Genomic DNA, 144,179 nt, shown 5'->3' on the forward strand with positions numbered 1-144,179 from the left:
ATTCGCCTAGCGATGAGAAAATATCGAGAAAATGAATTGGCGGAGTGTCTACGAAGAGTCACTTGATATTTTCATTAACAAGCAAAGAAAGAAAACGAATACTCCATAATGATGGTTATCATTTTAATTTTGTGATATTTAGGATGCAGCTATCCTCATGTGATATTAATTGATAACATGGTTTAATAAACTTTTTTGGTGTCTCGAGTGCATAAAACGTGAAACCAACTATGCACGAAGCCATGTTATTTAACGACATTTGGTTCTGATTGTATAAAACACATAATATTTATATAAAACTTCTTACATAAAATCTTAGCGACATGAATAATAATGTCAAAAAAATGCTACCAAGAATTAATTAGGATACCCTCTTGAACATGATTACAGACTGAATTTTTTTATGGATCGATGAATTATTCATTAATTGCATTTTTTTGAACATGGAATTAATGACAGTATTTCCCAGAGATTAATCGATGCAACTATCAACTTCAGAATGCAATCATTATTTTTGTCGAGGCAATCATTTATTATGACTTAGAAAATTCAATTAGTTGATGGATGTTAATCAAAAATTGCATAATAGAAAAATAATGTGATAAGCTTGGATTCGAAGAAGTGTGTTCAATTTTAATTATCAACGACACAGACATAATTGATAGAATTTGAACTAGTAAAAAAAATTCAGATGGGTAAAAAAATTTACTAGGAAATTTCAGCTTGACACAGTTCTAAGTTTAAGAACTTCTCAAAGTCGGTGAGTATCGAGAACGTATAGGAGTACATGGTACACCTACAGGCTGTCCCATGTACACCAGATATTTCTGCAAACGTTGACTTTTTAGAAACATATTTTCAATTAAAACATCAATTACAAAAAGTTTTCAAATGACGTGCGATTACTCAAAATGTCGAAAATTTCCCAAATAATTGAACATGTTAATACAGTAATGTGTATATATACTTACAATTTTATATACATTTTATTTATCGAAACTGTTCATTACCAGTGTTCAATTGGCTAAGCGAAATAGAGCTGTATATTCAGCATATGTGTGCTAGGAAGTTAAAAAAGGTTAGGTTTTTTATCTCAGAAACTAACTCCGTATTAACACAGTCACAAACTTATTGTCAATGTTGTCAAATAGTTTTTTTTTTAACCTGATGGATATGCTAAATAACAAAAAAAAATTTACTTTTATGCAGATTCAAGTGTTTCATATTTTGAATTATAATTACTGAAAAAAGTACTTATTTTGATATGTCAAATTTTCTAATCAGCCAAAATGTTATTCCATATACAATTTATCGTGCAGGATCTGTTAATATACTAATTAAATTCATTTATTCTCACCTAAAAAGTTCTTAGTTCATGTTGTATAAATCCTGAGTAATAAAAGAGTATTTTCAATCAAAGCAGAGCTGGCAGGACTTGATACCAAAACCATTGTTTTGCACGTTTAGATATAGCTTCAATTGGAAACCATTGCGTTATATAAATGCTAAAAAATACACCATATCATAGTCAGAATCTTAAGCATCCTTACTTTTGCACTAAGAATAAGTTACTGGCGTTTCTTAAGCATCATATACAAGAGAGCACTGCCAAGTTAAAGGAAGGACATTTTAGTCCTACAGTATTTTGATTGCTAGATAAATTCTAATGTTATGCACAATGAGGGTATTGTTTTAAGTATCAGAGCTTATCTAGATAATTTAACAGTAAAAGAAATATCAACATACATTTATGGTGTGCGTGGATTTTTTAAACACCTGTTTGTTATGAAGCAGACGCTTATATAAATCCACATATATTGTTGAAGTATATCGAATCGTTCTATAGCTTTTCCTTGCGCCTTTATGCTATGTGATATTCGAATTGTATATCTTATAAGGAAAAAAAAACATATACATTGTCTAAAATAATTCTGTAGAGAGTAGAAAATTATTTTACAATCATATTAAGTGTTTATTCTTTGTATAACATAGTCACTTTAAACATTACATGCTATTAACGTGTGTATTTCTAATGGGAATTTTTATATTGAAAAAGCAATATTTGAGGTTTTTGACGGAAGGTTTCTGACATAATAGGTCAAATTACGGTTTAAACCTTAAAAAAACTGTCATACATCAAAACCTTGTTAATGAAACCTGGTCTACAGTTCCTAAAGATGGTAACATTCGAGCGCAAGTAGACTTCCCAACACACTGATAATTTGTCAAAACATAGTAATTTTATAAATAATATGATTTTTTAAAATAATTTTTAGAGCGGGATTCCCATTTTGATAATTGGAAGTTTTAGCTGTCACGGGTTGCTTAAGAAATGCATTTCTTTATTTTTTTATGTATACGACACCTCAAACAAATTTTGAGATCTTAAGTGACTACACGTCATTCGAAAACTCTGTACTTTTTAAAGTATGTGTCTAAAGTCAACGGTTGCGCAGAGATATCCGCAATGCAAACGATTTGGAATAGCCTGTATAGGCCGGACGAGGGGCATGCATGCATGTATAAAGTGTACTTCACTTTTATTTTCGTTGGATTACATAATCAAAACTACGTGATAAAATTTTATAAACCATCATGGTACAGTGCTATATAAATAACGTTAACAAATGGCTATTTCAAATATATATATATATACATGACAGGGCTATATCACACAAAATATTACATGACAGCTACTTAAATCTCCTTGCATATTCTGCGTTACGTTATGGTGCTTTTATCACGTCTGGAAAAGAAATTTATGTTTTTTCTGAAGGATTTCACAAAAGTGATGTAACGCATAGATTTTTCCTTGTTAGTTTGTAGGGGTCCTGTGGTTTGCTTACATAAAAATTTTCATGGCTTGTGCCTGATATTTTGAAATTTCCATATGCTGTCATAACATACATCAGTTTAAAGAACATTGTTTTACTCATCGTCTACAATCCCAAGATATAGCCATGGAGACAATTTGATCGTTTTGGTATTTTCTTGCATAAGCGACACCATCCGGGGAAAAAAAATCAAACAAAATATATTTTACTCAACATAAACGCTGCATTAGTGTAAGATCACTGAAGCTTTCCTGGATAAAATTTAACTCTAATGTATTTATTTATACAAACAAAAATTTGCCAAAAATACTTTCAAAAATGTCCAGAATCAATTCTGAACAGTTTAAATGCAACTTCATCATTAATTGGTATTTTAATAACGCGTGAGCTCAAAGCCGAATTCTTGGGGATTCTGAAATTTAGTTGCAAAAATTGACGTAGGCGCGCTATTATCCTCAAAATACTAGGTCTTAATTTAAGCACTGCAGAGGATAGCCTAAATAAAAACACGACACAAAATACATAGGCCTATGAGTGGATACTAAGTGGCGATGAATTTTGGAAAGAAAACTAACGTCAAGTTTCATGTTTAATTTGTTTTCAAAATTCACCACCGCTTTGTATCCAGCCATTTATAGTTTGGGGTGACATCATTTCACTTTCCCTCATTTTTTTCTTGAAAATGTGATAATTATTGTAGTCCAGCAACTATATTTATGTGGATGTTATCACATGACCTCAAAACGATTTGAATGATGGTATGCTCAAGAAGTTATTTTGAAATCTCTTATTTTATGACATGAATGTCGCTCTCCACTTGTTAATACAAGATATACAGAAGACTGGATGTTGTGAAGATATTTATTACTTGAGATGTTAATTTTTTAAGGAAGAAAAAAACTCATCTCTGCCTCGAGTCGAACCCGGGTCCCTCGATTGCCGGACGAGTGCTCTGACCACTAAGCTACAGAGGAGATAGAGATTTTCCTTCGCTAGAGCGTTTAGCTGATCGGTTTCACCGTCCATTGCACGGTTCCGTTCGGCATATATACCCTCTAGCGAAGGCAAATCTCTATCTCCTCTGTAGCTTAGTGGTCAGAGCACTCGTCCGGCAATCGAGGGACCCGGGTTCGACTCCCGGCAGAGATGAGTTTTTTCCTTCCTTAAAAAATTAACATCTCAAGTAATAAATATCTTCACAACATCCAGTCTTCTGTATATCTTGTATCTCTTATTTTGTCTTGATAACTTCATGAATTCAAAAGGTGATTCAAAGTGACATTTTTTTTCTCGAAAAATTACTTTTCTCAACGGGACTTACCAGAAGTTTTTTTTAAGCTTATTAAATTGTCTTCGTTAAAGATAAGAGAATAACATTGAAGATTTTTCAAAACTCAAAATTAATGTTAATCCACATTATGTGCAGATCATTCGATCATTTTTATAGCACCACGGTCATTCTGTGGTCACTCAAGACCAGAACCTAGAATTTTTTACCGATTCCGAACGGCAGACATTTCATTATAATCACCGAGTGGGGTTGGTGACCTAACCCCTCGGTCTGGGATTCCCTGCGATAGCAATCTTTTTCCGTGAGTTGTACTCCTGAGATAGGAAAGTTTCTGACAAGAACATTACGTGCAGATGAGATAATGATAATACACTTTGATTCATTCTAAGAGTTGTTGCATCTTATGTATTACATAACTTTTGTGATTAAATTGATCATGAAAATCAAACGACCCCGTTTGAATCAAGTTTTACTGAAAATATTCCGGTGACATAAGTTTCGAGTGAAGGTGTGTTCTAGTTTAATTTTTGATGGACAACATAATTCACGTTCAACTTATTATAGGGAGCGGGTAATTCATATAAACTGTATATAAACAGTTCTACACTGTGAGTGCAATTGTATTACACACAAATACGTATATGTACACACATTTAGATGCATATATTCAAATAAACTGACACGTTATATTAGATGAACTTCAATCAGACATACACATGCACACTCACAGTTAAAACCTTTTTCGCCAGTAAAACTTGGCGTTCCCTATTTTTATGCGGCTTTTTCCAATGACTCAGAAAAAATAAGTATCTTTCGTTTTTCTCACTGCATTCGTAGTCGTATATATGGAAATCACACGTTATGGCACACACACACGCATATATATTTGGGGAATTTTTGAACTTGTCGCATATCAGATGGATTATATTCCTAGCTCTGAGATGACAGCGGAAAAAAAATGAAAATTTTCCTCTTTAATAGCAAGGTTTGAAAGAAAGACTGCTTACGTACGATATGTTCGAAGTTCGTATGGAATGATGATTCTTAGAGATGTAATACCCATTGTTTAAAGTCGGACATCATTGGTAAGTGGGGCACTGGACAAAGAACGCATTTGAGGAGATGGTAGATCGTTACTGACAACCTGCCTCAATCTCGTGCGGCGACCCTGGCGACCTCTTGCCAGTTTCGGGCAGCAGAAGCATAGAAGTTTGATGAACGCCCTTCGGAAATCTCGGCTCCAGCAGGCATAGATGACGGGATTCATCCCCGAATTGATCCATCCCAACCAAGTCACTATGGAGAACACGAGCTCCGAGTTATTCACGCAACTCGATCCGCAGACGCCGACCAGAACGTTCGTCACGAAAAATGGCAGCCAGCAGAGGATGAAAACACCCATCACGATACCCAGAGTCTTGGCGGCTTTGCGTTCCCGAGCCAGCTTGCTGATCTTCCTGCTGAGCGAGAACGCTTTGAGCTGGCGATTCGGGATCCGTAGCGAATTCCTCTCGCCGACGTTGTCATCGTGCAGTGCGCTGTCGCTAGAGCTGGAATGTCCGCTGTTGTCAGCGAAATTGGTGCGTAGATGACGCATGAGTACGCCTCCCCTATGCATCCTCAAAGTCAAGGACGCGCAGTTGGTGCCGTTGACTGCGTGTACCTGTTTAGTTCCTAACTTCAAGCTCCTATTCTGTTCCACGGCGGCTTTATAGATCTTATAATACGTGAAAAGCATCACCGTAAGAGGAATGTAGAAAGAAACCGCTGAAGAAAACACTAGGTATCCAACGTCATCGGTGAATAAACATCTGTATGGAATAGGTGGACCTACCGATACTGCTCGCCACCATGCTATAGCTGGGAAAGATATCAGTGAAGAGCACACCCAAACGAGAGCTATGAGGATCCCAGCTCGAGTCGGTGACATCTTGCGTGGATACGACATGGAATCGGTGATAGCCCAATATCTGTCTAACGAAATGACACATAGATTCATTATTGAAGCTGTACTCGCGAGGACATCTATGGATCTCCATATGTCACACCAGTCTTGGCCGAAAGGCCAGTAGTTGTCACTAACCTCGAGCACTATACAGAACGGCATCACAACTGCGCCAACTATACAGTCCGCTGTCGCCAACGATGCGATGAAGTAATTCGTCACGGAATGTAAGTATTGTTCTCTCGCCACCGCAACCATCACCAGAATGTTTCCGAACACAGTGGCCAGGCTGAAGAACGAAAGCACGACTGCCAGTATGGTGTCGTTGAACGACGGGACATAGGCGTTAGTGTAATTCGATTCGGTTCTGGTCACCGCTGTCATGAAGTCCTCTTTGAACTCCACTTCGATGGAAGATGGATTTCCAGCTTCCAGCACATTGTAGTCGAGAGTGTTGTTCACGATCATTGTACTCTCTATGACGGCGGACGTGAAGTTCTTCACAAAAGAGTCGTTACCCGATCTGGCAATAAATACATCTAGTATGGCGGTGGAACTCACATTTTTATGCTGCGGCACTTTCTGACTGTCGTTTGTGATGTAGAATGCCGTCAGTTCATCGATATACATAGCAAATGGGGAAATCAATTTTTATTGGGTGGATGGGAGTTCTCCGCAGGCCACATATTTGATGTTTTGAGATTGAATATTTCTATGCATTTTAATTCTGTTCTAATTTTCGAGTCGATATTTCAATTTATATGGATCTGTAGGAGTACGAATCGAGACTGAAAGTATTCGTCTTTTTCAAACATGTCCGTGGATGAACCTGCGGGTGAGAAAGAGAAATTATTCATTCAAAATGATAAATTAGTAAAAATTATTTGCATTTATAGTAACATGAAACTGCATATTCACAAGCAAAAATATGAATTTATTAAATTCTAATATTTCCCCAACTGTATAATTTTCCTGACATGAAATTTCATTCCTATTCTCTTTTCTGGGAAAGCCCGAAATGCGGCCTCTTAGTGAATTGGACGAGGGTTTTGGCCAAAGTGAAACTTGCAAAAAATGATTTAGGCTTTGGCTGGCCACTTCGTAAAATGGCCGGAGATCTGTGGCCAAAGTTCAATACGATGATGTAAGACGGTCCGGTGTGCGCCAAATCCAATTTTTCATCGCCAACGCGTGATACATGGCTATAATATATCGTAGCTGTATTAGATTAGCTCCATGTGACGAGCGAAAAAAAAGAACTTTCAGAGATAAAAATATTTATATAATCATATAGGCATACAGTTGTTTCTGTCAAACTTTGAAAAAAAAGGGTTGCCATAACCAATGTAGACATAATTATCACGAAAAAATACGCTGACTTGGCGATGACCTCGAATCATGATTTTTGTTATCGGATTATGGCCAGGGATCTCCTGCACTTGTCGAACTAGCTGGTCAAAGCCCGAAATTAAGACGTTGGCCAGGTAAATTTGCAATGAAAATATCCACTTCGTGAACTGGTCAATTTCAGGCTTTGGCAGAAATATATACAAATTATGTTCTTGAAACTCCTTTTCACTCCATATTCACTATACGTGAAGTATGAAAATAGATTCAGATTTTGTTTTGTTTTGTTATCATTATAAGGTAAGTGAGGTTAACTTCGCCATGCTTCAATAGTGTTTTCTGAAGCATCTAGGATAACTTCGAAAAAAAAACAGATAATGCTAAAAAATACTTTTGAAAAGTTGTTAAAAGGAAAATAAACGATCCATGGTATGTCTGAACGAAAATGTGAGAAAAAATAGGTTTTTTTCCTCAGAGTATCTCTTTTCCATATTAACAACAGGGGAGGATAATACGGCCAATGAAGTGCTTCACGTACATATCTCAATACATTTTCAGATATTTTCACGAGAACTTATTGATTTACAGAACTCAGAAAACTTTTCATTGAAAACTAAATATAAAAAGAAATATACTTCGTCCAGATAATAAATTTCGCAAGCTTTAACAAAATTAAAATAACGAATCAAAAATTGAAATTTTTTTGAGTGAATTAAGAGACGCATTTCGGACAGATAAATATTTCTACTTTCTTAGTGAATAGAAATTGGCTTAGAGGATAAAGAGTTGGTCACATAAAACTTCTGAAAAAAATAAAAATTTATTCACTCACATGCGCAGTTTATATATAGCATAATTGGCCAAAAACCAGCCTGTAAAAAATTTCAAAGAAACTTACGTCTATGTGCCTCATGATAGACAGAAATTTAAATGCAGATTGAAATTACAATGAATGCAATTTAAAAAGCATCAAAAACTGCACATGTTATGATTGATTTAATTTGATCACTTAAATCTTTTCTTCACATAAATCTCACCGCGGTCATTTTCTGCACATGAGGGCCAATTAGACCGGGACCTATAATTTATTGCCCGTTCCGAACTTCAGCGTTCGACATTTTTTTCCTTTTTTTCTACTCACCGCCAACCCCTCGGTGTGGAACAACCTGCAGTAGCAATCTTTCTCTGTGATCATGTTGTCACCGGATCTGTTGTATCTCCACGACAATAATAGGGTACAATAAATACGACAATACACACTATTTCTGAAGACGAATCGTGTATTGAACTCGCGACACCACTAAACATCATTTGGTACTACCAATGATTAACGAGCTAAAGTAGTGGAATAAGGAAACCTGAGAAGAAATACTCGTGTCGAAATATAATAGCATGTTTTTATGAATGACACTTCAGGCACAATATGGTGAACTGGCGTGAAACTACGCATCATAAAAAAAAAATCGTGTCAACAAGTAGCTATCATCTATGTAACATTTTTATATAAAGTCCACATTTTTTTTATCTATCATCGCCATATTTTGCATATATACCAAACAGGGCCCGGATTGAACGATATGCTAGTTTTAAAGTTTGCCAGAGCAGGACAAATGTCCTTAACTGGTGAAAAACTGTCAGGCAACAATGATTTTTGGGCCTCAACGATCACTTTCGGAATGATTACTTTGGTTACCGTGGCTCCCTAACAATGCGTTTCAGACATGTATATGCCTTCACAATGGTTTACCACATCTTTAATGCTGCCATTATTATGAATTGTGCTGCCAGTTTACGCCTTTACAATGGTTTGTCACTTTTGCAGTTCTCCCAGTAATTGAAGAAAACCGGGGCGGGCAGCGACGGGTATTATAGCCAAAGTATGTTATATTATTATTTATATATCACACATCATCAAATTTCGAATCCCGCTTGAAATGAAAAATACATATACAGAAATAATTGGCAATATTGCCAACATGGCCATATTTCCATCAGACTCCTCATTACATTGATTAAAATCATGCAACGAAATATCTGCAAAATCGTATTTTAAATTTTTTACAGCTTCTTTGCATTCCCACACTATTCATTTTCTTCATACACGCATACACAGTAACGGTTCTTTGGCTAAGACATGTCGTCGGACATATCGTGTCGATCTTAATGGAAATTTCTCCTCAATATCCGGAAGCAAATTTCCATTCAGTCAGTCGAGTAGCTAAGGATTTCTCAGAAAAATAGCCGGAAAAAATATTCCGCAGAGAAGAAAACGAAGAGAGAACTCTCACAGTAGCTACTACATGACGGCAGAGCAAGGATAGAAATAAATAAACATGGTCGATATATTTGCTTCGGGCTTGTGATCCCATCCGGAAAATTGCTTCCAGCATCGTCTACTTGGTACAGTACGGGAAGATTCCCGGGTCAAAATGACTACCAGAGATACGCCGATGGCCGGGAGGGGAAATATAAAGATATAAAAAATAAGAGTTCCAGAAATTCTCCTAAATGTGGCCATCACCAGCGATATGGAATACACACGTAGCTGATAAGAGTCATGCGTAAAACTTCATACGTGAAGTTTCTTTTTTTTATGCCAAATATGGAATCAGAAATTTCGTTCGTATCTATTATTATTAAAGTATCAGTGTGATTACTGTGCCCAAAAATATCACTGGGTCTCTTTCCCCTTCTTCTTTTTGCCCCTACGAAGTTACTATTCATCCATAGGTGTAATGATCCGAATTCCGTTATCCATCAAAACTATTGTATTTATTTGGTAAAAATAACTATTGATCTCATTTTTAATCGTCTATGGTCCCGTATTTTTTGAATGCAATATAAAAAATCTCTTAACGCGGTCAGCCCTGTTTTACGACCAAATAAAAATTTCCCGCCAAAATGCGTATTTGAATGGATAGATAGGTAGAACCGTTCACGACCCCGGACTGATGCAAAGCACTTTACTTCCGTTACCTCAAAAGAGTCAGAGTTAGCAACGATTTATAGTGGTGGCTCCCCTTGCCCCGTGCTCGCAAGTATGGAATCACTCGCGTCGTCTCCCCAATATTTTTGATATTTTACGCATATTTGAATGGCGTATTTTAAACCGTAGCTAACCCCCTTAGTTATGGTCACGGTCACCAGCAAAGATTTATGGTATTATACGATCACGGACACTATTTTCATCATTCCTCTTCTCTATTGTACTAAAACCACTATACGGACATCAATAGTTGCAGATTTTGTTCGAAGCATGATCACTAGATGACAGCAAAAAATTAATATTTCATCAAATTTTTATATGTGGCTACTTTTGAACAATATTTTGGCTTAATATGTAGTTTGTTGATGTTTGGCTACTCTGATGTCCGTTCAGAATCTGAAATCACGTGCTGCTGGGTGTCCCTCGTATCCCGGGAGGGACAGAGCCTGGGTCGTGTCTGGTCTGTCGGGTGTCCCTCGTATATTTTACATTATTTCACGCTGTTTAATATGTCCAGCTATAGTATGAGCGTCACTGTCTATTACTAAGAGAAAAAATTTATTTCATCGATAAAGTGAGAAACATAAAATTCGAGTTTTTGATCTCATAAATGAATTAAATGCGTTAATTGAATACATTCCTGTAAACACAATGACGGAATGTCATCGAATTCAGTCTCGTAGCTAAAAATACATTTGAGAGGAGTTGGAATACTCAGCACAAAACCCACGAAAAGTCGATTGATCAGTTTTCTCAAAAGATGTGAATTCAGTACGTAAAGTTTGTTTAATATTTTTTTTGCAATTTTAATTGCTTGACTATGCAAGAATTATGCATTGCCATGGCATTAAATGCATCTCAATATTGCCAGAATTTATTCAAATAAGAAGCAATTTCAATCATTGTTAATACACAAATTCAACGGAAACTCCTCCTCTGATACGGTCACTCCCGTATTTTACGAGAAATGTTCTTTTTATCCCACTAGTGTCCGCAAAAAGGGATTTCGCTATGCATGCGAAAAAAAACAACACGTTACACCTATTTCTTTTCTGAATTTTTATGGTATTTTAGAAAGTACGTCTTATATAGTGTCATTTTTGTAGAAAAAATACAGGTATGTTTTACTGTATTACACTCCCCGTGATGCAGTAAACACTTTTACAGGGGTGAAACCACACACACACACACACACACACACACACTTCAAAATACCAACACCCACCATTGTGCATCCACCCTCAGTGTTATCCAAAAAAATAATACTGAACAGTAATTTCACGCCTCTCTACAAAATTTCAAGGGGTATTTTTGTAAATAGAGGAGGGGGGTTAGTGAGAAATAACCTAATATTAGAAGTAGTATTTTCACCTCTCCATGAAATTTCAAAGAGTAAATCTGAGTTTTGATGCGTATTGGTGAACACTGTTCCGGTCCATTTAATCGGATAAACGGATACCCCAATTAAAGGTTACCCAATTATGAGGCTACCGCACTCAATATAATTTTAATTTCATTTTTCTCAGATTTATTCAAGAAGTTTTATTAATATTAATCGTTCATCAGTTTTCAATATACTAACGTTGTAAAATGGCAATTGAACTGCTGATAATCGGAAACCCCCGCTTAATCGTATATTGCTTGCTGGAATCGTTGACATGCGATTAAGCGGGGCCGACAGTACGTGAGAAATGTTACGGGGGTTAAATGAGAATAAGTTCAAACTTTGAAGTATCGTCAATAGTCAAAGGCTTAAAGCTATAGCAGCACGCTAACCTGAATACGAAAGAAATTAAAAACTGTAAATACAGTAGTAAAAATACCGAAAAAAAGGAAATCATATTAGAGAAATCGCAAGTTATTCCCATCTCAGGGGACTTCAGATTAAACGTAGCGATTATATATTGAAGTATAAATAATCCTCATCTCTCTCCACTTCGGATTTTACACGAATATAATCCGAATAATTTCGAAGGTTTGTTTTTTTTCCCGCCGAGCACTTTTTGCCGCACTCCCAGCACAGCCATAACGCAACAAGAAAAGAACAGATAAACGACCTTGTTTTGAACATATTTGCCTCCACTTTATGAGAAACGATATAATAAAAATGTGGATTCATGAAGATACTTTTCCCCACTTGTCAGAACGTAAAATGAAATATGTGTCAGCTTATAGCGAGTGGCTTTTTTTCTTTACACATATATCGAATGGGAAAAGATTCACTCATAAATAATATTCTCCACGCGAGCCACACAGAGGTTCTCTCTCTCTCTCTCATCTAGTTCGCTCGACTTACGGGAGTTCATCTCGGATATCGATAAATTTCTTTAGAAAAGCAAATGAGGGACTCTTTATTTTGATTTTACGACGGCCGAACGGTATTTATTAAGCGACCCGGGAGCTCGAGTCACTCCATTCAATAGCAAAGGGTAAGTTCGCAATGATATCGAAAAGACGGGGAAAATACCCTCTATTTTTTACTTCACGTTTGAACAATGAAAAACATTGCGTCCGACACGAAAACATTCAATTCCGAATTTGCTGAACACGAATATCGCCATGAAAACATTTTATTGGCTCTTGTTTCTGAGATATTACTATAATAACCCATTATTTTAAACTCTGTTCCTTAAATTAAGCTGTGGAATTTTTAGCTTTCATTGTTGTACCTAAATTTTGAACTGACTGCTATAAACGCTACAAAATCAGTAAAAATGTTCTAAAATTTTTAATAAATAATGAATTAATTAATTATTAATAATTTTAATTTAATAAAACTTTTTTCCGAAAAAAATGGTTTTTCTTTCATATTTCATTGATTTTACCATTTCTGTGTAATTGTTTTTTTTTCTCATATAGTCAAATAATAGAGTTTTGGCATACAATGGGTTAACAGTCGAAAAGTATTATTGTATGGTGAAAAAATAGCAAGGACCATAGACCATAGAACCGTGAACAAAGGAAATAGTCCACCTCGGTGCTTGCTGATTACTGTTGGTCCAGTACAAGCGCAATACAAAACGAAGTAACGAGTCAGACGCCGATAAATGAGCTATAGTACTGTAATACATTTGCGTTTCTATGTATTTGTGTTGTGTTCTTATGTATATTAATGTTGTGACTGTATATATAGGTGAAGTTTCAATACATCTGTGTAAAATATACAGCATTTTTTGTTTTCTGTATATTGATTTTGCTTTCGACATACTCATGTAATTCAATGTATTGTTTCGTGCTACATACAATACAATACAGGGTAATATATACAATATATACAAAGTAATACAGGATCATTTCATATGTCCTCTTGCAGCATTTCGCTGGCGAAGAGTTTTCATACTTGAACTTAGAAAAGTTATCCAAATAACGTGCAGAACTCAGATACGTCGTTCATGTTGCAAGGGGTTTTATAGTTGCTAGAATAAAAACTAACTTCTTATATACGGGCACCATCTCCTCAAAAACCCAAATAGAAAGTCGCTGCCCTTATTCTCCTGGGGCTACAAAAGAAATTTCACGTTTCTAAGTTCAATATTCTCAGATATATTAGAAACCGAAGAAAGGTGGGAAAGAATGGCACAAAAAAAAGTGAAAGAGAGGCATTGTACGTTAGTTTATTTTTTGTTCTTCTCCAATTTTTGAATTCAAATATCCCAATGAATAATGCACTTTAAAACGTGAAATTTGTTTGGTTGGCCTCAGGAGAGATTACATGAAAGCTTTCTATGTGGGTTTTTGAGGACAGGGTGTCCGTATAGAAATTTGATTTTTCTTTTCAAATTTTAATAGCTGTACAACCCCTTTCAACGTGAATGACGTATCTGAGTACTACACGTTATTTGGATAATTTTTCGAATTAGAAGTATGCCTCTAGGACCAACGGTTCACCAGTCGTTTTCGGTATGGGGAGTTAAATAATCATCTCCCTGAACTATGTGTATAAACTTTTCAGTATATTTGTTTTGTTTAAACACAAGTTACCCATGTTGTGTTTCGACGTTTTGTGTTATTATATGAGTGCATTAAATATGCAATTTAAAAGAAAACCGTAGCCAATCCAGCTTTTTAATGGTCGAATTCGTGTTCAGCACACTGAATTACATAAGGAATTACTATTTTCTCGTTTGTAAACTTTTTCGAAATTGGTTGCTCAATGTAATTAATCACCTGCTGTGATTAATGAACCTGCTACGTACGAACGAAATCGTAGTGCATTATAATTATTTGAAAATCTATTCACATAATTATAATGTATAATAGTTAAATTTAACAATCCAATATTTTGATCATTAACATTTAGTTTAAGGAACCCTAAGTAACTACACAAAAGAGTAAAGTTACATCTCTTGCTATGTGTTTTATAACTGCATATTTCACGATTCCATGACTACACTCTACATTCCATTAGAATCAAATGTATTATATTTACTTGCGAATATGAACTGTATTTTTAGTATATTCTTGGGAGTGAAAAGCTCATGGAATTCAATACTTCGTAACTTCGACGGCAAATATTAGTGGTCTAGTATAATGTGGATCAATACCCACATTTAGCACAAATAGTTGCAATGCAGTCATGAATATCTGTGGAATATGATGTTACATTTTTAATAACGTGGGAAAGTTCAATATTAACTCAGAGAAAATTTCAATCACTTATGAACAATTTCAATGTGGCCAATCTAGATTTCCAAAAATTATCTATTATTAGGGATACGTACATTTCGTATTTACGAAATAACCACGATAAATGCGAAATTTGCCAACTTTGACGAATAAATGCTGAAATTTGATTTTTTTACTACTTTTTTGCGAAATCTAGGTAATTTACACTTTTTGAAGTGGAAAAGTAACTTTGCTCAGTACTTGTGAGCGTGCTTGAAAGGGAAACCACAAGCATCACTTCTTTCCCCCTTTGATCTTGTGTTAGATGTAAATACAGTCAGTTCGGTTATAGCCCTAGGTGATTCGAGAAGTGTATGTAATAACCGACGTGTATGTTATAGGGAGGTGTTGAAATTAGATTACGTAGCAATGACATATATGCATTATTGAGATTGTCGTAGAAAAAAGAAGCTTATGCCTCACATAATTGAAATATAATGTAGCATGAATATATAGTTTTTGATTGGTACCTGGAAATTTTGGAAATATATTTAGAAAACGAGATAATATACAACAACATGCAGATATTTTTTGAAATGTTAATGAGATTTTTTTGAGTTTATGCTAATGGCCTTTCCCTTTGAAGTTGACAGTATTATACAATTAAAAAATACAGAAAAAATAATTCCACTGATGTTCATGAATTCACCAATCAATACACTTGAATTAGATACCAGTAAGTACTCCACTAATTTCAACTTGAATTGAGATCACCAATAAAAAGATCACAAAGTTATAAAAACAAGTGAAAATTCCATAATTCGAAAAGCATAGACGATACAGTTCTGCACAGCAAGACAGGGTTTTATTAAATTTCAAAAATTTTATTGCCAAAATAGTTACATTCATTATCGACAGGTAGCGCTAAAGTTTGCCAATTATAATATTCAGTGCTATCTATCTGTTGGTTAGGAAGTGAAACTACTCCATCCATGTATTTTTGCGTTTATTGAAAAAAATGTAGGTCTAAGATATCACCCGTATACAAAGAACGTTGTCCTTAAAAGGCTGATTTTGACTATATTTTCCTGGGTTTTTTTTTTTTTTTGCAGTGTTATATCTGGATTATTTTTTTGGTTAAGCCCGTTTTTTTGGTTTGTTATATCCACAGTGTGTTTTAAGCAAAGTATGTTATAACAGAGATAAAAATGTATAAGACGTGAGTGGGCCAAATTTTAAGGATTTAACAACCGTATTTTTTATCCACCGGTTATGTTATAAGTGTACCCGACTGTATATGCAACTTTTTTTGAATTTCGGAAAATGATGCTGTAAAAAGCATTTGAAAAAAGTAAGGTTAAATTAATAGAATATATATACAGGGTGATTATAAAAAAACTATCCCGACATATGGGCCCCTAACTATCATACCATTCACAGAAACTGAATGAAATTTTGGCATAAGGTATTTTGATGTATGCGCTCAAGAATGATATGGAAAACAACAGTGTCACTCTAACAGTTACGGTTACAGTGAGAAAATTTCGAAAATATCAAATGGCAACACAAGGTTTTTTTTTTTTGGAATGTGATCTCCATTGTGAAAAACCCTAAATAGCGTTCGAACGGCAACTATAGCATGAAAATCACCGGTGGTAGATAGGCTAAAAGTGAGGACAACCAATAAGGACAGAGAAGCAGCACAAAATAAAGCATTTTATTGTGTTTCACAAATTTTCCACATGACCTTGTGGAGGACTAATCAGGCTGGGATCTCGGTGTGACGAATGAAACGAACATTAATGCTCTGGTAAAGTCACGGCAAAGTCCTTTTTACTTTTTCCTTGCCTAGCTCCGGGGATTTTCGTGCTACAGGTGCCGTTCCAACGCTATTTAGTGTTTTTCAGTATGGAGATCGCATTCGAATACAAAAAACTTGTTGTTGCCATTTGATATTTTCGAAATTTTCTCACTGTAACCGTAACTGTTAGAGTGATACTATTGTTTTCCATATCATTCTTGAGCGCATACCTCAAAATACCTTATGCCAAAATTTCATTCAGTTTCTGTGAATGGTATGATAGTTAGGGGCCCATATGTCGGGATAGTTTTTTTATAATCACCCCGTATATGTTTTTATTTAAACCGTTTCATTTATTCGAGTTGTTTTTTGTGTGTGTATGTGTGTGAATGAAAGTAAAATTTTTCATTTGGAATTCGTTATTGTGAATAATTGCAAAATTTCTGATCTGAATTTTTTTTCCGAATAAATGCGAAATTTCAGATGAAAATTTTTTTTTTTTTTGCGAAATTTGCGTATTCCTATCTAACTGCATTTTTCTGTCACTGACGCATACATGAGGTTTCCATTGTGATGTGGCATTGTTGGATAAAGCGCTAGTGACGAAATTGTTTTAATTCAGCCAGGAATCCTTGCCTGGAAGTTTAAGAAAGCTTCGGACTCAGAAAATATTGACGAAAGGTACCAAAGGTCCTGCCGTACCAAAAACAAAATCCCTCTTAGTGACATTAACTTTCTTGGAAACCATATTTAAATATAAAAATTATTTCAATTTTATGAATTTTTGAACTATTTAGGAATTTATGGGACACCCTGTGTAATAAATAATCAAATTACTAAAAAAATATAAGAATAAGCATATGGATTATTCCATCAACATTCAACGGGTTTCCCTGGAAAGCAATCGAATACGTGAGTGAAACGTGTGTTTGAACGATTTATATCCAAAACAGGAGTCAGGACTACTGCTACTCAATAGTACTTGCACCTCGAACACATTCCTCTACGGAATTTCTAACGAATTAGTATATCCCCGAATGTGCGTATACGTATGTTTTGTTTCTGTGTAATGCTTGTTAAGCGTAGTGCTACCATCTCTGTACTCATTTTTTCTATCATTGAAGTGTAAGGATTGAATAATTGTACCGTAGATTGAATAATTGTAGGCCTGTTCTCTGTGGCGAGACTTTTTTTAACGAGTCAGGACTGCACTAGATTTCGCCAAATTTACTTCAACTAATTCGTACCTCGAAAACCCAAAGCCTCAGAAGAAAAAATAGTTACTCAGTTAATTACTACTAAATTACTCACTAATTAACTGAAAACGAAAACACTTTTATTGCACATTTTATGTTAACATGTTAACTAAAATGTGCCACACTTTCATGTACTAACGAATGAGGACCAACATGGGAAACTTTCACTGTCATCATTTTAATGGTGTAAAAATAATTTTTTTATGGCAGGTGTGATGTTGAAAATTGGAAATTATTTTAAACATTTATGTATCTTTTTTTCGATTCTCTATAAAACCCTGTTTGCGTGTATATATTTCTCTCATAGTCACATATCAATTTTTCCTGCAATAAACAATTCCTCAAATGGCTAACTTTTAAACACAGCCAGTGCAAATCTTTTTTTTCTTTTTTTTTACATTTTTAAACTATTACTTCCATTTTACCGAAAATTCAAAAAATTATATGAAAAATGCATTAAAATATGAATAATTTATGACTAAAAAACATTTTTTTAAAGAAGCGGTAACGTGTTTCATCTTTCCATTTGAAAGTGCTCGAAAATTCAAATAATTTCAGCTGAAATATCAGGCGTATCGCAAAAATAACGATGATATATATCAAATTATGAACATGATCAAAGAAAATATTTGAGAAAAAGATGTGAGAGAAGCTTATACTCTCTTCTTATTTTAATTAACGCTAATGGAAATTTTAAATTTTCAAATATGTAAAAACGAATTTTAAAATAAAAATACTCCACTAATATTCCATTGGTATCCATTTCCAATTTCAGATGCTAACTATCAGATTTTACTCACAGTAACTCTAATATTATCATTTCATTCATTAAGTCATTAATAAATTTACAGAAATCTGAAGAAAAGAAAATGTTTTTCTTTATAATATACGTCTTATTTTGATTTCTCTGAATAATGTTTTCAACGCCTTTATCACCTTTGATTGTATTTATTGCAGAAAAAAATTTTGCACACAAAATAATAATTCAATATACTTTATACAATAACTTCATTTCTCGAAATTCAATTTTTTTAAAATAAATTCTTCGAATTATTTTGATACCCCCTCTCTCTCACTCTCTCTCTCTCTCTCTATCTATCTATCTGAAACATTATCAGTAATCATGTTATAAAAATTATGAATGAAGGTATTTCTCATTCAATTTTTTTCCTTCATTAAAAATATTCACGATATTTAGAATTCAATCCTCACACACAGATATAGGAAACCAAAAAATGTTCTTTCCCTGATTAACGAGAAATTCGAGAGAGAAAAAAAAAATCTAATCAAAGAAATGAACCGAAATTCAAATACATGTGTAGATATTTAATTAAGTCTAAAATCACAGAAAAAAATTTTATCTCGGAAATTTTATAAACATCTCACGCGGTATAACATCCGGGAATTAACAAAAAAACTATCAGGTACAGAAAATTCAGTTTAGAATATCGTTTCTAAACAAAAAGCTGAGTGGGCAGAAAATTTCCTCAAAATTTTTTCTTGCTTTTTGAATTCTTTGGTTGAGTGTTTTTTTTTATGGAATTTGGCTGCAGTTTTAACAGTTTTCTTTTCCGCTGACAAAGAATGTTTCTTCTCTCTCCTTTATTTTTTGTTTCGTTTGCACTGAATGATCTGAATACGTAAAAAGCAATTTCTACTGTACGAGGTTCTCATTGATACGATCGAACTCTTTCCCTTATTTGAGTATGAATGACTTGGCCTGAATAATTCAAAATTTTCCCCTTTTTCGATCACTCCATGCACATAAAAACTTGGATTTGGATATCGTAATATGTTTTACTTAGGGAAAAGAAAAAGAGTTAAACTCATCGTTAGTGTAATTGATATGCATGTGTGTTTGTTGTTTGTTGTCTGAAATATATATTTTATAAAACTATGCGAGGATGATTCTGTGAGTAAAAAGAACAGTTTGTCACAACAGCGTTTTTGAAATATTCGCGTACGTGGTTTTAACACGTGCGCAATATATACCTCCATCCTTTCACTTATGGTACCTTCAAACCCGAGGATCACTTATCCGCCATGTTTGAGTGAAGTGGGACGTCAGTGTAACCGGTATAGCCGCTGTTCCCCATCCTGCTGTTATTTAACGTCACTTTGAAGATTTGACGTCAATTTGAACCAAAAACTGGTTCTGCCGCTCCAAGATGAGGACGATGAATCAGCCCTCTTCTCTATAAGCCACCCGACATCTCAGTAAGCAAGCCTCCTACGCATTTCAAGCGTGTGCACGCGCCCTGAACGTGTTTTTCAGGAAGTGTAGTCGTAACCCTTTCAGACCCTGCATGCACATATTTGGTGGTTGCTTTTGCCTCACTGTAAAAATTCGGTTTTTTTTTCAATCTCAGGGAGTTAAGCCCTAACTTAAAGGATTGTGTAAGTTTTGAGTTGGGAATATGTTGAATATGCACTTTGAGGGCTTTCATGAAATGGCAGAACTGGAAGCTTAACTTTCAGGGGTTTTTTAAGATGGCTTCTCTCCAGAAGAAAGTGAGGGAAAAGTGAGGTTTTTTACATAAAATTTTAGCAATAAAATTCTGGAAAATATTTGTGTGAAGATGAATATATATCCAGCATCATGTAGACCAGTTTCCCAAACTTTTTATTCCATCGTCTCCTTCTTCAGAAATTTTCTTTTTTTGCCATTCCCCCCCCCCCAACCCATCGAACCCATAGGACCCTATGTTATACTCGTAGCTTCTATCGCCCCTTCTCCCGGACGAGTCCATCGTCTTCGAGGTTGCGATATTGCCCACTTTGGGAAACACTGATTTACGCTGAAAAACTTTTTTTTAATAAAGTGAATTATTTCTCTATAAAAAAAATTTTTTAAAACAAAGCAAATTAAAATTTGAAGAAAATAACGATTTGATGACATCAATGTCAAAAATATAAAAGCATCTTAAAAATTCCAAACAAATGAATGCTCGGGTCTGAAATGATTAAAGGGGTTGCACATTCCCACGGGCAGTGATTGATCTCGCTCTTCAAGATGGCGTCTCTTCGCAACGATTGATAATTAACTCTTGTAATTAACTGATTTTGGCTGGTTTTAAGCTGAATTAGTCTACTAAACCATTTTTAAACCATATTTTTATTTTTGCATTGAATCATATTTTCTTATTTGGAGTCACCTCACGGTTCATTCCAGTTTCATTAATACGATCGATATTGATGAAAACGATTCATTTTCGATCACTCAGTTATCAGTTCGTATTTTTCATGTTCCGTTTAATAACTAACGGATGAAAAGCACCGAATTCGATCAACTTGGGGAAAAAGAAGGTTTCACGAGAAGACTACCAAGAAATGCAACTGATGAACGTGGTCAATACGTTTTTCATGTCCGATTTGTCTCTACGTATTATACGTGTAGAGTTTCTTTAATCGCTCTTTGATCTCTACATCTGACGTGTAAAGTTTCTATCACGTCATCTAATGTGACTTGGTTCTTTCGCTACGTCTGTGCTATTTTGCTGCTATGATGCCCAATACCTAGATTAAAGAATTTTCCTTTTTTTTGTACAACAAATTCTTCAAAAATGAATCACACTTATAGATCACGAGATAGAATCATCAGCATAAACCGCTCCGTTTTTATTTAGTAGATTCCGTTGTTTTTCATCGCAGCAGAAAACAATGTTTTGTGAATGCCCGTTTCACACGACATCTACTGCACGCCGCTCTGTTGAATGTAGCACTTTGTTGTGTGTACTTACATAGATTTTCTTTCACCGTAAATAAATATTTTCCACAGGCTGAGTAGCACATAAATTTTGTCTTGGATGTCCATCAGTCATTGTACATGTTTCTGGATGCAGTTCTTATCTGGCTCTGATATAGAGGCTGTCCCAAATTTTTTTGCACGACAGACATCTCTGCAACCGTTGACTTAAGAGACATACTTTCAATCACAAAAAAAATCTGAAATGACGTGCAGTCAAAATATAAAAATGTTTAAGGGATCGTCTACATAAAAAAATAAAGAAATTGAAATTTTGTAGCGCCCCGTGTGCTACAACCCCGAATGATTGAAATGTAGATCCCGCTATGAAAAGCCATTTCCAAAATATTTCATGTTTTTAAATTCAACAGTATCCATTATATATCGAGAGAGAGAAATTAAAAACATAATATCACAATGTTTCGGCAATTTACCACTGCGTTGGCAAGTTTCATGGGCTTGAAAGTTGCCATTTTCAGGGACTGTACACAAATAGAACGAACAACTATCATATTATTATATATATATATATATATATTTTTTTTTTTTTTTTGGGGGGATAAATAACAATTTGTCGACAATTATTTTGAGAATTACAGAATTTTTACAACTTTGAATTTGATTTACTTTTTGCAATTTGTGAACCACACCCTCGATTTTGGTGAGAACTGTTGAAAACTCCAATATCTCAGCTAAAACCTTTTGAAGGACATACGTCTCTACAAAAACCATACAAAACAATATAACTGGTGTCGCACCGGTTGATGTCTGATAGGAAATATTTAATTGTCTGTAAATGACTCAGAAGTTGTACATTTCTAGTACACGGGGGTCTACATGCAAAGGTAATTTTTTTTTCCATTTTTATGTTTCATGTATACGGACTCTGGGAAAATTTAAGACATTTGGACTAACCGCATGCCATTTGGAAACTTTAACAGAATAATTTATTAACCCTTAGGCTGCACGAATGGCCGAAAAAAAATCCTTTTTTTTTTCAGTTGACTTTTGTGAACGATAGATCACAATAAAACCCAAACTTAAAAATTGGATATACTGTAATTGAAAAAAAAATAAGTTGGGAATATCGACAAATCACACCCAGAATGACCGACAAAATAACGATGGGGGTAGGCAAGTACTTTACCACTGCTCAACAATGTACACGCGCGTAAAATACAATAAAGCAAACCTATCAGATTAAAAAAGAAAACCTATATGTGTTGAATAAAATAAGTTACTGCCAAAGCCCGAAATTGACTAATTTCGTTGAATATTCACCCGTCCAATGTCGACATTAGGACATAGGTTCGCGAAGTGTCCGGTGATCCCTGGCCAAAGTCAGATAACAAAATAACAAAAAAAAAATCATGATTCGGGATCATCATCGTCAATTTGACGTATTTTTCGTGCTAATTATGCCCACGTTAGTTATGACAACCCATAAAATCACAGTCACGATGTGGTAATAATTTTTTCTCCAAAATTTGGTAGGAAAAACCATATGTTAATGTAATTATTCTTATATTTTTTCCCCGTCAAATTTCGCGTTTTTTTCCTCTCACCACATGGAGCTAATCCAATACAGCTGCTATATAAAGACATGTATCAGACGTTGGTGATTAAGAATATGTATTTTTTGGCTCCTACTGGGCCGTCTTACATCAGCAAATCGAGCTTTGGTCAGGGCTCTCCGGCCACTTCCGAAATAGCCAGCAAAAGTCCGAACCATTTCTACAATTCGGAGACTTTGACCAAAAAGCTCGTCCAATTCACGAAGTGGCCGCACTTCGGGCTTTGGCAGTGACAAATACACAGTAGAACTTGAATAATTCAAATTTGGTTAATTCGAATTTTGGATAATTGGAACTTGTACGAACTCCCTTTGAGTCTTTTTTCATCTAATTTCTTGTTTAAATCTGACTTTTTTTAATATTTTCTGGACAATTCGATGTGGAATGGGAAAAAGTCATGATTTTTGTATGAGCAAGTTTAGTTTGGAAAAATTCTACAAGAATCCACCAAAGTTTGCAACAGCCTACCAAAGAAAGTTTGCAACAGCCTACCAAAGAAAGTTTGCAACAGCCTACCAAAGAAAGTTTGCAACAGCCTTTGCAAACTTTTAACACAAGAACGAGTAGCCATTTTGACGGTTTTTGATAATGAAAACGCAATAATCTGGACAGTATTAGACGTACACACGCAATTCTTGATGACTTTTTTCATTATTTCTGCATTTATCTTTGTGTACAAAAATTTTACGATATTGAATGTTTTGTTCGGGAGATAACGTGTATACCTAGAACGACCAACAGTCATTTTGACTGCAATATGTAAATTGCATATGCTTTCCTCGTTTGGGTGAGAGTTGGATGCTTACGCTTTAGGTTTATTCCCTATCATTTTGCTGATGACATACAAAAAACAACACATACTCACCAGTTACATGCAGATAAGGAAAAAAATGAATAAAATAACGATATTTGTCGCATCATATTACTGGGCTAGCTAAAAAGGCTATTTGTGAAGACAGCAGAAATTCATGTATTCAGAACCAAACAACCATTTTTCATTTAGCTATATAGTCCCTATTATCAAAGTTGAAGAAACTTTTTTTTTTCTGATCGTTCACCTGACAAGCTCAGTTTTTGTGTTTTAGTTGGACTTTCCATAACTCTTCGTGTCACCATCTGCTTTGGAAGCTTTCCAAGAAAAACAGATGTTCATTCAAAAAGTGTAGAAATGGCTCTTAGAAGACGGACGTGTTTGAACAATAATGATATATAATAAGGACTAAATAATATTTCCTGATGATGAATCTATGGCTCAGGAGACTTTCGATGACAATGCAGACCATGACTTATCGGGATATTTATATACTATTATGAAAGAGAAATTAGCGAATCCGGAAGTGGCTGGTTATAAATCAGATAATACTGATGAAAAAAAAAATGTATTTTTTCAAATTTGAGTACTTTTCATAAATATAAATTTGTATAATGGAATTTTAATAAGTGCTTTAGTATTTTTCCGCGACAGTGCACATTCATATTGACAGTAGATTAGACGTTATCCACAGCTTGCGCGAAAAAACGTAATAGTCTGAATATAAAAGATCTTAATACACATATGAAAAAGGCACACATCATAAATGGAGCAATGTGCGTGGTGATGTTGGTGCAATGTTTATCTATACTTCTCTCATGGAAAATCTTGTCAACACTTGTCTGCTATGTTTTCATATTTAAAGATGGAAAGTCATTTTATGAGCACCCTGTATGCTTAAGAAAAAACTAAATTTCTTGAAAATTAATAGATTAACCATGTGGGACAATGCTTGCTATTTTTTGTTTTAAAAATTTAGTGTGATTGTTGAAAAAAAAAAGGCAGTCAACCGGTGGCCCTTTTTTGTAGGTTTTCTAGTGTTAAATATGTTAAATTCAAATAAAGTTTTGAAAATTGTTTTTCCTCTACTTTTCCTTTTAATTATTTAATGGTTATTTTAGCATTTTTCAGCTGCAGTGCATCGCGACTGTGTACCACTTAATGCCGATTATGCTTTCAACCTATAGATCAAGGGGAAACATTCAAAATCTGAATCTTTTTGTCGTCATTAAGAGTGTCTACAGCAGTGGTTCTCAACTGGTGCTCCGTGTGAACACCCAAGGGTTCCGCGGTAGCTCGAGGAAAATAAAATATAAAAAAAGACCAGTAAATTTGAAAAAAAAATAATTATTAATATTTTTGAATAATGAAAAATGTCAGTAACTGATGAATAAATAAAAAATAGGCCTGCGGGGCTCCGCTGTAGAAATTATATACCAGGGAAGGGCTCCGTGGGCCTCCAGAAAGGTTGAAAACTGCTGGTCTAAAGTATCGGAATGTTCAGATTGTTATACGTTAGCGTGGAGTTATATATTTCTTAAATGAGGCATAAGAATGATAAGCAAAATTTCGGAAACGGTTTCATTAAGGATTATCGTGAACTCTGTTTCTTTAAATCAGGAGGCTTTGAACATGGTCAAGAAATTCTACAGTGATGCCGATTCCAGAACAGTGGAATGATGTATAGCAGCTTCGATCGACTACTGTAACTATAAGTTATTAAAATTTTGGGTAACAGTTTCGTAACCGACGACAAAATTTTAATAATTGATAGTTGTTATCCTATGTGAATGTTCATGGTTAAATTGCAATTTGTAGTAATTTTGCAGATCCGGGATGAATCAATTGGATAATTCGAATTTTCGATAAGTTCAACTTTTTCCCAGTAACTTTAGACTTCGAATTCACCACGTTCAACTGTACATGCGTACGCCATCTCCACGTGATTTAAAGAATTTCATCTTAAAAGAAAAAAAATTGTAATCATTCCTGGATGTGATTGAGCGTTATGGAGGTTAAAATTCTTACAGAGGTATATCCACTATGCAAAAAATTTGAGACAGCCTTTACATTGGGTTGAAAAAAAGATAAATCCTAAGAAAACCAATAACATAATTGTAATTTTTTTCGAATATATATTTTCTTTAATTTCTCATCAACACTAAACGATTCTATGAAATTCAATTTACTTTTATACTAAAATATTCCAGATTCTCGTTATTTTCCATGACATCAATAGATAACGTATAAAAATCATGAATTGATGTAGAAAAATATTTCTATTTCATTTGCATAATAGATCTCATACTATTCTTTCATTTTACTTTATTGTGTGGTGAATGGTGAATCGTTTTTTTTCATTAATATACATTAATTTTCGGACTTTATAAATACTAACCGCAATGTATAATTGTGTAAATATCTGTACGCAAACGATAGCTGTTTGTGCACAGATATCGCTGAAAATAGCTGAATTGTACGCGTTACTTCACTGTATTTTTAGAAAATTATGCTTGGTATACATAACAATGAGAGTGATATCACTCATTTATGGCATTTTGTTGTTATTGAACAGATGCAGTATTGGTCGAATCGTTACAGAAACCATCGATCAAGTTTTTTTTTTCTAAACATTCTTCAAAGCAACATTGCCTGACCGATAAAAATGGTGTTTTTCTTCAAGGATCTATCATATTGACAGCGCATAGCTTCAGCCGACATTTTGTAATTACGCATAATTATTTCCTCGTGGAATATTTAAAAAAAAGTATTTATGTTCTATCGTGCTACACGCGTAAGTAGATAAAATCGATTCAATATACGTGTGATGAATGACGAATCCATTGAAATTCAAACTGCAGAAGAAAACACATATTTTTAAATTTTTCTGGTTAAGACGCTCTTCGTGAGAAATTATATTTATTAGCATAAATATTTGATATTTCCAGGAATCAAACAGTTAAATAAATGCAAATTTAACTGTTAAAATACAGAGGAGTTTCAGGGACTCAAAATTATAGATTTTAATTTGTCATCAAAATAAAAATCTGCTCCATATTCATGCTTAATTTACATATAGGCGTTGAACTGCATGCCACCCTATCTGTTATAATGCGATTTGCTATCGATCGCCATTTATGGCTGGATGATATTGAGAAAGCCTATATAAGCATTCAGGACTTACAAGTGTGCCCTCCATTGAGTTCTCAAAATCACACCTGGCCCCAATTGATTCCTTCTAGCCGACTCATCCGCAGACTGTACATGGTTGTAAAATTCAAAATAAAAGGGAGATGAGATATAAAATGTTTTAAATCGAAATATGAAGGAAAAAAAAAAACAATTTGACATCAATCTGCAAATGTTCATGTTCACATTTCAAAACACAGTACTCTTTTGAAAATGAAATGCACTTTTATGTGTACTAGATTTTAGCAAAAATTTCTTCGCGTACGTGACATTTTTATAAAGCGAAAAAATCGTTAAATTGAATAGGGTTTAACTATGAATTTAATAGTAACCGAAGATTGGATTTGAAGATGAATCGCATTAGTTAAAAAAGATCCCATTACGAGACGTGATTTATATAAAAAGTTTGGAAAATTATTAATCTCTCTCTCTCTCTCTCTCTCTCTCTCTGATATGGGCTCATGTAAACTGCAATGAATATGCGACATTAGGGGCCTACGCAGGACGGCGTTTGACAGGTACATTCAATATACGTATGATGAATGACGAATTCAATGAAATTCAGACTGCAGAAGAAAACACATATTTTTAAATTTATCTGGTAACATACTGGGTTTAGCACGGAGACTCTCTTCACGAAATTTTGATACTAACCTTCACAAAACATTTTAAATTAAGATAACATGTAAAGGTATTTTCTTTCGGCATTTTCCTTTCTTTTTACACATTTTTTAAAAGTATCTTCAGTTTTTGAACTTCTTTATAAATCCCACTGTATGTTCAATCATTTTGCTCCTGACCAAATCTACCCATCTCTGGATGTACCATTTCAGTTTCATATTAGAACAAATGTAGAAAACCCCAAGAAATTTAGGTACATATAAATAAATATATATGTTTCAGTAAATATTTGTTATGCATAATAATCGGTTATTGTACATACTTACCAAGCATTTTGGTAACTTGATAGATAAATTTCAAGTATTTATCAAATATACTTACGACGCTTGGGTATGATGCATGTTCGCCGGTAAAAGTGATAAATTTATGAAACTTACCAAGATGATTGATACGTATGCATAATAACCAATTTATCACATTTACCGTAACATGACGTACGCGTTTTGTACACGCATTTATATAATTGTTTCCATACCTAATGACTGATTATAACAGGGATTACAGGCATGTCTTTGATGATAGATCCAAATTTTCTTTTGAAAGCGACGCTGAATTCCTCAGAGATACAACAATTATATTTAAATTTACGAGTACATATTTATACATATATTTCATAATCTAAGAGAAAAATTGGAATTATAAAAACACTCTAAAGTTATTTTAATGGCTCCAAAATGTATTTCAGTTTCGAAATACGCGAACATCAGTGAAATCTAACAATGAAATCTTTAGAGCGCTATCATCAAAGGAATTTAACTTTTGTATCGTCTTAAATTTGTTAATTTATACAAAAGTTCATTCGTATATGAGACTGTGCACTTTTTCGAAAGCGATAAGTTGTAATTTTCTCGAAATATATGAATTTAGTCCCTTGAAATCAACACTCATAATTACACAAACAGCTTAAAGGTTCGTGCCGTGTTTATGGTATCTCATGAATTTCCAGGTCTTTCAAAGAAAATGAAAATTCAGCGGAAAAAGAAGTACAGACTGTGAGGAGAAATATCGAAAATACCCTTTGAGTAATGCAAAAGTTGTTGCTGTTGTGGTATCGATAGAGACAAGAAGGGATAAAAATCCTTTCTAGAATATCCATCTGTCTTAATTTATGCGGTGACAACTCCATAATGTCTGTGGTTTCGGTTTCGGGATACTCTGGTGTTTTCTTTTGCTTTTCACCCTTAGAGAAACAGGATATATGGCTACCAAGTACGTTCTCTTTCCACGTATATAATGTAAAGACTTCAGGTATCGGGATCTCAGTTACATTTCCTGAAATTCGAGAGCCGAAAGTAATTTTTTTCGGTGTATTTCTTGCAACTTTCCTCGACTATTTCTTCTGTTGCAACCAGAAAAATAACGTACAAAATCTTCTTTTATTCTAGAATGATATTTTCTTGAACTCTGTGTTCTTGGAAATTGTTTTCCTTCCTCTTTTGTTTTCTCGTATTCAGCGGGAAATTAAAAAAAAAATATATAAAAATATACGTTTTTCTTAAAACACCAAAAAGTATGTTTTCGTTTATTTCATTTCCCGTTTCTTTTATTACCTAACATATTTGTAGTGTAGGTAGATATATGCATCAGCTATTGCTTTCTTTTCGTTTCAAAAAATGAATATATTAACATCGTCATACATTTTGCCATTATTATTTTGGAAATTTCTGAAAAAGATTTGAATATTATTTCGTAAATGACTTACGCGTATGGGAGTTTCCCGTTATAATTGGTTTTTCTTTTGGAGGATGAAAGGAATAGAAGATAAATTGATTATAAACAAATTTTTATAAATTCGTATTCAAAAGAATTCTAATAAATACCATTTGTGGAAATAGATTCAGGCAGATTTTTTTTAATTGAGAAAGTAATATTATTACTAAATTATTGAAAAGTACCATACCATCGTAAATTTCCAAATTATCGTTTTTTTATGACCACATGATAAAAGCGAAAAGCAAATTATTTTGATACACAATTGATTATTTATCATTTTTAGTGAAAAAATATTGTACAGTACGATACGTATGTGGGAGCACTAAATTGTTGAACTTTATTGTTTGTAAGTATAGTCCACATTCGACTAGGGGAAATAGACATCATTCAGAAAAGATTGATTCACTATGATTTATTCTAATATTTCATACTTCTCCACTCTTTGTGACATATTAGTGGCAATTTACGACGAATTTCGAGCCAGCCAATGAAGTTTTTTTGTGAAATTGATGCAGCATTCATCCTTTTTAACGATCACGGACGAGATATTTCGTCCAAATTCAAATGAAAGAAATTCATTCCAGCTCTCTCTCTTTCCCTGGAATTTTTACCGCTTTTTTCACCACCGCAAAGCTCTATGAATGGATGTTGTTTTTCCCCTCCCCGTCCTTCCCCTTCTTCTGTTTGGTGATGTTTCTCCCCACGTATAATACGTACATCACTCTTTCCATAATCCCTGTAATACTCTTTTCCCTTTTTCTATTTCTAAAATTCGAATAAGGAAGCCAGGTTTGTTTTAGAATATTCGATGATTCTTCAAATAGAAATCGTTCAAATTTGAATCCTGTACGTGAAAGGGTTAAAGAAGATATAGAATCCCGGAACTGCGGTTCGATACAATTAATACGAGGATGATATAGTCTGATATGACTTTTGCGAACTCTGACGGAACATGTCAACTGGCGTGAAGACGTCGAATTTCGTCACCGACCGCCGATTCACCAATGTCTAATCGACGAATTCTGTTCTATAAATGAATGTCCGTTCCATTGCTGTGCTATCCTGTCAATTTCATAAAAATTGCCTATATGAATCAATAGATAAGGATGTGGGATTCATTAAAGTCATTGGAATTTAGTTTAAAAACAGGTCGATAACCTTTATTCTATGAAATTCTTGAAGACTTCAGTGAATGTATAATAGACCCTTATTTACCATCTTATAATTGATAGTTACTGATTCAATAAAAACCCCCTAAGAGAGTCAAATCACAAGTTTTATCAAGAACTATTCTCGATTATGACGATTATTATGATGATTTCGTGATTTATAGTTGTGATTTTGTGATTTATTTACATGAATCACCATTTTTTCGATCATAAATTTGATACTTGTTTTCTGGTGAGGTGCGTAATGGCACCTGCCCATGTATGTAATATATCTTTCTCAAGCTCAATAAATGGTTAGGTTCCCCGGAGGCACCCGAGTCCCCTGGGACAATGTGCTTATATCACAAATACCACGCCACAACAGGCAAAATGGCCAACGAGGTGGCGAACTCTGACGGAACATGTCAACTGGCGTGAAGACGTCGAATTTCGTCACCGACCGCCGATTCACCAATGTCTAATCGACGAATTCTGTTCTCTAAATGAAAGCCCATTTCATTGTTGTGCTATGCTCTGACACCAGAGCATAGACACTGGGTGTCTCTCGGTTCCTATCACTCTCACCATCAGACCAAAAACTAAAACACTTTAACTCTTCACTACATTTAGTATGACTATTATGCAACTTTTTCTGACTATCGTGCAAATTAATCGATACTTATTGAATTACACAAATAAATATAGAATTTAATTTATGTGAAGAAAAAAATTCTATGAATATATTTTTGAGTGATTTTACGAATTTTCATACAAATATTTTTTTAAAAATTGCGGAAAAAATTAATTTCACAAAGAACTTTCTCTACAATTCTATATGTACGCAAAAAGGTTTTGCACACGCTTTTGAATTTATTCTGTAGATATTCAATATTTCAAACAATTTAATTTATTTTTTGCTGATATATTTACTTGTATCGTGCGAGGTATTATCAATCTCCCAAACACTCTCAGTCTAAGAGAAAAACGGCATTCCTCATATAACAAAGAAATAAATGTGGTTAAAAAAAAGCACGTGTTCGAGAAGAATACGTGCTTCTTACTTTTATGAAGGCAATAATTTTATGGGCATAGCAGAGAAATTTGGTTCTTCTGCCTTCTCCGTTGAATCTTCGGGTTCATCTTCGGGAAGAAAAAAAAAAATAGAATCGTTATCGAATAGTTTGTTTTGAATTCAATAACCACGTTGCACACTCAAATATATTCTATTAGAATAAATGTTTTCTCCACTGCCGATAAATGCACGGTGTAAAGTCTTATCCTTGTACACCCTTTATCTTTTGAAACGTTGATGATAGACACATAATTTTAATTAGGAAAAGTATCCAAATCACGTGCCCGTTGTAGATATGCAATTAATGTTACTAGTGGCCATATATACACTGAGTTACGTTATCGCCCCTGATTGAAAGTTAAGGGCAAGTCTCAGAATGTAGAATTAGTTCTAATAAACAACAACTTCGGAAGTATGTTTGAAATTTTCTCAAGAGTTCGTCGATTAATTAAAGCTGTTTTTTCCCTCATTTTAAGCATTTTTTGAACTCGAATATCTCGGCTAAAACTGCACTTGAAAGTATTTGATTCTTTTAGTTGCAGAAGAGACAGGGTAACAATATTTCAACTGAAAAGAGGACGGACACCGTATAAAGAATTAAATATTACATCTCAGTACATACGCGATTCCTAGTAGAATAAATAAAAGATATAAAATAGTGTTATTTGGGTTATTTTTCTAACTCAGAATATGTTTCTTTCACTAACGGTTCAAAAGATAAAAGGTGCATAAAAATTATAATTCATCGAAATGCATGTTTCGAGCAAAGTGGATTATTTGCCGATTATTTCATCCATAGTTACAAAGAATGTCGACAAAAAAACACTGTGCAATGATATTTCAATCTTTCAGTTTCTATTTCAATTTCGCTTGATTTAAATGCAATTACATTAGCATTTTTTATAAGGCACAAACTTTTTTATTCCGCGGCACAATTGAACCTACAGTTAAACTTCCACAGTACACTTCTCAATTGAGATTTTAAAAGTTACATTTTCCATTTTTTTCAATTATTAATCATGGGGAAGTAATTGTCATAATTATGTTTTAATCACAACGCAATTTGTTGTTTGTAATAAGAAATAATAATCGAAATTCATGAAAGAATTTAAGAATTAGATAGCTGAACTTGACAAAATTGTACAATATTTTATTTTTTGAACAAGAACAGGTATATTTTAGAGACAAGCATCACAAAAACATACAAGACAGAAAATAAAAAAGAAAATTACAAAAGACAAAAAGAAAATTACAAAAGACAAAAAGAAAATTTACAAAAGATAAAAAGAAAACTACAAAATATACACTATTTGACCCAAAGGGATATAATCCTTCCATCGGTAATAAACAGTAACACAAATACGACAGTATTTGATACCTAATTCAGTATTTTCATAATAAATGGCGATATTTTTCCTACATTTTTCCATTCCAGTAGAGGATAAAATAAGTGATCAGCTATGAACGCCCACATTTGGAATATGTTTCGCACACTTAGTCGAATTTTGTTTTAAATTTCTCGTCATTTTTCGCGAATTTTATGCAAAATATGTTTTTTTTTATTTTCAATTTTTGATTGTTGTAATGAATTTAGCAATATTTTATATTATATTTAGCTTCAGGTTTTACTTTATCTTGCTGTAATTGAATTAAATGTGACTGTATCCATTATTTTTTTAAGTGCATGTCGAAACAGTAAATATAATAGTTATTGCATTTAAAATACCCGACTACGTTAAAAACGTAATTTTGGAAGAAAATATCAATTTTTCTTTTCTATTATTATGAAGGCTAAATTTCTTGCGATTTCAAAACAGACCTTGTTTTGTGTTGCGTTTTTACATACAACTAATCCATGAATAAAAACTTTAAAGGTGTTTTACGAAGAATGATATTTTTGACATTTTACTTATTGAAGCAGGATTTATAAAAATCTATCCATGTACCATTACGAAATTTATATTTTATCTCTACATTTATATATATATTTATATAGATATATAATTTATATATAGGTATTCTCCTATATATTTTTGAGGTTATGAACCAAAATCTAAGGTCCATCACATATATTTACCTAATCGCAGTGTTTTATAGAGGATACGTGGAATGAAATTGCGAAACATTCACACGTATATTAACAGTTTTAAGTGTAACTCATGAACATACCATGCAATCCTTTAAATTTTGGTTCATAACCTGCACCACCAGCACCAGCTGGAGATATACTGTGAAAATAACAAAACATTCCATTCATAGAACTTTTTTGCAATCGTATTTCGAATATTGCAGGGATTTTGCTCAAAATTTGACATAAAAATAATTTGGTCATAGAAAGTGAGACTAGGTAGTGTAAACTTTATTATTGTTTTCACCATTTTGGGACACTTCCTGTCGAAAAATGTTATCGAAGATTACTCCAAGACCATTTTATAGAAAAGTGCTCTCGAACGTAGTCGGAAACTTTAAAAGTTCATTTTTTTTTACAAAATAACCATTGCATTGATACAAAAAACAAAATTAAGCAGGAAAAAAAGTCCCATTTTTGGGGGATTTTTCTGAAATATATGACACTGCCAAGAGGTTACATACGGTGAAAGAGACTGGTGAGATTACGTAATTAATTTCTTAGCTTGCCACGTGTGAGCACTGAAGTGCAGTGAGGTACATTCACTGTAGTAACCTGTACTATATCTGTAGACTGATTGAAGCGAAAAAGAAAATCTTAACCAAGCTATTACTATTTACCATCAAAACAAATTGAGAAAAAGTTCTTCACCTTTTTTTTTTCCCATATCCTCATTAATTGCTAATACGTAAAAACTTGGAACAAATTTTCTTAAGTAATCCACTTACTTGCATTATACATTCTTCTTTTTAATGAGTAATTCAGAAAAGTTGAATTAATGGATATAAATTTTGTTCGAATGCGGAGTAAAAATTGTATAATGGACGTTTAAAAAACTACAATACATTGTTTATCTTATCCTTAAATCCCCATCTCAACGATTAAAACGATTAAGACCTCGAATTAATAAAGAAAACAGAAGCAGTTACGTAATGAAAAATTCCACCAGTGATTTATTTTATTAGGGAATTTCATGTTAACATTGATTTCTAAAAACAGATGTGTTAAGAAAAGCTGAAATAAAACTTAATGATGATTTATGAGTTTTTTTCATGAGTTAAAATACTTCTCCCACTTTTTTATTTTCAATTGAAATTTATGAACATATTTGGGAATAATCGGATGAAAAATAACATAATGTAGTACGTGATTCAGCTCCAGAAAGTAACGAATGAATCAATTGCATTCCAGAAACCTCGTTTCCAACGGTGTTAATTACCGGATCTTTCGTTAATGGAATCCAGTTTTAAACATGGTATTGAAGTATTTGTAATGGGTTTTGTAATTACTCGCTAACAAATCGCATTGACCTCTGCGTTTAATGATCCCTTTTCTCCTAAAGCCACATTGTGTAAGATAAATTTTAATATTTCACTTCCTGAGGAAGACAATGCAGGATACAAGCGGCTCGTTTTATAAGGAGGACATGGCAAATACATAAATATTGTTGAAGTGTCTGAACTGAACTTTTGGGGCCTTGTTTTCATTAACTACTAAATAAGTAGCAAAGTGTACGAGTCTCCACTAATTAACTTTCGGGTACTTATACCCGTTCAGTCCACTTCATTAACGGAATTGTTTTTACTCAGTGTAATTCAGTGACTCTTTGAAAATTTGTTCTGAATAAAAACCAGTGAAAATGTTACCGAAAGAGACATGTTTTACTGGAATTTTCAATAAAGACTTTCAAAACAATGCCATACACAAAACAGGAACATTTTTGTGATAGTGAAAAAAATGAACTTTTCAAAAATATCGGTGACAATTACAATTTAAATGAATTCGCTCAAATTTAAGGAGTGGTTAATCGTTATAATGACACCCCCCCCCCCCTCACCATCGTTCCATGGAAAATCAATGGCGTATTAGGATGCCGTTATATCGAAAATTTGAAAACAATAAATTAGCTTCTAAAGAGAGTGAAACAATTAATTCCATATTTGGACGGACTGACAATAAATTTAAAGGATATTGGTAGAATATCCATGATATACTGTAATTAGAGTATGGTTTCCGTAGTCCTGTTCGTCATTTCGCATTCCCTTGTGCTCCATTCATTCGTACGAACGTTTAAAAAGAACTATTCTTGCATTTAATTACCGATCTCTTCGCGTAGCAAAAAGAAATTCTTGGTGGAACACCGTTTGAGAACCCCGGATGTAAGTAGAAGAAATACAAATGAATCAGGTTATAAAATGATAATTAATTGTTGGTGCATACTCATGCATCGAATTTTCTTCAATATCAAACGCCAAGGTCAAACACATTTCGTTACGGATATTGTCCATTTCGTGGCAAAAAAAAAAAGAAAGACGGGGCTGAATTAGGACGTTGTATTGGATTGTCTTTGTAGGTCGTTATATTAGATGGAATGCAACATGCGTTAAGAGGGTTGGTGTGCGCAACTTTTCTAAAAAACACGCATTTTCAATTTTCAAATGCTATAGAATTTTCTCCGTCTAACTGTATTCAATTTTTTGTTGTACTGGTATAAGAATTATTTCGAAAATTTTTTAATATAAACTGTGCTGATAGGCATTATATATGTTAATGCTTTCCATTAAAATGTTCTTTTCTCAAAAAGTGAGAGTTTCGTCTGAGATAAGAAACATTTTTCAAACACCGCTTATTCAAATATCTTGAAACTTTGTGTGTATCAACATTTAGGTGTTACATGCATCGACAAAAGGATTACTCAATAAAATGATTTAAAAATAAAATTATGGCACAAAGTAAGAGCAAATAGCAGTGATTTTTGAAAAAGCTGCAAATTGTTGAAGTTAAAATTCGAGAAAAAAAAAATAAACAATTAAAATTCCAAATGCTGTCGTCAGATCCTAGGACATGATGGGAAGCCAATGTCATGCACCAACCCTTTTATATAGGAAAACATGTGGGATTGATCGTAGAAGCCATTACGCAGTAATGAAATGTTATATGTTTCAATTCACTTATAACAGGGCTTGTAACATATTTATTCAATAGACATCCGACCGTGAAATCATTCAACTAATTGATGTTCTCAGATTTCAATGGAAATTCCACGGTACGCGATTTCATATCATTAAGAATGAAATATCATGCAACTGGCATATATTGTGTGAAAATACGAACAATTGCATGCGCTTGCACGCAATCAATGATTTCTAATTTTAAATCACTAGTCGCAGTTGATATGATTTTGCGAGTATAATGCGAAGTACCAATTATCTAGGCCATTTCAATTCAATTCTTTTGGGTTACTGTGAAAGCTGGAGGCTGCAAAAATATACCTCAGTTGCATACTAAAAGAGGTCGGTGATTACATTTTAGAAAAAGTTACATGTACTCTTATGGAGTGTTACATATCATATTTCAAATTAATCATGTTTTCAGAGTTTTATTTGCTTCAATTTAATTATATACAAAATTATATATTTTGTTATTTCTTACGAAACAGGCGAGTTTCGCTACCGGTTTTTTTTCAATTCAATGGATCAGAAACAGACATTGCTGCAATATACAAAATAATGTATACGTTATTTCAAGGATTCAGATTCTATCTGGAAACTTTATCTGACCATTTGAAGTCGATACGAAAACAATTAAAAACAAATATTTTAATTTCTTATCTAGTGAAAAATATTTATATTGAGTATTTTTTTTTTCAATTCTTGCATTTCAAATATCCTAGAATATACAAGTTAAGGCTTTTTCTTCTAGACCAATTTATCGCATTACCGATCTGAGAATATAATTGGATTATTGAAGCGTGTTTGTACAGTAATACCGAATTGATAAGAGCACTTAAATGCAATTAAATATTGTCAGATTCCATTAAAGTTTAGATTATCCGGAAATGCCTAAGAATTGATAAATATATGTTCATTGAAAATGAAATGTTTGTTTCCAAAGAGAAGAAAAATAAAGTGATAAATATATATATTATTGAAAAATGCATATTGTTTCAAAATACGTGATTTTGTTTATGTATTTGATATATTTTTTGAATAAATGATAACAAATAGGTTTATTATTCAGCAAATCGTTATCAATAACTTATTCTTACGTATAAACTTAGTAATAACCGTGAATTGTTTATTTTCGAATAATTCAAAATAATTTTTGTAATCACCGTTTATTTACAAAGAGGCAAAACAATAAATAAATGCCACCTTAAATCTCTAGAAAATTTTGGTATTTTAACGCGCATGAAGGTGAGGTGATCTGAAATGAAGCGGTAGTGAGACCAAGAAAGGCTTACGATAGACAATCGTAAATCTTCCTAAAATGAGGTGGTAGTACCACCTCATTTTAGATCTTGTCATTACATGTAACAGGAACTTTCAGCGTTTAGTACTCACGTCGCGAGAGCATTTAACATCTGCTCAAATCTAAACACATTAGACCGTGGGCCGGAAGACCTAAATACATGGGTTTCAACACCAAGATCATTGACGAAATGAGTAGAAAATTCATGAAACCAGCAAGAGAAACCGCTTTGAAAAATATTAATGAGAAGCTACTCAATGAAAGAGTAGTTATATATATACACCATACACACACACACACACACACACATATATATATATATATACACCATACAATCCAATAGTCTCACTTAAGATCAAGGCGATTCTCAAACAGTTTAACCTTAGAGCCATAGAGGTGCCTACTAAACACTTTTGTTTCAAAACCCCTAAAGATGCTATACCACAGAATAATGTGGGCATTTATTATATTCCATGTGGTGATTACCCGCTTGGCTACATAGGACAAACACAAAGATAACTAAAAATTGGATTAAATGAACATGCTCGCTCTGTTAAATATCAAGAATGTGAAAAATCGACCATCACTGCTCATTGCTGACAAGAGGGCCATCGATTCAAATTTCAAGAAGTGAGATTTTTTCACAAAGTGAAATCCACGGCCGATTTAGACTTCGACGAAGGCCCATACATCCGGGCCTTCAAGAATAAATTAGTAAACGGCAATAAATCAACACCACCGCATCGCCATGGCTTAAATTCATTACGAGCGGAAGTTTAAAGAAAATTCCAATAGACCAATCGGACAGCTCCATTTCGCAAGCAACCAATCAGGTTGTTGCAAAAGACTTAGACGCGAGCGCTTCGCTTCATTCTTGCTACGACGTTTGGCTTAAACAGATTTATGGTTTCCCGTTCCGCTGAGCAACCGAGATTGAAGATTTGGTATTCAATCCAAATGAGAAACTCGGTCATACTTTCCCGGATACGCGTGATACTCTTATCCTCTGAAGACGATACCCATGGCTTGTCGAAACGGATTAGGAATGTTTTAGTATTTGCCTTATACGTTGATGATTTTTTGAGTATTATTAGGCAGTCATCTACCCTTGCGAAACCATTTAATTCCTTATCTGATACATCACAATCAGCTAGTCCAAGGGCCAGATATTCGGTATTTCTGCCACGCTAAATATATAAAAAAGGAGTGAACCACGTGACCCGTATTTTACTGAACATTCCCGTAGTTTTGGTTGTCCGAACTGTCCTATATATAAAATGTCCCGTTTATCCCCTTATTTTCAACGAAGCTGACTTTAATTTCTGAAATCAAGAATTCAGATCGTTTTCGTGACTTAGAAATTATATCATGTTAATTATGACTCCAATTATCGCAATTAATTATATAGTCATACAAATGTAATCATCATATATATTCATCACAAACATTCAATTTTCTGGTGAGTTACATTTTTACTCTGTGACTTCCACCTTTATTTTCTACCATCAGGGATTTTTCAGCAATTTTAGATATAGATGAGAATTTTTCTTGTCTCTGACATTTTTTTTGGCAGCTGTACTTGCCTATAACTATTTGTTTTGTCTGTAATTGATAACTTTACTTGCCTTTGAGTATTTTTTTTTTTTTTTTTTTTTGCTGCAATTGGCAACTTTACTTGCCTTTGAGTATTTTTGTCATAATTGGCAACTTCACTTGCACTCGACAGTTTATTGCTATAATTAGGGATGTCCCTTATAGTTCACAACTTTTTTTACTTTTAGAACTAGTATGGTCAGCCTAGGCATTCATCGTGCTAAGCCTATTGATACGTTTCCATCAGAACATCTTTCGCGGGTCGGATGGAACCCCTTGGCATTCAGCATTTACTTCACGGACTGGAGGTTGCGCACCCCCTGAATTAGTTCATTATCCTAATCAGAGTCACTCTCATCCTAAATTGAATGGCATTAAGTAATTTGGTGATATATGTATACAGGTTGTCGTATAAGTCGTAATACGACCATCATCTCATTAATCGTCCGTTGCACAGGTGTGAACCAAATTTAGAAAATGCTCGAAAGACGTTCAAAAATCATCCTGTATCAGTTTTGAGAGTGAAAATACAGTGTCTCAAAAAAATTCTCAATTTTTATATGATCACTTCTCATAAAATTCCCAATTAGGAAGTTGCTGCTCTGTCTCTTTTGTGGCTAACAAAAAGAAAATCTTTATGTTAAAATTTTTCTATGATGGGAAATTAATTTTCCATCTCAATATTGCCGGCTTCTTGTTTTTGCTCGCTATGTGCGTAGCTGGCCAATTGCGATTCTGCTTTAGGTCAGCATTTCACTATAAAAGTTTTGTAAAGGAACCATTATCAAACTTTTATATGTAATGCCGGTTTCAAACAAGTTTTATTGTGTATTTCAAAGGTGTCAAAGAAAAAACCACATACACGATATATGACTCTGTTTCGTAGAACTTTTATTTTATGATATTTTATGTGTTTAAAAGTATTTTTCCCAGATCCGTGGTCTTCACTTTACTGACACAAGGGGTTCGGGGAACTAAAAAGGTTAAAAACCCCTGCTCTATAGCGAAGAGGTTATATATTGTAATTATCAAACGATTCGAGTTTGCTTAAAGATCCATGTCTATTTCTCATGCAACTAGGCCCATATAGATAAAAATAATAAGATTGCAACTCATTGTAAGAAACACAGAATTGGAAATATCTTTTGAAGATGATAGAGATGATGTATTATTTATATAAGTTGATAATTACAATTAAAATACGTCCCGTAAATGTTAGAATACATTCTTATAATAATAAATAAAATATACTATTATAAACAAAAAGCTATTAGAATGAATCCTAATACATTCACGAACTGTGCCAAACTTCCTCAGATGTTAAGCCTTTATCTACCAAAACCAGAATATAAAAAACAACGACAGTAAATAAAAATAAAATTGTGATGATAATAATAAATAATTATTATGTAAATTGTAGGTAGGAATTTTTAATTCTAATTAAAGAGGAAAGTAATAAAATTAAATACAGTTTTTCCCTATAATTCGTTCGTTCATAGCAAAATATCTAACCCTGTTTTTTCAACTACTGTCGGTTTAACCGAAAGTTTTTTTGAATTTTATGGTTTCCATCATTTCAAGATTGATTCAATTTTCAGTGAAGTTAAGGAAATTTTACGCATCGTAGCTTAATAAAAATACAATAAAAAAAATCTAAGTACTCATATTGCTATTCTTATCGACAAAACTTATATGGACATATTTTTTAGTATTCAATATTGAATAACTTTCTCTTGAGCAAAAATATTTTACGATTCCTTTTTTCTTCTTCAACGTTTTCAAAGTTTTTCTTCCATAGAAATATACTTTCTTCTCACGTTTTTCGGGAAGTAAACCTTTCCAATGGCTCATGTACCGTCAACATACATATGTATCTCAGCTTTTCATATCAAATTCGATATAAAGTTCGAATATCTTCCAACATTTCTAACAATATACTCGTATATATACATAAAATAAAATTTAAGTGTTCCTGTGTGGTGTGAGAAGATTTTTCTTTTTCTTCCCTCTCGTTTCGTATTGAATAGATATATATATGGTAAAAAAAGTTCTACATTTTTTTTATCTTAAAAGCTTAACAATTGTATAAAGTTTCTGGCGTTGATTATCGATTACTAATAAAACTAAAAAGCGAGAATTTCTCGTATATGAGTATCTGAACTTCACACAATTTTCAGAATTATTAGAGATAGATGGTTTTTTCTATCTCTAGCTTTAGCCCAAGATATCAAGGAAACAGTTGTTTTCTGGATATTATGCTGAGGTGAACTCGGAAAGAAACGCCATCATATATCCGCCGGGATTCGAACCCAGACCCTGAAGTTAAGAGAGGCTACTACCGTCTCTACTTCAGCTCCTCAAGCCATCGTTCGTGAAATAAAGACGGCCGGGTCGCGTCTGCAGTGGTGTTGATGGTAGCATGTTTGCCTGGTATGCAAAAGGTCCTGGGTTCGGGTCCCGGCGGAGACATTATGACTTTTCATTCCGAGTTCAACTCAGCATAATATCCAGAAAATAACTGTTTCCTTGAGTTTTTAGAATATAAATATATTTCAAAAGTAAAGATATATTTTGGATTTTGTTTTTATTGTTTTAATTTTTTAAATAAAATACAAGATGAGACAAAAAAAATCAGCCAAGTGTCAACACAATTACTTATTAGTGAGCAGTATCAACAAATTGAAACAGAAAAACGAAATATTAGAAAAACACACACACACAGTTTTACAAAAGGGGGGGCGGGGTTCAAAAGAAATCAAATGTCAAATGTCAGAACACAGTTTTCGCATAATTCGTAGTATTTTTGGCAACAGCAAAAAAAGAGTGCACACACACACAATTACATGAAATACACATTGCATGATCTTCAGATAAATACAAATAACAAAAATCAATATAATGTTGCAATGCGCAAGATCAAATAGATTCATAATTTAACTGATTGAAGAGCATAGGGCAAATCATAAGGAACTCCCGATGTCACTGATTGAAAAAAGTATTGCTTCATGCGTTTTTTGAAAGGTATAATAAATTAGTAATATTAAGGATATCAGTTGGTAAAGAGTTGCAAATTTTCGGGATGAGGTAAGTAAAATGCTTCTTCAGTAGAGTTTTGTGGATTATTTTCAATAAATGGAAAATAAATTGAAAGAAAATATCTTACAAAGAAATCTGTTTAATTGAAATTTATTATTGATATAACTCAGATAAATTTGAGACTATACAAGTATCAATCTTCGGAACTTGCCAGAACAATTTCGAGCACAATGAGCTCTGTGGTTTGTGTTTTGTCACCTTTCCAAGTTCGGATTGTAGTAGTAGGTTTGGAAATGGATAATAAAAAGTGCCATATGCACGGAAAAAAAAAACCCATTTCCATCTAAAATACTTGCAAGCAGCCCAGATCTAAACAGAATCACAATTAGTTCATTGGGACGCTGCACCATCATTTAAGACTATTTAGTTGGGGATCAACGAATTTAAACGGATTGCATATCCACCAAACAAGGAGAGGAACCTGGGCACCCGGTTTATGCCTCCAACCGAGAAACCATTGAAACACTCAATTTGACATCTTCATGGAAGATTGCAGATCGAATATGCTTGATGTTTCGACATAATGGGTTCACGATATTCTCTATGAGAGACTTAAAATGAAAATCTTTCATTTCATTCTATCAAAGATGGGTGCCGGGATTGCTGAAAAGTGAGTGCAAAAGAAAATTTGTTCTTATGGACCATAATCCTGAAGACTTTGTGTGTGGATTTTTGACAGTGATTGAAACATGGGATTCATGACTATACACCAGAGCGAAAACAACAGCCAAAGCAGTGTTAAAGTGTGGTGTAATAGCCCCAAAAAAAGTCAAAGGCTTTTTTTGTCGACTAAAAAAGTGATGGCCACGTTGTTTTGCGATTCTCAAGTCATATTGCCTATACAGAATACCTACAAAAGGGTCAGAAATTTTACCAGGAAAATTGAACATTATGCCGTATGGGAAATTTAAAAGAATTGCTGAGCCAAAAAGTCCTTATCTCCAAACTAATGCCCCATCGCACTGATCCACTATTGTAATGGCAGGATATGTGTGTGAACCAAAATGTAAAGAATTTTATCATGTGCTTAAAAGTTACCCTCAAATCTCATGACGTAGGTGTGAGTCTTTTTCTAACCTCGTTTAACACATCGTGTATTAAACACTGTAATTGGACAGATACTTATGTCGTATAATTTTTAAACAACTTTAACAATATATAGCAGAATATCATATTAAAATGTTGTAATCACTAGATACGGGGTGGGCAAAAAGTCTGTAGAAACTTTGAAAATGAATAAAAACCAAAAAATAACCGAAATAAAAAAACGGTTTGTAGAATTAGCATCTCTAGGTCACGGGAATGTTTTTAAGACAGAAAGAAAAAATAACTAAAAGACAGCTGATAGGTGGCGCTGATACGAGCGACTTCAGTGGCCATATGAAAATGAGACGGTTATAAGTACCTGCGCTCGTAATCCACAATCTGTTCACCATTGCAAACCGTGTATGTGGACCTGCAGCACACATCTTTTTATGTCGGTTATTTTTTCGATTTTAATGAATTTTTAAAGTTTCTACGGACTTTTTGCCCACCCTGTATATATATAGAAGTCGTTTTTTTTTAACTCAATTAAAATGCCAAAAATATAGCGTTCTTCGTAAAAACGTGTTTGTGTTTTTGTTCAGATATAACTTATATGCAAATACGCTACACTAAAGTGGACGTTACTTCAGTCCTAAGCGTAATTCGAGCAAAATAAGGAATGTTTTGGGATCACAAGAAATAAGGCATTCATAAAAAATAGAAATAAGAAAAAGAAATCATTATTTTTTTCCAAAAAAACGTTCCGAACGCAGTCAGATAACTACAGCTTATTGCGAAACGTCAACGCCTAAACACTGTTTTACGTGTGTCGAGATACGTTCGATCATATATTGTATGTAAGATAATATATGTTGATATATAAGTTTTATATTGTTTCAAAAAAGTTCCCACAGGACTGCACATATAAAAGCAAAGTAATTAAATAAACAAAAGAAAACTCAGATAAAAAATTCCAATAAATATTAGGAGTAATGAGAATATTTTCTGAAAATAAAATATGATTTCTCTGACGGATAATGAGCTAAATTTCTTCTTAGATAATTACCAAAACCGCGGTTTTTTTCACTTCGATCATATTAGATAACTTTTTAAGCTTCAACTGAAGTAAACGAACCAGAAACAACAGCAATTATCATATGATTGGTAATAGTAAGAATGAAATGCATGTAAAAAAGAAAAATGTGTTTAGAATTCTTTTTAACGCACATGTTATTAGTTTTTGTAATTAACATGCTTATTGAACATGTTGTTAAATAAGATTAACGAAAAAAAAATTAAAAAAAAAATGAATCCGGAAATGACTGAAAAGAAATATTCTCATAATATATTTATTATAATTATATTAAACGTGGTTTAAAACAAGTAAAAAAATTGTGTAAATGCAATTAAAGTGCTATTAGTGGTGAAAGTATAAATAAATATACCCATTTTATATATTTTCGTGCTTTTTCTCATATTTGTTTTGCTTTTACGTGGGAATTCATACAGGGTGATCAGCGAATAAGCCCTTATTTCAAAATTAAATATCTCTACAACAATGATCAATAGAATTATGCGGTAAACGGTACGTTTATTAGCAAAACTGTAAGAATGTTGCACAGAAATTTCGAAAATTTAATTTTTATTTTAATTTTTTAAAATTAAAAAAAAAAAACGAGATTTTGGGGTTCCGAAAATCCTCATTTGTGTGAAGAGAAACCACTGCATTCGCCTAAAGTTACTGCATGGGCTGCGGTATGCGCCAGAGGCATTATCGGCCCCCTTCTTCGTGCGAGAAACGATTACTACTGAACGTTACGTTACAATCTTGGAACAATTTGTCAGCACACATGGCGCATACCGCAGCCCATGCAGTAACTTTAGGCGAATGCAGTGGTTTCTCTTCACACAAATGAGGATTTTCGGAACCCCAAAATCTCCAGTTTTTTTTTTTTTTTAATTAAAAAAAAACAACTAAATTTTCGAAATTTCTGTACAACATTCTTACAGTTTTGCTAATAAACGTACCGTTTACCGCGTAATTCTATTAATCTTTGTTGTAGAGATATTTAATTTTGAAATAAGGGCCTATTCGCTGATCACCCTGTACATATGCCAAAAACTAGCGTATTTCATGTTGTATGTACAGTAAAACTTCAATAAACCGTCACCGTCCGGGCCAGGGATGTGACGGATAACCAAACAGACGGATAACAGAAATTTTTTCGTACACTTGTACAGTAACATATATTTCACTGCGAGCTAGGGACGAAAATGAACATTAAATCCTTTAAAAGTGAATATTGCATACATATTGTATTTAAAATTTTACACAACGATCAATATAAACTTCAATATAGGAGCAGTAATGTACAGAAATGTATTGTAATACTATAAACCAGCGGTTCTCAACTGGTGCTCCGCGGAGCCCTTGGGGCTCCTTGTGCACTCTCCAGGGGCTCCGCAGCCGCTTGAGGAAAATAAAAAAACAGTAAAATTAAAAAAAAGTAATTATAAATATTTTCAAACAGTAAAAATAAATCAGTAACTTTGATGAATCCGCCATATATTTTTTTTACTAAAAAGGGCTCCGCAAGCCAAAAAAAGTTGAGAACCGCTGCTATAAACCTACATTTTTTTTTATTTGGGTCCTTCAGAAACAACTCCCCGTGTTCCACAGAGTATGCCACGAGGCTTACAAACGTAAGTAACAACAACAAACATATACGGTTCAAGAAACTCAAAATTTGCAATACAGCGTAATACAAAAGAAAGGAAAAATCAGATCAGTATGTACAATAACAATATACGAATGCACTTCAAAGCGCAATATTGCACCAGTGAATGCCATATGGTATCAATGCAATGAAAAAAAAAAAAAAAAAAAAAAAAAAAAAAAAAAAAAATTCAATACACACACATGAATAGAAAAATATACGACCACACATAAGTATATATATATATCCACACATACACATATATATACACACACCAATACATACATACAAAGATAGTGAGAAAAAAATAAATAAATAATAATAATAATAATAATAATAACAATAATAATAATAATAATTAGTACTTAAATGGAAATTTTGATTAATTATTCAAGAATCGAAAACAGCACTTGCAAGGAAAATGAGAATGTACACATTGTATATACAAAAAATAAAATAGAAACCAATTATTTTTTCGCAAAGATATTTTGTACATATATTTTTAGAATGCGAAGGACTTCCTTTGATTTGACCAAATCGGACAATGCAGGCGGCCAAGAAATAGACAGTTTCTTAAGTTCTTTTCTGAAATGAACCCTCTCCTTCGTTAGATTTTTGCACGACAGAAGAAGATGCATAGGATCTTCTTCATTGGTTCCACATATACACAGCGAACTACTGGCAAGTTTCATTCTCGCGAGATAAACCTACATTAAAGTACTTTAAAATAATCTGTCATCTCATGTCTTTGAGGCTCGAGCTTTCTGCGTGCGATGTTCCGTATCTCACGCAAAAGTAGAATGTGCGTTGCATTTGCCTCCTCTTGCATTCCATACCAGTCGAGTCACTTTGATAACATTGTTTCTGCTTCTGAGTTGATACTTGTAGGTCTTTGGTTAAGAACTAATCCTTCATCATTATCATCAAAATTCCGTCTTCTTCAATGATAGTCATACTAGAAAATTCAAATCGTTCGAAATTTCAAGTTCTCTATCCATTTTGTCACATTCCGACCAATCTGTTACTTCTTTTGGCGTAATGTTTTCACTGTTTCATCCTACATTGATGCACAGTTGCGTCAACACTAACAGTCTCAGTTCCTTCAGTTTTGTCAATAGGTTCACTGCAAGAGTTTATCCCACCCCATTCTTTAGGTTAGACACTGTAAGGTCAGCCCAGGTAGACATTGAAAATAGCACCCCCTTTATGTTGTAGCTCTTCCATAATTCTTTGACAGTCATGGCATCATCAGATGAAAGCAAGCTTTCGATAAAAGCTTTGCTGTAACGTCACTTCATATTTTTAATTATGCCCTGGTCCATAGGCTGGATAAGTGGAGATGTATTCGCTGGGAGAAAGAGCCACGTTATTTTGCCATCGTCACTTTTGAGTTCACAAGAGGGGTGTGTCAGGGCATTGTTGATTGACAGCGGTGCTTCCCGCGGAAAATGCTTTTCGGCCATATGAGCTCTAACTTGAGGCACGAAAACGTTGTGGAACCATTATGAAAACAAATTATCACGTTTTGGTAACCTTCAATTCGTTGTTAACCGTCGTAAAACAGTCAATTTGTTGATATTCACGCATTTTTTTAGACTACGAGGAATAACAGAAACCGACGGTTAATTGCACTATATATCAATGTTCCACGTACACTTACTCTCGTACTGATGCTCTTTGACATATAACATGTCCAGAAAGTCCTTTCACATTCCTTTCCCTTAAGTACGAAAATATATTTTGAGGTAAATATTCTAATAAGCACTATCACATCAGTATTACATTGTATTCACATATTATACAATTCAATGAGACTGCAAGCGTTGAAATTTCTCTTTTACTAGTGGAAATAAAACATTTCCAACAAAATGATGTATAGTTACATTAAGTAACCAAATGCAATTCGGTACAGATTGAACTGTTATTATCATTATGTTTGTTTTGGATAAAATATTCAAATTTAATCTAGTTAAATGATGATTCCATTCTTATGTTGTTTCTCCCACCCCCCTTGAACACGATTTACTCTCTTGCAGAACAATTTCTTTAACAATTCCTTTCTTTTTACGGGCGTTTGTGTGTGATGAGAATATATAACAATTTTTCTGTTTGTGCTCTTGATTTTCCTTATTTATTCTTTTATACACGGCCTTTTTATCCACCTTTTATAAAATTTCATTTCCTGCCTCCTCATCTGCATATAAAATCCCGAGCAATTTCAGCAAAAAATACTCAGCAAAGTTTGTATGTAAAACAGGAATCTACGCAACAACTGCTCGTTCTTTCGCTGAGAGGATATTAGCATATCGATCCCGGGATTTTTTTCTTTGCTTTCTTTTCATTTAGGATTTTTTTTTTTCGTTCGTGTTTCTCGTTGATGTTGCAGTTTCGGGACACGCTATTAGGAAGCACATTTTACGACATTTTCTTTTCCGTTCTCCAACCGTTAAATGTGTCAGTAAAAATACAGATTCCAGGAGTATGGGATTTGTACTCTCGCCAAGGTTATACTCAAAAGCAATTAGGCTCCTATGGACTAGATCCGCTAGTGTCTTCTCCCATTAAAAACCTCTATGTACTTTTTCAAACTTCTCTGAAGAAAATCTTTTTTTTTTTCTGTTGGATAAAATGTAAAAAACTTTTAAGATGGTCTGAACGCTTCTGCTAGAATGAGTACGAGGAGGTATCTCTTGGGATTTTTATTAGCGTGACGGAAATATGTATCATGAAGAATTCGCAGTTACTTCAGCAATTGCAAAGTACATATAACAAGGACAATTTTCAAAAAGCTAGGCAAGAAGAGAAACTAATTAGGCCGATTGAAATTTCATGCGCATCCTTCAATCGTTAGGACCTTTTTCAGTGTGTAAGCAATACTGTTGAAACCTAAAAGCATACTCTCGAACAGTTAAAACCGATGTTGGAGTTTTAAAATACTGATTTGAAGTGTATGCAGAATCAGAGAGATGCTTTCGTAAAATAATTTTTAAAATTAGCAAAATTTGAGAATTTTGTTTTGGAGAAAATCAGAAAAGAAATAAAGGCACGATTCAACGTTTTAAAACTAGTTATGTGGGAAAGAAAAATTGAGTTACCCCGTTTTCATACGTTCCGTTCGACCAAACGGAGCACATGATCATCGATCTCAGTACCGGAATATTTTTCGGTTACTTTGGTTATTTTTATCAGAAACTTTGGGTCCCGATGTGATCACATTAAGCGGCATGCACTGTAATATTGGAAGGCGTCAGGGAGTAAAATCCTTCACTCCATTTAGCGAGTTTGAGAGAATATATTGGCATGGACTTCTATTTATAAAGATGGTATATTTGTACGGCCCCGATGGTATATTCGTAAGTCATACCTCTCTACAACAATAACTTTAAAAATAATTCAAGTGACATTATTCTATACGTCTACGACGTTCATGCAAGAGATCTGAATGATGGAAATGTGCACTCTGCCGAGAACAAGATCTAATTTAGATGGAATTACTCTGACTAAACTTTGTTGTTTTTTGATGGATGATCTCTACGTATGAAGAAAAGAAACTATAAGAACTGTTGTAGATATTCTTAAGTAGGACACACAGTGGTGTTGACGCTAAGACCGGAGTTTAGACGCGAAGACAAGACACTCGCTGTCATTGCCGGTCATCGCGTGACTTAGAGCAGTCACTCAAATATAATGAATGAGCGTCCTGTTTCATCGAGAATGACAGCTGGAGCCGAGGCACAAGCCACGGGATTACGACAGGATTTTCCAGAAAGACGATGCCGCGATGTGTATGTGTTTCTATCCTAAATGGAAACACTCGTTCGATGAAGTAGAAAATACGTGTTATATTATATAACATAGATAATCGCGATGAGAGATCAGGACGAGTATTTATTGCTTTGTATGTCAAAATAAGTGCAGTGCAGTGTTTCTAGATAATGAGCTTCTGCATAACGTAATTTTACCTGGATGTTAAGATTATCGTCTCAATTTACTCTACATTTAAAACTATTTCAATGGATGTAACGATTTTTTCGATTTTGGAAGCAAATTTACGTGGAATCTGCTTTGAATTGAAGTTCTCATAGTTTCGCACCTATGACTACCAACTTAACAAAACTGATACTTAGTTAAATTTTCACCTTTATTCACTGTGTCACAAGAAAAGTCAACCCTTAACCCTAAAGGCGGTTTTTGAAATTTTCCTGATCCACATCAGAACTGCAATAGTATAAATCACTGAACCTTCTAGAAATTGATTTTTTTTTTTCAAATTGCGGAGCTGATAAATTATTTCCCTTTCCAAAAATTAAATAATAGTAATAAAACAAGGAAGAGAGAGAAGAAAACTATTATTTGTGTCCTTCATGCTGTACGCTTGATCGCATACTTCCTCGAAGGGAAAGGAAAAATATAATTTCTCTCTCCCTTGTGTTATCAGACTTTGACAAAAGCTGATTCCTCCCATCGGCAATTGATTGACAGGACGGGAGAGAGAGAAAACACATGTTATCAGGAGAAGAAATCTCATAACTGTATCTGGGCTCGGGATGCCGAAATGATAGAGTTTTAAGAAGCCGAGATATTTCTGGACCCGAAATGAAGCAGATCAAGTTGGATGACATGTCTCGGAATTGTAGCTGTAAAGGTTAATGACACTTTTGTTATATTGATAAGGTTTTTACGAAGATAAGATCGAATATCTAAATCTTTTAGATCGAAACACATAGGAGATCTAAAAAAGTTCATTTCTACTACCAAGTATCGCACTGCACTTTCCCACGGGCTTCAGTGGCGTGTATTTCTACAATACGGAGAAGCAGATGACTTTGCCTAATAATACTCAAAAAATCGTCAACGAATAAGGCAAATATCAGGAAATACTAAAAAAATCCTAACGCACTTCGATACACTACGTGTGTCGTCTTCAGAGGATAAGAGTATGACGTTGACCTAGTTTCCCACTGGGATTGAGTACCAAATTTACTAATTTATTTTTAACGCCTGGAAGACTTCTACGAAGGCACATACATCCGGGATTTCAAAAATAAATTAGTGAACGACACTAAACAACACCCATGATCGCATCGCCATGGCTTAAATTCATCACGAGCGGGAATTAAAAAAAAAATTTGAATAGACCAATCGGACAGCTCCATTTCGCAAGCAGCCAATCAGATTGGTGCAAAAGCCTTACACGCAGGCGCTTCGCTTCATTCTTGCCGCGACCTTTGACTTGAACAGACATTTTTTTCCGTTCCGCTGAGCAATCGAGATGGAAGATTTCGTACTCAATCCAAGTGGGAAACTCGGACAGCCTGATACCATTATCCTCTAAAGACGACACCCGTGTCGAAATGATTAGGAATGTTTTAGCATTTCCTGTTATTTGCCTTATTCGTTGACGACTTTTTGAGTACTTCTACAATAACTCCCTAACGTTTTTTTAATCAATAATTATATTTTATTGCAATTTTCAAATGCATAATTTTGTTCCGTATTTAAATTTGAAGCTGAACAGTTGCATGATTTCTTTCAATCCTAAATGACGTAAATGAGTTCGTGATTCAGCCTAATCAAAGGTTCAAGGACATGGAATCATTAGCAAAAAAGAAGTAACGGTAAAAGAGAAAAGCAGAAAATGAGTTATATAATCTGCCATTCACCGCTTCGAACGTACCTTTGATCTAAAACTAATTGAAATCCTAATACATTTGGAAGAAACGGAGAAAGAAACTTCAAATGAAATATTAAGATATATTAATAAAATGACGGGTTTTTTTCCGAATAATTGAGAAAACTTTCACACACATTCCAGAAATTTTCTGTTGCAACGAAATCGAATTCGACTTCTTCTTTTCGGCAATGTATATTCTGTATAATAGAAGTAAATGAAATAAAATATGAGACATTCCCGTCCCCCACATATTGGGTGGTAGGGTCACCGATTTCTCGGTAAGAGACATGGAAGAAAAGTGGAAATGGCTGTATATATATATACAGGGTGTCCTGTAAGTGCTAGCACGGTCTTTATCTCATCTACCGTCCGTCATAGAGGTATGTTTTCAACTTAAAAAACGCTCAACTAGCGTTGAACAATTAACCTACACCAGTTTTGAATAAATAATACAAATGAATGAAAATGTGACAAAATAAAAAATCTAAAATTTTATACGATCCCCTTATGCTCCAACTTCCAATTAAAATGTTTTTGCCCTGTTTCTCCTGATGCCCACAAAAAAAATTCCATCTTTCTAAGTGCAACATTCAAAGAGACAGTTTTTTGAGTTCGAAAGTCGGACAGAATAGCGTTAAATGCAGAAAAATCGTTTTATCCACATTTAACGCTGTTCTTTCCCAAATTTCCTCCGATTTCTCAATTCAAATATCTCAGTAAATATTGCACTTTGAAACGTGGAATTTTTTTTTGTTTTCATCAGGAGAGACAGGACAACAACTTTCTAATTTGAAGTTACAGCACAAGGGGATCGTATAAAAATTTATATATATTCTTTATTTTGTTACACACTGTATGTTCACTCTCAAAACTGGTGTAGGGTAATGTTCGAACGCCTGTTGAGCACTTTTTAAGGTGAAATCATACGTCTACGACGGACGGTTGATGAGATAATGGCCGTGCTAGCACTTACAGGACAACCTGTATATATATAAACTATAGATCCTCTTGTATATAATATGGCGGTGCTGCGTCAGAAATGATCCCAGTATGCGAATCGAGTATTGAAATTCATCATATATATTCCATAACATGAGCTTTTTCAGAAGCATAGCAATATTTTTCTCAGCGGAAAACCAGTTCAACAATAGTTATAGTAGTAGTGCCAAATAGGCAGCAGTATAACCCGAATTCTGCATTACTTTAGTATTGACTTCGAGAATTTTTTTCATTTGCGCCAAGTTTGGCACCTAAAATGGCCTTTCACCGCCGGATCTGGATGAAACTTTTGTAGTATTCGGAAATTCGAGAAAAAATGTTCATTATGGTGCTAGACCCAAAATCATTGCCTTCATAAAAAATAAAAAAAGAGTTTATGACGTAAATGACACGTGTTTTTTGGCAAGAGTATGAAGATAATGACCTTACATTACTGAATCTCCTAGACAAGATATGAAGATATATATCTGTGAGAAGCACGGCTTAAACTTAGTTAACTGAAGAACGAAGATACTAATGTGCGTTGATTGAGAGGACGAGTCTGTTACCGCCCGTACACACTGTCGTGTATGTCGATGAATGAATTTACAGTCGAATCCGGTTATAACGAATTCCAAGATACCGGAGAAATCACTTCGTTATAACGAAATTTCGTTGTAAAGGAATTCCAGGTTTTTGTATTGCTCCTATCAGGTTTTTGATGAGATTTACAAAAGTTATTATTTTACTAAATTTGCTCATTTTGCAGAAATTTTATAAGCACAAAGGATAGATCGATTATGGTTTACTCAATACGTATTTAAAAGTGAGCAGTTGTGTTCCATACTTTCTTACGCAGACCCAGAGCTGTATGAAATAACAGGCTCACTTATCTGTCATCCTTGAGCAACGAACTGCATAAACTAACGGACAACGTTTGTTTCCCTACTTTATGCTGTTCTCTCCCAACTTTTATCCGGGTTTTTAATTCAATTATCTCAGCGAATATTGCACTTGGAAACGCAAAACTTCCCTGTAGTTGTTCTAACTAGACACAGGGCAACAGCTTTTCAATTGAAAAATAAGGAACAGGGAAACAGTATAAAAATTTAGATGATTTTTTTGTTTTGTTTTATCAAACGCTGTATTTTCACTCTCGAAACTGGTACATAGTGATTCCTAAATACATTTCGAGCATTTTTTTAAACCGAAACCAGTCCTCTACAATGAACGGCTTATGAGATAAAGGCCGAATTGGGACTTACAGGGCACCCTGTATATGTCTCTCACTATAAACAGTAAAACAACGAAATGTCCCGAATCACCTGTTACAATAATGGAGGAGGGGGATTCTTCTATCGGTCTGAATATGAATCCTTTTACAAAAATAAAGGAAACCTTTTCTTTTAGAATGAGAAATAAGGGAGGAAGAGAACAACTTAATGTACTACGGTATCCCCATCGAAGAAGACGCGGATCTGCATTTTATAGTCTTGTCCGGATTTACAGCCTGCAGCTGCACATTAGTTCTGTTCTATCGGGATTTTTATGACGATTTTATTACCTTCAGTTAGAGCCATGGAATCGTCCAAAAAAGAAAAAGCTGAGATTGAGTAATACACTTCCCTCCTCGCGCAACTATACTCTCGGATGTCTCTAATTCCTGCGATGTTCTTTCACAAATATACGTACGTAACGTGCTCCTATTTTTCCTCATTGCCCAGATGTATAACTCAAAATTCCTTTTTTCCTGGCTGTAAAAAAAATCTCTGAAAGTTATTTGTGACATGTCTCTTTGTGGAGATTCTGCTCTTTCGATTCAGTATTTCTTTCTTATTTGAAGAATTTTAGATTCATATGAGTCATGTTTTAGGACTGAATATCCTATTATCATATAGAACGATTTTAATATTTGTTCCGAATACTGACATGACTGTATGCTTTGTCTGTGATCCGGCCGTTATAATAATTAAACATTGTTATCATGCGAGACACATATGCATTACCCATTATCTTGAAAAGGCATTATCAAAATTTTCATGTGACGGAAATTTGAATAAAAATGAATAAATTTAAATTCGCTAATAGCTAATGTTCGATAATGTACCGAACTTGTTTTAAACTTGGTCTGTGCTTTTAGTATTGGTATTTCTAAATTAATAGTGAGTGGTTGTTGAATGACGACCATCTTCTCGAAACTATAATGGATATCTTCTGTACCTGCCTACATTATCAATTTAAAAAAATAGTCTCAGTCTGAAAGAAATTTTACCAAGGAAAGTGTCTCAGGAACAAAGAAATTTGATGAAAATGTTAAAAAATCCATGTATTTTTCCTATATTTTTTCGAACAACTTTGGCATAGGGTGAGGAAAATTCCGTACGTCCTGATAGGATGCAATAGACCAAGGGGGTTCTCAAGTAGATGCTTATTAAAAAGGAATATTTTGGATTATGTGACCACACCAACTGCCAACAATTTCGAAAAAAAAAGACACGTAGCTGAATTTAATTTATTTAACAATTTTAACTAATTTATTTAACTATTGCAATATTTGTATATATACAAATATATATATAGATATATATAAAATTATAAATACATTGAGTACATGTTCTTCCCCCACCCCCTCTGGAAAAAGTTTAAATGACGGCCCTACACGTACAGGCAAAACTGTCAAGTGTAAAAACAAAAAGTAATATTTTTCCACGTGATTATTTCCATATTTATCAAAACTTGTTAATTTGTTTTGAGAATTATGCATAATCACCGTTTAAATTGTAATCAAATTTATTAAACTTACTGAGGTAATTGGTGATTATGATTAATAATCATTGTGCTAACTCTCTCTCTCTCTCTATACTGATTTATCACATTTACTGTAAAATGTACACATACTATCAATGACTTCGGTCGCATCTAATTATCCATGACGGCTAATCAGACTAAAACTGGGAGCAGGGGTGTACGCAGGATCGACATAAGGAGGTATCACAAAAGTCTTGCAGGGGTGGCACAAAAGTTTTCTTAATGAGAAATGATCAGGTACCACCCTTCAAAGCACATTAAAAATAACAGAAATCGGTTAATATAGCATGTAAAGAATATTTTCTTTCGATATTTCTGGTTTTTTTTTCTTCAATGAAATATTATTTTTTCCTCCCTAAATTTTGGTCGGCTTGGAGAGAGAGAGTACGGAGTTCTTGAACACCCCCTCCCCATTCGTACGTCTCTGACTGAAAGTTTCAATCCGAATCAGTTGCACACATAACTTATGTAACTCGTAAAGACTAAATAAGAAAGAACAAATCGTAACAGAAAAAGGACAAACTCAAACAACTTTCGCTTCAAGTATCAACGAAAGATAGTAGCAATTCTCGAACACAAAACACGAAGAACTCTGATAAATATACAGGGTGTCCTGAAAGTTCTATTTCGGCCTTTATCTCATCAACCGTTCGTCTTTGAGGTATAGTTCAAATTTAGAAAAGCGCTCAAAATGTGTTCAGGAATTGCCCTGTACCATTTTCGAGAGTGAAAATACGGCGTGTCGTGAAATGAAAAATCTAAATTTTCATGTGGTCTTCTTGTTATCTTACTGCTAATCAAACAACTGTTGCCCTGAGGCCAACAAAAAAAAATTCATGTTTTCAAGTGCAATATTTGTTGAGATATTCAAATTCAAAAATCGGAGGAAAACAACAGCATAAAATAACAAACAGGCTGATTATGCTGTTCTCTCCAGCTTTCACTCGTTTTTGAATTCGAATATCTCAGTGAATGCTATACTAAGAAAGATAAAATTTTTTATTGACTTCCAGAGAGAGAGACAAGGCAACAACTTTCTAATTGAGATTAGAGGAGAGATGGGGGACCGTATCAAAAATTAAGATTTACTTAATTTTATGACACACTGTATTTTCACTCCTAGAACTGGTACAAAGAGATTTCTGAATACTTTAACTGTATTTTCTTTAAATTGGAAATATACCTCTACGAAGAGCGGTTGATGAGATAATTGACGAATTGGGCCTTACAGTACACCTTGTATAAAGGCCAGTCATATATCTCCACACAAAATTTTCTGGGACATGCACCAATTCATCAGGAATTCCTAAGAGTGCTTATGACTTACTTTACCTTACCGCACACTACCGTATATCGACATATGGCAATTTCCATATGACGATATACGGAGTATATCTAGCGATATCTATATATAAATATGTATATAGTATATCAACTAGTGGAGTTGAGTGGGAAATGAAGGCGCCACCTATCGTTGGTCGCCACTCGGGTGCCAGCGTTGATGACTGGAATGCGAGATATCACGTAGTTCCAATACGACTTTGTTGCCGTTCGTGTGAACCAAAGCATAAAGTACCTCGTACAAATCTTTAAAACATATCCGATTAATAATGAAGGAAGGAGAAGTAAAAATCAAATGCTAACGGAATTCAAGAAAAGTTATTCATTAACGCAACGACACGACGAAAGAATCATGACCATCGATGCAGCGTAAACGAAATGATTCGGAAATGAGTGTACTTGAAACATTGTGGCGGTTAATCAACGAGTGTACTTTGCACTTGTATAACTATACATGTGTATATATACATACGTACATTGGAAAGGAAAATGGGTGACTCGTTTCATCATGGATACAGGTCTTAATTTTTTTTTTTTTTAAGTTGTAAGACACACAAGTTTGAGAGAGAACTAAGAATAGACAAAAAAAGCTTATCATAAACCCTGGAGATGATAAATCATCTCGGGGCCAACGTCCATAATCCGAAAACGAGGAGAAAAAAAGAGAAAGAGAAATGGGGGAAAAAAAAATGATCAAATGGAATTAGAGGAAGACATATTTGTTCCATTACCTCGTTTTCCGATTTCCTATCATTCCGGATGTTGGAAGATGTGCAGCAGATGGCAATTCTTTTTAGATCACAGTATTGATCAAACATAGGTTGCCTAGTAAACTGGAATTTAACCCCATATGGTCCCGTGTATTTTTGAATATCATTTTCAGACCCTTTTGCCACAAATATGGTGGTTGCTATTTCTCACTGTAGATTTATTTTTTTCTTTTGACCTCAGAAAGTTAAGCCCTGACTTGAAGGGTTGTGTAAGTTTTGAGTTAGAAATATGGTGAATATGACCTTTGGGGGGCTTTCATCAGAGGGTAGCACTTGAAGTTCAAATTTTACGGGTTTTTTTTAAAGATGGCTTCCAGGTGAAAACGCCTCCAGATAAAGTATGATTTATTATATAAAGTTTATAACAACGAAATTCGGGAATAAATAGTACGTGAAGATACAATGAACGAATATACCCTACATCATTTTGGGTGAGAAAAGTTGTACGAAGTGAATTATTTCTTCACATAAAAAAATAAATATTTGCTGACAATTTATGTTTATGATGCATTTCTTGTTTCAAAAATGCAAAACTATTTTGAAAATTCCAAAAACATTTATGCTCGGGTCTTAAAGGGATATACTTGGCAAATACATGTTTTAAAAAAACATTATACCGATTTCTTTCCCCAGTTTTTTCTCTTTTTTTAGTATTTTAGAAAATACGTCTTTTAGTGTCATGTCGATAGAAATACAGCTATGAAAGTGTAATGGAGTTTCGCCAACGCTTGGCGTTAAAAGCAACTACGCAGATTACACGCGCCAAGCTACCAGAGGAAGAAAAAAATATACAGTTATCACAAAAATTTGTATAAATATACAGTTGTTGCGTGTTTTCGTGTGCGTGAATTCGTGTAAATAAATTCATGTTGTGATTGTTGACAAGTCGTCTCATAGTTAGAGTGGAGTCAGATATGCGTTATTAAATCAACTCAGTCAGCATTCCGAAAAAGGAAGAGTTGATCAACTTTTCCCAAGAATATTAAGAAGAGGCCAACGAATAAAGCGAATACACGAAAATACAAAAAGTCCTAATGCATTTCAACACCAATGGGTGTCGTCTTCAGAGGAAAAATATTCAACCACTAGTCATGCTGACCGAGTTTCCCACTTGGGTTGAATACAAAATCTTAACGCTCGCTTCTGAGCGTGACTAGTGGTTAAATATTTTTCCTCTGAAGATGACACCCATTGGTGTTGAAATGCATTAGGACTTTTTGTATTTCCGTGTATTTGCTTTATTCGTAGGTGACTTCTTAATATTCCAAAAAAAGCACAGAAATTTTTCACATACAAAGAGGTGATTCATTGTTGGTGTCCTTTTTTCAGAGCTGCTAAAACTTTACGTGTCCAGAGATATATAAAACTGCACCAAATCGAGGGAATTCGTAATAAAATTAGAGGTAAAAATTATTCAACTTTGCTGAGAAAGATTTTATCAGTTCACAGATGACAGAAAAATAAAAGGAAATTGTATATTTTACCAAAAATTAAACATTTTAGCTAATCAAAAAAAACCCACTACAATTAACTAGCTTGATGAGTTGATGCATTTTTGCAATAAAAAATATACCTCAAGCACAACTTTTCACTTCCGTTTTTGTAAAAAAAACATTAAGTATGTTTGGGGGTCAGCCAGAGAAGGCCAACTCAAACAGACATAGAGATTTATAGTTCTGTTAATGATAAACTATTCTCCAGATTGGATACACATTATTGATTCCAGTGGTGAAACCAAAGACTTGGCAGTTTTATGAGACTAATTATTCATATAAAAACAAAAGGTATATTGAAGAATGTTATGATGAATAAGAAATAAAGCTGCGATCAAAAAACGATTATGAAATATGCAAAAAAAAAAAAAAATCAAACGTGAACTTGCGCTTGAATTTTAGAGATGATTGATGGTGTTTTGATGAGAAAATATTGGAGAATTTCTTTTTAATAATCTCTCGTATTGAAGTGAGAAAAAAAAAACTAAATTTGACAAGGAATTCAATGTGGGATTTTGAAAAAGAAATGTATGAGATAGCTGCATTGAGAATTAAAAATTGTGAGAATTTTGTCATTTAAATGCTCGAAAATTTAACCTCAGTCATAATTATCGAAAAATTGTTATGTTTATTGTCGATTCCCAGGTGTTTTTTGTACGTGGCCATTTTTTCTTCAATAGGGGGAAAGTGACCTATAATGAGATACTTGCCTAATATGAGACACCCCTTTATCTCTTTTGTGCAGTTGTGACATCTGTTTTTAGAGGTATGCACTATTAGCTCGACGGTAGATGAAGCGGCCAACAACATAACCTTACTCATTTGCATGCGACTCCAGCTTCAGGAGCATATTTAACTGTGCAGCCTGCCCAAAAGTTTTTGAAGATATTTTTGGACGGGTTGTACAACGCGCAATGTAAGTCATTTTTAAACATTTCGTTATTAGTACATACTCAACATTACATGTAGAAGATGTATGATATGCTCTCGATGTTCTAACGAGGATTGTGGGGAAATTAAGGAGATAGTATTTTTGCGCAATGATTGTTATTCATAAAAAAAATTTAATTTGTTATATTATCTTTTCAATTTTGACAATTAATTAAATACAATAAATACATTTTTTCATGCAAATATTTCTTTCTCAGTGTGACTGCACAATATGAGATAGTGTCTCATATTAGGAACCCTTGGTGTCTCATATTGGGCGACCTGTTCCAAAAACACCCGATTCGAACATTTTATTAAAATCATTTTTTGAGTATACTTGCAATATTTTTTTCTGAAAATGCTATCAATATGTTGAATCAGATATATTTATAGTGTACAAAATCAATTTTAGAATTACGAAATTGTTCATCAGGGAATCAGAAAAGCTATTTTAGAAAAAGTATCTCATTATAGGGCACTTTCCCCTATTATTTGAGTAATAATGTTTCCTAAGCATACTATGAAATATAATGTATATGTATGATGATTTTTTGATGTATACGCTTAGAAGAACAGAAACAGTGCTGTAAGCTTGTCATAAACCAATCTATCTTGTGATTGATCCACCTCAACAGAAGTAAAAGTCGATTAACAAGTTGTGAAAGAAGGAAAGACAGTTTTCTGATCTCACATCCTACGCTTGCTATATATATAAACAATACAATTTTTTATGTAATCCTCTATAATCGAGGTGGACGAGTTTACTCGCCCTTGTCAAGAAAGCAATTAAAGATGCCTTAGACTTGAAGATATAAAAGTGGAGATATCTCGCTTTTTTTGTTGTTAAATTTTATTGGAAAAGAAAATAAGGAAAAGGTTCCTGCGCAATTTGTTCCTAAGAGAATGATATGGCAGATGTACCAATTCGTCAAAAAACCCTCAGAAGATTGTTTACCATGTGCAGTTGAGTAAGGTACCTACAGTGATTCACCGAGATTATGGGTGTTTGGCAAATGAACATGCAATGTAAAAGGTCATAATCGAACTCAGAGTCATACGAGAATATTTTAGTGCAAATGCAGTTCTATTGAGCAAAGATGTTTTGTTGATACACTGGCACTTGCCACAGTGGTACTGAATCAAGAGCATACTAACGGAAAACAATTGTTCTCATAATAATGTTATAGTAATTATAATTATTCTATAGTTTTGCTGAGATACCATATTCGATAGAAGTCAACGTAATTCGATATCTACAAATAAATACCATTTTCAGTGCATTATCAAGAATAAATTGACATTTTTTTAAAGATTTACGAAATGTTTTGATTATGCATAATTTGCTCATTCTATGGAAATTCAATCATTTTATTATCACAAAAAATGAGTAACTTTGCCTGGTTTTAATTTTTAAAAAATTAAAACCAGGTTTTTTTAAAAAAAAAACCAATCATTTTATGTTTACAAGGTTATTTTTTCCGCATTTTCTCAGCCAGAACTGTCAGAGTTTATACAGGAAACACTCTGCTGTCAGGTAGTTATTGTTTTACTTGGTCATGTGATACATAATGACTAGAACATAAATCTAATGGCCGTGTTGAGCCTTGCAGGGTCGAATACATTTGTGAATAAAAAAAGATATTGCATTTTTAAAATTAACGAGATATGTTTGAATTTCTGAACAACTGAGTCATAATCGAACTCATATTCTATGAGTAACACAAAATTATTTCTCGTATTTTCGAACGAACTTATTGATATAATAACGTCGAAATTTTACATCAGGAATTTTGCAGATACAAAAATATTTATTGGGTTGATATTGAAATTAAGCCAAAATAAACGGTTTATTTTGTGCTTTCATTCCAAATTTCTCAAATTGTCGAAAACAACACGCGAGAATAATCTCCGAAATACAAATACAAATACAACGCCACAACAGGCAAATTGCCCAACGAGGTGGCTGACTTAAGAACATCATGGATCCCCGAGCCCCAACCTACTACTGCTACACCACACATGCACCCCCCCCCCGCGGAACCCCCCAACGAATCGGTACATGCGGGAATGTGCGTGTACGTGTAGTGCAAACCTGACGTAAAGTGTGTTTCTGTGTAATGCTTGTTATGTGTAGTGCTGTCATCTGCCCCCAGTTTTACAAACTATGAGTGAAGTGTTATGGTTGAATGATTTACCGTTGTAGGACTGTTGCTCTCTGTGGCGAGACTTTTTAACGGGGAGATCGGCTCGCATTTGCGCCTTGAAATTGGGAACCACAGAAAACCAACTTCAGCCGACCACCACTGTGGGGTTCGAACCCGGATCCTCGCATCACGAGTCCGGCACTATAACCACTCGACCACCACAGCGGAAAATTATTCAGTTTTATTTCTGACTTGTAATCAGGTGGTTGGATTTTAGTTCAGTCAATTTCTTCACGTCCCGGGTACCAAAAAACATTTACACAAGACACGAATAAGAAATATTTTGTTGCATGGCATCGTGAATCGCACGTATCCGCATTCAGTAGCGTGAGAGTTTTCTGACAGGCTGATTTCTTTTTCGGTTTTTTTTGTGTATTCACACTGTTTCTTGTCCATTGCTGTTAGTCAAGATCATACATCTTCGTATGTGTGAGAGAAATGTAAAAGCCACTTTACCATACCGTTTCTTCTTTTTTACATCCACCAGCGCACACAATGCCAGGCATTTCGAAGTAATTTCTGCCCGTGGGATTCTTTCTTCAAAACAACTTCTTGCCTGTACGAGTTTCAAACCATTTTTTTTCTCTCCCCTTTTGCCTCGATTCTCGTTTCTCCGAAGATTCAAAGAATAGTTTTCTTTCTCTCCAGGATCATTTTCCGAATGCTTTTCAGGGGGAAAAAAATGCCTCTATTTCTGGAGAGAGTTTACATCTTTTGCGTTTTTCTTTGCACAGGGAAAGGAATGAGCTTGTCCACGGAGAAAAAGGTGGTTTCTTCTTTTCCAATGGAACTATTCATTGAATATCTGCTGTCTGATAAGATAGGAGTCAGAAGAAGGTGCGACGATACTGCGGAGCTTATTCTCTTTTCGCACTGCAAAATAGTCTTCGCAAATTCTTTTGAATCCTTTGGATATTTGAATTTTCCAAGATATAGGTTTGCATTAAAATATTTGAGCCCGGATTATATGCACTTAGAAAGGGGAAAAATATGCACACAAAAAGCTGAAATATGCGCACAGAATGCTGAATTATCGCACTAAAAATGCTGAAATATCGCACTAAAAATTCTGAAATATACACTAAAAACGCTCAAATATACATTTAAAAAACCCCGATGAAATATGCACTACTAAACCAGACATGCACCTCCAAATGAATTGGTACATATTGGAATGTGAAGACACATATTGTTAACCTAACGTGAGTTTGTTTCTGTGTAATGTGTGTTAGTTGTTAGTGCTGCCATCTGTCGCATCAGTTTTGCTAACTATTGAAATATGCATTGAAAAATGTCGAGATATACCATGAAATCAAAAATACGTGGGAAAAATTAAAAAAAAATCCATCAAATGCCATATACAAAACAAATTTAAGTACATGCAAACATTGAAAAAAAAAACCCCATGCATTTTGAAGCGTCGAAAAATGGAAAAAAAACATTAAAATTTCATGAAAATGTGAACTTAAAAATACTGTAACCAAATATGAAATTTCTACTAACGGCTGTATATGTACTGAAATAAGTTCTTGCCCTGTTTGTTCCGAGTCTAACAAAACGTGCTCATTTTTTCTGAGTGCAATATTAGCCGATATATCAAAAAGCGTTGAAAATAAGGTAAAGAACAACATGTAGGGTGCATAGCAAATAGTGGTGGGGGGGGGGGGTATAGCATTTTACTGGCGAATCGTTGATCCTAGAGGTCTACTTCCAATTAGAAAACGTGCAGTACTCAGATATGTCATTGTTTTATTTTTTTCATAAATTACGAAATAAAGTGTTTTTAGAGATTTAGATGGCTTTTTTTCAGCCAGAGATATCAAGGAAACAGTTATTTTCCGGATATTATGCTGAGGTGAGCTTTAGATGGAAAAAAAGCCATCTAAATCTCTTTAAACCGTCCCACCCGGGGGCCATTTCCTGAAGTTAAGAGAGGCTACTACTGCCTCTACTTCAGCGCCTCACGACACAGTGCGTGAAATTAGGAAGGCAGATTCATGTGTCTCCAGTGGTGTAGATGGTAGCATGCTTGCCCGGTATGCAAGAGGGCCTGGGTTCGAGTCCCGGCGGAGACGTGATGACTTTTCTTTCCGAGCTCACCTCAGCATAATATCCGGAAAATAACTGTTTCCTTAAAGTGTTTTTGTTATGAATATAATCAATATCACGAAATTTCATGAATCGATATCATGAAATTTTTAAATCGAAAAGTCACATAATGAAAATGATCAGTCACAAAAATGTAGTGTGATATCTAAATTTTCTATGAAGAAATTTCAAGAAATGTCTGGCACTGTTTCGGATCACTCTTTAGTCAAAAGGTAAATCAATTTTAAGGTAAACTTTTAGGTGAATTTTTCACAACAAAAATGTAAACCAACAATCAAACACTTTTTGAGAGAATTTTGTAACAACATTTAAAACAATTTTGGAGTCGATTTTTTATTCATACCTATGGGCTGTCGTTCGGTGCAATAATATCAAATGTAAGAACTTATTTATTCGAAATTTTCATTCATTTTAGACTCAACCAAGAGAACAGTTTGCAATGTTTTTGTTTTATCATTTTTCATAAATTACGAAATAAAGCATTTTTGTTATGAATAGAGTCAATATTATGAAATTTCACATACTACTCAATGCATAAGAATTTTACTTACAGTGTGATTCTAAATTCAGGTACTTCAAGAGGTGATAAAAGACACCTAGACACAAGCATTTTTGATAGAGTCTGTGGTCGAATCGCAATAGCAAAAATGGTAAAGGGTTTTTATAGAGAGTGCACAACAGCACTTCACCAAAAAAGAAATATCATATTTTTCCGACAGATTTGCTGCAATAAGTGCAATGAACTTCGAGGGTGCAGGGTATTGCTATGTGGTAGGACTTCTCATTTTGCCACGTGGGTTACGCAAATTCTACCGCAAGTCATTACACCGCTTGATCATTATTTGGAGCTGCATAACCTTGAAGGTCCTTACACCAATAATAACAGACTCAAATTGAATCCGAAGGTGTATTCACCCCCGAATGGTTCATAGCATATATCACAAGTGCGTCTGAAAAATATATGTGTTTTTTAGTGAAGTGCTGTTGAGCACTCTCTAAAAACCACCCTCTACCGCCTCCGCTACTGCGATTTGACCGCAGATTCCACGATCAAAAATTCCTGTTTAGGTGCGTTTTGTTAATTCTAAAAGTTTTTCCATGAATTTAGAATCACTCTGTCTTCAATCATTGCTATAAAAAATCAAACTTCGAATCAAAAACCACTGGGTGAAATTTCGAATCTTTTAAAGCTAAAAATTCGTTATTTTCGATGTATCAGGAGTAATTTAGAAAATGCAAAATATTTGGAAAAATTAAAAAAATCATGTTTATTTTAACAGAACTGAAAGATAATTGTTCTAAAAGTCCTGTCTTAACAAAGAATGGTCGATTCGTGCAATGCTCAACATATCTTTTTTTTGCCAAAAAATAGGAAGAAAAAATATATTATTAGAGTAACTCTCTTTTCTTTATTAATATTATGACGGAGAATATTCCTTTTTCTGCTGTACCAGAGCAGGATGCCATTAGCAATAATGATTATTTAATTATCTTCTAACGGAAAAAATTTCAGAAATATTCTTTTGGTCTTCAAACATTATTCTAAAAACAGTATTATCCAAACAATTAGAGGTTAATAAGGGCTTCATCATTATTCTCAACGGTTTTGGGGAGCATTCTTAGTAAGGGTAATTCAATAATGTTCGATCAACAACGATTTCGAAAACTTTCTTATTCATCATTGTTGCAAAATCTGCCGATTTTTGCCGACTGACCCATGTTCAACTGCTGTTCACATGGAACCCTACTCCACTAAAGTCGTCAATGGTGATTATAAGGAACAGTTTTTTTTTCAAAAATAACGATTTATCAATTACTTAAAAAAAATAGTGGTCCAACAATGGTGCTGAACATGTTTCAAAAATGACGTCTGAGCATGATTGCTTTAACAATGACAGCTGAAAATGATTATTTCAACAATGACAGCTGAAAATGATTATTTCAACAATGACAGCTGAAAATGATTATTTCAACAATGTTACCTGAACATGATTATTTCAACAATGTTACCTGAACATGATTCTTTCAACAATGTTACTTGAACATGATTCTTTCAACAATGTTACCTGAACATGATTCTTTCAACAATGTTACCTGAACATGATTCTTTCAACAATTTTACCTGAACATGATTCTTTGATTCTTTCAACAATGTTACCTGAACATGATTATTTGAGGGACCATATCTGAGCATGATTGTTTCAGTGTTGTCTTTTAACAATAATGAATCAATAACGGTTCTTAAACAATCTTCAATCAATTAAGATAAATCATCGATGTATTTTATATAAATTAAATATGTGATTCGGAAATAGTTTTTCCTTCTTTTTTTGTAAAACAATACCGATCCTTGGATAATTTAAGAAAAAAAAATAGCGATTCATAACTGTTTTTTTTTTATGCAATGATTAATCAAAAATTTTTTGGATATTCATTAATCATGATGGATATTTGAATATCAGAAACATTGATCAGAAACATTCCTTAAAATGGTTCTACAGTTGTCTCTACACAATAATTATTCAACCATGTTTTTCCCCTACGCATTAATGATTCAACAATCATTAATGCGTAGGATCATGAGCAAAATCAACTTTTGAAGGGGACACAAAAGAGGGAGAGTCTCTTGAGAGAAGGGACAAAAATTGTCTTCCCGAGAAATTTTGAGGTATTGTTATTTTTGTTATACCCTTTAAAAGGAATTACAATTAACAGAAAATTGGTTAAAATAGCACAAAAAAACCCGTATTTTCAATCGATATTTTAATTTTTTTTAAATCGAAATATTGAACTTTTTTTCTAAATTTTTGGGGGGCATGGTCTTCTTATTCCTCAACGCCCTGCGTATGCCCCGAAACCCAATTAGAAAGTTGTTTCCCTGGTTCTCCTGATGCCAAAAAAAAAATCGATATTTCTAAGTGAAATTAATATTCATTGAGATATTCGAATTCGTGAAACGGAGGAAATTTGCGGGTATGGGATACAGCGTTGAATGCGGGTAAAACGGATTTTCAGCATTTAGAGCTGTTTTTTCATTACTTTCTTCCGTGTTTCGAATTGGAATGCCTCAGTGAATAGTGCGTTAAGAAACTTGTTATTAATATTTTTCTTTTGGCATCACAAGAGACAGGGCAACAAATTTTTAATTGGGTTTCGGGCCACACGGGGAACCGGTTCACCAGTGAAATGCAATACCCCCATTTGCTATGCACCCTGTATATTTTACACCTTAATTTACCATTTAAGCAAACTAAAAAAATCCCTTGAAATTAATTAAATTTCTACGTTGATGCATTATTTCAATAAAAGATATTCTAACACCAATTTAGATCAAATTTTGTGATGCATTTTTGAATACATGTTTATGGTGATGAACCATAGATGGTTCATCACCATGAACTATATGAACCATAGATGGTTCATATAGTTCGTCAAAAATACTTTGTGAAAAGCTTAATCTCGGAACAGATTGTGTGAAAGGGTGAATATAGTACGCTCCTGATAATTGCGAGTTATCTAATGGTATAGTTCGTATTAAAATTATCTAAGGTTTGGTATTTTTGTATATAAAAATGGTATTTAACTTGAGAAAAGTTTTACATAAATCAACATCTACATAATGATTTGAAACCTCGCCATTTTATATTATATTGTGCCGTACTTTCTTAAGTGCCTTCACCAGGCATCAACCGAACAGATTAGAAACTTCTACTCAGTAGTTACACTTGACACATCACTGTTTTTTCCTTAAATATTGTATAGAAATATTTTGAAGTAACTTTATAACATTTTTGCTACTGCATGTTGGTAGCTTTAATATATTGTACATGTTTCATGTAAAAGAAGAAACAAATCTTGTCAGGTATAGTGACAGAAACGTCCGGAAAAATTCAAAACATTTTTGAACGTGGGAAAAGAGCCAATAAAAATTTCACTTTAAACTGACGTTTTAGCAGATGGTCTTTACTGTCAGTATTAAAAGGAATTTACGTCACCTTGATCTTCAAACGTATCATTAGGAAAAATTATATCAGTCACAGTTTATTTCTTGGTTATCTCTTGTCTTATGAGATAACGTAAGGGAAAAAAAAAAACAACAAACGCGTGATGGATTTCAGTTTTTTTGATAAATGCATCACGGAAAATGAATGATGAATGACTAAAAGCTCACCACGTTCGTGACGGCGTTCAAACATTTTCAGTGAATTTATTGGCCTTGTGGACTGACAACTGAGGAAGCTTGTTATTCAACGTAGTGAGTTCGGTTTCTCTTTCCTCATAGGTTTCTGAAAATAATGTAATAAAAATAAAAGTTTTCAGAAAATGGAGAAAATTTCACGATATCATAACTTAATAATTATAATCGATAATTAAATTTAAAAATGTCATTTGACAGTATGAAAACACACGTGGCTACTTGGAGAGATACATATCCTCTTTTTATGTCTTACCTAAAAAGTTTCAGTAATTTGATTGCATTAAGTGCGTGATTGATGACTGCGATATGCGTGATTGATATGCATATTATACATACATAATTTTTCATTCAAAAACTACCTTGCGAAAACCTAAATGTCATTTATTCATTCCTTTTTGCGGTTCTATTTAATCATTTGCTCTGCGGAAAAGTTATAGATTTTATAATAATAATATATAAAAATTTATACAAAAAACGTAAATCTAAAATAATATTGCGCAATCACAATGGATTTGTGTATAAAGAAAATACTGATATGCGTCACTGTTTCTTCCATTCATTCAAATATACATTTTAGACGAGATCAAAAAACATGACCAAAGTAAATCACATAATTGAAAAATATGTTTTTTAAAGATTTCGTATGAAATAAATCATTGTTTTAAATGGTTGTTACTTGTATATCTATTAAGTAAAAAGCACACGCAACTGCTTATGAAATATAAATAAAATGTTGTTAAAAACGCTTATGCTCCAGAAGTGGTGTTTGTTCGAAATATCGATTATCTAGCTTTATTGAAATTTTGAGTTTCTAATAGAATTGTGGAGTGTAAAAAAATGTTAATAGATCTCCCATTAACAATGTGCTCTATTAACACATTGTTAATAGAAGTTTGAAATGCTGTTAATAAAATTCTGAAATGTTGTTGAGAAAATAATGTTGATAGAAGTTTGAAAATGGTTTTAATAGAACTTTGAAATGCTTTTCATAGAACTTTGAAATGTTGTTAATTATGTTCGAAAATAATCAGGGCCGGCTCCAGGCATGAGGTGACGAGGTGGTGGCTGCCTAAAGCGCCATGATTACGGTGGCAGCATTTTTTATGACAGATTCATCATGACGGTGTTCTCACTCTAAAGAATTTTTATACATCGAAATAATTGTGAAGGAAAGGGCGAGTGGATAAATAAGCGCAGGTAAATGAAATACTTTTCAATGTTTAAATCCTATTCAATGCTTAATTCATCTCAACACACACACCTACCTCATTTCTTGCACTTCTAAAAAGTTCCACTTATCTCTAAGAAGATTGTGTGTGTGAAAAAAAATTAGGTTCCGTCTCTTTTTGTTCAAGATCTTTCCACTCTTTATCGACATTTTTCAAAAATTGACTCTCCTTCCTTTCTTTAGTTTAATCCCCAAGCACAAGTTTAGATTCCTTGTTAATCGTTTGACAAATGCCTCTTTCAGCGAACACCATAGTAGAAGTCTCTCTAGTGTGGTGTTGTTTCGGCTCCGGAATGTTCTGACTGACTATTTCTGTGTACTTATATCTGTTCTCTATATCAGGATTTTCCAACTAAAGTTTCGTGGAATCTTTGGTGATAATGAGGCTGTTATACAAAACTCAAACGCGTTTTTGAATATTTAATCCCGAAAAAAGTGTGTCCGTACTGCCGTCCCAATATCAACCCCCCCCCCCAGGACAAAATGAAAGAAGGCCTAGGCAGCACCTCTTAATTTACATATTTATTGCCATAAATCATTGTGCCAGATCTTATCGTGGAAGCTCCTATTCGTTTTGGATCCCTTGAGTGGCATCTGACGTAGTTTTAGAGTACTTAAGTGGCCCCAGTGCGGTTCTGCATCACTCAAATTACCCGCGGGGCATTCTTAGATTATTTAAGCGATCCCCGGCATATAATTACGGATCACTTGAGTGATGCGCGGCACAGTTTCATAGCACTTAAACGGCCTGGACATATTTCCAGATCACTTGGATCCGCGACACATTTAGAGATCACTAAAGTGGCTCTGTAGTACACTTATCAATGGGGGGGGGGATTTTCATAAAGGGTGGTTGATGACGTAAGCATTATCCAAACCCCCCCCCCCGTCATCAAAAGTCAGCAAATCGGAAACTCCCTCCCCACGCCATCGATGCCGACGTAATACTTGAATGGCCCTATAACGCGGAGAATCACGATTTTAAAAACTACGAAATCAGGAGGGCAAGTCTTTTATTTTCAATCAGTAAATTTTGTCTTTGGATTCAGAATAAATATTAGTGTATTAATTTTTCATGTTTTCTCATAGAAGTGCGCAAAATCATATCTAAATACAAATATAGAAATGAGAAAGATGCGCATAACAAATATGGATATCATATATTTCAAAAATACAGCAACCCAATTACAAATGCAATCATAAAAACTAAAAAATATAAATATACATGAGATAAAATATTATACAATGTGCCTATAAAGAATACTTACGGTTGTCTTATAATCTGTGATACTTGATTGAATACGATTTTCCTTCAAATTATTTGGAGTAATTTTTGTAAAATTTTAATGCGTTATATGACATGCATGTGCTTGCTAAATAGTTCAATTAATCCTTTGAATGACAAAGATTTTCCCAAAACACATAGGGAAAAAAGGTAAGCAGGTGCGCCCACTATAGGACTCCCCCCGCCCCTCCCTCAAGGAAGAGATTTGATATTATTTACTCTCATGAGGGACGCCTTTATTTAGGAAATGCTTTCTCGACATCTTAAACGTCAACTACTGTATCAAGGTAATAGAGGTGAAGAAAGAGAACTCTTTTCAGATAGTCGTATCTTAAGGGCGGCGAAATATTGATCGCCTCAAACGGCAGAATTTCTAGGAGCGGCCCTATTTGAAATGTTGTTAAGAGAAGTTTGAAATTTAATAGAAAGTTCGAAACGATTTTGATTGAAATTTGAAATGTTGTTGACAAAATGATGTTATACAAATTCGAAATATTGTAGATAAAAAATGCTGATAGAAGTTTGAAATGTGTTGTTGAGAAAATAATCATATTAGAAGTTGGAAATATTGCAGATAAAAAATGTAAATTGAAGTTTAAAATGGTTTTAACAGAAGTTTGAATTATTGTGGATAAAAAATTTCGATTAAAGCGTTTCCATACTTGTACTAGCGTTGTTGATAAATTATTAAAAAATTTTAAATGGTGTCCGTCTGTAGAAGTCTATTTCTCTTCAACCATAGAAATCAAAAACTCTTCAGTTATATATAAAAATGTAATATTCTCTTCAGATCAACAAGATTTGTTTCATTCCTTGTAAATGCCATTACAACAAATAATTTTGCATAAAAATTCACTTGGTTTCAATAGAAATCATAAAAATTCAAATATAAATTCTATTTCTTCTTTAAGTGGTCGGATAAAATAGCTTTTCGGTTGATTTTATTTGTACGCTGCTTTTTTTCCATAATAAAAGCTTCGTACATAAGTAAGCGGTTTACGAATTGATGTTCATATAATGTACATGTATTGAACTAAATTTTAGGTTATGATAATAAGGATTCACAAAAAAAAAAAATCAAAAAATGTAGTACATTTCCGAAAATATTCATTCATGAGGAAATTAATAACTTAAAAAGTTCATAAGTTTTGGAGCTTAGACATTCAACCCGTAACGCTTCGGGCTAAATGTTGCTCTCAAAGGGATTTGATGTGGCTCGTGATCTTAAATACTGTATAATCTTGAAAATGAACTAAACGGCACGTTTCCAGGGCACTGAAGGGGATCTGCGGCATATTCACAGATCGTTTGAGTTCACGGGTTCGAATCCGGGCTAGAACATTAGGAACAAGTTCTTTAACTACCGAGACTGGGGCGACCACCGATAGAGGGCGCCTTCATTTCTCACTCAACTCCACCGGTTGGAAATTACCGTATGACGATATATGACCGGAGTTGGTTTGCGACCAAGTAGATCACTTGAGTGAACCGCACTACAGTTAGTGATCATTTATATTACCCGCGGCATATTTTCAAATTATACTTGAGTGGCCAGCTAGACAGTTCCAGATCACTTTTAAACCCCGCGGAATATTAACAGATTACTTGAGTGACCCGCGGCTTTATTCCAGAGCACTTAAGTGGCGCGCGGCACATTTAGAGATCACTTAGGTGACCCGCCGTGCAGTTTCACATCACTTTAGTGTCCCGCGGCGCATTCCTGGATAACATATATCACCCAGGGCATATTTACAGATCACTCAAGTAGCTGGCGACACAGTTACTTAGCACTAGAGCGGCCGGTGGTGCCGGCTCCATGATCCACACCAATCAAGTTACCCGCGACGCATTTACAAACCGCTCAAGCGTTTGGCAACAAATCTACAGACGTAACTGACACGTGCCATATTTACAGATCACTTATGTTACTCGCGGTACAGTTCTAGATCACATAAGCGGCCCGCAGCACATTTACAGTCATTTAAGGGTTCACGGTACATTTACAAATCATGCGTAAATGACATGTGATTGTCTTCCAATTCACTAAGTGGCCCGCGACACGCTTTCAAACAAATCAAGTAGCTTGCATTCCCCTATAGGTTGAGCGCCCTAGTTTTAAAGTATACATGCACATTAAAAACAAAAATAAATTAATAAATTAATGATTGCGTACATCTAATGATATTTTCAGAAATTGCATTCACGATGTTCTGTATATTATCTCCAAAAATAGATGATGTTCACCGATTTGAATCAGTGAAATATGCTTTATATTCATCGAAAGACAATCCTAATAGCAATTAAGTTATTGTACAATTCTGTTTCAGTTATGCTAAAGAGATTAGTTAATTCATTTACTTTCATGTTTTGTTGTTTTTTCATTTCGTTCTCGTCCATGAACTACGTCCATGTTGATTTCGTCCAACGGTAATGTGATATCCCAATTCGGGACAAGGGTTGGTTCTTTTTGTGTGTGTAAACCATCGATTATGAAATCCCCCTAAAAGCTGTTAAACAATTAATGAAGATTGATTAAACGGGTTCGTGCGGAGTAAATTCTTCGACCTTCTAGCGAATACTGACCTGGAAGTGTAATAGTTATTGATGGGGAAAGCGACACTGCCATTGGCTACAACTCTTTCAACATGGAGGGGGAAAAAAAGATGAGGAAAAGAGAAATGTAGTAGCAGAGTAGCGTTACCATAACGGGGATCGAATAAGAAGTAATTTTATTTTGAAGCGAAATAATCACGCAAGTGTTAATCAATTGGTAATATTATTCAGTGAAGAAATTATGACTATTCATGAAATAAACGGCCATTAAAATGCATTTATATACGCGCCGAACAGGACTGTACTGTAAAGTCCCAATTCGGCTTTTATCTCAACAACCGTTCGTCGTACAGGTAGGGTGCTAATTTAAAAAATGCTCAAAATATGTTCAGGAGTAGTAGTTCATAGCTCTGTACTACTTTACCTGCGTAAAAATATGGTGTGTCATTGGAAAAAAATCGAAATTTTTACATGTTCCTCCTAAACTTCCAATTAAGAAAGTTTTTGCCCTGTTTCTCTTGACGCCAATAAAATAATCCATCGCTTTAATCGGACTAAAGTTGGGAAACGACAGCATTAATGGACACAGACAATGCTTCTTTCACTCCATCCATTTCCATACGTGAGCACACATTGTATAAACAATATTTAAATACAGCACATTCATTCGAATTTCTCATTTACACCATTCTTTGAGATTACATATTCATAGCTGTTCTGAAAATCACCAGCTTATAACAGTCCTTCAAATTTCTTACTGGCGGGATCTCTCGAAAATTCTTATTTTTATACAAATACAAATAGAAAAAATAGAAAGCCTGCAATAGGCAAGTTTTCCAACCAGGTGGCTGAAAAATTATGTCCATAAAAAATATGGATGCCAAATATTGCCGAACAAACCAATATAAATTTATTAAAAAGAAAACAAAAATTCAACATTCCTTAAAATTTTCTAATTGCTTCATTCCTTAAGACTTTTTTTTACACCAGTTCTTCAAATTTCTTTTTATATCATTTCTTCAAATTTCTTTTTATATCATTTCTTCAAATTTCTTTTTTACACAATTTCTTAAAATTTCGTATTTACGGCCTTTTCTAAATTTCTTATTTCGTATTTACGGCCTTTTCTAAATTTCTTATTTCGTATTTACGGCCTTTTCTAAATTTCTTATTCTTACAGCATTGTTCATTAATTAAATCAAAATTCACTATTTGTAGCATGCCTTAAGATTTCTTATTTTCGCAGAATTGTTAAAAATGATTACCAATGGCGTTTCTGGAAATTGTATATTCTTTTACTGCATTCCCCAATTTCTTATTCCCATAAGGACTCCTTAAAAAGTTTCTCAATTTTACAGCAATCCTTAAAATTTCTCCCTTTATCTCCGTATTCATTAAAATTTCTTATTCATACAAATTCCCTAATTTTTTTTTCAGCATTCCTTTAAATTTTATAATTTTGCTGTGTCCCCGAATTTCTTATTTTATACAGCACACCTTAAAATTTCTCCTTCCTACAACATTCTTTCAAATTTCTTGTTTTTACATCATTCGATGAATTTCTTATTTTTAACAGCAGTCTTTGAAAAATTCTCATTTCCCTACCACCTACTTTAATATTTCATATTTTTATCGCATCCTTGCGGTATAAAACTTTCATACACTAGCCATTAAAATTTTTACAGCATTCCTTAAATTTTCTTATTTATAGCAGTAATTAAATTTTTTTATTCATAAGTGGCCTCTAGAGTCAGAACATGTCACTAGCATCCATGTATTATTCATCGAAATGTGTTTTCGGGCAATGTATCTAATGCTAAAGTTTGTGAGTCCCACGAGTGTAAAATGGCCATGCGATGACTACAGTATATATATCCGCTACAAACACATATTTTCCACCATTCAACTCAGATAACTTTTTTTCAGTTCATTATTAGTTGAATATGAGTTTTTTTCTACGTTTCATAGTTCCATAATAGAAGCGTGCATCTTTCAACAGGGGCATACATCAGATTTCTAAACCCTATATTTTAGCAATCACATACATAGTAATAAACGCTGGTATTGATGATTCCATACTGGAAATAATTATCATGCTCTTAGAAGATTATAGAGAGAGAAAAAATCAGTAACCACGCACTTTTCCCTATGGAAGAAACATGATAACGAAAGAGTATACGAAAGTTATCAATGAAATTATCAGCTCAATTGCTTCGAGATAATCACGTGGACGGATTCGGAATATGTTACGGATCACTTCGGCCTTCGGATATGCCACAACATTCCCCGTGCTCCATATTACGCGAACTTGATATCAATCATGTTGTTTGGTCAAGTAAGCTCCAGAGATGTATTATTCATCGTGAGTTCTGTCGGAAATTACCATAATTAACTCCCCCGGCATGTGGATTGCTTGTGGGTCATACAAAATATAATAATAATAATAATGAAAGCCGAAAAAAAAAATTGTTCTTCGATCTCTATACTTATCGGTCAGTTCGATACCACGGGTATAGGCTATAAAGATAGATGCATTTAATGATTTGTTCGCGGACATACACACATATATCTATGGTTTTCTCCTCGCAACTCGATCAAACTTCAGTCGGTGTATTGATAGCTTCTATTTGCTGCACTCTCTGTAATGACGGAATTCTCCGGCGGAAGGATATTGTTTCGCCCTATTTGCTCTCAGCGTCATTTCACTCAGCCCTTTTTGCCCCCCCCCCACCCTCTTCACCCTCAATCTTTACGATGCTGTATTTTATTTGTTTTATCTCTCTTCAGTGTAATGAAGGCTTTCTTTATATTTCGGGGATGATATCGTCCTGTAAACATTCCACCACACACTCACACACACACACACATATATGTATGTATACACTCTATCTTTCCCTAGAGTTATATAACTATCAGTATGACCCTCCCTCTTGAAAAAAGTCAATGGCGTACGCCCACTATGAAGGCTTACCCTGGAGATTAAGTATAAACGGTACGGCCACAATTCACTCCATTCTTTAGTACTTAGAGTGAAGGGTTCGACGAGAAAGGATCTGGTAAGGACAAAAATAACCATTCAGCCCGTTTTTGAATTTAATTTTTCTTGTGATAATTTTACCACATTTTTTGGAATGTAAAATCTGAAATTGCATGGTCCCGTCTTTGTTACAGACCAAGTAAATGAATTGAATAGTGAAATTGCTAATAATTTTAAAGATGGTGTATTGATTCAAGATGTGTAAATCGGTGGTTCTTGGACACAGGGTTGTGGCACTGGGACGTACTAATGTGATTACGAAAAAAAATCAATTGGAAGTGGAGCAATGGCAGGTGATCTAGGGGAAGGAGGTCACGGTGAGCTATGAAACAAAAACACAGATGTGAAGCATTTGAAAGAAGAGATGAAAAAAAAAAATAACTACTACATATTCAAGTGGAAACCTCTGGTAAAGTGGAGCCACTTTCCATTTTCACTTGAAAATATAGAAGTGGCGTGGCAGCACCAGTAGGAAACAAAGCACGCAATAATTGTGACAAGATAAATACGTAAAGGCCACACATTTCGGAATGCATCAATTCGTTAGAATCTCCTTAGAGAAACGTTTTAAACACAAAGTCTCTCAAAATCTTTATTTAAAATTCAGTTTGAAAACTAGAAAGAAGTCTCGCTCCTGCATTCGGAAACTCTAGTTAAAACTGAGGGCGGTACAAGATGAAACGTGGTTAAAAAAAAGAGCATGGACGAAAAGTTTTTATGAAACACCGGTTTCAATAACAGTCATGTTCCGTATTTCTTGCTGTAAGCACCACAGTAAAAAATATCACATTTCAAAAATGTTATTGAATGTAATCGTAGCACCAAGATAAAGTTTCACTTCGGTGAAGCTATTGTTTTCTTATACGTATAATCGACAATACTGTAAATGAATATATGAAATAAATATTCGTTTATACGTAATAATATAAACTAATAGTTGCTTAGAAAAACACTAGATAAATGAAAAAGAAAAAAGTTCTGAATAGTTCAAGTATAGAGCTGTGATTCCCAACGGGGGACCCACGCCCCACAAGGGGGCACTTTGATTTTTTAGGGGAGCAATTTGAGTTTCTCCATAAAGACGTGTAACCTTCCGAACTCCATTTTTTATATGAGTTCAAATTTTTAATTTGTAAACAATTTCTTGATGACTTATGTCTTTTGTTTTTCTCTTTCAGTGGAAGGGGTTTGGCTAAGGGTCCTTAATGTCTTGTGTTCCACGGAAAATTTGTGTAAGATAGTCTCTCCAGCACGATCCAACCCACACGGGTAAAAGGCTTATATCCCGGGAGGAACAGAGCCTGGGTCGTGTCTGGTCTGACGGAGTAAGATAAAGTTCGCCCCCCTGTGCCAACAAAATGAAGAAAAATGAAAAACATGAACACCTTAAAAAAAATAATATTCTGTGTATAGCAATGTAAAAACATTGAGTGTGTTAATAGTTTTCTCATCCAAGTTCACAGACCCCCCTGAAGTCTCTCCAAGTAACCCTGATTGAGAGAGAGAGAAATAGCTGCTTTTTTGACTAAGTTAACGTAGGCAGAAATGGAAAGTAGGCAAAGACTACCCCCCCCCTCCTCGTTTTAAAATTTAAGGAGACAAAGCAAAGACTAATGGTTCTTACATTTGACAAAAAAACCATGATATGAAACTATGGAGTTTCACCGGGAGGGGGGACACCTCCCTGAAAAATTACGGAGGGGCATCTGGATTTCAGATATGCATTGGTGAGGCATGGTTTAAAAAAGGTTGGGAAACACACTGGTATAGAATGTCCCAGAACAATTTTGGCAGTAAAACCGACGGTTGCAAATGACTTTTTTGTTTAGCTCATGTCAACATGTGTTCAAGCCACTGACACCAAAAAAAGGAGGAAAAAGGGGGGGGAAACAAAATATGAAATTTATCCTTGCAGTGAGGCAGGAAAAAAACTCCCACACGTTTGAGATCGTTGGAGAGGAAAAGAATTGGACGATATGATATGTTTTACTCTGTAATTGTCAGTTAGCTGGATAGAAAAAATCCTCCCGGTCACTCCTCATGAATTATCAGAAAACATAATTTTTTGGTGACTTCGGAACTGCAGCATTGCACGCATCCCACGAACAAGTTGGTTGCAAACCTGGATTCCATCCGAAAATAATTGTTTGTCTTGACGTGCGCTGTCACCCCCTCTCACTTCAGCGGTAAAATTCTTTCTTGTACAATTCTAAACGTTATAAATCGTTAATTTCATGGAGATTTATATTGATACGAAAACTTACATAAGGCGCTGCATCAGGGTAAGCACCTCAGGATTCCATAATTACGTTTATTAAAACAAAAGCGACATGAGATAGGGCAAAAAAAGGATTACCATAAAATAATTTTACCTTATTTCTCACAGCAATTGTTAAATATGTGTTTATACGCATTTACGTCTCTGCGACGCCTTTCTTTAACGGCCTGCAATTAACTTTCGGTATCTAGTACATGTACTATATACGCACACTCCCCCCCCCCCTCCTTACTTAATCAACACCCAGCTAGGTACATTTACGGGAATGTTGAGACGCGATCCAATCAATGAGACCGTTAACAAGAGCGATCTATTAATTAAATATTACGAGATCCAAAAAAGAGTAATTATCGTTCGGTTCATTAAATGTGGTGTAAGAAAGATAAGACCGACATTTTACAAAAGGTAGGTGGAGTCGTGATGAGGGTTATTAAAAGTCAATAAATTCCCGCGATGCAGTTATCACATTCTTCCATATTTTAGGCTTCGTTCTATACTGAGTAAGACCAAATAATAACGGAAGCGTGTGGCGTTTTTATGATTTTTCAAGCACTACTTGTGGTCGAATTGCAGGGATATTCGAAGTTGAAACACCGAATTATGTACAGGTGAACTCGGTTATAACATCGAATATTCCTGATAATTTTTTCGTTATAACCGAAGCATCGTCATAACACAGGTTCATATTTTCAAGACTTTTTGAGTAATCTATGTCTATACATAGGGTGCATAGCTAACACATGGCATCGGAAATTATTGACGAACCGTTGATCCTAGAGATATACTTCCTATCTGATAAAATATCCAAATAACTTGTGGATCTCAAGTACCTATGAAATTCATGTTGCATGGTGTTGTATATTTATTAAAATAAAAGAAAATAACTTTTTATACGGACACCCTGTGCTCAAGAATCCAATTAAAAAGCTGTTGATCCGTCTCTCATGAAACAAACCAAAAAGCATTCCACGTTTTGAAGTGCAATATTCGCTAGTTTCATTTGAATTCAAAAATTGGAAAAAAGTTTTGATAAAACAGCACCTCCTAGCGATGGAGGGCCTACTCAAGCTACTTGGGCCGTCGGCAAGTAGTCCATTTTCCCTAAGAATATTCAAGGAAAAAAATTCCCTGCTCGTCCCAGTATCATATTTCTGTGGAAAAGAAATTATCGGACTCAGAATTGGCAATTTCTATATCCAACATCCAATCACCATGCGGTAATTGTGAGCGAACCAGGAAGATTCTACGCCAAAATGAGAAGAAACGAAATAGGATGCTGTGGTAAAAAATGTGGTAAACTTGCTGGGTAGTCTTAATGCCGTTACGGATGAACTTGGCATCCCTTATACCTCTAGGAGGTGCTGAATAAAACAGCATAAATGAGGAAAAGAATCGTTCTTCGTTAGTTCATGTTGATTTTTCCCAACTCTTTTTTTTGTTGTCGCTGTTGTTGACAACAGGAGAGATAGTGCAAAAACTTTCTAGTCGAGCTTTTGAGGATGGGGGTGCACGTACAAAAAGTTTTTTTTTTTGTTTTAATAACTTTCCAATTGCTTGCAACATTAATAACGTATCTGAAGTCCACAAGTTATTTTGATACTTTTTCTGATTGGAAGTATACCTCTAGGATCAACGGTTCGCTGGTAATTTGCGATGCAGATTGTTAAGCTATGCCCCCTGTATAGAAAATTGTTTCTTCGTTCTGTCTATGGGTGTGTTTGCATATTCTCTATACAAATCTACAATTTTAAACCGATCGTCGCCAAATTTTGCATATACACCAATCACGACCGCACTTGAGCAATAGGCTGTTTTAAATGTTCACCAGAGCTGGTTAAATGCCCGGAATGTCGGGAAACCTTATTTCTTCAGCCCTCAACAATTACTTTCAAAATGTTTACTTAGGTTCTCGAGGATAACAAACAATGCTTTTCAGAGAAGTTTATTCCTTTGCAATGATTTGTCACTATTTGAATGCTGCCGGAATATAGACAAAACCTTTGAAAAGCGCCAGGTATCCGCCCCGTAACTAGTTAAAAATATAATTAGGTACATGAAGATGCTGTCACTCTCCACCAACTGGCATGTACGAAGATAAATTCAAGACTGAAATGCCGACTGTTTTTGTCGGAAATCAAATTACCGTCTTCTACCAATTCGTGAAAGTTGTTGCTGTCACGGTTCCAGGTTCAAATCCGAAGGAGGATATAGTTAAAATATTTTCCCTAACGAGCTTGAGGCGACCACCGATAGACAGCGCCTTTTTTTTTCAACCCATCTCAACAGTAAATTGCAATAAAGCGATATTGGTGGTTTGGTGTAGTAGACCATAACTACTACTTCTTAACCATACAATGCAACTCATAAACATACTTCTGCAGAATTTATAACGAATTGCTACATACAGGAACGTGTTGTGCATTTATAACGGCCTGAATGCATTTATGTTGCCAAAGATATGCTTATTTTGTGTGATATTGGTATCTTTTATATTTTAAAGTGAAAATGGCCAATGCGTGAATCTTCAGCTTATGTAAGTACCATGTTAAAAGGTACGCCTGCTCTCTGAGGTTCTGCTCTCTGACTTCCTGAAAATGTGAGACCAGCTCGTATTCGATCCTGAGTTGAAAAACTACCGTATACCAAACGGTGTTCAAACCAGGATTTTCAAGATAAAGAGTCCGGCACGACTACAACAGCAGATTCACTTCTCAACAACTACGAGAGAAGTACCTTTATTTCCCATTGCGAGTCTCAGTGAGAGAAATTTCCACAATTTCCCGAAACAAGTATCGGGAATTCTAGAAGGGGAAATCATTGAAAATTCCCGAGCGTAGTCGGGAAAAAATTCCTTCTCGAAAACTCTAGTTACTACTGAGCAGTTAGCTTGACTGTATTTCCAATTATTCAAAAATTGATATTTGGATTTAAAAAATTCTAATCAGTAAAAAAAATTCCTTATAGCAAGTCTAAATCCTGAAATATCAATTTTAAACAGTGGGGGGCTTATGAAGTTAAAATGAACCCAAGTATGAGTATGTAAATTAAATTTTATGACTGGTAAATTTTCACCGACTCTTTCATATTTGTCCTCGTCTAACGTAGTGGAATGAAGTCTGAGAAATATTGCATAATTATTTTTCTGTATTTTTATTTTATTTTCGAGTGCATTGTTCATTTCACTTATTGCGAAAAGGAACCTCGTTATAAGTGGATAGACTTCTTTCTTTCTTCACGTTTTCTTTCAAACTTTGCTTGATCAGAACTAGGAAAGCCTTTGTTATCGTCAATCAGACGAGAGCTTACGTGATCAAAGAAACTTTTTTTTTCCTATTTTTTGTAAAAAAAGAAGTAATTTCCACCAAGTTTTCCTAGAATTCGGCCGTTTCTTAGAGGAGGGGAAAATTACTGATTTTTTCCCCTCGCGCGCTCTCAAGAATAAAATAAAAGTACCTCGCGAAATATCCACGACTCGCTCTTTGTTTAATCTGTTTTGTTCCGCCCATTTTTAGATCAAAAGTAAATCACGGAACTAATTATTTATTGCTCAATATACGAGTGGTTATACTTGTAGAAACATTTTACGTAACGAAATTGGATCACCTCAAACTTTTCATCCCATAATGGTGTTACACTTTTGAGTGAATTACGACAAATGCCTTTGATCATTTTATTCAAAAAAGTAATTATTAAATTTATTTATTTATTTCATTTTTTTTTTTTTTTTTGTAATTTATGAGTGAATCTTATTTCATTCTGGAACGACCAACAAAAACGTTAGGCACCAGATTGTTGCGGTGGTGAGATGCTCGTCTACCATCGTGAAGGTTGCCGTCACGGTCCCAGGTTCAAACCAGTGGGGAGAATTAAAATAAGATATTTTCCCTAACGAGCTTGACGCGACCTCTGATAGACGGTGCGTTCATTTCCAACCCAACTTAATATAATATGGCAGGGAATTGCAGTATAGTGATATGGACAGAGCTAGTGTTTGGTAATGTAGTGAAATTGTGTTAGGAAAACTCCAATAAATTTTGGTATACACAGAGTATATATATTTTGCCTTCGTCTTTCTTCAGTGATTGATAAGAATTGGTCAATGACCAATGGTCATGTTACATTATTGGAAGGCTCAGAAGTCAATCGGTGTAAATCAGTAAACATAAAATATCAGATAAAAGTACTTTTTTAAAGGATCTTTTTTTATTCCGTGGTCAGTATAAGTGGCGCTATCTGTTGTTGCAATATAAAGATAGTGACTCGAATGTTTTCCCATCTGTGTGAAAGTTTGTAACAATAAAGAGGCACTTGCAATACGAACGTCATCTTCAAAAAATTGGCTTACAGTGATTGGCTTCTGAAGCTTCCAATAATGCAATTTCCATCGCTTAAGGATTCAAATACGAAATTGAATGAAATACACGCGCTTTAAAAAAAAATATGGTGTGAAGCAAAAATATAACGTGTTTTAATATGGAAATATATTGTATTAAACAAGAACATTGTGTGAATTCAAACAAAAATTTGGGGTTATACAAAAATATAACGCGGTTTAAAACAAAAAGGTGACGTAAAAAATATAACGTGCTTCAAAACAAACATATGGTGATATCAAATATATAACTACATAATGGTTTTTAAACAAATTAAATCAATATTGAACATCAATAAATGTAAATAACGTATAATGTCTCATATAATTAATGATAATATTATTCACCAAATAATTTTCCACTCGAATCAATTTATTTCGAAATGATTTTAAATTGTTTTCAAACACTCTTACAAAAGAAAAACACATTCGTTTATCGCTATTAAATTGGTTGCAATCTCTGAAATAAATTAAACATTTCGTATTAAATTTGCACATATTACAACTACCATCGTGTAAAAGTAATCAAAGTTATCTTTAGGCATCATTTAATAATATTAAACGTTTGGTGTCAAATATCTTTAATTCCAATATTTTGCTTAAAAGTACGGTCATTCCTAGCAATATTGCAGTTTATAGATGGCTCTAACCGGTATTCAATAAATAACACAGAATTCCCATCAATAACACGCAGAAGCGTACCGCAGAATCGACCTACGTATGGGGGGAGGGACATCATTACTTAGAAATTTCGAGAGTATAATCCTCAAAAACATTTCAAATTAGCAGATATCGATTGCAATTTCCATTCGATATTTTGATTTTTGTAAAAAATATTTAATATTTTTAATCTTTTATCATCCATTTTTGAATCGTTTTATCTTTAATTCTTGCGCCACTGATAGAAATAATCTTTTTGAAAAATCCCTGCAGTACAGTAGACACCATTTGTTAGAATCATGGATAATGTTATCACTTTCACTGATTACGTAATATACCAATATCATATGAAAAAAAATTGCGCTCGCGAGCACTTCACGATCAACGCTCCAATTAAACACCATGTAGAAATTGCATTCAAGAATTTTAATTGATGCAGATTTCAGGCATACGTATGCCAACGTTGTCGTAAGGGGTGCTCTTCGTTTGATGATAAGCATAGGCAGTGCTCCCGACTGAAGAAAGATTGAAGACCTCTGCATAAAAGAGAGAGAGAGACAGAGAAAGAGAGACAAATCCATTCTAATTTTTCACAATTTATGAATATAACATTTTGAAGCATGTTATTTTGGAAAGAAAAACGAGGTTGTGTTCCGTTTTGATGCGTCCGATTTGATCATACGATCATAATTATTCTTTATCCCAACACCAGTCCAACTTCGGGTTGGAAATGAAGGTGCCATCTCTCTCTCTATCAGCGGTCGCCTCAGACTCGTTAGGAAAAATAATTCGTTCTTTGTATTCTTCCCTAGGAACGAACCTGATGGAAACCTTCTTGTTGGTGGACGAGCATCTTACCACTGCACCATTCGGGCGCGCAGTCGAAGTACTAGCAATCACGATTTTTTCTTCTTTGTTTGGATGTAGTTAACAATCGGTTGGGTTTCAGTCACCTCGTTGGGTATTTTGTCTGTGTTGCGGCAATTGTATTTGTTATCGGGAACCCTGATTCACGATGTGATCACATTATGTGGACTGTATTTATACATATATATATATACCCTCACACAATCGAGAAAGCCCGCTTTGCTACCTCGACAATTTTCAATCGTTGGTGTACTGTTCATTTTACTGAATTCTTTCCAATATTGTCTTTCGATTATTGATATACAAATACAAATACAAATACAACGCCACAACAGGCAAATTGCCCAACGAGGTGGCTGACTTAAGAACATCATGGATCCCTGAGCCCCTACCTGCTACTGCTACACCACACAAGCACCCCCCCCCCCCGCGGAACCCCCCCTCCCCGACGAATAGGTACATGCGGGAATGTGCGTGCAACCTGACGTAAAGTTTGTTTCTGTGTAATGCTTGTTATGTGTAGTGCTGTCATCTGCCCCCAGTTTTTCTAACTATGAGTGAAGTGTTATGGTTGAATGATTTACCGTTGTAGGACTGTTGCTCTCTGTGGCGAGACTTTTTAACGGGGAGATCGGCTCGCATTTGCGCCTTGAAGTTGGGAACCACAGAAAACCAACTTCAGCCGACCACCACTGTGGGGTTCGAACCCGGATCCTCGCATCACGAGTCCGGCACTATAACCACTCGACCACCACAGCGGCAAAAAAGTGTAATTATTTAGAGGTGGGTGGGTTTGAACCCATATAACCTGAACTCTTCCCATCTCCAACCCTGTATCTTACCAACCCACCACTACAGCACTAAAGCCATTAGTATTTGAAAATTTATTGGCTTGTTTCGTTTAATCATTTAAACATTTAAAATACTAAATTTTCCATGCGTTTTTTTAGGTAACTTCCACTGAGAATAGTTGAAAAATCAAATTCCAGTTGAATCACGTGCGTGTGTTAACTTTTAATGGGTTGACTGAAAGCCAACTCGAGACAAATAATTTGAATTATCCTTCCATACTTTCTAATAATTTTTAATTATTTTTTTTTTCATTTTGTATTAAGTGTAGGTTTTAGAAGCCTTGGAAGTCGTTATTACCAATACAACCGCAACATAAAAACACGGGAAGCAAATATAAAAAAATCATAACGTGAAATATTGGAAGCTATTATTATTAATTCGAATGTTGATATCAAAAGACGCTCCAACTACTTCTTGGATTCAATACATTTCTTAGCTCATAGATAAAAATACAACACGTGAACATTTGTGACACTAAAGCGATGATGAACGAGAGATCACTCATTTCAACTTGAAAATCAGACACGCATCCTCGTTAATATTCGTAATGAAATACTCTAACGTACCTTCTAATCCATTTTAACAATAAAATGAGCAACTAATATGTGTAATCAGCACGTTCCGTGTGCTGTCGTTGTCTCCTAAATAAAGTGTTTGGGCAATGACGTCACGCAGTAGCTCTGAGACCACGCCCTCTAAGGGAAGGCGGCAAGCGCGACTTCAAAGGGATGAAACACACAAAAGGGAATAACATTTTTTTGGCACGTGATGATGATATTCGATGTATAACGATAATCCCTGTTCAACGATTTATTTTCCCTTGCTCCACAGATTATCGTTATATCGAGGTTTTACTGTATTTAATTTAGAAAATCGTAGTCAGAGAACTGTATTTTTTTCTCATTTTTCTGCCCCTCAACGTCTAAAAGTTCGGTAATTTGTGGCTGATGGTACACGAGGAATTGGTTCTTGGTCGTATCAGTCGATGAGCAGAAGAAGTACAGCCATCGGGTTGTACCACTCGCGAAACTTATTCGTTTCGCCCATTAGCCAAGTGCACCATAACTTCCTGATGTCGGATTAGTTTTTCGTATTTATCGGTGAACTGATTGACGCATCTACGGGGTTCTCTTCCTTCTTTTATAGGTAATCAAATAGTTCCAAGATCTTGTGTTTGTCTTTACTTTTTCTTTCGTTATTTTCTTCTACCCCCTTCATTTGGGTTTTCTCTGTTATGTATATTCTTATTTCTTAGAAATCCACATCGAAAACCATTCTGACCGTCCGCTCAACCACACCTGCTTAATCGACTAAAGGAATGAAAGGATAGCTTTATGGTCAGAAAAGATTGCAAATGAAAACAAAAATGAAAGTCTCTAAGCAGTCTTCAGTGCGTTGGTTTAAATGATAATGGAAGCCCGTTTGAGCTCCCGAGAATTAGATAGCCAACTTTCAAAATCGAGAGAATTCGAGGAAGAAAGACATTTTCCTCTCTCTTTTTTTTTTTGTTTTGTCTTTTTCCTCATTCCCAGGGGGTATTTCTGAACAACTTCTTCAAGGAAATTGGTGGACGTGTTGGAAATGTATGAAATTAAAGCTCCAAATAAAACATGATGGTTGAAACTATCGAACTGCCGCCGTCGAGAAATGAAAATAAATTACCGTTTTTTACTCTATTTGTATGTACTTGTACACATAGCACAAAAAAAAAATTTAAACAATTTATTGTCTGAGGGAACTATAAAATAAATGCAAATGTATTATATACATTCGGGTGGGTAGGAATTAAATATTGCAAGATAATGTTGATATATGATATATATATACATGTTCTTTCGTTACAATATGGTTGAAATATTTTCCGGGTGATCAGATGTTCCGGTAAGCCCGATGATTTCTAAATTGTCCAGGGAGAGCCTTACATAGTCTCGTACGAAAATTGAATTTAAACATATCTACATAAATGAAGAACCTGACGTGTTTCACACTCCTGGGTGCCGTTATCAAACGTTAAAAAGTGGAACCCCTACTTTACCTACACTTGTGTGTAACGTCTTTTATTTATTTTCGGTATATAATGCTCACATTGAAGTATAGATTTTTTTTCGAATTTATATAAAATTATTTGCTGAATTATTTTGCCACCTCGGGCATACAAACATATAATGCTATATGCCCGAGATAAATATATTTTACGTAAATATACTTAAGTATACTTGAATCCGAACAAAAACATTTCTATGACATGAATGTCGCTCTCCACTTGTTAATACAAGATATACAAGACTGGATGTTGTGAGGAAAAAACTCATCTCTGCCTCTACCGGGAGTCGAACCCGGGTCCCTCGATTGCCGGACGAGTGCTCTGACCACTAAGCTACAGAGGAGATCGATTTTCCTTCGCTAGAGCGTACGCTCTAGCGAAGGAAAATCTGAATGGTGTGAATAATAAAACTCAACCATGGCCGACACATTCTCGTGTTGCGTAATTGCCAATTTCCAAAATGAGTCAACGCCAATTTCCAAAGCTGTGGAGTGATTTGCGAATCAAAGTTTCAGTTAATTACATAATTTGACTTGGCTCTACAACTTTTTATGGGTAAATAATCTCGAGACTTGGCTTCATTATTTACATCAAATGCTTTTGATGGGATTTCACTTCTTTTTGTTAAGTACCGTAGTCCTCTTTTTGCACGTTGCGTATTTTTTTGGACACCGTTTCATTATTTTTTCAAAATTATATTTCGTACATTGTTTCACCATGTTTACAATGTCAAGTACACGAATTGAAAAGACTTACTATGGTAACTCTATGATCGGCAATTCAAAGGATATTTCAGTAATTTTTCTGTCCCGATGTTACTTTTAGAAATATGCCGTTTCTTCATCGTAGCTCAGTTGAATTGGCAATATTTACTAAAGTCGTGGACAAAGATAATATTCATGACACATAAAGTATATTAGGGGCCGTTCAAAGTATTACGCCATCATCGATGGAGGAGGAGGGGGTTTCCGATTTGCTGACTTTTGATGACAAGGGCGGGGGGGTTTGGATAATGCTTTCTGCTTTCGTCATCCACCACCCTTTATGAAAATATGAAGTATTGTTAATGAAACCTTACTCGGTGCTCCAAAAACGAGAAAAAAACCTTTCGATAGTTTGTGGGTACTTGAAGTAACACCCCCCCCCCTATTGATAAGTACCCTACAGAGCCACTTTGGTGGTCTCTAAATGTTTCGCGGATCCAAGTGGTCTGGAAATGTGTCCGGACCGCTTGAGGGCTCTGGAACTGTGCCACGCATCACGTAAATAATCTGAGAATGTGCCGTGGGTAACTTGACTGATGTAGAACCGCACTGGGGGCCACTTAAGAGCTCTAAAACTACGTCACATGTCACTCAAGGGATCTCTAAATGTGTCACGAATCGTTTAAGTGTTCTGGAACTGTGTCGCGGGTCATTTAAGTGATCTGAAAATATGCCACGGGCCGCTTAAATGTTCTGGAAGTGTACCACGGGACACTTAAGCGATTTGTAAATTTGCCGCTTAGTTCATTTTTACAAAATTAGGTTTGAAGAGGGCAGGCCGCATCAGATAACCCCCCAGGGCCAAATTTGGTCCGTGGGCCAAGGGCCTTTATGTGATTTATCATTATATGGCTTAGAGAGTGGGTCGCAATGAATTTATTTAAGATAAATTTTTAGTTCATAGCCTTCAAAATATAATTGAAATTAACAGAAATTGATTATAATAACATAAAGGTATTTTCTTCCGAAATTTCAATTAAAAAAAAAATATTTTTTTGCATTAAAAAAGTAAATTTTTGATCCTGGGAGGGGAGTACGAGCCTCCCTATGCCCCCCCTCCCCGTCTACGTCTCTGATCCCACCAATATGCGTTAGGATTCAGAGGGGCAGAACTCATGACGAAATTTTGCTGACAAGGGGGGGTCAAAAAAGGCTAAAAATTTGCTTACGTAATACGTGAACGGTCCCTCTTCAGTATATCTCATCCTCCCGTAAATTCCCATTTATCCAATTTTTCAAGGTTTAGGCGTTCAAATTTGCTTACGTAATACTTGAACGGCCCATTGTGATAATTGTGACAAAAAATTGTGTGTGTGTGTATGGTCATTCCGTATTTTTGTCGTGCATAACAAATACTGTACGTACATTTTAACATTTTACAGGCCGGATTCAGATTGTTTTTCGTTATTGAAGTGAAACTTCTATAGCGACGTAGAGTCAAAGTTTGTGGATAAAGGAAACCATCACAGACAAAAATGTTTTTCTGAATTTTTTGTTACTCAGAGATTGTCAGGCTGAATGGAACTGTCTAATGCTGTATAAATATATCTTAATATAGTATCATAAATTACTATATATTTTTTTAATGTACACAATAAGCGCTTTATAGATCTCTTGAGGAAAGCCTCTCTGGCAAAAGAATTTGAATCTGGTCAATCGAAAGAAACTGATCAAGAACTGAGAGAAAAGCTGTTTTTTTCGTCGTACATTTGCCTTCACGACATACAATACATACGCATTATGCGCAGAAATGTTTGCAACGGGGGGGGGGGGAAGAACACATAGCCTCCTACATAGTCTTGCAGTCTGATAACGATAACTTACAGGAGAAAATAAAGTTTGGTTAAGCTTAAGCTTCAGAATGCACAAAAAACATTCGACGAAAAAAAAAATTGATTACATTGTCCGGATGTAATAATATCGGTCCGTTCCTAGGAAAAGTGACAGCAGCACCCAAATGATAACATAATCCGCGATTCTAATAAGCGGCGTCGACAACATCACGAATCGTTTTTGTAATACCAATGGACGTAATTGGAGGGAAGAGGAAAATAGAATCCAAATAAGGTCATTTAAATAACAATACTTCGTAAAAACGTATAATACATGTCATGATACTGTGCTATTGTAAAATTGATGCTCTGTCTGTCTGCATGTGTTTATGTTTTCTATACAAATCTACAATTTTCTGTGTAAAACATTTTGCGTATATATGTCAAACAGAACCCAACTTGAATGAGGGGCTACTTCAAAAGTTCGTCAAAATTTGGTCAAATGCTCGAAAATGCAAAACAATTTCTGGCAACAATGGTTCTTGTGCCTCAACAATGACTTTCTTGGAATGTTTCCTTCGGTTTCTCCGTGATCCTCTAATAGTCTCTCAGACATGTTTATTTTCTTACAATAGTTTGCCACTTCTTCAATGCTTTCAGTATATAGATTAAACCCGAGCAGCGCCGGTTATTATAGTCAGGCCCGTCATTTTGGGGGGGGGGGGAGTCAGGGTGGGGCCGTAGCCCCCTCCCCAGCTTTTGAAAATACACTAAAAATGGTATATATATATACAAATATATATATATATGTACATACATTGAGTACATGTGCTTTGCCCCCCCCCCCTGAAAAAGTTGAAACGACGGCCCTGATTATAGTTAGTTCGATATGCAATTGAGAGTATCGCTGATTACGATCCTTGTTTTCCATATCTGTGCATTTGACGGAAAAAAAGCGCAATTCATAACCAAAATAATGGAAATAGCCTCTCAGAAAACTTGAATAATTCTCTTCTTTCTCTCAAATAATGATATTCTCTTAAATGCAATGTAGCCCAATATTTCAGTTAATTTTCTTGTTAGTGATGACAACAGGTATTATCCGCAGACATAGATGATGACGTGTTATGTTTCTGACGTTAATATTGCATCAAACTGTTTACATTCACTCGATGTATATTATATTATCTTGTTTGCTTGGAGATGCTCATGTGCATTTGACAGCTAGCGACGGAAAAAGATCACCTTGTTTACGAAGTAAAAGGTCTTTTATCGGCTAAATACTGCTTCTCTTAAAAGAAACCCTGTACACAGTTGGTTGTGTTCCTTTAAGTAAAAAAAAAATTGCTGTTATGTTCGAGTAAACACATGCTAATTTCTGGATAAATATTCATTAAGAATAAGGGTTTGTAATTATTAGAGGCTATAAATTATATTCACAGTAATTTGAATAGAAGATTCGCCTCCTATATGATTCATTCACCCACAATCATTGAAAATTTTCTGGAATTTCCATACGATGTTAAGCAACATGCAGTGTGTGCCAAAATGGACTGGCTGGCAGTTTTCAAAATGGAATAGTGAGAAAATGGTGGCAGACATTAGCACTAGAATGATGGGTGGAGTCTGTGTGACCCCTGCGCTCTCTCTCTCTCTCTCTCTGTGTGTGTGTGTCTGTGTGTCTGTGTGTCTGTGTTCCCATATCTTAATTAAGGATGAACCAAAAGCTTCGAAATTTCTCGACTTTCTTTGAATGGTCATACTTTTACTGTTATTGCACATCGGAGTTTTTTCATTATCTTTCTCACCAACGTAGATGCGAACCAGTATACAAACCAATAACCTAGAAAGATGGAGGGGGGTCACACAGACCCTCTTATGTATTTTAGAAGTCATTCACCGTATAATACTAGCAACATTGTCACAACTGATTTTTGTAGGGGTCAAAGCAGGAGTCTCATCATTTCTTACGAAGTGTTTTTGTCATTTTGTCCGATAAATTGTTTCTTCTGCAGAGTATGAATATCCACGTGCTTAGGATCGTTTCAGAAATGGCAAAAAGACAAATTCACCGAAGAGATTGCATAAGCAAAATCTAAAAATATTGGTGGTGCTGATGATGAGAATAGATGAGAATGAAAACTTCCCCAGGGGCAAAACATCCGCCAAGTAAGCAGCAGCAGCATTGATGATGGATGTGTGAATCAGAATGAAGTTATACATCCAACAGTACCACAGTTAATGCAGAATAAAATTTTACCGGAAACGACAAACACAAACCGCACTGAAGCCACAAAAAACTTAGCCGGGACCCTGCGTATAATATATAATATACATTTATATATATATTATATTCTACGGTAAAAAACGTAGAAAACAAAAGATTCAACCTTAGGCCCACGGACCCCTATCACCTACTCCCTTTCAGATAAGGGAAGTGGGAGGGGCATAACACACACACACAGACACACACACATGATATATTGTCCATGCTGCAGTCAGACCTCGGTATAGTGACACCCTTAGAGAGAGACCGAATAAAAATGACTTCATATAAACGGGATGACTTATTAACAAGTAAGAGCAACATGCTATTAATGCAGAAAGAACTAACTTTTCAAAAAACGGACCTTATAAGAAGGCTGACGTTGAGAGGGGTTAATGTTATACCGAGTACTTACGGTTTTATGTTCATGTGTGGAAAACTAGTTCATAGGGGCCTGAGTAACGCAGTGGTAAGATGCTCGTGTTCCACAATGAAGGTTACCGTCAACGTCTATGGGTTCTAATCCGTGCAAGCATCACAAACACGTTATTCACCTACCTAACCTGAGGCGATCACTAATAGATGGCGGCATCATTTCCCACTCAACTTCACTGGTTGGAAATTGCCGAATGGTGATGTATAAAACCGAAGTTAGTGTGCGGTAAAGTAGTACTTCATAGAGCATTCTCATAATCCACGCAAAGAAGAGCTAGCTTTGTAATTGCAATTAAAAGTAGAATTTAATGGCTACATCGAAATATTTTGGATCTATGTGTAATTGTTTCATAGGTTCCGATTTCCTGAGGTTTTTTTTTTCAATATTAAACAAGCGTTAAAGTTAAATCAAATGTGTCGAGTCATATTGACGCTTAACTGTAGGGTAAATTCAAACAGTACAACAGGGTTTTAACTAAACATAAGCATCCAAATAAGAAAAATCATTCAAAAATTATGTGAGATTAAATATTTTATATATTTCCATAAAAAATGGAATATCCAAAGTAAATACCTGTGTATTCTATATATTTTATGTTTCATTAAAATGTTTTTTGAAGATTTTTTACCCTAAATTCCTCTCGAGTTTTATTCTGCTTCTATCAAACCCTGATCACCCCCCTCCAAAAGTTATTCCCGTTTACAGTCCTTTGGTCCTTTTATTCGCGAAAGTCGTACATATTTTTCCACAGTGAGAAATTATCTCAGTAAAATATTTGAACGAAAAATTACCTTAGTTATGCAATCAGCATGAATGACTGGAATACGCGTTTTTAGTCAAATTAATTTCAAAACATCGTATCATACTATTATCTACGATCTGTTTGTGGATAGATGCGACAACAGGTCAAAAGATGAGAGAATAAAATCTCCACACGTATAATTTTCCCTATACAATAAACTCTGACAGATAATTCGAGTTATCCTGAAAGACGAAACATTCAGATTCATTCTTCGATGAACCTCTCATCGACATAATAAGATTCTTCCGATGACTGCGTGAGGGTGACTCATAGAAGCGAAATTGGAGTTCGAAGCCCCATGATACGTCACGATAATGAATATTTTAGAAATTCTAATATATTCAAATCTAATGAACACTGCGACAATAATAGGCGTTCATATGAACCCTGGAGCTGGAGAGAGCGTATGTGTATTCGTATATGCGAATGCGTACATTTACTGAGTGCGTTTTCGCAAAAGGAATAAAGGGAGTTCGCGTACGTTGAAATCCTATCCAAGATGAGTGAAAAGGCATTCATCAGTGAGTCTTCTCTCATCTTTCCCAGAAATTTTCCAGCTCAAATTTATATGCAAATTCTTAGCGGTTGAAGTATGATGGAGCTTTTTAGAGTAGAGTGGAATCGGCGCCAAGCGTTGAGCTCCCCCACCAACAAAAATGCTATTATGTGTGCTCGTATGCATAGGTACGCTCTATCTCTGCCCCCAACAGTCATATCCTTCACTTTATCCCCGACAAATTCCCAGACACCGTCACATTCAGGTAATGCATACGGCAGCATTTAGGCTGAACAATACGTGATTTTCGTGAGAAATAACGGGATCCCAGTTGGACGAATAAAGGAGGAGGAGGAAACAAACATTGTGATGTGTCCGGCTTAGTAAATCTCGATGTCCTCGCTAGGATGGGAAACAAACTTTCGCGAGCAACGAACTAGGTTAGAGATTGGGTTTGTTCCCGCCTTACTAAAACGTTAATATACTTTGTCCATTAGACTTAATGAAAGCCCAGAAAGAGGTTCGCGAACTCGAATAAGTTACTCTCCGGGCAAACAAAGCGTTGATGAATAAGAAGCAGCCAAGTGCTAAAACGTAGCCGAGAATATCGCAGAGCGCGCATTAATGGTGTATCCGGTTAAATGAGTGTCGTTATAAAAGTGCTTTAAAACGGTCGAGATCGCTATTCTTTCGTTATCGTTGCTTGAATATCAGTTGCTGAACATTAACTCAAAGATATATAACTATTGTTCAGCGCATAACTGTATTTGAAAAAGCAACTGAATGTGAACATTGGGATGAGATGTGGATAGTGGCGTAATATTAAATAATTAATATATATTCATATCGTAAAATTAAACATTTTGTGATCTCACAATGAGATCAGACTCGTTCTGTTTTCTCATGTCGCGAAAGTACCCGAATAATGATCAAGAAAAAAAATTATATTTTCTTACATTATTCTTATAACCAGCTACTAAAGCGCAGGGATTCGAATTGAATATTTTATAAGTGAAATAAATAAGTGTATATGATGTTTTGTTCGAGTTTCATGCATAGAAAACTGAAGTATGACATTTCCATCGAGGAAGTTTGAATTCGAATCGCTCCACGCTCCTCAAACTATAAAATATAAAGTTGTGAGGAAGCTGCAGAGTAGTGTTTCTCTCAACCTAATTCCCTGAGTACCAGTGATGGCATACGTTGTCTACTACTACTACTACTAAACCACACATGCACCTCGTCCATATTCTTCTGCGGAACCTCTAACGAATTGGTACATGCGGGAATGTGCGTGTACGTGTAGTGAAACCTGACGTGTGAGGTTTGTTTCTGTGTATTGCTTGTTATGTGTAGTGCTGCCATCTGCTGCCAGTTTTTTTAACTATGAGTGAAGTGTAATGATTGAATGATATCAATCATACACACGTTGTCACTGTCGGCATACGTTGTCCGCACGCGGACTTCGTAGTTTAAGGAGGCAAGGGTGCTCAACCTTTTAGAAAATGCGGGCCAATTGGTATGAAAAAAGTGTCGCGAGCCACTTTAGTGATCTGGAACACAACTGTCACAGATCACGTTCTGCAAATGTGCCGTGGGTCACTTACGTGATCTGTAATATGCCGCGGGTAACTCAGGTGCTCTGTTAAGTGACCTGCAAATGTGCAGTTGGCCGCTCAAGTACTCTGGAACTGCGCCGCTGGTTATTCAAGTGATCCGGAAATGTTTTACGGGTCCCTTCTTTATCTTGTGAAAATGAGCAGTGAGCTGCTTCAGTGATCTATAAATGTAACGCGGGCCGCTCAAGTGCTCTGGAACTGCGCAGCTGGTCACTTAAGTTATCTGGGAACGTGTCGTTAGTTCATTTTTGTCAAAATTAGATTTAATGTTACGGTCACATCAAACGAGTCCGAGGGCCACATATGGCCAGTGGGCCATGGATTGAACATATATTGTTCAAGGGTTCCCCTACCGTCTAACGTGGTGAAAACCTATACTCTAGTAGAAATATGAATATCGAGAATATTATTTAATCTTTCATTTATTTCAAATTTGAAACACATATTTTTTATTATATATATACTATCCCCCTCTGAAACGTTTTACTTGTCTCTAAAAGTTTTTGCTGATCGTGAATTTTCAAAAATGCATCTTTAACAACTTTCGCACATGATACAATAGCATGACATCTATATATAAATTGTGATAAAAACTGATTTCAGCTCATAAAGTGGTGAAAAAAGTTATGTTATTGAGAATCTCTCAATCTCATTTAAAACGAAATTTTTAAATTTTAAGAACAAAAAAAAAATTAAATATATTTTTTATAACCCTAGTATTTATATAGATGGATTATCATTGCATACTACACATGTTATGGGAGTCATAATAGCAACTTCACGTTGACAATAATTTGGTATTGGCAACCTTTTGATAATCAACATGGTATAGCCCCGAGTTCACATATTAGTAGATTTTTAGAAAAGTTTATACTTGTATGACTAATCGAAAAAATATTTCAGTGTATTTTCATCGGAAAAAGTTAAATGTATTACTCACTTGAAAATTTTTCATGAGTACATGTATTATTATATATCGTCATATTATCAGTTTTAAACTTAGTATTTAGCGTTACCAAAAATGTAACAGTTATTAACTTAACAATTGTGGTGATTGAGTGGTCAAAGTGACGTTCTCGAATTTCCAGGACCCAGCCCTACAACAGTACAAATATTCAAACATCTCAATTGACTGAGAATTTTTAAACTAAATTTCACACACGGCACTATATACTCATTAGAATGTTAGGCACCCTTCCGGCGCAAATCAATCGGTAGTTAATTGCCTATGGCAATAGACCGGAGTTGTGCTCGTTCGGAAAGAAAGAAAGAAAAAGCTGAAGAATTCCCCTTTTGCCGTAAGAACTTTTTTATGACCCATTTTGGCAGCCCCTAACGAATCAATTTCGGGTCGCGCCCTATAGCTCAAGAATACTCTGCTGTGAAAAGGGTTAACACGACCCATCTTGAAGCCCTTGTGATTCAAGTGCGGGTCGCGACCCGTAGGTCCCTTCCATAGGCGATTTCAAACAAGATTTGATAAATTATCTTTGTCGGGGGCTATATCAAGTATCGTTGTAGGGTGGTTTCACTATATATAAGGGGTCATTCAAGTATTACGTCAGCATCGGGGGGGGGGGGGAAGTTTCGGATTTGCTAACTTTTGATGACAAGGGGGAGGGGATGATGATTGCTTACGCCATCAACCACCCCTTTATGATGATATGAAATATTCTAAGCTGCTGACGAAATTTTGCTGACAGGGGGAGGGGGGGTCAGTGTTTTGCTGACTTTTGCTGACAAGGGGGGGAAGGGGTCAAAAATGCCTGAAAATCTGCTTACGTAATACTTGAATGCACCCTAAATAAATTTGCACGAAATTGAAAGGAAACTTGAAGATACGCTTTGAAGACACTGCATTCAAATAAATGAGAATTTATCAAACCGATGAAGAGATAAAGAATAAATAGACAGTTCAGACAGCAAGAAATACATTTCCTCTTCTAAACACATTCTTCCTAATTCTTACAATTTCTTACGGGAAATTAAGGACGAACGAAACTGGTCTGAAAATAATGTTTATCATTTCAGAGACTTATATTTTAATAACTAACTATTCCTAAATGAGACGTTTCTTTTGTATGCAGATTTCACCTGAACACATATACCACATTTTTACTTAAACAATTTCCTTTTTTTCTCCCTTAGCGAATTGATTATTTCATGGCTAAGAAAGATCAGATTGTGGGCGTAGGTTCCTTTTTTCCCACGAGAAAGACAACTGTTATGAAGAGAGGAACAAAAAAACCAGCACAAACTTGAGCGGAAGAAGAAGTCGATTAAAACATCGAATATTTGGAGCGAGTAATGAACATTCGAGTTCCCCCATTTATTGCCAAAAAATTTATACATAAATAAATAAAGTGAAACATTGATTCGAATCTTAATTAAAGTCCCACATGCAAATCGAAATGACTAAGAAAAAAGGAATCGGTTTGGCATATTAAAATACGTCCAGAAAAGTAACTAATAAAATGATTTCAGAGTAAACCAATGAATGTTAACAAAAAAGGGAAAAAATAAATAAAATCTTTGCTCTAGATTCTCGATTCGGAAATGATTTTTGTCTGAACGAAATCACGTTGAACGTTAATTATGTTTTATTCATTTCGTGTGTTATTAATGGATTTACTTTTATGCTTGAAACAAAAAAAAGAAATCAACTGTTTTCAAGCCGAAAATAAGTTGAATAACTTTTATTTTGTTTACCTCATTATTATTTGTATTTTAGTTGCTGTTCATGCCAAGAAAATGTTTTAAAATTGTTGTTTCTTTTTTAGAAATTACTACATTCTGGTTTACGCGAGCCATTATTAAAGATAGAAATCTTCGAATGTTGTCAAGTCAAGCTGGTGAGAATGATAGATATTTCTATATAAATGATCCTATCCTTGCAGACATCTGATTAGCTCATCAACATTCAGCGAATCAGATATGGATTCCGATGCTGCATTAATGTTATTTTCTGATTGCTTGGGGATGGTTTTTTACTGTAGTTTATTGTCTAAAACAATGGTTCCCAAATCTTTGTTACCCGTGGCTCCCATCTCCAATACATGGTTGCTCTGAGGCTCTCCAGAGAATAGTTTAGTAGATATTTTATACATTATAAAAGTATAAATTGGCACGCGTAAATCAATGTCTGCAGCTGGCCGTGACGCCTCTGACAAACGTTTGCGATGCTTACTTTGATAAACATTTGTCTAACTCGTTCACTTTTTGCAATTTCTCTCCTATAGGGAAGGCATGCATAAGAAAAAGCCCCTTTTTTCAGTTCTTGGTCAGTTTGTTTCAACTGACCAGATTCACAGTTCCTCGGATGAAAGATTTTCATCAACGGATCTATGGCAGAGCGGGACAAATCCCAGGCGCTAGGTCACTATGGCGACTAAAAAATTTATATCGGCACCTAACATTTCCTTTGTGTAGTTACTAAATTACAGGCTAAATTACAGCACAGAATGTTTGAAATTTATAGGAACATATCTGTCAAAATGAACGAGGGTGATTATGCCCCCTGAAAAAGTCAAAAGAAGAATTATTTTGAACGTTTTTCTTCAGAAAAAAATGTTGGCGCCTAAAAAAAATTGTTCTGGCACCTAGATTTTTTCGCGATTTGTCTTGCATCGATCTATGGAACACACCATACATTATGAAAAATATCGTAATTCGCTATAGACATTAAACACAGTTCCCCATTCTAAGTCCTCACCAAATCTGAACTTTTAAAAAATGCATTTTTTTTTTGTTTAAAGAGGACAAAATCCTGTTTTACAATGGTATAAAAAAAAACCGCATGAGTCAACATTTGGAAACCTTTTATGTGGAGAAAGTGAAACGGAGCTGCTCCGTTTCCACCGTTCCGTTCGACCAACTGGGTCATGTGGTCACTACGCCTTACAACCAGGATTTTTTTCAATTACAGTTATCAATCGGTTATTGTTTTTGGAAACCGTGACTCACGATGTGATCACATCAAGCGGCGTACACATCACATTTGTAACTCTCTGAACGAAATTCTCGGAATTATTTTCCTCACGATTTGAACTTCAAAAGCAATCAATGCGTTTTTTTAGACGAAAAAGAATTCATGATGCAGAAATGATGTTTAAATCAGTTTTGGAAGAAAATATACGTATAATCCAGGCATAAAAAATATATATATGTGATGTGTGTTTACCAGAAGTCGACGCGTTTTCAAATAAAGATTCCGACGCCTGAGCTCATTCCTACCGTCATTCTGCATTCCGAACAGACGCAAACACAGACGAAGAGCTCGAATCGGTGGGCATGACTGCACAACACACCTGTCTTCTAGAACTCCATCGATATCACTTCAAAAGCCCTTTTTATTCGTTTTCACGAAATCTTTTGACATTTGCATCTGTTTAGAAGTTTTTAAGATGTCTGAGATGACGCCAGGAAGTCAAACACTCTTTTTAGTCGTGTTCACCTCTGTAGAACTTGCTTTTTCTTATAGAGACGCCTGAAATAGATTCATTGAGCATCTTCTCTGCGAGTCTAATGCTCGAGAACGAAAATTCGTTTCAGTGATTTTCGTTCTTTCAGTGATTTATTGATAGAAAGAAACGTGAATAAAATTTTGATTCAGAGAATATCAAAATTATTCAGGGTTCACAGCCAAGTCCCCTTGCCCCGCAAAAGTACTGGTAAACCGTTGATCCTAGAGGCACATTTCCAATTAGAAAAAGTATCAAAATAACGTGTAATGTTCAGATTCGTCATTCACATTGCAAGCGGTTGCAGATACAGTTATTAAAATAAAAAAATTACCTTCCTATACTTAATTACCTTCCTATTTCCACGGCCATCCTTTTTCTCATACATAAATTCAAATACAAGGCCACAACCGACAAAATGCCCAACGAGGTGGCTGAGAAAAAAGATGTCCATAACGAATATTGATGTCATATGTTTCTAAAATACAGCGAGCCAATTAAAAATGCAAGCATAAAACTATAAAATATTATGCAATGCCCGTAAAAAATATTTATGTTTGTCTTATTCTACTGTAAGTATGGAAAACCTCTCGATTTACCCAAACATGTTTATCGTATTTATTTTTAAACGTGTCAACTGCGTTAGAATTATTACCTCCGGGAATAAACTATTCCATTTATTAGCAACTCCATTAGAGAAAAATTCCCTGCTACACTACAACCTAGAATTGTCCGTTACCAATCGATACTGGTGTCCCCCTTGTCAAAGCATTCGATTGACGGCGTATAAATAATTCATGGTCCCTCGTATCAATTCCGTTGAAAATTTTGAGCTCTGCGATCATATCATTCCCTCCGACACTTACGTTCTTCTAATATAAACATATTCAAAAATTGAAGTCTCTCTTCATAAGTCAAGCCCCGTGTGTCAAGAAGGACACGCGTAGTTCTTCTCTCAACCCCCTTCAACCAAGTCCATGTCCCTCTGTAGGTATGGTCTCCAAAACCTTACAGCATGGTCCAGTCCAGGACGATCTAAGTCTCTGAAAAACGGAAGAATGCCTTCTTCATGATTTTCACCTTTTCACGAGCATTCTATTCACCTTTTTGACCACCGTTTGAACAATGTTCAGAAAACCTAAGCCACTCGTCAATGCGAATTCCCAAATTGGTGACCCTTTTTAGTTTCATAAATATATCCGTTAAACAAGTATCTACGTATTTATTTATAAATTACTGTTACGTGTTGTTATGCTCAAGCAAATAATTTCTTAATCACTCATCAGTTTTGTTCATTTTAATCATGAATGAAAGGATATACTCTAACAAATTCAAATATTTCATTAATACTACTATTTTTGGTTGATTTTCCTGTATAAAACAATAATAATTGAAATTAATCTCAGTTATATAAAGATCATTGATCAACATTCTATCTTTGTAATTTCTCAATTATATAATTTCAGTATGCATATTTGTACAGAATGATACTGTGAACTTTTTCCGTGTTGAAAGCAAACATTGTATTTTAATCCCGTTTATAGATGTTACGAATTAATTACTCAAACGTCGAGTGCGAGTACAAAGTACATGGAAAATTTCGATTCCGATATTATTAAACACGACGATTACTTAATTCCTCTTGTAGCATTTTACTGGTGTGAACCGTTGATTCTAGAGGCATACTTGCAATTAGAAAAAATATCCAAATAACGTGTAGAGTTCAGATGCGTCATTCACGTTAAAAGGGGTTGTATAGTTATTAAAATAAAAATAACTCTTTATACGAACACGCTGTCCTCAAAAACCCAACTAGAACTTTATTGCCCTGTCTTCCTTGAGGCCAGCATAAAAAATACTGCGTTGTTCCTAATTTTGCAGTATTCGCTAATATTTGAATCACAAAATCTGAGAGAAGTTGGGCTAGAACAGCTTGAATGAGGGGAAAGCGACGTTGTCCATTGGTTCATGGTGTTCTTTCGCAACTTTTCTTCGATTTTATCCAGATTTTTTTCTTATTGCGTGAACGATGGGATCATTGCTTATCATCTGAGAGAAAATACTTCGAAAAAGAATAAACTATTTCTTGCTATACCTACATTTTTTGGGTTCTTTTTTTTATGATTTTAGTCCAAGTTCTTGTGGAAAGCACCTTGCAGAACACTGGTAGAACCGATTCCTCCTTTTTTAATTGATGCCGATGCCCTTTCTGCATAGTTATCATTGCTCTAAAATCAATAATGATGTGCATAATTCTACTTATAGCCTTAATTTTGAAACGATATATTCTTGAAACGAATTATAAAATTCTTGAATATGCATTTGAATTCAGAGATATCTCAGTGAATATTACACTTGAAAACGTGGAATTTTTTTTTTGTTGGCCTTGGGAGAGACAACGCACCAACTTCCTCATTGAGTTTCTGAGGACATGTTGTTCGTATAAGTTAATATTTTTATTGTAATAACTATACAACCCTTACAACATGAATGACGTATCTGAAGTCTACATGTTATTTGACTGCATTTCCCAATTGGAAGTATGTCTCTAGGATCACTGGCTCACCAGTAATTGCGGCAAGGGGGGACTCAGCTATACACCCTGCATAATCTCAAATCCTTTGGATAAGAAAAGTGCTTTCACTTTTTTTTTGTCAGTGCGGAATGTGTAATTAACCTGTAGTAATAATCAAACCGACGATTCTTAGACACTCGTTTTGCTTTCTTTCTCTAACGACCGATTTAGATGAAACTTGGTATATACTCTATGAAGATGATAGAAAAAAGATTTGCGATAGTAGAAAACTGTGAGACTTATCGCCATCAGAGGAAATTGTGTCATTGCAAAGATGAGTATCGGAGAGCGAATGTTCAGAATATTATCAAAATATTTAATTCACGGAAGATTATCTGCCTTAGTGAATATGGAGGTTAATCCACTGTTAATCACAAGTTGGAATCTTGAGATTCCTTGTTCATAACTGCCGTACACAAAGTTTCAAGTGAACTGAGGACTGACGTGTGCATTATACTAGCTTTTCGCTTCAACATAAGTACACCAATACACATGATAAAATTTTCACACGAGTCCAATACAAACCAAACGTCCAAGAAGGGGAGATCTGGGGATTAGGATCACAACATACAGAGTCAGTAAGAGTTGATGGACAGAATTCAAGGAATGATGGAAAAAATCGAAGGCAATTTTCGTTATACAATCATCGTTCGTAACGTAAGCGGTGCAGCGCTAGACGGCCCCGTCATTGAACGCATATAAAGGGCTGGTGTTGCTATTTATAGCCATTTCCATCGTTGATTGCAAAACGGAGAGATGGCTAGTTTCACGAATCAAAAAGAACGTGGACATGCATTTCATGTGCGGTGTTCCGGACGAGAAGGCTCCGGAGTCCTGAAAAATTTCTCCGGAAAGGTTTTACGACAAGACGTGTGACAAATCGGAAAGCCTTCGGACAATCGTACAAATATGTGTACGAAATGGGTTTCTTTGTCAGCAGCAACAGGAAACAGCACGTGCCAGTAATGTGAGAATGCTACCGGTGCAATTGCTCAAAGAGTTTTCGATCAGGCACGCTTTTTTGTCGGAACAATATAACCACTACAATCATTGCGCTTCCAGAGTATTCCCATCCACAGCATTCATTCTACATAAAACGCATTCCAGCCTTCTCCTGATTTGTGAAACCATCCAAGACCACAGAAACCCACGATAGAAATGAAGTTGAGTGGAAACACTAGCGATTTATGCGTTAAGTAACAATACACCGGTTGCATTACAATTACGAATATTGCTTGTTGAAATGTGTTCCGCCTCTCCATGAAGTTCTGAATCAATCTGTATTCGTGGAAGCTCCGTGAGTTTATGCGACAATACTCTGGGCACGAATTAAACCAAAGAGCTATCACTCGCACTTGCTGAGAGTCGAAACAGTTACATATTTTTGACCCCAAGCAAAAAAAGGCTAAGCTAAAAGCGTACGTCCATGTATGCGTTATTTCCTTGACAAAACGAACAACTCTATGCCGTATATAACACTATTCATGCGCAGTACTTAATTTTGTTCTAGTAGCGATGTCTATAAAGCACACATGCTCAACCCATGGCCCGCGGGCAAATGCAGCCTTTGGAGTCATCTGATGTGGCCCGTTACCTCAAACCCAATCTTGTAAAAATCAATCAAGCGACAATTTTCCCATACCACTTGAGTTACCCGCGACACATTTATGGATCACGTGAGTGACCCATGACGCAGTTACAAAACAGTAGATTCTGTAGACTCTGTCATAAAGCTAGGCTGGAAGAGATCTCGGCAACGGGATAAATGCGGAAGACTTCTGGAATTCCTTCGGTTTTAAAACATTTAAGTGACCAGTGGTGCAGTTCCACATCACTTAGGTTACTCATGGCACAGTTAAATATGACTTGAGCTACCAACAGCACATTTTCTCATGTTTTAAGTGACCCACTGCCCATTTCCAGATCACTTGAGTGGCCCACGAAACCGTTCCAGAGCACTTAGGTGGCCCGTGGTGCAGTTTCAAATCACCTAAAACGTCTCGCCATAGAAACCAACAGGCCTATAACAATACAATTATTCAATCATTACACCTAACCTCAAATATTTCGTGGCAGATGGCAGCACTACACATAACAAGCATTGAGCAGAAGCAAACTTCGTTAGGTTCGCAACACGTACATGCACATTCCTTCATGTACCAATTTATTAGAAATTCGGTAGAGGAATGTGTACGAGGTGCGCATGCACGGTTAAGTGTTAGTAGTTTTTTCCGTTTCCCACGGCACAGTTGACGATGATTCAAACGGCCCACGACACGTTTCCACATGATTTAAATGGCCCGCGGCACATTTCCAGATCACTTGAGTGGCCGATGTCTTATTCATAGTTCAATACAGAGTGACTTCAGGGACACACGACACACTTCCAGAGCACTTAAATTCCCTGTGTAACGTTTTCAAAGGAATGAAGTGGTCCGTGGCACATTTACAGATCACTTAAGTGGCCCTAAACACGTTCTGAAACAACTTAGGTGTCGTCGTCCACATAAAGGTTGAACATCTTTGCTTTAAAGCTTCGTTAACATACTGTCCATGATCTGTACAGCAGGAATACAAAGCTCTATTCGAATGAGTATGAAGTTTCTTCCCTATGTAAACACATACTCAGTGTGAAATATCGATGTTACACACGTCGGTATCAATAACAGCTGCGGAAAATATCTTGAATCGAGAAGTTGTTTGAATATGTAAAACAATCCTTTTTTTCTCCGAATATTTTAACACCAAGAGGAAAACGAAACTAAAACCCTGAGGGGAAAAATTCTTTTTGTTTCTTTTTCTTCCCTCTCTTTATGCTCTCCAATTTCTAAAGATCTTTGAAAGAATTCTCTCCAGTTCAAACGAGACCACCTGAAAAAGGCATCTAAGAATTTCACGCAGATGTGCTAATTAACATGTACTTCTCTGGTATTAGACGTGCTAGTTAAGCCCTCTGAAAAATACTTGAATATATATTTTTAGTTTTCTTCGTTCTGAATCTTTTATGTCTTGCAGGTGGAACTTCGACCAGAAAACAACCCATTCGGTATTCAGAACAAAAAAAAGGAAAACGTTGGGAAAAGTTTCGAGACATCAGTAAATGGATTGGCGCTACATATTTTGCGGTTAAAAAAAATATGTTTTTTTTTGTTCCCATAGATTTATGTTTTTTTTCACTACACTTTTTATCCTCTACTAATTTTCCCGCAGATGTTCTGAAAAGCTCTTGAAATCCCAAAAGAATAACCAGATAGTGTTTGAAGATGGAGGAAAGAAAAAAAAATATATCTTATAATAAGCTAAGCTTTTTCGAGAGTATGTAGAGAATGTATAATATTCTCTGAAATACAGGAGAAATATTTCCAAAAAAAAGGAAAAAAAATATCACTGGATATCCTAAATAACACGGAAGGGAAAAAAAATAGTTAAAGGATTTAGGTGATAATAACTATTTAAATTACACGGCGCTTTAGGTTGGAAAAAAAATGCCTTGGAAGATAATTAGTTGTTGTGAAATAATTATTATCATGAAAGTATGTTTAAAAAAATCCCTTATAAAGTCAAAACATAAGGTAAATACACTTTGGGAGTTTTCTCTAGAGTATGTAGCTGAATTTTTTCTTGAAGAACTTCGTTACACGAATATCAGTTCAGTGAAAATTTGCGTACGTATCAAAAATGCTTGAAATTCGAATACGTTTGAAATTTAATTAAGAGTGCTGGAAAAATCCAAAAAAAAATCAATAAACTCTCAGACATGAATTTTTAAATGAAGATGCGAATAATGCCGATTTTGTTTTTCAATATGGAAATATTCAGAAGTTATGTTTGGTTTCTTGTCGTATTTTGTTTTCGTTATTAGTATTAGAAGATCGTTAACACACTAATGGTGCGTTTTCAATTCGACGCTATTACCGAGGTGGGATTTTGTAAAATTATAATGTTCTTTGAATAATAAAGATGTTAAAAAAATTGTAACTGATGATAAACTTCTATTGCTCTAACTCGAATAATTTTTATTAAATATTAGGTAGGGAACTAAGTTCTTGCCGGAAACGATAGCATGCGCCAGATGAGCTGCACTATATATATATATATAGTCGTGTTTACAGTCTAATTTGCATAATCGCGATCGTTTTGGAAACGTTAAAGTGTGTTCTAGTAGTAGTAGAACGCAAAATTTTGTGGTTGTTTGCAACTTTTAGGTGTTAAATGTCTGTTGAAAAATCTAAAATTCGTCACATCATTTGGTTCCACTGAAAATCCAAACTTAGTGCTTTCAGGGCTGCAACAGTAATATATTCCGTCTTAGGAGAGTCGACTGTAAGTGCCAGAAAAATAGGATACTTATTTTACTGTGGACATTCCCCTTCGATAATCTAGCTGGAAATTGCCTGGTGCGAGGTCAAAAAAGGTCGTCAGCCTCACACTGACACACACGCGAAGGTCATATTGTCTGTCTGGTAGGATCACCGTGGAATAATCCTCTATGACTTTCTTCCAAAAAGATATTTCATACTTTTTTTTCCTGTATCCTTTTTTTTTTCCAAACAATAAACTACTTTCAAGAACTTTGTTCTTCACCGAATAATTCCGGGAAAAAAAAATCATAAGTTATGTAACTGAATTCTTGAAGAACGTTATATATCATAATTATCACTTCGGAAAAACAATTGCATGCGTGAAAAAAAGCATGAAATTCAAATACATTTGAAATTCAATTAGGAATGTTTGGAGAGTAAAAAAAAATAAACTCGTCATTAAATTTTTAAAAAGTTGAAAAAAATTAGATTTTTTTTTTAAAATATGCAAATATTCAGAGCCGAAGTTACGTTTGATTCCTTGTCACGTTTTATTTTCGTTTTTTTGGGATTAAAGTATCATTAACCCTTCGAGGAGAGCTTTTTATTTTCTACAACATTTAATAAAATGACTTGGAAAAAAAGGAATATCTGAGCCTTATCAATGTGAAATATAATGAGGATTTTTTCTTCAATGAGAGAGATGGTGGTCTAGTGTTTACTTGTATATCGTGATATTGATGAATTTTTTACGATGATAGTTTGTTTTATATAAAAAGATAAAGATATAGTAATAACTACCATTTCATTGATAATTTATAAACAAATGAAATAATTCAAACACCTTTGAGATTATTAAAAAATATAATGACAAATCTGATTCAGCTCATTTTGATTCTATTTCGTACGGTTTTGTATCAACCAATACTGAACATAAAAAAAAATGTGCGAAATAAAATATTGAAGTACAGAGAATTATTCAATAAACATTTATGTACAAAATTCATTCATATTATTTATTTTTCTAACTTATTTTTACAAATCATGAAATTTTATTATAAAAAAAAAAGTGTGACACCCTTCTGCAAAGAACACAGCGGCACTTTACAAGTACTGCACATAGGAATTGTTCAGTGGGGGCTTCCCTTTGGTACTACAAAGACGTATCTTTATGATGTAGTTATACACTTTATTAGTAGAACGTGGACGTTATGCTTTTTGTCTTTTTCTTCAGGAAAGGGGAAAGAAAGACTCCAAACTCCCCAAAAACACGTAATTCAGTCGCCCCACTTGCAAGCATTTCATATTAGGGGAGGAGGGAAGCACACGCGTGAACACTTCTCACATCTAGGGCTGTTTCCCAATGCTTTTGTAAATAAAATGACCAAAAACTGATTCATAACAATACAGTCGAATCCCGTTATAACGAACTCCAAGAGACCGGAGAAATCGCTTTGTTAAATTGAAATTTCGTTATAAAGGAATTCCATGTTTTTGCATTCTTCTTACGTAAACTTATCTGAAGGATTATAAAAGTGTTCTTTAAGACGAGAATTTCGCTATAACGGTATTCGTTAAAACGGAATTCCAATGTATTTCCAATTTTCTACACCTTTGGGAATTTTTTCTGATTGTTTAAAAGTTGATTTCTTTAGTTTTAAAGGAATTCAAAGAATGGTTGAAATTGTTCACATGTTCCCCCACTAAGGGGGCAGTTGTGAACAAGCGTAAATACTCAAAACGCAGTCTTCATTTTCCATTGCTATACTGTTTCTTATTTACTAACACATGTCTTCGATGCTATAGTTTAAAGTTAATATTTATAGAGCTCATTTTCTAAATTCATTTACAACAGAACACGTTCTGTTCAGCTTCTCACTTTCTGTTCTCTTATCAAATTCTTCTTTACTGTGCTGTTCTTCTTTATTCTACTTGTCCAACGGCATACTTGCTGCAAAAATTATTCTCCAATGGCATTATTTCATCAGGATCACTTTCACTTCCAAACTTCCCACTTTCTTGAAAAGTTTGTCAGTTTTAAATTAAAAGTTTTCGCACAGTTCTTTAGGCATTTCGTTCTTTAATAACAGCCCGTACAGCATCTGCTACATATTTTTTATGAAATGACTCCTTTCTGTCTTTTCTGATTTCTCGCTATAATTATCAACAATTCAACCTAAAAAGCCAAATAATCACATAATTTCGTATTTTCATTGTAAAGAGCATAGAATCTACTTTGCCAAAAGTTATCTCTTCGCAACATAGACCATTATTTGCCTTATTTTATTCATAAATACTACACATTTGATTGCAATTGCTCAGATAGAATTACATTTTTCAAGGTAAAAATGTTGTATTTGTTACATTGGTTTTATTACTTGTTAGAAATTTGAATTGGGTTTTATTGTTAAATAGCATAATACTTGCAAACAAAAAAGAAAAAAAATGCAAATAAGCAGATGTAGATGAGGCTCTTGTGAACTGTTTACATCTGCCCCAAAAGCTTTGTTCACAAGTGTCCCATCCACCCACTTAAGATTAATTGTAAAAAAAACCATTTCAATTGAAATAAAAAGACAAAAAGGATTTCTAGACTTACCTTAATAGCATGATTAAAAATTCCAATGGCTATCTTCGAATTTCAATACCGTTTTGATACCATTTTTTTCGTCAAGAACTTGGAAGTACTAATTTACTGTGCATGTCCTAAAACAAACAAACTTTCACAACTTAAATCAAAAATGACTAATTGCTCTGAAATTTTAGTCACTGTATGGTAACGGTACCATCACGTATCAGTATTGTTTGTGAATTTTTTAATGAAGTGAATGGGATAAATACATCATGTTCACATGTGCCCCATGTTTATATGTGCACACCCTCTCTCCTATAGCTTAGCAACAAAAAAGATGTCACACTTCCTAACTCTAAGTAGGCGCGAGGGGGGAGGGTTTACCCATAAAATCATTTAAAACTTTGAAAAAGTATATAGCAACTACCAATAATTTTACCTGGTTTTATGATTTTAGCAAATAAGAGAGTTTGTAGTTCGAAATTTTTAAGTTTTTATCTTTTTTTTTTGGATATTAAATGAGAAAAATAAAATTTATTATTGTAGCTAAAGTTTGATCACATAATAAGTCAATGGAAAAAATAATTTTGTGCTGCCATCTAACAATTTTTATTGAATCTTAAAAAAGATATTTTCTCAAATCAACCATCCACCAAACCTGCATCCGACTTAGGAAAGCATTTTAAAACATTATGAACAGGTGATTTCATAGCGAAAAACTACCGCCCCTCAAGTGCTTAACAGACTGATGGTGGGTTTTCAATTCAACACAATTTTCAATTGTGCGGTTTTGTGAAAAAATTACAATGTTCTTTTAATAATAAAAGTGTTCAAAAACTGTAACTGATGAACTGTCTATTGTACTAACTGAATGTGATTAAATAGAAAGAACTGTCTGTTGTACTAACTGAATGTGATTAAATAGAAAGAACTGTCTATTGTACTAACTGAATGTGATTAAATAGAAAGAACTGTCTATTGTACTAACTGAATGTGATTAAATAGAAAGAACTGTCTATTGTACTAACTGATATGATATGAATTGTACTAACTGAATATGATTAAATAGAAAGAACTGTCTATTGTACTAACTGATATGATATGAATTGTACTAACTGAATATGATTAAATAGAAAGAACTGTCTATTATACTAACTGAATATGATATGAATTGCACTAACTGAATATGATATGAATTGTACTAACAGAATATGATATGAATTGTACTAACTGATATGATATGTGATATGATATGAATTGTTCTAACTGATATGAATTGTACTGACTGATATGATATGAATTGTACTAACTGAATATGATATGAATTGTACTAACTGAATATGATATGAATTGTACTAACTGAATATGATTAAATAGAAAGAACTGTCTATTATACTAACTGATATGATATGTGATATGATATGAATTGTTCTAACTGATATGATATGAATTGTACTAACAGAATATGATATGAATTGTACTAACTGATATGATATGTGATATGATATGAATTGTTCTAACTGATATGAATTGTACTGACTGATATGATATGAATTGTACTAACTGAATATGATATGAATTGTACTAACTGAATATGATATGAATTGTACTAACTGAATATGATTAAATAGAAAGAACTGTCTATTATACTAACTGAATATGATATGAATTGTACTAACTGAATATGATATGAATTGTACTAACTGAATATGATATGAATTGTACTAACTGAATATGATATGAATTGTACTAACTGAATATGATATGAATTGTACTAACTGAATATGATATGAATTGTACTAACTGAATATGATATGAATTGTACTAACTGAATATGATATGAATTGTACTAACTGAATATGATTAAATAGAAAGAACTGTCTATTATACTAACTCATATGATATGAATTGTACTAACTGAATATGATATGAATTGTACTAACTGAATATGATTAAATAGAAAAAACTGTCTATTATACTAACTGATATGATATGTGATATGATATGAATTGTTCTAACTGATATGATATGAATTGTACTAACTGAATATGATATGAATTGTACTAACTGAATATGATTAAATAGAAAGAACTGTCTATTATACTAACCGATATGATATGAATTGTACTAACTGAATATGATATGAATTGCACTAACTGAATATGATATGAATTGTACTAACTGATATGATATGTGATATGATATGAATTGTTCTAACTGATATGATATGTGATATGATATGAATTGTTCTAACTGATATGATATGAATTGTACTGACTGATATGATATGAATTGCACTAACTGATATGATATGAATTATACTGACTGATATATGATATGAATTCTACCAACTGATATGATATGAATTGTACTAACTGAATATGATATGAATTGTACTAACTGAATATGATTAAATAGAAAGAACTGTCTATTATACTAACTGATATGATATGAATTGTACTAACTGAATATGATATGAATTGTACTAACTGAATATGATATGAATTGTACTAACTGAATATGATTAAATAGGAAGAACTGTCTATTATACTAACTGATATGATATGAATTGTACTAACTGATATGATATGAATTGTACTAACTGAATATGATTAAATAGAAAGAACTGTCTATTATACTAACTGATATGATATGTGATATGATATGAATTGTTCTAACTGATATGATATGAATTGTACTAACTGAATATGATATGAATTGCACTAACTGAATATGATATGAATTGTACTAACTGATATGATATGTGATATGATATGAATTGTTCTAACTGATATGATATGAATTGTACTGACTGATATGATATGAATTGCACTAACTGATATGATATGAATTATACTGACTGATATATGATATGAATTCTACCAACTGATATGATATGAATTGTACTAACTGAATATGATATGAATTGTACTAACTGAATATGATATGAATTGTACTAACTGAATATGATATGAATTGTACTAACTGAATATGATTAAATAGAAAGAACTGTCTATTATACTAACCGATATGATATGAATTGTACTAACTGAATATGATTAAATAGAAAGACTGTCTATTATACTAACCGATATGATATGAATTGTACTAACTGAATATGATTAAATAGAAAGAACTGTCTATTATACTAACCGATATGATATGAATTGTACTAACTGAATATGATATGAATTGTACTAACTGAATATGATATGAATTGTACTAACTGAATATGATATGAATTGTACTAACTGAATATGATATGAATTGTACTAACTGAATATGATATGAATTGTACTAACTGAATATGATATGAATTGTACTAACTGATATGATATGTGATATGATATGAATCGTTCTAACTGATATGATATGAATTGTACTAACTGAATATGATTAAATAGGAAGAACTGTCTATTATACTAATTGATATGATATGAATTGTACTAACTGATATGATATGAATTGTACTGACTGATATATGATATGAATTCTACTAACTGATATGATATGAATTGTACTGACTGATATGATATGAATTGTACTAACTTATTGTCATTGAAATAATTCCGGAATAATAATTTGTAAATTATTTAAAGTTTGTTGATTTGGAAATATAGTACAAATTTTAAATGCTAATGGTATTTTTTAATCAGTACCATTTGTTATGTTTCATTACTTACATTGCATTGCATTTCCCATTTTTTTAATCTTTCTCGTCTCGTATTATATTAGAAAGAAAATTTAATTTTTTTGTTTTCATTAACAGTTTTTTATTTTAATTTGCTAAAAATCTGCAGATACACTGGAGAAACATTTATGTGTGTGTGTGTGTGTAGAATACAGAATGCTCATTGACCGATTTCGAGTGTCGATCTGAATTATAATATTATTCATCTTTATACTCACGTATTAGAGGAATTGATTCGGAAATCAATTCCTAGATAGTGATTATGTTTCAAAATCACATCAAAGGAAACTGCTAGAGTACTAGTACGGCTTTCATGCCTCCCTTTTTGGTTTTTTTGGTATTCAATCCATTAGCCGTAATGGAAACAGCGAAAATTTGTGATTTGATTTCAAGGTGGACTGGAGAAACATTTGAGTATAAGTGCACTATGTGGGGGGAATACGAGAAACTTGAGGCACTTAACTGCATCATGAGTGTTTAGTGCTATGGATTGCATGTGTTTAGAATGAGCTAACTTCCAAATTTGGCCAAAAACTGGTAAATTAATAGACATTTAGACTTTGTTTCTCTGTAAAAAGCAACCTCAGCTATAAGTGGTTGTTTTTGTACTTATTTTATTAACACGTTCGTATATGTTTTGTTAACTGAAGAAGAACCTTCATATATTTTCGAAAACCGTTTGGTTGTTTTTCCTCTCACCAAATTTTGTTGATCTATTTGAAAAGTTTATAGATCTGAATGAATAAATGAACATTTTCATTTCCCTTTTGTTGTGTGCCTGATAATATAGGAGAGAGATCGACTGAATTACTTAATTGAACATAATTACATATTGCACAATTTACATAAATACGTATTGAATCCATAGCATCGGCAAATAGATTTTCCAATTAGATTAAACGACCGAAAAATCCTACCGTCAAGAAAGTTAATGGATTTTTTTATTTATATTAGAATTTTATTCAAATTAAGATTTTAATCAATAACTGGCTCTATTTTTGGATCAACCTCAGGATCAATGAAAATTTCAACAGCCATATTTTTTTAAGCACTGTTTCAGTAATTCTTTACTAATCACTGATGTAAGACATTCTATTACTTATTCAATGTTTTCAAAGCATAGAGAAGTATGTTAGGAATAGAGCTCATTATCTAAGAAGATATTGATGAATGGGTTTGTGTATGTGCAGCGAGTATGATATCGTGATTTTTCTTGTGATTCGGTATTGGTATTCTCATTCATGGCGGAGGAAATGAATCAGATAGCAGATAAATATATATATATATATACGCTGAACATCGGCCATTTGTGAAAGAAGCTATGGCCTCAGAGTCAGCTTTTTTGTGAAAAAAGATATAAATCAGAAAGCAAATACAACAGCTGAGATAACCAATTTAACAACTACGGGACTTCTAGAAATTATTTGAATATTTCATGAAGATAGATTAGCAAATCATTTTTCTAAAAAATGAAACATTAATGTTATCTAATCAAAGTAGAGGGAAATACACTTGATATTTTAATTATCATGTTTTATTGTATGATTTATTAATTATATGATAATTATGCGATCGTTTTTTCCGGTTTTAGACTTGTATGCTTCTACGCATACCACAAGTTTCGAGAAAAAAACCATTCAAAACTGTTAAAAATGAAAGTACAAATATGTACCTCTGGGGCGAAGAGGGTATAAGTCTAAAACTGGGAACGCTCGCATAATTCAAATGCTCCTAGTAAAGGTACCACCAGAATTATTAATCAATTAAATAATTAATTATTATTTGCTATTGACATACAATAGACCCAAATCAATCAAGAAAACTTTTTTAGCAATCATTTTAGCTCAAGTTTGAAGGGGTTGAATGATTTTGTTTCTGTCTTTTTCCTTTTGTAAATTGATTACCAAAAATAATGGCTAATAATCAATAATAAAATAACAATGTTTTTCTAAAAATTTGTGTATCCGACACACAGAAATATTAAAATCAAATTTAAATTCCACTGTAGACATTCCTCACAACGACCATCCGTTATAGCGACCGTCAAATTATAACAACCGGCATTGTGTGGGTCCCGAATGTTTTCCAATTCAATCCATGTAAGTTTCTGTCTATAAACTGACCTGAAAAGAATTATTGAATCTATTATAACGTCCGAAATTGCCACCCCTCCCCCTTCACGTTTGGAAGATATTTGAAAAATATCGGAAACATTCAAGTGAAAATTTCATTTTTGGGGAAAATCTCATATCACAGAAACAAACAAGTTTATAATTATGTTACTGACTGCGTTGAAAAACAATCGTAGGTTTCAACCAAACACAATATATTTTTTTTAAATACAATATATATACATACTTTATTATGAATTTAAATTTCACTGTGTTTCTTAAAAAAGCTGCAAGATTTTTATTGCAACCGCTTTGCATTAACATAAAAATGACTAATATACTTTTCTTATTCCGTCCGAATATGAAATTTTGTTAATGAGCTAAATTTTATGACTTTTTCCAAACTCTCGATATAACGTCTGTTTTCTGTGGAGCGCTTGGAGTCGTTATAACGACCGTTGACTATAATTATTCCCAAACTTCAGTTATATTGATTGGTTGATTAATCAAGTAAATAGTTCTTTGTCACCTTCGACATTTTGTATAATGTAAGATTTTATAGTATCTTCTCCTTTCGAATGAATGAGTGCGGTACTCGGTGTACGTGTGTGGGAATTTTATTGTTTGACCTTTCGGCAATGTGTGCCGAATCTTGAACGCCAGTACTATCATGTATATCGTTTTCCAACGGTACGGAATCGGTCATTGGTTTCGGTTTAATTAGCCCATCAGAATGCATGCAATGACCGATCCGAACAATCCCAGTTTCTCCGGCACAGATGTCGATTTTCAAACGCTCTAAAAATATCTCATATAACTGTTTCTACTATGATTATTTAACAGTGTTATCTAGTTTCTTTTATTTCAAAGACGCTTTGAACGAAATAAATTGCGTTATATCTTATTTGGTGCTTCTAAAAATAGCAGAAAGTTAAACCTTTTCATTTGCTCCCTTCCCAATAGAAAATACCGAAATCACCATATATTTGTTTGTTTTCAGTACAACATTAGGAGTAGACATCCCACATCAGTAGAATAGAATTTGAAAACATAACCATAAATTTTCTTTTTGAAGTTTGAATCCGTAAATACAATACATTCAATTATACAGTCGGATCTTTGTATTAGCGGTTTTCGTATACACGATTTTTTCCCAGTTTGCTGGAAAACATAGTTGCGGTGATATAATTCACATATCGGAATAAATTATAAATTATGTGTTTTAAATGAACATTTAAAAATCTCTCCTAAAGGTTTTTCCAGTGCTTCTGAAAATGCCTCTACATGATTTCTGTTTAAATGTTTTTTTTTTAAGTGGAAAAACTTGCAAGAAAAATTAGAAATATTGACAGAAAGGTTAGCTTCATTGCTGCGATTTCCCCTTATTACCGCATCAATGAATCGACAGTCAAATATATCAAGAAATAAGAACTTATAATCCGATCAACCATTGATCATTGTGCATGCTGCACCTTCAGGTTAGTAAGGAAAGTCACTAGGCCACATTTTCCTGGTGGACCGTTGAACCTAAAGGCATACTTCCAGTTAGAAAAAATACCCAAAAAACGTGTAGACTAAGGGTGCTCAACCTCAGGTCTGGAAATCAGCCGCGGGTCACTCAAGTAATCTGTGAATGTGCACGGGCCGTTTGAGGTTGTGGGCCACATTCGGAACGCGAGCCATGGTTGAACACGTACGGTGTGGATCTTAGGTACGGCATTCATATTTTAAGCGATTGTATTAGCTATTAGAATACAAAAACTAACTTTTTATACAGACACCCTGTCATCAAAAGCCCTTCCTACCTTCTACTTCTTCCCCACAAACCAGATAAAGTATATACGAGATGCCTTATATATGTATATATATATAAAATTTTGGTTTCAGTTATTACAGAATTCGCGGATTTTCAGAATTCGCGGCCATTCCCGGAACGTAACCAACGTGAATACCAAGGGACGAGTGTATAACTAATATTTCTATATGGCGAATCATTTACAGCATTTTTCTCATGTTCACCATTTTTTCCTGCATTGAAATTAGTTTATCCAATGGATGATGGAATAAAACGACTTAGTTTAAAAAAATAGAGCGCGAGATGTATCGTATAGTAGTGGTTCTCAACCTTTAGAAGCCCACGACTCGATTGATTTCTTTTTCGTGAATAGAAGGTCTGGTTATACACACGATTAATGGAAAATAAATGAGTTAAAATGAAACTAAAAGAATCACTGACGGTCCGGTATCGTTGGAGAGATACTGCCGTATTATATATTATATATATGTATTTATTTATTCATTAATATAATATATATATGTGTATAAAAAATGTATATCTCTGTACAGCTGTAAAAAAAAGTACTTTGGAGCTTATAAAATGAAAAACAATTGTAGGATTTTTTGTTATCCATTTGATTGTTTTATTTATGAGTAGAATTGCACCTGAATCTAAGAAAAATGAGTGATCATAACTTATTATTTGAAGTATTTCTTTGTTAATTCGCATATCTGAGGTACTAACTAAGTTTTGATTACAACTTGAGGTTTCCTCCAATGTATGCGTGGTTGATGTTTCGATTTTCGAACAAAATCATTAATCATCTATATCACTATCTACATAATTAATAGTAAAATATAATTGTTGTATAATAAATACATTTCTGGATATATTTTTTTTTAAATTTAAAATCGTGAGAACGTATTCACGTACATTAAACTCATTTTGGACGTAGGCGTACCAAAGGGAGGTGCACCGGCGCCCGTGTGCCACTAAAAGACTGTCAGAAATTAAAAATGTTTGTAAATATCTTATTAAAATAATTCAAATACCGTAAGAGAATACCTTCATATGTTGTCTTAATGATGTTTTGAAGATTCAATAGACTTTTTGAAATGTTTTAGTAATTGAAAATTCAATGAAACAAATTTATTGTATCCCCCCCCCCCTTTAAAGGTTGATCGTGCGTACGCCCTTGTTTTCAGACAGCATAAAATATTATACATATAACGTAACACAATACTCATTATATAAACAATATACTATACATGCAATCACAAAGTTTCAAACAAAACTGTTTTTTCATCCTCAAAGTGAAAATCAATTGAAGTCCTTAAATTATTTGTGGAAAAAATAATCTATATTCTTTGTGTGAAAATTAAAAATTAACAAATATAATACATCATCAACCCTTTATCTACTGCCGGTACTTAAAAGTAAAAGGTTAGACACTAACTTGCTATGTACTAGTAATTTTCTGAAAACAGTATTTTTTCGTGTTAATTAGAACTAAAATAGCCTGCCAAGCAATTTGAAAAGCAATTATTTATTATCATTATATTTTTGTTTATTAACACTACATTTTTATCATTATATTTTTTTATTATTATCATTATTTTTCATTATATTCTTACTTAATTGTGGTAGATAAAGGGTGAATGTCATTACCAATTACATCTGAGTAAATAATTGCCAGTCATAAATAAATAATTTCTTCAACTACCAAGATTATTTAAATAAATTATCAAAGAAGAAATAAATGTAAAGAGAACTTACGGTGAAAAGATGAGAGATAATAATATTAACAATAAGTAGAAAATACTTCTTATCCAATCACAGTTTATGTAACAAGTTCTTTTCATATAAATTTTAATTCTTGTAAATTGTAGTTTTCCATTTTAACAGTTTTAGAAAGAGAAGAGAGACACACACTTTTTGCACGAGTCAAACAATGGCACATCCGCACCGAGCAGAGTTTACTAGAGATCTGAGAGTAATACTACCGTAGTCGAGACAAGGAGGAAAAGTATCAATGAAAGATAGCCTGGGGTTGAGGAAAACGTTTCTTCCCTACGTTTTTCCCTTTTTCGGATCTGCTTTATCCCTAAACGCAGCAAGTTTTTCGTTCTACTCGATTGAGCGGATAACTTTTGACGCATGTTTTACACAGAAAAGTACGGAAAAAGACACACGGAATTTTCTTTAATGAGCAAAAAGTGAGATTTTTCTCTCCTTTTGTGCGAATAAATTATATTTTAATTCGGATTCATTTTCGTGAAAAATGCCTTTGAGCAATTTACGAATGCCGTAAAGAGTTTTCTACTAATAATCTCGAATTCTAACGAGTTCAATTACCTTCACATTCTACCGACGGCTAAAAAAAAGTTAGATGTTAACTAATGATTGTCTAATATCTGAGTAAATAATGGATTTATTTTTAAGATGAAGATAAATTAATGATCATTTCAGATCGTCGAAACACAATTTTTTTTAATTCATAGATACTGCTGTGCACATACACCAACCTGCTGTTGATATATTTTTTAAATTTTTACTTATTATACCTCATTATATTTATATTTAAATATTATTTATTTATTAAAATAAATTGCAGTAAAAATGCGGAAGTCAGAGGAAAAGCTTTGTTAAAAAATTATTTTAGTCATAAAATGTATCTCACTCGTGTTCTTTACCTTCCTAGGCTGTTTACTAGCCCGTCTGCAATCCCACCATCGGCCCCATTTGAGTCTGATCTGGTAAGAAATTGCACTTTCCAGCTATTTATATTCCAGTTTTAGAATCAGAAATAGGTTGCTATGCATTGCGTGAACCATAAGCTTATCCAAAAAAAAGTGATAAATATATGTTCTACATCAAAGTTTAGAACTTATATACGAATATTGTCAGTGCCAATAGCAACATTATAGTCGACCTAGCAGTCTATAGAAACAACTATTTGTTTCCTTCTGCGCTAATTTCACTGTCTGTGAGAGAATATATAAATACTATTTTCTAAAAAAAAAAAATGGAAAGTTCAGTTGATAATTCATTAATAATTATTTATAATTAGTATTTAATTAAATGAAGAATTCAGTTAATTAGTTAATACGTCCCATCAAAATATTTATGGTCCGCTATGGTATAGCAAGCAATTATACTTGGTGCGGCTAATATGACGGTGTTCTCTCCCCTTCTGCTTGCGGTTTATATACAGACAGACAGACATGACCGCTGACCGCCCAGAGAGACCATCTTGAGATGGTTTGCGCTCTTTCCCAAAGGGATGGACGGTCTCGGAGAGCCGGTTTATATATAGGAGTTTTGCCCCTGGTGCAGCCCGCGACACTGCATCTGGCCATTATGTTAGCCCTCGAATACGGAGGAGATCGCCACCCCCTTAGTCAATAAAATCAACAGAAGTAAAACTTGGCATAGGAGATCGAGAACATATTGGATTGATTTTTTTTTTCAAACCGAGCACAAGTCCGGTTTATCACCATGCTAAAAATTTACTATCGAGTAAGTTACACCACAAGTGTGCATGCATATCTAACATCCTGAGTACGCACCTGGTCTTGTGCGTAAACTTGTGCTGTCATCTATTTTTCAAACTATAAGTGAAATGAAATAACTGAATATTTGTACCGTTGCAGGTCCGTTGGTGTCTACCGTTAAAAAGTCTCGCCAAAGACTTTGTTTTAGAATCAGAAATAGGTTGCTATGCATTGCTTGAACCATAAGCTTATCCAAAAAAACAGTGATAAATATATATTCTACGTCAAAGTTTAGAACTTATATACGAATATTGTCAGTGCCAATAGCAACATTATAGTCGAACTAGCAGTCTATAGAAACAACTTTTTTTTTTTTTGTAGAAATATATTTTCCTGTAGCGATATTCGGTAACACTGTTAGCGAGGGAATCGGATGCCTGTCTCCTCCTTGATGGATGACTCCTGTATCGGCTGAAAAGAACAAAAAAAAAAGGGGGAATAATCTTAGGGTGTGAAAATGGATGTTTTCTTAGTTATCAGGGCTGCCGGGTAGCTGATCCCCCGGGAAGTATTCATAGGAGCGACGTGTATTGCTTTCGGATTCATGGCTATAGGAAACCTCTACTTTCCTTTTTTTTACTTTTAATCTAGATTTCCTTATTTTTTGGGGAAAATTCCGTGATTTGTTTTCTTCCCTTTTCCGTTTTCGAATGGTTCTTGCATTTTCTGGCATCCAAACCAATCCCTTATTCCTTCAACACGATTTACTATCTGGAGAACTACAAAAAGAAAAATTCTGTAGCAAACCATTCAGTATATTCGGTACTATATGTGTTTTGCTGAAAAGTCTTAGGGATGACTTTACTTCATCTGGAAATACGGGATTTCCTCTGAAAAATACGTCGAAGAACCCCCAAAAAGGAATGCTTGCATTGTTTTATTACATTTCACTCTAATCCACATGCATCAACCTTAAGCGATTAATTTCAGAAATTCATTTTTCAATATTTATAGAGCTTGGAAGAAATACAGGATACCTCAAAAATTTTAAAATAAATTTAAATTCGTAAAAAATGAAGGAATTGGTGTATTTGAATACGGTTTGCGCAAAAGTTATTCTCACGAAGGTTTTTTCCCCTTCGTACAAGAAATGTTTTCTATAGATGGCGGTGAACAAAAGTCCAGCAGGAGTGATTGGATTCAGACCTTTCTTCAGCCTCTTCTGCGTCCGAAATGTTCTTAAGGCTTCAGCCTGCAATTCATAGCTGAAGTAAAACAACTTCATTAATAATGGTTTATCCACCAATGTCAACATTCCAATGAAAACTTTTTGTGAGCGCCAGTAACAGCTAAAAGCAGAAATGAGCTGTTAAGCCTACCATTTGCATTTTATAGGACTGTTTTGTTTTAAAGAGTTTTGATGCTGCACTTTCTATTGACAAAAATTTGAGCTAATTTTTTTTTCTGTGCCAAGAAAAATCTCATTCCGTGAGAATAACTTTATCGCAAACCACATCCATCTCCTTAACTGAAGAGGTAAGTCGTAACTGGCCTGAAATCTTAAAATTCAAATGCAATATAAAAATAAATCCTACGTTGTTACCGAGTTTTTCTACTCAATTTAAGGTACATTTTATTTCCAGAATGCGTGAAGAAACCATGCTTGTAAGATGTACTTGCATGTGAAAGGCCATGTTGACTGAATTCTGTAATAAAGTAATTGCTAAAAAATTTCGTGAAGGAATTCACTGGGCATAGTTTGAATCACAGTTAATCTACAATGATATGCATTTGATTCGGTTCTTATGTGTTGCTTATATAAGGGATCTTTAACCTTTCAGACATTGCAAGCAAAATTAAAAAACTTTCCATGAAGCCCGCGGACACCATGTCATACCGTGGGCTTCCCCGTTATTATACAGGGTCCCTTAAATACATATTTTTCATTTACTCACAAATTATTTCTTTCATTATAAATTTGAACTTGTATTTATTTTGAAACAACTTTTCGCCGATTACGATTTTTTTATCTTTTTTTTTTCATTTTATTAATTCTAAAATTTGTCCCAATAATTTAGAAATTATTTTTTTCCATTAGTTTTAAATTTTCATTGATTATGAAATTACAGTATTTCTTTCACCGGTTCCTAATTCTTTTTTTATGAAGCATTACTTTCAACTCTTCTGAAATTATTTCTATCAGTGTTGTGTTCTGCAATTACAGTACAATATTTCTCTGAGTAATTCTATAACTATTTCCCATTAATTATAAATTTTCATCAATAATGAAATTATTTCTTTTAGTATTTCAGCATTTCTGTAAATTCTGTTAGTATGTATCTGTCGGATGCAGAGCTTTGCCTCTCGAGATAATTATATGAAACCATAGGTTCTAAAAGGTGTTTCGTATCCGCGTTCTCAAATTCGTAACGCGGCCCATTTAAAATTTCAAATGCACGGCATTATTATTGAATCTTAGAGAGTTCACACAGTTTTAATTACAGCAGTACAGATTTTTTACTGCCCATTTTTTGTCAATATTCAGTGAACGTTTTTTTTTTTGTTATTTAATCGTTTTTCTACGTAAAGTAGCTATTTCCTCAAAATTCTTCGCGAGCCAAGGGAGAAATTCTTTGAGGGTCACATTTGGCCTATGGGACATGAGTTGAAGACCTCTGGCTTATATGCTTGATAGAATACAAAGTAAATTTTACCGATAAAGAAAATAATATCGGGAATTGTTCGGGAATAAAGTCAAATCGTCGAACACATAGCGTATCCCGGGAATTAGTCGATTTTAGATATATCTCCGAAATCCCAAAACCAGCATGAAGATGTTTCAGCTCTCAGATGGTTTGATTAGATGTTTCCCTCAGAAATGAAAAATATAGTATTTTTCATTTGAAAATTATTATATTATTGAAAATATAGTATTTTTCATTTGAAAATTATTATATTATTGAAAATATAGTATTTTTCATTTAAAAAATGAATAAAAAAATTTTCCATCACCTCAAAACCTGAAGCATGTTTTAGAGTCCGCCAGTGCTGAAGAAATATTGCCGGGTAATTCAAGCCCGCGACGGATTTCTGACTAGATAAGCACTTCTGAAACAAGGCCTGTTTACTCCAACGCCATTACGGCTATCGCTTCGAATGGTTTGAGAGATTTCGGGAGAAGAATTAAAATTTGCCAGACATTACGAAACACGGAAGTTCATCAAGGGTCAATGTAGGAAACTTCTTTTTCTTTTTTTAATCATAAATTGAATTTATTCAAATTAAATTGTGTATGATTCATTACTTGAGGGAATGTCATGATCTCTGAGGTTTCAAAATGTCGATTTTTCAGAAATGACTGCAAAAAAATTCATTTAATTGCAAATCAAATGCAAAAAATTTTGTATCGATCGGTTGATTGTTTCTTCAAATTAAAAGAAAGACGCGGAAGGTTCAGATGCGAATCAGTGTAAGTCAGTTTTCTGAAAATGACTATCGTATTGCAATTACTTCATCATTGCTAAAAATTGCAGCTTTTTATTTAAAATCATTGAGGGGTTATCGCATCAACCTCTCGGTGAGTATAAAAAAAGATGCCGTTCGGAATCAGCAATAAATTGTAGGTTCCCGTCTAACTAGCCTCCGTATACAGAAAATGGCCGTGATGCGACAAATGATCAGAAATTTCAGTTGCCAAAGCATTCAGGTCACTATCTTTATATTGTAGCAGCAGAAAGCGCCATTTATACTATTTTGCCGCTCACCAACTCCGGTCATATATCGGTACATATATTTGTACATACGGTAATTTCCAACCGGTGGAGTTGAGTGGGAAATGAAGACGCCATCTATATGGGTGCCCCAAGCTCTGTATAAATGAACTCGTTTCCGATTTTCTTTTCCCGGATTCGAACCCGTGTACATTGACGGTAACCTTCATGGTGGAAGACGAGCATCTTACCAGTCGTGTGTCACTTATACTGACCCCGGCGAAAAAGAATCTTCTGTCTGACCTTTAATACATCCCACTTATCGATTCGAATCATAAAAAAGGCGGGAATTTGTACTTGTGCTGTTCTTCTTCTCACCGATTGAATTATTAGCAATTTATTACAAACCTCCTCCCCCCCCCCCGTAAATACACAGTTGTTAAACAAATACTGCATTTAAATTATCATTACTCTCCAATAACTAAATTTGCTCTTGAGGTTTCTTTCAAAGAAATCCATTGAATTGAATTCAGAAAGTGAGAATCTACCAAATCAATATACATAATACATGTGTGTAAGTATTAGACCAAAATATATTTGCTAATGACAAAAACATGTTTTCATCATTATTTTCATTCTTTTGAATGAAGAAATTAATGAAATAAATGCAATTTACAAATTCCATCATTAATTTGAGAAAAATTCGTTCGTAATTTCAAAAATAACTACTTCAACGTTAAAATTTGATAAACATCCGTGTTTGATAAGTCATCAATTTTTTTTTAACACATGTATTTAGACAAACCATTTTCAAACCGAAATATCATCGATGAACTTCAATAAACATGGATGGAAATATTGAACATGAAAAATTATTTTTCCCGTTATTTTCCTTCCTTCAATAATGGAATAATTTGAATTGATGTTTTCCCTTTAGTTTAGCTCATCGAAAACTGAAAATTTGAATTCGTTCGTCGTAAGGTTTCCTTCTAGTATCTATTGTACTACTCGGTTTCAAGAACATTTCCATTTTTCTTGATCATTTTTCTCAGAATTCCAACTGGATTGAATTTTGCTTCCTTTTATTTCTGGTCAGTAACTTTCTTTTTCCCCTTCTTTTGACTCGAATTTCAAAAAGTCCCTATTCGAAAACATTTGCTTTTTTGATATTGCATGTGGCTCTATAATATATATATATTTTTTTTCTTTTTCTAGTATATATTCCTTTCTTTTGTTGTTATTCCGAATTGCGACGGAACACTGACATGTGTACTCCTGTATATATGTATTACTTTATATTTTTAAGTTGAACGAAACTTTCGGAATCCATCATGTGGAATTCGCGCTCTTCTTTGCATTCTCTAGAGGCATCCTGTGAGGTGATGTTACATGTAGTTGTTTGAGTTCAATTTCCAAGCGAAATCATCCATGAGCATTGTATGTATCTAGAAACGGTATTTATTTTATTCGGAATCTTCGTACATTCGTGTTATTTCTGAGAATTCTGTTCCATATTATATGAATTATATGGTATTTTGTATTTTCAATTTCCTTTTTAGATTCATATCGATATCTACCGATTAATTTTCTTGTTCATAAAAATAAACATTCGTACACCATATATCACGATGTTAATTACAACTTCAATATTAAAACCAAATTTTTTTATTACAGTATTTTTCGTTTAAAAAAAAAACTTAAAAAAAATCATCCAAATTTTCACGATTTTCTCCTCCGTGTATGGAATACAAAAGAATTCGAGATAATTTTCACTCAAAATGCATTGGTGTCGCAGAATAAATTACACAGTCAATTTGCAAGATCTGTAATGAGGCTAAGCTAATTTTTGTAGCTTGTTGATATATACTGACTCCTTCATTCTGGGAATTTTATTAGTGATAAATTCTGTGTGTCCGATATTATATACCGATGGAGGTGAACATGTATATATCGCCTTTGTAAAATACAGTTCACTTTTGAAATACAGTATTTTATTTTTCGTAAAATATGGAAAAGTCAGAAAAATGTTTTTTCTTTTTTAATCAAATACGGAATGAGATGTTAAATATGAAATACATTTTTCTGATGTACCGTATATGAAAAAGGCTGAATTAATTTACTGATCTAAAATTACTTACAATTTTTGTTCATTTTGTACGTATAATTTTTCATCATTAAAATATAAAAATTGCAAAGTACATTATGAGTTCTCAACAGTATTAGGTGGGAAATCATCAGTATACTCAATTTAGAATCAATCATGTTTATTTATTTAATAGACAAAATATCACAAAAAAGTACAAGACAGAAAGTCAAAAAGAAAAACTGCAAAACAAACACTATTTGACCCAAAGAGATAGAATCCTTCCACAAACAGTAACACAAATGGGATAGTTTTTTGGCAACCTTGAAAGTGTACAAAAACGATAATACCCAATAATAAATACAGCAAAACCTCTCTTACAGTAAAAACACGGGCGGGACAAAAATATTCACCCGTAAAAGAGGGAGATGACTGTTATTCAGGGGTTTGAAATGCATACTTTTCTTACCCCAGGCGAAATTATTTGACTGTAAAAGAGGGGTGTCCGTTATAAGGGGTTTTACTGTACATAACAAACAATTTTACTCAATTCACAGATCCAAATTTAATTTTATCAAAATTAACGTTTCTTAAGCCGTTTTACCCTCAGTTGATGCTGTTTTTTGAAGCTTTCCGTCTTTTTCAATTCGAATATCTTATTGAATTAATTGCACTTACAAACATGGAACATTTTTGTTGAAATCAAGAGAGGCAGGGCAACAACTTTTAATTGGATTTTTTGGCACACGGAAACGGTATAAAAAGTTGTTTTGTTTCATTTGAATAACAATACAACCCCTTGCAACATGAATGACATATCTGAGTACTACGCGTTATTTGGATACTTTTCTAACTGGAAGTATGACTCTAGGATCAATGGATCGCCAGTAAAATGTCATATTGCTTATGCACCATGTATATGTATACATAAAAACGTATTTCTTAGAATTTGTACATTCTCTAGTGTAGGTTTATAAGTTTGAAAAATTTATTTCTTCTAACAAAATTAGGGAAAGACAATATTTACGAGACGTAGGATCATTCCCTCGATAGTCAAAACACAGTATATCTCCGAGAGTACTTTCAATTTTTTCTTCAAGAAACGAACCCTGAAGAATGAACACGTTGAAATTCAAGAAAAGATTTATTAGCGTCTCCGACACTAATCCCAATATGGCGTTGTTTCAACGTCATCCAGCAATTTCCCACTGAACTGTTGCGTGGGTATTTTATGAGAAAATTTAAGTATCTTAAAAGTTGTTTCATCGGGCTTATATCATTCTAAATGAAAATAATTCATTACGAATTTTGAATTCAGTCGAAAAATAAGTTAAAAAAGATGCAGGAGATATACTATAGATGTTTCTGTTTGTGGGACTTAGTGTAGACTTTTGTGTAGACTTGTGGGGGGCAAGTAAGAAGATGAAATTGGCGTGTTGAGGTGGAAGATTCCAATGATGTAAATACAAAATATATATACACTAAATATATATAAACTTTATATATACACAATAACCGTTGTGCTGGACGTATCTCACTGAAACATGGTATATACGTTATTTGGACCGTGGGAAAAATATAACTGCGCTTTAAAAGCCCCCACATTTTCACCTGGTGGTCAAAAATTTTTAATTATTTTTTTTATTGAATCTTTCTTTTCCCCACGGTCCATATATCCTACTTACAGAGTTTCGGGGACTACATAAGTCTGAGTAGTATCAATTTATTTAAAACTACCATGTACTTTACACACCGGATTCATTCCTAATTTCAGCGCGGGTGCTTTCATAATTTTATCAATCCAGGATTTAATAATGGAAGACTTTTCCCCATAGAATCATTTTATTAACGTGAGAATCAACTTTATTTCATTTTGTTTTAATGTGGGTGAGTCTATTTAGGCACACGCAAATTTTTAGTCCCCTCCTGAAAATCACAGTACGTAATGTTTTGTTATATAAGGGTAAAACCAAACATTTGAACATAATTCCGTTAATTTATATTTCTATTGATGTAATTTTTTAGTGAAATATAATGGACACGATACGAAACAGCAACGTCTGTGCGGTGTCGCGTCGGCTTCGTGTTTGACTCTCATCGTGAGGATCCATGTCCGAAACTCATTGACCCACAGTGTAGTAATGCTTACGTTGGTTTTATGCGGTTTTCCAACTTCGAGGAACGGATGTAAGCCTGTCTCTCATTTGAAAAAATAAGTCTTTCCTCAGAGATCAGGGAGAAATTCAATATAATGCTAACGTAACATGAGAATTCAAAAACCGTTTACCGTCTTTACTTCAAAATATATAAGCCAGATTGCAGCTCCGCAAGAAACACGAAAAAATCATGACCTTGACAACATAAATATGTTACAATGCCCACATACACTCAGAACAATATCAAAAAAGTTAATGTGTGAATCTTGTTTGTTGGTTGTTTGAATCTGTGTTGTGGGAGATAAATGAATAATCTTCATTTTATCCATGTGCACAAAGGTAGTATATATAACATATAATATATAATAATATAATTGTATTATGTTTATATTTCTATCATCTTTTCTTGTTGAGTTAAATTCAATAATGAAAATTACCGCAATTCTTATCAACATTTTACATGGTGTTCCATAATTTCTTAAATAGTTTAAAAATTCATAAAAACTAAATGGATTGGTATATTCGAATGCGGTTTGCGTGAAAGTTATTCTCACGAAATAGGGTAATTTTGGTACAGAAAAAAAAAATATTTAAATTTTTTTTTTTTTTTGGATTATAGGATGAGACACGAAATAAACTACTGGAAACATGCACGTCAGTTCTATAAAATGTTGAGTCTTCGATTAAGAACTCATTTCTGAATTTTCCTGTTGCTGAAGCTTGCATAAGGTTTTCATTTTGATGTTGAAAGAGGTGGATAAAATATAAGTGAAGTTGTTTTACTTCAAAAAGTCGCGAATCACCGGCTGAACGTTTACGAACATTCTGGACACAGAAGATATTGAAGAATGGTTCAGGTTCTGAATTCATTGATTCCTTTTCCTTCATCGTCTTTCTATCGATGAAAATGTGAACTAAATACTTTTCTTAGCCAAAAATATTTCCTGTCGTGCGAAGCAACTTTTTTGTAAACCGCATTTAAATGCCTTCGTTTTCATGCACTTTTAAACTGCTTACGAATTTATGGGATATCCCGTACTTTACGTAAAGTAAAAGTAAGCTTGTTGAAATAATTCCCAGACAAAACTTGTTTACTGAGAAATACGGCATCCAAAATGACGATGGTTCAGTATTGAATCGGAAAAACAAAAATATTGATTGAAAATTCAAGACTCAAAGAATTTTTTAGCTGTCACGACATAAATCAATTATTTCAAAATATCACGACGTAATACCGAGCGTATTATAGCAGCGAATATATCAGAGTAATTTTAATCATATATGGATTTGAACTCGCAATGATGATAAAATTATTCATTAAAAACATGTCATAAAGACACATTACGATATCTAATAGGTAGGGCTCGGATGTTTACGGCCTGAAAATCTTATAAATATGCAAGCATTTATGGCCTAAAACCATGAAAATATTACTACGTAAAATTAAAAAATATGACCTTATAATTTTCCCCTAGAATTTCATCTTTTCTTTATTCATTTATTGTTTCTCTTAGCCTTAGTTTCTCACCTTATTGAATTTAAAAAAATAATAAACAAAAAATTCACATCGGTTTACCTGTTCACCTGAAATCCTCGTAATAACTCCCTGTTCTGTATTCATTGTACATTCTATTTATCGTTTATGTACTCAATCTTACAAATTTATGTTTTCCAAATGATTTTCTGCAAAAAAAAATATCTAATCTCCGGTAAATGTCAACTGTTAATGTATGCGTAAATAAATTAATTAACGACACGTGGCAAGCAACTAAAATTTAATACTATAAATTGATGTTTATCATCGTTTCGTATCAGTTATCCCCATAGTATTTTTTATTAATCTGTGTGATATCATTTTCTCCTATTAAAAAATTTTCAAATTTTATAAGAATATTTTTTTGTATTTTCTACAGATTTGGTATTGTTTTTAGAGGAAAAGGGAGCGGAATTATATTGGGGACATATTAATATAAAGCAGTTAAACCGATCTCTATATAATCTAAATTTGAATCGATACTATAAATAAAATTTTAAATTTTAATTTTGTTCACAAATATTAAAGAAACTAATGAACTATGAAGGTTGAAAATAATGTCTTTGTACTTTTTGAATAGTTTATCATGGAAAAATATTAATTGGGAGAAACAATATACAAGTAACATGTAGATCTCAGAAAATCAATTTATTTTGCGTCGGAAAAGAATCCACCTCGCTTATAGAATCATCGCCGATTTATGGTATGGGACCGGACCGTAGGCTTTGGCTTAGGATGGGATGGCTAGAACATGTGACTGAGAAACCGGAACAAATCCTGATAAAAATTGGGACATCTTGAAAGAAAATATCCAGAACGCATTATAGTGATGAATTTTAAGGCAATGGATGAAATAAATTATTGACACTAAAAGTTTGGGCCTCGTACGGTTTTACTTAGTGTACTTCAATCTTGTCCTCATTTTAGGTCGCTAAAATTAAGTGGAAATTTTTGCCCACCGGCATAAACGGGAGAAATAATTTGTGAACCGGTGAAAAATAAAATATTAGGAGGAAAATTTCTCTCGTAACCTTCTGACTTATATTATTTCACATCTATATACTTTGCTTAATAATCCGAGCTTATAAATGCGCTTACAAATAAATACCGTAATTTCACACAACTAGGCCATAACTATGGTCAAAACATCCGTGCTCAAAAGGTGGCAACAGGAGTCCCAATGCAAAGCTACTTCATTTCAAGCAATATTTTTTATGCGCGATATGCTCTTGCTTCATTATGAGCACTTAAAAGAATCGACTAGGTGTAGAGGCTTAAGGTCCAATCCTCACCTTCGTGGTGCAGCCTGTAAGTAGCTTTGTTTAGCTCGTGGTGAACGGACGCAAATGGGCTTCCTCCAACAGCAATGGCCAGAGTTTAGGAATATGGCCAAAAATCCCTCTAAAAAATGATCATGAGCGAAAAATACTGAAGTTATGTTCAACTCCTTTGCTTCGAAGAAGAAGATCCTGCTCAACAACGCAGAAAAAAAATTAGTAGAAAGCTATGCATACCTGGGACAAGAAATTACCATGGGCAACGGAATCATTAACGAAGTAAACAGAAGAATCAGGATCGGATGGAGCACTTTTGGCAAAAACTGTGTATGGCCACGTGCCATTATGCTTGAAAAGAAAATTGTTTAACAAGTGTACCGCGGTAACAAGTGGTATTGCTACCAGCACTGCCGTATTAAGCTGAAACATGGACACTCACAAGCAAGATAATACAAGGCTACAGACAACACAAACGAGCATGGAAAGATGTATGTTAGGCACCACAAGGAGAGACAGAAAACAAATCACTTGGGTAAGAAGCAACACACAAAGGTATATGATACGAGTATCATGGAAAGAATTGAACGTTTAAAATGGAAATGGGCTGGATATACGTATTGCGAGAAGACAGCACAAGAGATGGACCACAAGTATTCTGGCTTGCTACCCCCCTCCCCTATGGTGTTAAACGTCCGAGAAGGCGTCCCCGCATAAGATGGATTGACGAGATCCGAAAATTGGCTACAGTCAACTGGATGGCTATAAATCATCAGACGGAGTAAAATGGAAAAATTTAGCCAGCTTCAGAAAAACTTCATCCAGCAACGGATTGAAAATGGTTGATGGTAATGATGATGATGATAATTTTTTTATTTATAAGTTATTTTTGTACAAAAATTTCATCGGTATTCATTATCGGTATTACATTCCATATTTTTATACGTTGCTATTGTAAATGTGAGAAACCACTTTAAGCTGGGAACCTGCTGTCGCCTATTGGATGAAACCAAAACTATCTGTTGCAATTCTCATAATAAAATGATTGTTCATTTTAAACCGATGCATAGAACAGAAATGAGCAACACGTCGGTCGAAACAATTTTTTTTTTATTTTCATGCTGCATACAGGTGTAAATTTTATATGCCACAATACTGGTTACTATGTTTTTGATGTTTACAAAAAGTGATTCCGTGACTAACATAAAAATTTATTAACCAGCGTTTTGGCGTATAAAATTCACACCGGTATGCAACGTAAAACTAATAATATATGGAATTATTATTAAATCATTTTGTTAGTTTTTATTCTGCGTACCGGTTTATAACTATAAAAAAACTAATTTTACATGAAAAAAATTATAGCAGATAGCTTAGATTTATTTGCTAGGTGACAGCAAAGGTCCCACACTTCTGTGATGTGGGTATTTTTTCCGATATTGTGTGTAGAAGAGAGGGTGTGCATAAAACTTTTCTACAATTTTAGAATAAATCGAGAATTTTTATCCCTTTTTGGATTCTGTACAGTATGGTTAATTTTTTGTAAAAATATATTGTTGTGGCGTTATATATATTTTTTACGTGTTTAAACAAACTATGAAATGTTTTCTCTACTTCCATGAATACCAATAGCGTATGCTATTAAACTGAAAGTGAGATTTTTCTGTTTAACAAAACAGCCCAGTTGCTGCAGTACGTGAGAGCCCATGATCACACGGGCTGGTAAATAGTAGGACTGTGAAAATAGATCAAAATACTTTGACCACACATTCACATCACGGAATCAAAAATGTTAAGATATTTTGGTTTTTTCATGTCTGGTCAAACTTTTTAGGTGCCCCCGGGCATTTCCGGCAATACATTTGCACAGCCCCGGCAACGAGGCATCTCAGAAGCAAGAATGGTTAGTTTTTTTTCCAATATTTTAAATGTATATAATGACGTCACATTGCAGTTCGTTTAATTTCAAAATCCTGCAATGTAAATTCATTTACTTTATATGAATTATTATGAATTTCAAGTGAAACTTTAAAACTTGTCCAGCAATACTTAAAGATATCTTCAATTATTAATAATTGCTCATATTCTCTCAGAAGAAAGAAGCTAGATGCACAAAATGTTTTAATTTGCAATTAAGGCAAATTGATCCCAAAAAAAATTGTAAGTAAATTAAATCATGAAATAACCGGAGAACTGCAGTACATATGATATTGATAGTTCATTAAATACAGATATATACCTTCATCTAATCAGACTCTTTTCTGAATCAGTCTAGCTGACTACGATCAACCAAATAATTGCTCAATAAGAATAATTTTATCTGCAATATTTGTAATTTATGTGATTAAAAATAGTATAGGTATTTATATATTTATATATTTGTGTAAATAAATATATATCCTTAAACAAATACCTATGCAATTACAAATTACTGTTATAATTTCTTATCGTCGATTTTGCAGTCTAAGCAAAATATTTGTTTTAACGTAATCAAACAAATTATTTATTAATCACCATCAATTTTGTTTATTTCAATCATGAATGGAACGATGTACTTGTGACAAATTAAATATTTGATTAACATTAAATAAAAAAATCAGTTTGCGTTTTTTTCAAATTTATAGTGGATTTGTAGGAATGAAGCTAGCGCAACTGAGGAATGCTGTGAATGAGAGACCAGCTTGGAGAGTCATTATCTATAGCAGTGATTCCGAACGTGGGCGTGAACGCCCCCCTTGAGAGCGATGGAAAGTTTCAGGGGGACGGTAGAAGCTACGGGTATAACAGGATCCTATGAGTTAGATTGCGTTGGGGGCGATTAGGAGAAAAAATTTCTGAAGAGCTAATAAAATGAATAAAATTTCATCATCTATTTACAATACAGAAATAACAGATTATTTCCCTATTATTTGCAAATTAAACGTCAATTATCATGCTTTAAAATCAGATGAGAAGATGGAGAAATACATTAGAAAAATGCATTTCATGACACATTAACATCTTACTTAGAAAACTACAATTTTGTTTTTAAGAGCCAAACCCCTGGACTCATCTTTGAATTTATGTTAAAACTGCAAACTCTAATACACAATCATTCTAAATACTGCCATAAAACTCCTAACAAGAAATCCTACAAACCTTGGATAAATTCAGACCTAGCCCACTTAAATGAGATCAAACAAAAATTATATTTAAAAACTAAAAAATATCCATACGATATAATGACCAAACATCCTTACAAAACTATTGCAAAGTTTTTCAAAGACAAAATAAAAATATCTAAGCAAAACTGTTGCACAGTACAATTTTCAAATTGCAATACGTCAACAGAACGCTGGAAACTAACGAATAAAATACTAGGATCCAACATTAAAAATCGCATACTACCCACCGAAACAAATTTACACCTCCTTGCTAATAACTTTAACACTCATTTCATAAATATTACGCAACATACAATTGTACAAAATATATTTATACAATTCGTATGATCCAATGAAAACTCTATTTTTCTTGCTCGAACAGATATTGGTGAAATTACAAAAATTGTAAGGTCCTTGCGCAATTCGGCTACTTTTTTTGATATCATAACTGCAAAGGCTTTAAAAATTCTTCCTTCCTGTACTTTACAACTTCTTACAGATCTTATAAATAATTGTATTGAAAATGGGAATATCCTAAGTCTCTCAAATCAGCAGTTGTGATCCTTATTTACAAAATTGGAGATTCAAATTGTTTGCATAACTATAGACCTATTTCTATCTTATGTCAAACCTCTAAACTTTTTGAAACAATTATTAAATCCAGAATTTACTTTTTTTTTATCTACTAATAATTTTTTTTCGAAAAATCAACATGGTTTTTTACCTGTCAGAAATACAGAATATGCTCTATTGACATTCACTGAACTTGTTTATAAGAATATAGATCATTCTAAAAACAACAATAGGAGTATTTCTAGATATCAAGACAGCCTTTGACAGTGTTAATCATAGCATACTACTCTTGAAATTATATGCTTATGGAATTTGAGGAAATGCATTTAGTATCATCAAATCTTATCTCGACAATAGAACCCAGATGGTAAAATGCAATAGATTTCTGAGTAATATCATGCAAATAAAAATGAGAGTCCCTCAAGGATCGGTTATGGGTCCGCTGCTATTCATAATCTTTATTAACGATCTTTGTAAATTCGACATAGAAGGTAAAATTATCACCTTTGCTAATGACACAGTCATACTTTATTTAGGAACGGAGTATTTGGCACTCACTGCCATTATTAACAATGACATCATCAAAATTAGAAATTGGTTTCAATGTAATGATTTACAAATAAATGTAACAAAAAGTGAATTTATAAATTTTTCTCTTTAATCCATTAATCAAATCAACCATAATATAACTTTCCATGTCTGTTCGCATTTCACCTCGTGCACGTGCTAATGTCTTGAACAAGTAACATCCATTAAATACCTTGGCGTTCATATTGACCAAAATTTGAAATAGAATTCGCATATTAAATAACTTCAAACTCGGCTCCGTTTCATTTTACATAAGCTCTATCATCTGAAACCGTACATTAATAACCACTTTCTCATAACATTCTATCATTCAATGTTTCATTCATATTTAATGTATGGTCTCTCAGTTTGGGGAGGAGATTATCTAACTAATATTAAGCCTAATATTTCTCTCCAAAAAAAAGCTATCAGATGCATCACTAATGATTATGCTACCTCTCTATTTGATCAATTTCATCGATTGAGAATTCTCCCAGTGCGTTACCTCTACTTTTATAAATCCTTATTAATAATAAAAAACACTAATACTCCTTACCTCTTAACGTATCACGTACTTCTGCTCGTCTAAATGTCATCTACTCACTTCCATTAGTTCATAAAAATATTTTTAAAAAGCACTTTTGCTTTCCGATTCCGAAATTCTATAATAATCTACTCAGAGAAATCACTGACACTACTGTGCATTTATTTCTTTTAAAAAACGCCTCAAACTTTACCTGCTCGAATTCATTAACATTGAGTCCCATTTCTGATTACATCCTCTAACATCATGCTTAATTAAATCATATCTTTAAATCACCTTCCATAATCCTCTACAAATTCATGTGCTGGCTCCATATTTATTATGTATATCATCATTAACATATTATTGATATTTTTTTCTTTTGTGTATTTGGGGTCAATATTAAGTCTATTAAGAATTTATGTTGATATTATTCAAATGTAATTTTTAAAGCACCTCCACCGTTGCATGAGGATATCCTTTATTATTTATCTTTAACATATTTTATTTATATTCTGATAATTATGCTATTTTTATTCGTAACCACTATCTTTCTTTTTGTATTGTTTTTTTTCCCAATCATATATTTGAAAATAATTTCACTGAACTATATTTTATAAACCTATTCATTGTAACAACGAGTATGGGACATCTCGTCTCCTTGGTTGCCAATAGTAAAAAGAACATGTATTCACACAAATTGAAAATAAATTTGAAATTGAAAGATTGAATTGAAAATTAAAGAATGGGGCGATGGAACAAAAAAAGTTGAGAAACTATGAGAGTCAACTATAGAGTCAACAGAAGTCGGAATCGACTCGATGGTTCCTAACAACAACAATGTGTTCCACATGACCACAATCATCACAGGTTGACGTAAAACAACTTCACCAACAAAGCTTCATCCTTCGCACTCAGCATCCTTGTTCACATACATGGTTTACAACGGTGATTGTGGATTGGGAACGCGCAAGTCCTTATAACCTTCTCATTTGCATATTTCCACCGAAGTCGCTCGTACCAGCGCCACCTATCGGCTATTTTTGATTTATTTTTCCCCTCTCTTAAAAAAATTCCCGTGACCCAGCAATGCTAGGTTTACGCTGCAAACCGTTTTTTATTTCGGTTATTTTACCGGTTTTTATGAATTTTTAAATTTTTTACGGACTTTTTGCCCACCCTGTATATAACGCAATAATGATTTAATTTAATCTCAGTTGTATAAAGATCATTGATCACCATTCTATTTTTTTTTTGTTTTCGCAAAGAATATAATTAATTAATTATATTTAAAGTTTGTAGAGGAATGATACTATGAAGCTCGTTTTCCAAAGGCAAACATTCACTTTTAATCTCATTTATAAATGCTATGAGTTCATTACTCAAATGTCAACTACGAGTTTGAAGTACGTGAAAAACGTTAGTTCCGATATTATTATTATATATATACTTGTTCTTGCATGTATTTCTCTTCTTCCGATATCTTCGTTACTAATGCTGCACATTTCTTGTTTTTTTCCACGGCTTGAAACTGTTTTGGAGCCTCGGGATGGATGTTCCGAACGATAATCACTTCCGAAGATGGATGAACTCACACCAGCGATGAGGGATACGAAAATAATAATACATATAAAAAAGACAGGATGCGCAGAAAATTCACGCAGAAGAGATGGAAAAGATAAAGATCGGTTGTTTCTCGCCATGTCTTGTTAACGTACGCATCGTGAAACGGGGCAAGAAATGAGCCAAAAAATATTCTTGTTGTTGTCATGAGATTATAACTAATAATCATAACAATATTATTATTTTTTAGAATGATGAATTAATGTTTGTCGAATAGAATATTTCCTGCGGGAACTGCTGAAGGTGTTTGTCGTATTTTATTCGAATGATTTTTTTTTTTCGGAAACAATTGTCTTAGTTTATTTCTGGTGGTGATTTTAGAATTTCACGAGAACCAATTATTTGTAAGAATCATGAACGGAAATTTTTCATGATTATTATTTTATGTTCTTAGCTTCTGTTATACACCCATCCTTGGGAAACGCTTCGATATCTGTCGCTGAGACGTGATGGCGGGGTGTGTCCTGTACTTCATTGTTTCAAACGTCATTTTTGTTTACTACATGTTTGTTCTAATCTACAGCGGTGGTTTCTATGGTCGCAGTGACGGACTCGCATCGCGAGGACCAAGGTTCGAACCACATCCGCGTCACAGTGATGGTCAGCCGCAGAGAGCAACATACAAACGGTACAAATATTCAACATTGCACTACACTTAAAGTTCAAAAATTGATGGCAGATGGCAGCATAATAACAAATATTATACACGCACATAAATAATATACACGCACATTCCAAAATGCACAAATTCGTTAGAAGTTCCGCAGAAGAATATGGACGGGGAGCATGTGGGATTTAGTAGTAGTAATAGTAGTGGTAGTGATACTTTTTACAGGTAGAGGAGAAGGGGGCAGAATGAATGAATGCCACAACTCTATGATTCCTATTTACGCGTTGCCGAGACCTTTTCCAGCCCAGCCCAGCCAGCTTTGGTGCAATGGAACACTCCTGTGTTCATTGAATAAAAAAAATGAATACATTAAATGTACAAAATTACGATAACATATTTCTTGGACAATCGAGTGTTGTCACGATCAACAGATTTTGTGGTGATAACAGACGATTTCGGGTTGTGAGTTCGAGTTCCGTGAACAAAATTAATGTACGTTGAAGAGGGCTACAATCAGAGGGCTATTTCTATATAATGTTTTTTTTTTTGGGGGGTGGGGGGTCAGGGACCTTTCTTTAAAGTGATCCAATATTTACAGTACTTTTGTGAAAAATAAATTAACATCTGATAAAGAAAATACCTTTATATGTTACATTTATTTTTATTTCTGTTAATTTAAGATAACTAGAAACTTCTTTGGAAGAGATTTACAGTTCCCCCTCCCACGAAAATTTGGTCCTACGTACGTCCTTGGGTACGGATACGCGAACCCCTAGGGAAACTGAAGGGATATCTAAGGGTACATGAAAAATAAACCGCCGTGGCAAAGAAAGCGAGTAAAGTAATAAAGTGAAAATAATTTGTCATGACATTGTATAAAAAAAAAGAGCATATCTCTCAAGAATTTCTACGAGCATGATCGCATATTGTGCGTTTCCTGGGAAACGAAAGTCTCTTACGCATGTCTAGAATTTGACGCGCCCCCCTGGGTATTTCTAGGGATATGCAACCTCCTACGCATTTCCAATTCTTCAGACATGAAACGTTAAAAACCTTTGTTCTAGAATAGAGATCCCCAAGGATTGAAAAGATGTACACCTATTCGTAAGATTTCTACTTGAAAGCAAAGAATACTTTAGGTATCAGATATAATTCCAGATTCTTCAAATATAAGGAGAATATTTTTATATTTTTAATTTCTCTCAACTCAAAAATCAATATCGTTCCAAACATTTTAATAAAGAAGAATTTTTGACCAGTTGTTATTCAAACCAGTCGTAGTAGACTCTTGAAATTTCTCCCGCAAATATAAATTTTCTATGTGTAATTATAAAACACATAACAGCTGGGAATGACATTCACTAAAACACATAAACGTCTCTCACATAAAACTTCAACATGCGAAGCATTTTTCTTTTTTCGGTAAAGAATATAATATTTAGAAATAAAAATTCTTGCGATCATTTTCAAGTGAAATAATCTCGTGCAAGTACGATGTAAGAAGCTAATAAGACATGTTTTATGGTATTTCTTTTCTGAAAATAACTAATTTGTAGTCTTTCAGTAGCCGAATTATGCTATAGTCATTCAATGAGGTATGTTCACCCGGATGACAAGGATTTAAAGAAGATCATTCGTATGTTCTGTAGGATTCCAAAAAACTTAAGCCCAATTTTTTTTTTTTTCCATCTCTCTCTTTTTTGAGTGCTCTCAAGAAAAACTTTTTTTTTACTAAAATACTCAACGTTTCTTCATACTTTATATCTTTACCCTTATACAGCCCAATAATCCATGTTTCATACATAAGTGCACCTGGAGTTCTTCGAGTCAACAAAAAAGAGTAAATAAATAAAAAAAAAAGCTTTCATGACCATGTTGCTGTCAAGGATTTAGAACATCTTTCTCCAAACATCTTTTCCGGAACTTACTTTGCTGGAACATTCCTTGCAGCCATTCTACTACTTTACAAGAAGAGGTAAAGGAAGGAAAGGTAGATGAGAGAGAAAGAGCAAAAGAAAAATTATATATATATATATATATATATCATATAGATATAAGAGAGAATATCTTGGCACAAAAGTGAGAGGGAAGGGTGGCAAAAGATGCCGAAAAATCTTAAGACGTCATGTCGATGACAAGCTTTTCAGTTGTGAACTCTTATTTCTCTGAAATCTAACTATTCTTTTTCTTTTTCGATCCCTCATTTCTGATTCCCATACCTTCAGGCAATAACGATATTTCTATCGCGTATACTAATACATATTTCTGAATTGCATGTCAAAATGAAAAAACAAAAATTGTGGAAGTCGATTCCGTGATGTCACGTATGTGTACGAGGCGAAAGAAAATCCCGGTATACTAAATTACAGTGATATTTTTTACTCAAAGACATTTTTATTGTATTAAATATTAAAATTTCTACTATATATTCTTGAATTCATTACTTTAGTGATAACTCGGCCAACGAAGATAATTTATTCCTGAATCACATTCGTTTACCGAAATGAGATTTCTCGTAGGTTTCTATGGAAAATCAGTTAATTCGTTCCATATATATATATATATAGAGAGAGAGAGACTTTTGAGACTTATATATATAGAGAGAGGGACTTTTGTCTTTTTTGCGTGTCTGCAAAAAAGACAAAAAACTTAAGGAAGGTTAAAATGAACGCCTTAAACCTTGAAAAATTGGATAAATGGGAATTTACAGTAGGATGCGATACTGGAGACGTGTTTTTATTTTACAATATTTACACAACCAACACCAGCTTTAGTCTGCTAAGAAGCTTAGCTGAATCTTTCATTTGACACGAAATGATTCGATATTTTCCAGAAAGACTAGTGGAGTTGCATCTATAAAAATATTACGAGGTGGATATGAGTTAATCGGGCTCAGTCGGATTAGGGAAAATCCTCTTGAATGAGGGAGAATCGAAACCAATATAAAAATTATTCCGGTATTGTGTATATTATATGCTCCAAATCTTCTGGATACTTCATAGAGAGACATTGAATTAGACTCTATTTAAAAATTAGACAAGTTGCCATTTATATTTCCATATATTGTACGTATCTATATCTATATCTATATATATATATATATATATACATATAATTAATTTTCTGTCTGTGAATGCTTGTGTTCTTTATACAAATCTACAATTTAAGCTCCATCGTCACCAATTTTGCGTATACACTAAACGGGACGCGACTTGAACAATAGGCTACTTTAAAAGTTTGTCAGAGTTGGGAAAATGCTCGAATTTTTTCTAATTGGAAGTATGCCTCCAGTATCAACGATTCACCAATAAAATACCATATGCCCTGTTACCTGTGGAACCTGTATATTGTACCGTATTATATATATGTATACAAAAAAAAAAGAATTATTTTAAGAAAAAGAAAAACGAAATTGAATTTTGTAAGAGTGAAATAGAACCTATGCCGTGGGTCGTCATCGGGGAGAACCCTGATATTTCGAAAAGTGTAGGCGTTTCTGAAGGGTGGCTGTGCCTAATTGCATTAAAAATGCCAACCCTTGTTCCCCGACGCCCGCCTTCTCAAAAAAATATGTTGGACGAAAAAAAGACAATGACAAATGTTAAAAAATACAATATTTGAAAAATATATACAGAGCTTCAGATTAAAAGCTCAAAGAAGCATGAGAAAAATATATACAAAGTTACAGGGATACAATAATTACAAGGAATATTTTACAAAGATAACGAAAAATGTCAAAAATGAATTAAAAAGCCCAAAAATAACATTTTGGTGTATATATTTTTCAAATATTGCATTTTTTTACATTTTTGTCTTTTGTCTTTTTCGTCCAACATGTTTTTGAGAAGGCGGGCTTCGGGGAACAAGGGTTGCACAATACGGGATATATATATCCCGTTTTAAGGAATACCGTTATAGCGAAAATCTCGTTTTAGCAAACACTTTTCTATTCCCCCCAAATAAGTTTACGTAGGAGAAATGCAAATACCTTGAATTCCTTTATGACGAAATTTTGTTATAACGAAGTGATTTCTCCATTCTCTTAGAGTTCATTAAAATGGGATTCGATTTTATATATTATTTTAATTCAACTGTTATTTTAAATCGCTTTATAAAACAAATGATAAAAAGGAAACACCTTCATTTTCAATACTGAACCTATCGTAAAATTTCACAACGCTGTTTTTCAAAAGTAACGTAGTGTTAGACTATTTCGTAATTCTCGAGTGGTTGGCACAGGAAGAAATTATGACTTTGGCAGCAGTTGGGAAATCACGCTAGTTTTTTTCCCATAAAATGACATTTCATGTTGCCTCCTTGCTTGCAAGATAAATATTGGAAAGGAAAAAAAAACACGAATGAGTGTTACTCCTGTTACTCTTCATGGAGGGAATTCGAACTCTCCCAGTCTATTAGTTTCCAAAAGTCACTCACTTCTATCTTATTGCTATGTCCAGATCAATTTTATATATTACTTACGGTGCAAAGGGTTACTAAATGTGATAATCTGAGGTATTTTCGTTCCTTCAGACCCTTCAAGTGTGTGAACGGGTTGTTTTGGTGTTTGTGAAACTTGAAAGATGTGAAATCTAATCCGGAAACTACTAAAACCTGAATGTATCACACAAGTATTGCGTATGTACAGTTTATATTAATGCATATGGAAGGCAGTTTAGCTGCGGGAAAGTTGCTACAGTCACCTAAAAAAATGCAGTGCGAGACATAATTATAAGGCACCACGAATACTCAAGAAAAAA

At 34.1% G+C, this 144,179-nt stretch overlaps 1 protein-coding gene across 1 annotated transcript; it reads right to left on the reverse strand.

The window, feature by feature from the left end:
* Positions 1–4,055: 4,055 nt before the first annotated feature.
* On the reverse strand, positions 4,056–120,089 carry LOC149077106 (dopamine receptor 2-like). The gene is made up of 3 exons (XM_089242684.1): positions 119,909–120,089; positions 69,288–69,402; positions 4,056–6,899 (listed from the first exon to the last, which is right to left on the reverse strand). The coding sequence occupies exon 3, from the start codon at positions 6,698–6,700 to the stop codon at positions 5,192–5,194; it is 1,509 nt and encodes a 502-aa protein (XP_089098810.1). The 5' UTR covers positions 6,701–6,899; positions 69,288–69,402; positions 119,909–120,089; the 3' UTR covers positions 4,056–5,191.
* Between the last annotated feature and the right edge of the window lie 24,090 nt (positions 120,090–144,179).

The sequence above is a fragment of the Pholcus phalangioides genome, unplaced genomic scaffold (genome assembly GCF_987345545.1).
Source record: "Pholcus phalangioides strain wild (caught in Gottingen) unplaced genomic scaffold, Ppha-v1.0 ptg000015l_1, whole genome shotgun sequence".
NCBI lineage: Eukaryota > Metazoa > Arthropoda > Arachnida > Araneae > Pholcidae > Pholcus > Pholcus phalangioides.

Excerpts from the sequence above, each read along its gene's own strand:
- LOC149077106 (XM_089242684.1), bottom strand. The coding sequence starts at position 6,700 with ATGTATATCGATGAACTGACGGCATTCTACATCACAAACGACAGTCAG.